This window comes from Ambystoma mexicanum, chromosome 10 (assembly GCF_040938575.1).
Source record: "Ambystoma mexicanum isolate Mex_15411 chromosome 10, UKY_AmexF1_1, whole genome shotgun sequence".
Taxonomy (NCBI): domain Eukaryota; kingdom Metazoa; phylum Chordata; class Amphibia; order Caudata; family Ambystomatidae; genus Ambystoma; species Ambystoma mexicanum.
In genome coordinates this window covers 1,061,139,712-1,061,283,890 of record NC_090932.1, presented here as the reverse complement: position 1 = coordinate 1,061,283,890, position 144,179 = coordinate 1,061,139,712, and positions in this window count along the sequence as shown.

The window sequence follows — 144,179 nt, the reverse complement described above, 5'->3', positions numbered from 1 at the left end:
TTTTATCTCTCATCTATGAAAATAATGAGATCTCCTGCATCTCCTGCATCATGGAGCTTGTCAACATGATTTATTTATTTATATGTTGTTGTTGTTTGTGTTTTGGTTTATTAGCAAACCGTTCACATTAAAGTATACACATATATAATGAAACACTCTCAAATTCCATACAAATATTTATAAATAGAATATTACAATTCTAGTAGATGTTACAAAACAGTTATAAAATATTACATATACATTCATAATGCAAGACTAATCTTTTGATATTTTGGGAAATACAAAGAGTATACATATAACAACTACAATATTATGGAATTATCATTTCCCGCAAACAGTCCTGGCCAACATTTCTTCCAAAATAAAAATGTCCCATATTGCATAAAACAAGCACAGTGAAGAAATCTAACATCATGTAGCTTTGGCCAAAGATGTTGCTTTCAGCTGGATCTCACAAAACCTAGTACTCTCTTTAGCTATTCATCCCTGATGTAATTCCCAGAATCTCCACAATGTGTAGTCCATTTAACAAAAATCAGACATTTGGGATTTTGCATCTGTAATTTTGTATTTCTTCTCCTCATGTCTGTCCTTATATAGTTTTAGCCCACTGGATCTCGAGTTTGGACCAATCGAGCATCCATAGTTTCTTTGTTACACACTGCGGATAGCCAGTAAATTGTTCTCAGTTGAACCCAAACAGATAACGCTTTTACTTTTTCATTCACATCTTGATTACAACCTGACTTGCTTCAATTGTTTAGCTTGATGAACATGGAGTCTTCAGTGGTTACTAGCATCTCATGACAGAAAAGTAAGAAGTTCCATCACACGATTGCACGTAATGAAATACGCCCAATTTCATATCTGATCACACAAGCGGTAACACAGTTGGATAGTGATAACATTCTTATCCAAAATATACCCTACAATATATAAAATTTGTCCCACTTCATAAATGTCACAATTCCAGACCACAGGTTACACTTGCTGCTACCTTTCATTTCATAGAAACATCCCAGACCCTGACTCTCTCGTGTGCTTAATTTGATCACAGAAAAGGATCCTTTTAGTTCTTACTATATTATAAAACGTGTTCAAATTAGACTTATGAAATATCAGGTAATCTAAGTAGGATAGATAGGTAACCAGTTACAACTTATTTCCTTCAATAGCCCTATAATATTACATTATTGTAGCACTTGAAAAACAAATTATTTTGTGATTTCATTCTATTTATTTATATTTATTGTGATGTAGTTTATTGATGAATGTTTCAAAAATGATATTCATTTTGCCAACATGCAATCTTATAAAAGTAATACACATTTTACAAACTTCTTTCCTATAAATCTGAGTCTACATATAATACACCTTAAGAATTAATTATCCTCATACATTATCAAAAACCTCATATTTTGGAAAACACAACACAGATTTGATCCATAGTCCATCAGTATAAATCATCATGGTCATCGAAAATACAAGCAAAAGCGAAAAAAAATACCTAAGCATCTGGAATTGTAAACGTACACACACTTGTTATAATGGAATATTTCAGATAGATTGTTATGAACCATTTTAAGAAACTGTACTAATACAATAAGAAGAGATGTTTGTAATCTTAACCAGAATTGCTCACTATTCACAAAGCTTAAGTCGTTCACACATTTTGAAAATCATAATAATCTTCAATTTAATGTGCCAGGATAATAGAGAATAAAATGTTGAGTGTCTCATAATGATAATCACTTTTGCATAATCTACATGTATGATGTTCTTTTCCTATAAGACAAATAGTTCTCCATCTATCCAAGGTGCCTAAATGTTTAAAATGGAAACTAATAAACGAGTAGTGTAAACCGTTTTTGGGACATCTAACAAGGCATTTAGGAAGCTGACAGACCGGCCTATGCATTTTTGCATATTCTAATAGAAATGTGTATCTGTGTAAACCCATTATTATATATTTTTTAATTATTATTATTATCATTATTATTATTATTATTATTAGTATACTCATTATTATTATTATTATTATTATTATTATTATTATTATTATTATTATTATTGTATTTAATGATTGCAGACCTGGATTCAAGAAGCAACAGAGCACTTTACAGAGGTGTAAAAAATACAGATCCATAACAGAGCACTTTTCAGAGGTAACAACAAAATAGATATACACTGGGGGTGGGATACAGGGTGGTAGAGAGGAGGGGTTCAGCTGTACTATGTGGTAGGAGGAGAGGGACGGGCAGCATCTAGCGAGTCAGTTGGCGTGAGGGGAGAGTGATTCCTTGTAGAGGTGGGTCTTGAGTTCCTTTCTGAATTGTAAGAGCGTGGGGGCTCATCTGATGCTGATGGAGAGGAGGTTCCATAGTCTTGGGACATAGGCAGATAATGCTTGTTTTCTGGTCCTTTCCTTTTTGCAGTCCACATATTTTGGCTCCTGGTGGTGCGCTGTCCACTGGAGATGCTGAGTTTCTCTGCAAGGTAGCTGGGTAACTTGAGGGTGACTGCCTTATAGATTATCCAGAAAGACTTGAAGGTGATATGTGCATGCAGTGGGAGCCAGTGAAGGTTGATCAGGGCCAGGGTGATGTGGTCATATCTGCGTAAAACCTTAATGAGGCAAGCAGCTGCGTGTAGGACACTTCTCAGGGGCACAAGGCAGGATGACGGGAGCCCTTCAAGAAGTGCCTTGCCCCCATCCAGTTGGGATATGACCAGTACTTCAACAGTGAAACTAATCCTGTATGGAGGGTGGAGGGGCTTTTTGTACGAGGGAGAGCTTATACCAAGCTGTCTGAGTTTTCTTAACTATGTGTGTCTTGAAGGAGAGGTGTTTGTGGATATGGAACTCGAGGGACATGGCACAGCAGATGCGCTCAGATGTGAACTGTTGCCACCAATCATGGGCTTATTTTTAATCTTATCTTATCAGGATCTTCAAGGATTTTCAAGTAATACCAGTTTATTACTCTCAATAGTTATTAGTGTTTGTTATTAGTGTTTGCTATTAGTACCTGTCCACATACTGTCCACATACTTGAATACAATTATATAGTGGTTGAGAGGAATTCTTCTGCTATGTTATATGTAAGTCTGAAAATAGAGAATCCTTTGCTGGATTTAACATTTTATGAAGACTTTTCAAATGTGTTGCAATTTATTATAGATAGCCATTATAGTAGGCCAAATTCACATTGTATGATGACAAAGGAATCGAATTTGGGAGACCAAGAATTGTTCAATTTGGTTTAATATTTGCTCTCTTGGTAATATTAATAACTCTAAACCTTATAACAAGGATGGAATTATTTTTCCCATATAGAATACTTTTTAAAGGATATGTGTAAACCTATAAAACGTTGCTTTTATTGTTCGCAAAGAAGGGAGGGGCTGTATGTTGTATTCTTAATATATTATCTGAAGCTCAATATTTATCATGAAGACACAAATCAATATAGATTGAATGGAATGCTACCAATAATGTTTTCCTCCCATATGTATTGATCAGAAATGTGGTTACACTGATTTGAAGACTGTTTCATATCAGCTTCTAAATAATCCATTGCATGTTTCAATAGCTCATTCTCTTTTGTGTAAACATGTTGCTCATTTAGAAGACATTGAAGTCTGACTAAGGAATAATCCTACAGGAATATATATTCTGCATATGTATTCCCCAACGTAATGACAGTGAAACAATCCTAGTGGAAATATAGATGTTCATTGGGAACAGGACTACAATTAATATGCATAAACATACTCAGTAAGCCCAAGGGGACCCCCCAAGTTGTTAAGTTACCCAACAGTCGAGAACATTTAACAATGTCAAAGGCTGTAGTAAACTCCATACAGGATTCAAATATCTCAGGCCTGTTTTTTTATTCCAGGACATTCTATGTACATGTATCAATATAGAGCCATTAAAATATGTTGCAATGTGTTTCCTAACTCCGGTTTGATTTTTCTCCTTTTGGTCTATATTTTCGATCCATTTCTCTAGCTATATTATCGCCAGTGATGCAAGCAGTTTTCAACTGACATTCAACAGAGCTATGGATCAATAACATCCAGGTTAATTCTATCTCCTTTTTTGAAAATATGTGCAATGTTTCCAATGTGCAAAGGTGCAGGAAAGAAACAAGACTCAACGATTTGCTTAAAAATGAGGGCACCTATCTCAGCCCAATGTTTTACAGAGCGTTTCAAAATATAGTTTGTTAACTCATCTTTGCCCAGCACACGTGAGTTCTTTGCTTTTACAATTAAGCACTTTACAAACTCGCCATACATATTGAAAATACATCTGACTGACCAATACATTGTTAATTAATTCCCTGAAGTTGAATGTCTGTCTGTTGATAAGGATTCATATCATTGTATACCTATCTTTGCACAGCATGTTGTATTTATTGATTAACCATTCCATAACTTCTTTTTGGAGCTGCAACTTCCCTCTTATATATGGAGATTCATTTTAATCAGGGTTCTAAGATTATGCTCCAGTACTTTTTTCCTAATATGAGCCAGACTATCGCACACATGTATGTGACATTGCGGTTTTAACACAAGTGCTGTTTGGGACTTGCATCAAAGATTATTTAATAAATGAATTAACGTAGAATGGAGAAAGTGCTTCTATTATGAGTGTGTGAGGCTGCGTTGGACCTTCATTAAGGTGTGATTTCTAGGTATTTGGTTTGATATTTGGTTGAGCATGAGGCTTCAGATCAGGAGTCTGTGTGGGGACTTGGAGGTCAGATGGTAGGTTGTTGGATATGTCAGGAGGTTCTTCTGTTCAGAGAGTAAGATTTCATATTCTTTTAAGGACTAAGACAGGCCCTACTATTAGTGATTTCCCTTGATGTGCTCCCTTATCACTCTATTATACATTTTCTATGTTGCGCGCCCCAAGGCATGGTAAAGAAGGATGCGTAGACCCAGGTAAGTGGATTCCTTTATGTTTTCATTATATATGTCTCTCCACTGATGCCTGGCCTCCTGCTTACCCCATGCTCCCTTGTCTCTTTTCCCCAACCATCACCTCTCTGCTGCTATATGCCACTGGCTGACTCGATGGATGCTTAAACCTGCCATTCCCTTGAGGCATATGGCAGCAGGCTTGTGGGAGGCAAAGGTCCCATGAGGTAAGCTATGCACGGATGCCACATCACACTTTCCAATAAAATGCAATAAAGCAAATAAATGAACTACAGAGATTAACATATGACTTTAACGATCAGCAGTATCTCTCATGGTATAACATGCTGCAACTACTTCTATGAGAGTAGAGTGTGGTCCCTGAGCTTTTAAAGAATATGCATCAGCAAAAGAGCTTAACATATCACTATAACAAGTAACATTAACTCAGGCTATATGTAATGTTATGTTATGGGTATTTATACATTGCACGTACACCCAGAGGCATCATGGTGCTAAGAGTGAAAAAGCAGTACCAACCGGAGGCTTAAAACAACAGTGTCTTCAGAGAGCGGCCAAAGACCAAATGGTCAACTGTGGCTCGCAGGGCTAACGGAACGTCATTCCAGGCTTTCGCAGCCAACACCAAAAAAGCCTGACTGCCAGTACATGCCAGTCTGATACGAAGGGACAGATAACAGAAATGCAGACTGGGAGCGCAGGGGGAGAGCTGGAACATACCGAAGAAACATATCCTGGATGTATTCTGCTCCTAGCTTGTAGAAGGCCCGGTGGACAATACACATGGACTTGAAGAAAATCCTCTTTTCGATGGGAAGCCAATGGAGCTGCCTGAGAACAGGAGACACATGGGCTCGAAAAGGGGGATGCACCACAGATCTAGTGGCAGCATTGTGGAGTAGTTGCAGCCGATTGGTAAGATACAGAGGCTGACCAAAATAGAGTGAATTACAGTAATCAGTCGTGATCAACACCAGTGCAGCCACCACTGGGCCATGACATTTGCCTGGAATATAAGGGAGCACTTTACGTAAAGTGCATATTTTAAAATTACCCGATTTGCACACAGCCGCCACTTGCTTCTCAGTGGATAGGGAGGATGACATTATAACCCCCGGATGTTTTACTATAGAGGGTGGGCTCTGCTTCTCTGAGTGTTGAATGACATGACATTGCAGAGCTCGTCGGACACAAACGTCCAAAGCCTGCCCAACATCTAGCTCCACTCTTCCCTATCCAATAATAATTTGTGACTGTCGCCTATTGCTACTTCCGTCATCTCCTGTTATGAATATGTTCATCAAATCTCCCTTTTGTCTTAGCTTGAGTGTCCCTATTTATTCTCCTCACCTACTCCTCATCTATGATCTCTGAGCGTATCACTTTGTTTACCCAAGAAGGACTGAGACTAGGGTTCTCGTCTATCCCACTCACGTGTTTAAACATTGAAACTCATGTCACACCAGTCATCCTCCACAACCTAGTGGCCAGTGCCTTCATCACACCCGTGCTGTCATGAATTGCTTGTCCCACATTCACAATGACAACTTGGCGAAACCTCTCTACTAAATGATTACTGTGTGGATTTTACATGTTGGTATGCTCCCACTCTATGCCTTGGCTCCTGGTATACTGATCCACTAATGTACAACTAAACTTTGGGCCATTGTCATTTATAATCTCCTAGTTGTAACCTTCTTTCTAGACAATGCATCTAATAATTCCACTACTGTCTTACCCGTGACCACAGAGACCATATTCACTTGAGGCCATTCTGAACAGAAGAATAGTAATAAAAGGCAACCATGAAAAATGCAATTGAATGGTTCTCTTCCCCTTATCTAAGTCTAGACAAATCCAAAATGTTTACAATGTGTGCTCTAGGTATCGATCTATACTTGGCCCCAGTACGTTTCACACAATGTGTACTTGTGATCCCGGATTGTCTCTTGAGAGAGAACATGTAATATTAAATGATCTTGCAATGTTGTTAGTGTTATCCTTTGCCCTTAAATAGTAACTCATCTTCTGCTGATAGTTCTTGTCTTACCTGCGAATATGCCATTAGCTATGCAGCACACATTTGTTTTACTCTGGGCAGCCTCCAAATATATATTGAAAGACTAATGTTCCTACCAGCACTCAATTCTTCAGTTCAGCTGTCCCTCATGATAACTTGATGTTGTTGTGATAAGTAGCCTACTCCTACTACTTCTTCAATCATAAAACATATGTATTTTTTTATTATATAACAAGCTCCAGGCCAAACTCCACCCGGTTAGCGCGGGACAGAAAGGCGAATCAAAACTGTTCTGCTCAGAGCTGTCTTGTTTCCAAGACAAACACATTTCTCCATAGCTTCCCTCCGTGCCCACATCTGCATTTCTCTTTGCTGAAATCTGCAATTTTGTTTTTCGCACTAGGAACATATGTCACCCAGTGTTCATCAGTGATCAAAGTGCATGAAAAGAAGTAGTGGATCTATGTTCCCTGTTGGCCTTCCCCCACAGCCCACATTTTTCCCATGGCAGCATTATTGTACCTGTGCTAAAAGCATGTGGTTTCAATTACAGATTGCTAAAATTGAAGAACAACGTATTTGTTGGGCATTCTCTGCAGAGTTGACAGCTGGATTTCTAGATTTTTTGTCACATCACTTTGCATGCTAGGACTTGTAGTTAGTTCCATTTTACTTTACATATATGGGACTTCAAGTCACAGCACATAAAACCGGTTGACTAAAAAAAATCAGGACTGGATATGTAAATGTTGGCATTTGTTATTGGTTTTTAGAGCGCCATGCAGTATATTATCAGTGTAGCAGGACTTGGTGTTTGTAAGGACTGACGCTGTTTTTATTCGTTTAATTGCTGTATTTCAGTGACATATTTGCACAGCTTCCTGGTGCTCAGTGTTCTCATAGACTCATCCAAATGACGGTCTGGGAGCACATGAACCTTTCCCAGCACAATCCCTCTTCATGTCTCAGTCTGGAAGTTCCGATCTATTAATATTCGAAAGATGCGTTTTGTTATCCTACTATCCCTGTATGTCCTGCCAAATTGTATTCATACCAGGAACTCGTCATCATAGTGCAGGTTGGCGTTTCCATGGAAAGTGTGCCTTCACTTGCAAAGTGACCAGATGACTCATGAAGCTATGGCATACATGTCACAGTCTTGTGCTTTCCATGCATCAAACCAATGTATTCTGGGTGTTGTAGGCTCGTTGAACTTCGCTGCACAAACTGCATTAAACAGCCCGTTGTGTCCCCATGCCCAAGACACCAGTCACCCTGCAACAAATGACTGTTAAGTAAACGTATCGTTTTCAAAGCTTTTTTGCAGGTGTAATCGTAGTTCTATCTTGTTGCAGCAGACCCTAATGCATACTGTGTTCTGCACTAAAATATTAGCTAGTATTTAGTATTTTAGTGTGGAAGACAGGCCCTCGTTATTGGCACCAATATATGGGAAGATGATGTTTCTGCCTCTGCAGAGCAATGAAAGGCAGGCTGGCCGCTGATAAGGTCCAGTGTCACTGTTCTTTTAAGTTTGTATTCAGCGGGAAAATGCTGTCAACCCGCAGCGTGTCCCAGATGAATACAATGTCAAAAGAACAAATAGAACATGTATTTAGTATTTTGTGCCAATAACGAGGCGAGGGCCTGTCTTCCGCACAAGTATTTCAGTGCGGAACACAGGCCTTCATTAATGGTACCAAATGGGAAGTTTATGGCTCTGCCTCTGCAGAGCAATGAAAGGCAGGCTTAAGGTGGCGGTCCCGTGACCAGAGCCGGCCTTAGGGCGGGGCGAGCCAGGCGACCGCCCGGGGCGCCACGCCCACCAGGGCGCCTTTTGCCCCCGCCACGCCAGCTCGGAGGAGTCTTTCAAGGGCTCCCCCGAGCTGGCGTAGTGGGACAAGGCGCAGAAGGCGGCCTTTTACTGTAAATTGTGCCCGCGGCAGGGGGGTGCATTTAAATGCGCCCCTCTGCCGCGGGCACTTTTCACAAGAAAAGGCACCATTAGCCCCCCACCACGCCAGCTCCGGGGAGTCTTTCAAGGGCTCTCCTGAGATGGCGTGGTGGCAGAAGGCGTGGCAGGCGCCTCATTGCCATTGAATGAACCCGCGATGGCGGGCTCATTCAATGGCAATGGGGTGCTAACGTGCCCTATTTAAGGTTATTTAGGTTAAAAAAAATAAATTAAAAAAGTGGCCCGTCCTGGCCCTGGGGCGCAGGGGAGCGAGGGGGGCTGGGGAGGGGACGCCAATTCGCCCAGGGCGCTGCTGCCCTTAAGGCCGGGCCTGCCCGTGACGTCCTACACAGAGTAAAAATATGGTTGGAAGAGAGTGACGGTACAGTGGACTTCACTGAACAGTCCACTGAATCGTCCCTCTCTCCTGACCCAGTAGTACTGTACACTGGCCTCTCCACCTCCTCCACCATTACATACCTGAAACTCTTCAATGTAAAAAAGAAGGCTCAGCTGGCGGCTCCGCAGCTGCAACAAGAGTGTTTAGTACGAGCGCAGTGCTGTGATTGACTTCCCGACCTCCGTAAAATCCTATACTTTTATTTTAAAAAGAACCGCTCCGGAGCGGTTTCTTTTTAAAATAAAATTATAGGAATGGTAACCGTGTGAGAAAAAAGAAGTAGAGGAGAACCGCTCCAAGCCGCTCCCCCTCACTTCGATCACTGGTGTTCATATTTCATGAGTCTCAAAGACAAACAAGCTAGTCTAGAGATTGCTCTGGAAGGCCCCTCCCATTTTAGCACCTCAGTCAATGGTTTATTGTTTGTGTGAATGGTTACTGGCCTTCCCGAGATATACTTCCCAAATTATTCAACACCACATGTCCATGCTAGCAAAACCCTTTCAATTACAGAGTTTCTTGATCCTGCCTCACTCACAGCCCTTTATGCATTACCTATGACCCTATCTATCCCTCCTGCAATGTTTGCAACAGGAACATGTCTCACCATTTGGTACTGGCATCTACTGTTCAGATAGATGGCAACTGTGTGGAAAAGCTGCCTAAACTGGGTGTTCTGCAAATTCCATGAATCGACAAACAGGATTTTGTAGGCAGTTCGGCGTACAAGGTAACTATTTACCGCACAAATAATTCCATGATTCGGGCCCCAAGTCTTCCACCCCTTCATTAGCCCTCTGGATTCTGTAATAGCAGTAGCACCTGTTTGTTGCAACGTTCACCTTGGGTAGTTAATATTTATCCAATTGTTTAAAGGCAACATCATAAAATTTCATGTCTCTGCTTCCAAATTATTTCTGCTGTTAAATGTTGTAGTTCCTTGATTTTTTTCTGAACTTCTGGTGCAGTCTTTCTTGCTGTGAGAGTTACATTTTTTGTTTTCCAATAATCTCTCCATCCTCTCATGGAATTTGTGGTGCAGGTGTGATCACAAAACCTTTGAGGTGGATAACGTGTAATTTTTTGCATGGTTAAATGCCCACTGCTATACCTTATTTGTACATTTTGTAACTGTTAATGTTAATGTTAATGTTAAAGGGCATTTGTACCACGCACTATCACCACCGGAGTGGAAGGGAGGGTGAGGTAGTGGAAGGAAGCTGGAAAAGTGCAAGAGAGCAGTGATGTGCTGTTGGCGGCCTCAGCCCGGTGGGTCCGTTGGCTGAGCCTGGGGTGTTTGCGGCCGGTAGTCGTTGTGTACTGTTGTGCAAGTCTATGTGTGTCTTTGTTTTGTTGTTGCAGTGTAGTGAAGTTTGTGCGGTTAACTGTAACTGATAATTTCTATTGGTATGTCTATTGGTATGTCGTATCTGTTCAATATACTTTATTCTGTTGTGCTTGTCTCACAGTATTCACATTATGATATGCCTCACTTTTGCACTTTAATGCCTTACATCGTTCTTGTCCAGCATGTGCTGCTGTGTAATTTCCCTTCTCATTGAGTTTCCTTTCTCGTGTTCATGACGGCAATGCTCTTTTTGGTGCCATGGTGGGGAGCGGTTCAGCATGTCGTAGGAGGTTTTGGTTAGGGTTATGTCTCAAACAGAAATTATATTTGACCCTTCAAGGCCCATTTCACACATGAGGGTCCACAGCGTCCTAGGCATTTTGCTCTGAGTATATTCTAGTGGACATGCTTACAGTTTTATGACTGGCCTAATAAAAGAGAACTTTCAAACGTTCTATTGCAAATCTGCAGCGCATGCTCCAGGTTCAGTTTGAAATAGGCTTTAAATATGTAAAGTGGGAAACATCAGTGTTCTGCCATTGAATCTCCATTATAACTAGTAAGTTACAATGGAGAGCATGGATTCCATTGGTGGCAATGCAGAGAGGTGACTATTACCTCGTCCTGTCTGACCGTACCTAAGCATCATGTTATGTTTCAAGTCCAGAGTGATTTAACCCTGTCCAGACATTATTCTCATGTATTGGGAGAGGTCAGACTGTTTTTGTATTGGATTTGGTCGATTGTGTTTCTCTTTCTGCCCAAAGGAGCATTGGGTTGTAGCAGAAGGTTGGTGGTTGAAAAAGGGAATCTTGGGTTTCACTAACATAGATGAAGTTATTAGATGACCAGGAATAGGTGGAGGACTATGGACACTAGATTTTCTAGAATAGTATATTTATTAATTATGTGCGTAACATTTGTTTTGTGCTGCTGTTTGAAAATAATAAAAGAATGGATGCATATTACTTACATACATGTCCTGACTTTCCATAATATGTTTTTTGGAATAATCCGAATTGTTGGATTACGATTCTCCCAATATATACAGAGTAAACCCAATACGATTCTCCCAATATATACAGAGTGAACCCAATTTCTCCTCTTCTTACTCACTTCAATGTAGTGTAAACGAAGAATTAGTAAACTGCCTGAAGTCTGTCCTGTACCTACTTCAACAATTGGGGTTCAAATCTGTTCAATTCACTCAAACAATTAGAGCCTCATTACGAGTTAGGCAATAATTCTGCGGTAAATCCACGGAAAACAAATGACCATTACTGCCACTTGTTCAGGCGGAATTTCCGCATGATTACAATTGGTGGTAGTGGTGTAATTCCCCATTTATTTTGGGTCCATTGGACCCAACGGTGCTTGTTGTGTGAAAATACCATGGCGGAATTACTGCCACAGTAATTCCACCAATTCTGCTGATTTTTTAGTGTTGAGTGGCAAGATATACCTCCAGGGTTTTGCTGGAGGTAAATCTTCCACTCAGATGCAAAACCCATCATTTGGTGTAGTGGTAAAATTGGTGGTAACCTTGTTACCACCAATTTTACCACTTACCACCTAACTCTTATTTAGGCCCTTGGTGTCCCAAACTCAAAATGACTCCAAAGAATCAAAACCGATTCACACAAGTAAAAAAAAAAAAACATATATCCTGTTGCTTGAACATTTGGAAACCTTTTCTGCTTCCCCTTCATTTGTTCGTATTTTGTATTGTATTATTGTTACATTTGATTATGCATTATTCAGGTTTAATTGATGTATTTGATTACATATGATATTATTTAATAATAGAATTTAGCTATGGGATTGCAGTCTTTTTAAAAAGCCCATCAGAACCCTCCCCCCAAAGAAAACTCCTGTTTGTCACTGCTAACACACTGGACTTCACCATCCTACTGCTGCCACACTCTGATCCCCTTTTTTAGTCTAATATGCTGCACATTTTTCCAAGGAATCCACACTCTACCTTCCATCCTTTCTGCTTCTCATTTCATTGTGAAGAACTCACTACATGTTTGCAGCATCACTCTGATACCGAAGGTCTGGAGCTGCATCAAAACCTTTTGAGTTGTATCTGTTGGTGGTAGGAGGAGAAGATTATGGGGCTTATTGGAGACGGCAGGAAGACCTCTGGGTCCAGCGAGCAGGGTTTCTGGTCCATCCCTTTAACAATGCCTGATGAATGCCTGACAAACGCCTTACCCTGCTTTAGCGGGCAATGCCTTGATGTGCAAAAGTTACAGCAGGTCACTGTGAATAGCACCTGAGCATGTTAGAGTGACGTTTGAGGTATCTCTCAGCTATCCAGCATACTGAGAAAGGTGGAATGGGGGACTGCAGTACTCAAAATTCAGGCTCCTCTTCCAATGACCCTTAAGTTCTTGCCTCCCGTAACCCTTAGCAGGTAGCTCCTGGTAATGTCTAAATTTCCAAACTTCTTTTCTCTCGTCTGCCAACTCGCAGACACTTGTTTTGTTCCTCCTGGCTCATGGGTACAATGTATCAATTTGAAACAGAGGAGAGAGAGAGGGGGAGAGAGAGAGAGAGAGAGAGAGAGAGTGAGAAAGGGAGAGAGAGAGAAAGAGAGAGAGAGAGAGAGAGAGAGAGAGAGAGAGAGAGAGAGAGAGAGAGAGAGAGAGAGAGAGAGAGAGAGAGAGAGAGAGAAGAGGCATTGGGAGCTAGAGAAATGGTCCCATTCTGCAAATGGACAGGGGTAGAAGTGCAGCCCTAAAGGTTTGCTTTGATTTGTATGGCTTATTCCCTCATTCTCCTCACTAGCCAACTCCCTTCTATGATCTCCTACCCCATTAAACTGCACACATAAGCCCCCCAGAGAGGACCACCACTGCCCTAACCATTAGCACATCAGCACTAACCAAGCCATGACTAAGCTCTCCTCTTTAACCCAAATGCACTCTCCCACATCAGAGACTAACTATACCCATAGAGATGTAGTCTATCAGATCTCGGGCTTTTCCCTATGGATTAAACATATTCTCAGATTTCTCTGTGAAACCCATACAAAACAGGGAATCAAGGTAACGTTCGACCTGCTCCCATCAACACCACAGGTTTCACATCTGCTTCTCCCGCTATCCCATATATGAACCAAACCAACTTTTTTTCTAACAGAGCTATGTCCAGCAAGGATGACAATAGTGGCAGAAGGGTGCAGCACAAGACAAGTTACCTTAAATTGCATTGCACGTAGGATTAGTATGAATCTGCTTCAACTACATTTGTTATGGTATGAAATGGATCGAACCAATCTGAACCACAAAGATGCAAATCAAGTACATGTGTTTGGGGGATGACTGAATGAAACAAATACAACTATTATTTTCACCATTGAAATCGAGAGTTTTAAGATTCACCAAACCAGTCTATTGCTGTTCACTGTAGTTCCTCCTTACTGTAAGCTCTGTGAATGATCTCCAACCTGCATATGATCTCATAGCATTGTTCTATGTGTGCCAGATCCACCCTCAATTCGGAGGTCCTCAACCCGGGGCTCTCCAGATCTTTTAAACTCTGACTCTCATGACCCTTTGCCATTGTCTAGGGCTGAAGGAATTCTTAGTCCAGAACATCTGAAAGGCCAGACGACGCAGACCCCTATTTACACAGGCCCTGCTTCCAGGTGTTAGGTCCCTACTTTGCTAATTCCTTGCTAAAATAAACATACAACTGCTTCAAGGTGTCGATTGCGCAAACGATTTGTAATGACTACCTACATTCTTATTTCCTTCGTCTGACAATTGGATGGTCCAATAGCCTGGCACAAGACTTGCAAAATATGTTTTTCTGAAGAACACTCACACTTCAATCTGACCCAGGCCACACAAAATGTTATTGTGAAGGCAGTAAGCAATACTTTGGGTGACTGATCCCCCTTAATAAAGTGCAAGTGTCCATTCAAAAATAAATCACTGTGCTATTGTGCCCCGTTGTTAACAGTCTGCAGAGAGACAACAAATTGCATTGGCATGCTGTCTATTGCCAACTGCACAAGTCAAATAGACACCGTCCATCCATGCAAAGAATCAAATGCTGTAAATCTGGTCACTTTCAAAAACCTGAGTGGTGAGAAAAGATTAATTTCACTGTGTGTGTCTTGTTGAAAAACAAAAACACGGTGCTTCTTCCAATAAGCGTGTGCAATGAAATGTCCCCCATCAACAGCATCAAGGTTCTCCAAAATGTGATCCTTGATAGCCTCAAACGCACCACCTTTTCAGGATAGCCAATGGCTATGTAAAAACACACCATTTAGATTAATTAATTCATCTGCATTTTGTGTGGTTATCTTGAAGGCCTAGAGTGGATTTTGCTCTTGGGGACTATGCCTGAACACCTAAACTCTACACGTTCAGGATTTTGGAAGTGACTAGCATGATCAATGACCTTATAAAATAAAGGATCGAATGGTGAGATATGTTAGAAGATTACAAAACACATTCACATTATGGAAAGCGGTATGAACGTGTTCAACTTCTTTTATATCCTAAAGGTGGTGAAAGGGTTCAAAAAGTGTTTGCACGTCCTTTAAACATCTTGTATTTCCTCTGAAATTAACATGCTCAAATTATAAAAGGACTGACTTCACCTTTTGTCGTAGTTATTGTGATAAAACAGTAATCACATGTTTTAGTTTTTTCTCTTGCATACCATGGTTGGGTTTCAGTATTACGAACAAAAACACGTTGTGTGCTAATTTGGTTATCTCTGACTGCACCAGCAGACTACTGGACTGCCAGAGGAACTGGCCTACAGGGTATTCTTCTCAGCCCTCATTTCCCAGCCCTCTTCCAATAGTCCCGAAGTAATAACTGAATAAGAGCACCTACTATGACGGCCAAGAGTCCCAAATAACACTGCATTCTAGTGAGAAAGAGAAAAAGAAGTCGACATTTTAACTTATGATACAAATTGAATTTTCATGTAAACTTTGTTCACACTAGTCAGGCAGTGGGCTTTTCTTTCAGATAATGCACTGTAGGCGTCATTACAAGTTGGTGGTGCCATTACAAATACGCAGTGTTTTTAATTTTTACTGCTTTAAAATTCAGAGTATAATTAGGATGGATTTCAAAAACTGTAGGCACATAAGATATGATAAGATATGTCTCTGGAGGAAACCTCACGGGTAACGCGCTCGCCTAGGAAGCCAGATGAGCAGAGCAACACAGGTTCGATCCCTGGGTCTGCACTTAGAATCCTCCGGGTATTAAGGGCGTTATAAATGACCAATCATAATCATGATATGTGTTTACTGTTAACAGCATGCTCATAATAATGATCTGCGTCTCGTCCCCTAGCAACCAAACCATTTAAAGTCCTGAAGGTTGTGTTTTCTGAGGGGGCCATGATGTCATTTCTGATTCTGTGCGATATCCAGTGGTGGAGGGGAGGTAAGTAGGAGGTAGGATTGTTATTCTAGACTCCCCGAATGTGGCCAGTGACGGGAACTTGGACAAAAGGAAAACAAGTGATTTCAAAAGGATCACACAATTCTGTCAAATTGTTCAGGCGTCCTGGTTTCATACTCATGAAATGTGTGCTATTGTCACATCCATGGACGATATATATAAGGGGCAGGGACACTAACTAATATGCATGCACGTGTGTCACCCACGGTGACATTTTGCATGTGGGAATCAAGAGAAAAGCCAATTGGATAGAAAAAAAAATGCATCCCTCCCTACCAAACGAAATGCACAACATCCGTGTTCTGGTTACTTATTAAAATACACGCGATCACTTGCTTTTTTAATAAATGAAATTTCACCAGGAAAGCGCTGTCAGAATCAGGCTTGAGCAAATATCACTTGAAAGGTTCCGTTTTAAGTAAATCCACCGCCTTTTTTACTTCACAGTGTGTTAGCATCGCTTTAACTACCTCCTATTCCGTTTTATTTGACATTAAACATTAACGTGCTAATTAAATATAAAACCAGGAGAAAGCGAAAAGAGCTACGGTTCCCGCCAATGTTTTGATGGAATTGGTTATCCATTCTGCAGCAAGCTGTCGAGGGGCTCAACAGGCAAACTCCTGTAAGTGCTCTTCTGCACTCGTGTTGGGGCGGGTGCAGGGTGAAATGGAACATCTGGAGCCTGGCTGATCTTCCTACGCTTTGGCAAAAATGTATTCTTTTTACGAGAGGTCTGGAGGACAGCACTGTCAACTTCATTTTATGAGAAGTGAAGCGGGAAATGGGAAATGTGAGGTGTAATGTTTGTATGCCTCCATTTCCTGCCCTGACACATTTTCCAGCAGTCACATGACTGAGCAGGGGCATTAAGAGCTCCACCGTGTTGACCTTCCCTGTCCCATCTTGGCAGTGCACTTCGTTTTACTCATGCACAAGATTTTCATGCAGGGGTAAAACTAAGGGATGCCTATGGAATTCGGGTCCATTTAGCCCCTGTAATGAGCAGCAAGATTTGATATGACTATGATATGATAGGTTATTTATAACTCGCTTAATACATAGAGGTTTCTAAGCACAGACCCGGGGATCAAACCTGTGTTGCTCTGTGTCGTCTTGCTTCCACAGCGAGCACGTTGCCCCTGAGCTATCCTCCCAGACTAATACATTAATACATGACACCTGAAAAGCATAATGTTCAGGTGGTACTTATTTTTTTCAAAAGACAGAGAAGAAAGGTGAATAGTAAATGAGAATATGTCTGGTTTTACTCTTCATTATTACCCTCTGCTTTGTAAGCATCTAAAATGACATGCAATGGACCCAACATCACATGTGTTGAAACGTTGGTTGTCCACTGCATGCAATTTGTATTCAATACAAAATGACCACTACTGTAATCTTTGATCTTTCAAAGCAGCCTTCCTAGAAAAATGTCCTTTTATTGCCCCTTTCTCTATATAATGTGGGAAGGAATTCACATTTTAAGTGCCAGTATGGGGGCAATGTAGCCATCCTGGTTGTGGCGATTTAGGAAGTCACCTTGGATTGCCTTACTCAATGGCGGCTGCTATCATAGGGCGGCCGGGTGCCGCCCCCCCAGACAAGAAGGAGAAAAGAAAGAGCAAGCTAAAAGAGATTCAATCTGAGAACTTCTCTGATTTAATCTCTTTTAGCTTTCATTTCCTTTGCCAACCGCGCGGGGGCTCTGTGGCAAGGCAACAATAACAAAGGGCCCGGCATGGCTGCTTTCACAGCCGGGAGCGTCCCGTTTTATGCCTTCCTTCTTCAATAGTAGAGTGCATGGAGCTCGTAGCTCCACGCACTCTACGTAAGCCCCTTCAATTAGAAGGCTGACGGGGCACTTCAGGGGTGGCCCCGCCAGTCTAAAATGTGCGTAAACAGCGCACTATTTCCGGGTCGTCACTGAAATTCCCTCCAGTCCCTCCCCTGCATGGAGACAGTAATGTCATTGTCTGTTTGCCAGCCAATGACAACCCTTGCATTGGCTGGCAAACAGCCAATTACATTACTGCAGCTATGCAGATCTCTGGTGCTGGTGCAGGTGTGTGGGTGCGCCTGCGCCACCTTCACACTCTCCCTGGCCTTGATTCTTTAGACGACGGCACGCAGGAGTCACGAGTCGACGCAAGCTCAGCTGCCCGGCCCTGAAGACCACCACCAGCCCAGCAGAGACGGCCTGGACCCTGGTCCATCACGACACGAGTTCCCGGCGGGTAAGTAGGTGGTCCCAGCAGATGTTGTTTCTTGTTTGTGTTTTGGGCCCGGGGATGTGGTACACGAGCCCCAGTCAGCAACACTAAAAGACGTGTAGGCCAGGGCCTACGTCTTTCAGTGTTGCTGACTAGACTGCCGTCAACTTAATGGGGCCTTGTGTCTCACTCGAGTCGAGTGAGTCTCCGGCGGGGCTTGGTGGTAGCGGGCCCGGGCCCGCCTACCATCAAGGCTGGGGCCGACTGGCCTGGGCCTTTACCCCCGTTCCGCCTTGGCCCACGCGGACAGCAAGGCCCAGGCAGGCGTGCTGCTGCTGCCCAGTGCGGGCCGTGTAGAAACTCCATCCAAAATGTGCCGTTTTATATTTTCGGCATTTTTCCACAAAGAATGCCGAAAATATAAAACAACACAAGTAAGTCACCAGGGAGAGCCCTGGCAGCGTGAGGGAGAGGCCTGGCCGCCTAGCACAGTGGCACCACCACCACGGCTGGGGCGGTGCCTGATGGCCAGGCCTAGCAGCATGATGAGGGAGGGGTCGCGTGCGTCGCGGGCCGCGGCTCATCAGCTCCACAGCGATGAGTGCCCTTCTCAAGCTGGGGGCGGTCCTAAGTACCATGATTTCCAACTGGATGTCCCAGACTCTGCCTTCTCTGGTGGGGCTGAACGCCACCCAGCTGCCTTCCTCCGACCCTCTGGTAAGTCCGGCCTTGTCTCTTCCATCGCTGCCAGCGCTGAACCCGTTGCAGCTTTGCTGGAACTCAGCAGTGCCGTTCGTTCCTGAGGCACGTGTGCAAACTTTCCGACTGCATGTTTCCCTTTTAACAATGACGCTGCCCACTGCCAGGATGCAGATGCCAGGGAGTTGAGCAGAGCTGTAGGATGCACCCGGGGCAGATGTTCAGGTGCTTAGAGAAATACTCAATATATGTTGCTGACAGGTATATTGCTTTGGAAAGTTTGTCTTCGCCTGACGACGGTGCATTTAATTGACGTTATTGCCGTTTTCTTCTACAACATCAACTGCGCGTAAAACATTGGGATGTGGTACCCGTACTTGCCAGGTGTGTGTGTGTTCATGTTTGCCTTGCTACACACATGACGTCGGGCAGCTTCGGGTCGCATTTTAAGGATGTCTTTGGTTTTCCCACTAATTGGTGTGCTTAATAAATGCGCTCATGTATGTGTTTACTTATTTATTGAGGTGGTTGTTTAACACTCGTGCACATGGCAATGCAATCCTGTGGGCAGAGGCCAGCTTTGCAACTACCCGGCGTGCATGCTACATTTTGTACAGCATACCACTTCACGAGCAGACACATTTGTGAATGCAGAGGTGTTTCTCATATTCTAATGATTGTATTTGGTTACCTGTGTTTTTGGTCAGCAAATAACGCTCTATGGAACAACGGCATCCCCTTTCTCCTCACTAGAAAGACTGAGCAGGACGGTCCTGCGTGAATTGGAGCAGCCCTGCAGAATCCACTTTGGACAATGCACACTTCCAAAGGTGTTAATGTTAAAGGGTACTTGTACCGTGCACTATCACCATCTGAATGGTCCCCTGGCGCTCTGGTGGATATGAAAAAAGAGTGTGGCGGGAGGAGAAGGAGGGGGTTAGTAGGGTATAGTGACAATAGGTAGAGCTGGGGTCTTCAAACTGTGGAGTGCACCCCCCCTGCCAGGGGTGCGCGGCCGCATTCCCCGGGGGAATGAGGGGGGAGTCAGTCCCCAGCCTGACATTTTTCAAAAATGGAGGAAATAGGCAGTGGCGGCTCACAGGGTCCAACTGGAGCATACAACTGTTTCAGCACCAATGAAAAAGTGTCCCACAGTTGCAAGTGGCAATTCATTCCTTTAGTGACCGACTGTTTGAATAGTACCGAAGGGGGTGTTTTGTTGTTAAAATATAAGCAAATTGTGATATTTAAGGAATATTTATTCAGCAACAATGGTCAAAACTACTAGCTGTCTAGTGACAGTGGTCGACTCCTGACTAGGCGCCGTTAGGGGCGTATATAGAGACCAGCATCGCTAGATGAATGTACAGGAGGCCTTTGATCATCAGACATCAACCCTCTGAATCTCTCAGTAGAGATTGCTTCGTGAACGGGCAAAGATGGCGACCCCCTTTCTGTGGCTTTGCAAGATTCGAAAAACTGATTCAGAAAGAAGGTATAATGGAGCGAGTACTTGCCAGATTGCACCAAATACATCTCCTTTAAAACAACAGGGTCGCCAGATAGGCACAGAATATCTGTCTGCTTTATTGTGGAGCGCAGCCTATGTAGGTTCAAAGTGTTGATAGAGATGGAGGTCAGTGTGTCGTGATTAGTAAGGGAGATCGTAGAAGAGTAGGTAAATGTAGTACTCCCACCCCATGCCTCATGATGTGCCAAAGTATGACCTGTGTGCTAGAGAATTTAACAAAACATGTTTGTTTAAATGAAGCACTTTGAGAACCCTGTGCAACCTAGATCCTTAAATAATTCAACAAAACTAACTGAGGGTAAAGATAGAACCACATTATGCTCGGCAATCGTTAGGACCTGAACGACCGGGCTATGGTTGAGTGTGAGAACTGTTTGTAGACCAGGTAAGTGTGTGGGAGCAAAAGACAAATAATAGCAGGCATACAATCCACAGAACAAAGTGGTTGACTTAGTGTAGACTTGAAGTTCAAGTGGAGACTAGTCATGGATGTTGAGAGTCAATTGGTGCAGAAAATGCCTAAAATACCACCTTAGTAAGAGGATGAACGCATGTGAATGCCAGTAACAGCATGACAAACATATGTTCCCATCATTACTGACTATGGGCCTCATTACGACCCAGGCGGTAAGGGGTTTACGGCGGCGTAAACAGCACCGACCCTTACCGCCTGATTCGGAGGTCCCTTAGCGCCATGGAGGATTTAACACCTGCTTTTAGCAGGTGTTAAAATCCATGGCGCTAAGGGACCTTGTTGTTAATTACGCCACCGTAATTTACGGTGGTGTAATTAACGCCTTCCCCACTCCCATTATGCCCTATGGGGCAAAAATGGGAATGGGGAAGGGTAAATGGGGATTGGGGACTTACCGCCCCGCCAACCTCGGAATGGGGTGGTAAGTCCACCAACCACCATGGCGTAAACGTAGTTTACGCCATGGTGGTAATGGTACGACCCAGGCGGTAACTTACCACCTGGGTCGTAATGAGGCCCTATATAATGAATTTTATGCATACACCATAGTACCAGCTATTCTCAATACAAGCTGCTATAAAATACACCATCACACTTGCACACGTAAGAAAAACCGAATGCTTTTTTCATATTTCGGTGGGTTTTTTGGACAGTAAATTGCACATTTTGTAGGCCATTTTTCCCAAAATTTTGCGGGTGGAGAACCCCCCCGCACCCTCCTTGGGGAGTTGGGCTTGCGCTCCCTACTAAATTCGCCCTGGGAAGTTTACGCCCCACCAGCTTTCAAACTCACCAGCCGCCACTGGCCTTACTGTAGGATTGACAGTGTGTTTTTGTGGGGCTATCATGCTAAGGCAATGGATCCTGCCTGCAAACAGGTAACTACGTATTTCTGCAAGTATCATGTGTCTCATGTCTGAGATCATCTGTTATTCCTTCCAGCTCTATTCAAAATAATGGGATTCCAAAATCACTCCAGCCAATCACAGGACTCTAAAGTGCCTTTGAATTGATTGGCCCTTACTTGCTGCATGCGTGCCTTTGTCAAACTAGACAATGATGTTCCATTGATACAGCTGTCCCCCCCATGACTGGAAGACAACCAGAGCATAGAGTATCCACTTTCACGGCCTGGGTCTTTGTATTAAGCGGATAGTCTATCTATTTATAGTTATTCTTGTATAGCACTGTTCACCTCAGGCGCTCACATGGACGGTGACAGAAAACATAAAACACAAAGCAGAAAGATTCTAGCATTCTAGGAGGAGTTAGAGTTGGAAAGGTTAGGCTGTGCTTCAGTCAAACAACCAGGTCTCTAGTTGTTTTTTTTACAAATAGTGATAGACACACTGTTTTTAAAAGGTCAGGGGAGAGAGTTCCAGATAGTGGGTGCCCAAAAGTTGAATTGGGTTCCACCAACTCTTTTTTTAACCTGTCGTGGCTGATATAGTGCTTGATTTCCGTTAGAGCATATGTTTCTTCTTATCAGAGCTTTTTTTTATCTTACCAATAAGATAGTAAGGTGCATTTCCTGATAAACATTTAAATACCAGAACTGCACCTTTAAATTTAATTCTCTGTTCAACAGGAAGCCAGTGTAACTTTCTCCTCACTGATTAGATCTTGGAGCACTGACTTAGGCCAAATATGGGCCGGACAGCTCCATTTTGTGTCGCTTACAATGTTTTTCATGTTTGTTTTATAAGTGCCCATCAAAAGGCTGTTGCAATAATCTAGTTTTGAATTTATGATCGCGCCAGCAATCATGGCTATATTTGGTTCTGTCAGTTAAGGGTGAATTTGCCGCCGTAAGTTTGAGTAGGAAGCCCATGTAGATTTCAGATACGAGGTGTGCCTCTTCAATGATAAATGAGAGTCAACAAAGACCCCAACAGTTTTAACATGATCTGATACCAGGATGTTTTTATTATTTATTTTGAAACTTGTATACCGATCATCTTGTTTTTTTTATTTTGTGGGGTTCCAATTATTAATATATCAGGTTTTTTTTTCGTTTAAAACTAAGGAGTTTGTCGCCATCCATTCTTGAATCGCGGTGAACACCTCATTAACTTTTTGGGCATCATCTTTATATATTCCTAACAGCTCAAAAGACCAACTGGGTGTCGGTGGCGTAGTTGGTAAACCGGGCACCAAGCGTTATGAGCATATCACACAAGAGCTTTGAAAAGATATTAAAAAGTAGGGTGGAAAGACACGAGACCCGTGGAACACCACATGCTAGGGTGGTTTTTCCTCGAGGAAATGTTTCCTTTTACAACTGCAGCCATTCTGGGTCCCAAAGAAGATTTAAACCATTTGGCTGCTAAGGGTGTGCATTTTCCAACTGTTACTAATTGATAGTGATCTATTAAATCAAAAGCAGAGGATAGGTCTAGTAATAGAAGGAGTGCTGTATTTCCTTTTTCAAAAATAGTGGCAATATTCGACTGGAGGTCCAGGAGGGCCGTCTCTGTGCCATGCTTTGCTAAAAAAAAACGGATTGTTCGGCAGCAAGTATATTATTACTCTCAACACATTTCTGATATTGTAGATATGCAATCCTATCAATTATTTTCAATAGGAACGGCACATTAGTAATTGGCCTAAAATTTCCTGGGATAGAGGGGTCCAAGTTTTCCTTTTTAATGAGTGGAGTGATCCACGCTTCTTTTATGTTTTCTGGGACATAAGCTTTGTCAAAGGATTGATTCACGAACTGGGTAACCCATGGGGGAAGGGTGTCCGGAGAGTCTTTGAAAAGCCTGGCAGGGGAGATGGCCCCCTTTCATGAGGAGGGTTTTAAGCTGTGGATAAATCCAGTACTACTGTCTCAGATACCTTTTCAAAAGCAAAAGATATAGAAGTGTTTTGCTCAGGAATGGTGAGGGGCTTTAATATTAAGCTATGTCATACCTGCTGCCTATAGGCTTAATGGGGACAACACAGATACATATGAAGCTGAAGGGCATAGCAGGTGTGATTCAAAAGGTATGGCATTGGCAATGTGTACTCTGCATCCAACTTTCCTAATAACATGGCTTTCTGCAACCATACTTTGTCCAACACTGAGACGAGTCCTAAGGCATGAGGAGATGACACCCACACAAAGAAGACCAAAAGGAAGCTATTCTGCTCCACCATGCAAAACACAGTTTGAAGGCAAGACTCTTCCTGAGTCTGTGGACAATAGTCTTATCAAGGGACAGATGTGAGCTGGCAAAACAGTGATCTTATTGTCTATCCGAGCAGGTACATCCAAATTACAAGCCTTGAGGATCCCCTGTTTCCAAAGATGTCCTTCGAGCTAACAGGCACACAGACTTGACGTGCTGCAAACTCTGAGCAACCAGTAACTGACAGGTCCAAAGGCCTGTCAGATCATTGAAATGTTGTTCGGACTGGTCCAATTCAAACTTACACTTTAACGTGTGGACACAGTCTACATCTTGAAGCACCACCAATGTAATGCCTGGAAGCAGCACAGTTGCACCATTCCCTACTATCATCTTCTCCAGAGCAACACTTCTTCAGTGGGTCACCTACTATTATGCTTGCCTGCAGGACATTGACATCATTTATTTATTTGATTGTTCATTTATAATGCACTGGTGAGTAGTTTCTAAACGGGGGATCGCGCTGCATTGTTTTGCTTCCAAGACAAACGTGTTGCCCCTGAGCTACCCTTCCTCCCCAAAATCATTGCTGGTGATCATAGTGGATAAGGTCACATGCTTGGAACAATAAAAACACCCATCTTGATCAGTGGTTGAAGTGGGCAGGAGCGATCGGGAGCGGGCGGTGCTCCTCTACTTTTTCTTTTTAAGCTTTATTGTTCCTATAGTCTTATTTTGAAAAGAAACCATTTTGAAATGGTTTAGTTTTAAAATAAAAGTGTAGGTAGATGTTGAAACTTGTACTTCAGTGCACTCACTGAACATTCCCTTAAAAAGCAGGTGTGTTTGTATGGGGGTTTTATTTGAGCACGGGAGTGGGTGTGAAGATGGGGTTCATGGGGAGCAGGGGCAAGCCAGCAGGGAACATAATTCCACTACTTCTTTTTCGCACATTTCGACCCCTGATCTTAATAATGTTTACTTATCTTTAATCTCCATAACAATTAAAGATACGGTTCCGTTTTGATAACATCTTTGTGTGGACAATCCCTTCTGAATGTTATATGAGCATCCTCCTGTGTATTACACCACACTCCTAGGAGTTGTTCTTAAGGTGCAGTCATTGTTACCACTATGTGATATAAGGAAAGCTTACAGGAACATGTTGGTACCGGGTCAGTCTCTCTCTCCCCCCATAAACACTGTGAGAAAAGCAAACTTCCTAATACACTTGTTCCCACGTGTACTGTTTAATCCACCTTAAGCAGCCTTTGATCACTTCTAATACTGGTTCAAGCAGTGGTAAAATATTTTTGTTTCTTAATATGTTAATCATCTATCAAACTGAGAGCCAGTTCTTGAACATTTTATTTTCAGGGTTCTGTGCCTGTGCCAAAGGTTTCTCAGTGTTCTTCCTTCCTCTCCATCCTTAATCAAAGGCAATACATTTAGAATTGTGAGTGTTTATCCACGTGAAATGTGTTTGGTTCCCGCATGATATTCAGTTTGTGTAGTTTAAAATATATGCGGCACACTCCATGGACACAATAGCTGACCATAACACTTTGCAATTTCAAGTGGAAGACACCTGGTGATCAATGTTGTAGACAACCAATACAAAGCCCTTGATAGCAACTCTTCCCCATCTCCTACCATCATCTTTCTCTACCTCTGTATCTCCCAGTTGTTTTGAGAGCACTCCTTTACTTTTTTGTGAGGTTTGCACTATATATGTAGCATACCTACTAGAAAGAAATCAACGTTACTTGCAAAAACACCTATGAGCCATACACAACTAACCTCGACATGTTAGACCATATGTACAACTGTTTTTCGAGTGTTAGCGCTTCCTTACCTTAGCGTATATATCCCATTTCTCTAATTGAAATTACCGCCCCCAAGAGTGGTGAACACCAATCATCATGAAAGGACTGTGCGTTGTCTTCCACATTATAACCACACAATCCATGCTGCCTCTTGCACCACACCAGGGTCGTCCCCATGACCTCGAAGTTCCCATGTCTCTGCCCCTTCGAATACTCCCCATGGACGACCCCACTTCCCTGTGTAGCTCGGTCATGTTCTGCAACCTGCTACCCATAACCAGGCCCTAAAACAGTTAAAGAACTAACTTGCTTCAATGTTGCTTCATTGTTCCTCATGAAAGCCATCTTGCTTTGTTTGTAATGCTTAGGGAAATCAGATGTTTGTGTTGTGCAGACCTGATTTCCTTTAAAAATATGTATTTATTGGAATCCTGGGATGCTAATAGTGTGAAGTACCTCATTGTGTCCCTGGCTTCACCAGTCAACTCCCTGAGCCCCTGCTGTGGCCTATCATGTGGCTGGGTGGCACGTCCCATTACCAGCAAAGTCTGCACACAAAGCGATACTTAATGCAGCATTCGAACCCTGATGGGCTGAAACCAGTGCTCTAAGCACTTGTTCAAAGCGGCCAGATGGCCACCTTCCCCGCCTGCCAACTTCCCCCCACCCCTCGACCCTTTTTAAAAAATCCCACCCTCCCACTTATCTCCTTGATGTGGCAGCGGCACTCACAACTGCTACCACAACAGCTGGCTTCTTCCTTTTCCCCTGTGTTTAGCCACTGTGGAAAGGGAAGAGGGGCTCCGTACAGAGCACTGCCTTCAATTTCCATGGTGGCCATCTTTGAACAGTCTTTACATTCCGTGAATGGGATGCCATGAGGCACCCCATTCAAGGAACAAAAAGGCTTTCATTTAGCCTCGTCACAGCCCATGGCATGGGTGCAAATGGTGTTAGGCAACCGTTCCAAGGGCTGGAACGGGTGGTAACAGCCTGGGCCCTGATTAAAAGCACTTGCTTCGCTCAGGCCAATTTATTTGGGCTGCCAAACCATTAACACCCATTCCAGCCCTTGGAGCGGGTGCTTAATGCCACATTAAACCACAAACAGCCTTCGTTTGCATGTGTAGGCACCTGATATAAAACCCTCACTGATCGGATCCTTTACTCAGGTGAGACGAACCATTAACTGCAGGAGACCCTATCATCAGTCAGCAAAGGATTTCAATACAAAATAGTGATTGTGGTAGGTAGATTGGCATCGGTGCTAGCTACTAAGTCTCAATCTCAAGATGACCTGGTTTTAAGTAGGAGTAAAACATTTTCTGGATGTTACTGCCATGCATCATCAATTTGCACATATGCAAATCTGATCAATATTTCGCCTACTCCATAGTATGCAACATTTTAAATCAGACTGTCAGCTTCTCTATGGAAATTAAATCCTATCGATTTCAGTGAAATTAAAATCTTTAATTATTCAAACTGCATCATGGCGCAGGCTTGACATTTCACACAAGGTGGATGCAAGCGTTGTTAATGTTGCATACATTTCTGTCGGCTTAATTTCAAGTTTCCTGTTCCCTATTTTGCATATACTACCTTTGTCTTTCATAGAGAAAAAAAAATGTCATTGGTCATTCACAAACCGTCTTCTCGTGTTCAACTTAATAACATTGTTATTTTCAAAATTAAAGCATATGCAGAAGAGAATATGCAAATATTCAAAACGAACGGCCACTCGTCTGTTCTAATTGATAGCGTAGAGGCAACACCTCATAACATTATCATGACTTGAGACATTGGCCCTTTATAAACTGCTTTGTCAGCTAAAGACAGACATCTCCAAATGAGTGATTGCCCCTGATGTCCAGGGAGGAAAATACTGGTTTCTAAATGAGCTTTGATACAGGACCTCACCGCCTCATTAAACCGGCTGTAGGCACTTGTATCAGAAATGTGGTCCTTAATGTAAATTCTATCTCACTGTAATTTTCCCCTTTTATAAGCAGATGATACATCAGAACACACAGGTGGAAATAGTGCCTGTTGCGTTTCTACTGCATTTTACGTTTGTCACTTAGTTGGACAGAGTACGTCCTACTGTGGTTTTTGATGTTCAGGACTCTACAATGTGCCAGGCTCTAGCATATGGTATGATAGATTATTTGTAATGCGCTTAATACCCTGTGGTTTTCTAAGCGCGGACCCGGGACTTGAACCTGTGGTACTCGTTGTCGTCGTGATTCCAAGGTGGGCACGTTGCCCCTGAGCTATCCTACCGAGATATGGTCTTCGGTCGTAGCAGTGATGCCACTTTTCCCTAAAACGCATAGGTTTTGCTAGTTGACAAATATTTTGGCAAAAATATAGTAATGAGAGTGGAGATAAAGAGGAGATGACTGTAAGGGGGCGGGGGTGCACACCAAATGGCTGATGTTCAACTATGGCAGATTGAGTGGTCATTTTAGAATAGACACTGGACCAGAAACACCAAAAAGGGGGGTTCCCGATCTTTAAAAAATCCAACACGTGTTTTGATTTTGACAAGATCATTATTACATATGTTATTTATCCCAACAAACAGAACACACACACAAATACACATATACACTTACATAGACAAAACCACACACTATGTTTGTTTGTTTGTTTATTTTATATATACTGCGCACCACACCCGAGGGTATTAGGGTGCCAAAGATAAAAAGAGGGTTGTTCAGCTTGGGTTACATTGCTGCACATCACATTACAAGTTGACAATACAAAAAGTCTAACAGAGTAAAGATAGTGCAGGCACATAATATACATGTAGGGAGCAACAGACAATGGGCCTCATTACAACCCAGGCGTTAAGGGTTTAACAGCGCCGTCGGCGCCGTTAACCCTTAACGCCTGATTACCATTTGAACGCCTGCTTTTAGCAGCCGTTAAAATGCAAGGCGCTAACCCGCCTTGGTGCTAATTACGGCACCGTAATTTACGGTGCCGTAATTAGCGCCTTCCCCACTCCCATTATGCCCTATGGGCCAAAATGGGAATGGGGAAGGGTAAATGGGGAATGGGGATTAACCGCCCGACTCATCTTGGAATGGGGCGGTAAATCCGCCATCCACCATGGTGTAAACAGAGTTTACACCATGGTGGTAAAGTAGGGAACTTACCGCCTGGGTTGTAATGAGGCCCATTACAAATCAATTATATACAGTGAATGATGATAAGTGTCAGATGTCATGTTCCTTAATCCAAAGAATAAGGCTGGCTCTAAAACGTGGGTAAGACATACCCTCCCTTAGGTGGGGCGGGAGAGAATTCCAATTTTGGGCAGCTTTGACCGGGAAGCTATTACACCCTGTCTTGGAATGTTTGTGTCTCGACACTCGAAGTAGGTTAGCAGTAGCTGTTCTGGAGGGGCGATTAGAGGAATGTTGTAGGAATCTGGTAGTAAGGTACTGTGGGGCGGCCATGTGTAAGCATTTATGAATCAGGGAGGTAGATTTGAGGAAGATTTTATCTTTAGTAGAGAGCCAATTGTTGGCTCTTCTGAGGTCAGATATGTGGGCTTTCTTAGGGATATTGAGCGCTGCTCTTAACTCGTTATTTTGAAGGGTCTGAATCTTATTAGTGATGTATTTATTACAACCTACATAAAGAGTGTTGCAATAGTCCAATTTGGATAATACCAGTGCTCTCGCTAACATAATGCAGTTGTTGGGTGTGAGGAACGGTGTGGCTGCTCTGATTAATTTACAGGTGTAAGCGGTGGCCGAGGCCATGGAATTTACTTGCTTTTTCAAGTTAATAGTGGAATCCAGGTAGAAGCCAAGGGTTTTGACTTCTTTGGCCACTGTAATGTTGTTGTTGTCTATAATGAGATTAGAGTAACGCTGGCTCAGTTTGTTAAGATTCGCCAGGTACCGACTTTCAGAAGTTCCGTTTTGTCATCATTCAGGCATAGTCCATGAGAGGCCATCCATGCATGGATGATGAGATACACTCTGTTCACAAAGGCCAAATCCTTATCGTAATCTCCCGTCAGCGGGATGAGGATCTGTGTATCGTCTGCATAGTTAGTGTAGGTGATACCCAGACCGTCTAGATCGTCGAAAAGGGGCTTCGTGAAAATGTTGTGCTTCCCTCATGCCACCACACATGCAAAAATACTGAATGTCCCAGCATGTAATACACTAATAGCACCATACCTGCAGACCACCTATTGCACTGCACACAGTGATCCTAGCACTGCACACAAACACTGCCACATCATACATGTCAAGCACACAATCCCAGCGCTGACTACATGCACAAACGCACTCACACACATGCACAAACATGCACGCACACACACAGACACAGAGATGCACAAACCACCCCAGCACTGTACACGATACTCAAGCACTGCACACCCAATGCTCCCCCAGCACTGTACATACACTGCACAAGCAGCATAGACACTCACAGCCATAAGTAAACCCTCCCTTAAAGTGGCAACTGGGCACACTGCAAACTGCAGTCTGTACACTTTCGGGACAGAATAACAACTGGCTATACAGTGGGAACAATACATACTGGAATGTGTCATTACTATGCTAATAGGGTATGATGAACTCTATCACTTCTATTGCAACTGGGCATTATAATATATGGTCTTATTGAGCTTGGTGGGCAAATTTAAACATGTCATTAGTGTCCTAACTGGTGAAATGGAACCTAGCCCAGCCAGGATTTCTTGGCATGGCTTATGCTGGCACTTCGTATATAACTGCACGTAAATGAATCTGGCACTGCTATCCTAACTGGGCATAGTGAAATATGGCTCTGCCCTACTAACTAAACAGATATTTAATAATAGTTTAAATACAAAAGACCGGCATGGCAATGTACAGATACGTAAATGTTATAGCAATACTTGGCAACAGTTTGAGTCCTTTGGATTTTCGTTGCTAAATCTTGAAACGGTGTAAATAGCTGGTCCTTTTATGGAATGTGCTAGGATATCAGAACAATATCTGGCATTTGAGTGCTAGATCATATTATGCCACTATCTGACAAATAATGGCACTTCTTGGCTATCTGAGGGCAATAGCTGTAGAATGTTGTGAGTTCCTGAGGACATTTCATCAATGCTTATATATCAGTAACAACAATTGGCTTTGCCAACGCTTCTTGTAATTGTAATGTGTTGTGTTATAAAACACGAGAAGTAAATAACTTAATAAAAATCCAAAATTTACCAGCATGACTGCTTTCCAGCCGTTCTTTCATCATAACACGTCATACCACACCTTAAGGAGCACCATGTCGATAATCAGGGGTCTTCCTCTGGGCTTGACAAGATGACACACAAAGAATCAGATGTTCACGCCAACCTGAGTGGCTTGCACAATGCCCCTAGATGATGGCTTGGTCAAGGCTGGCTGAGAATGGCAGCAGTGACACGGCAACCCTGAACCAGCGTGAGAGAGCTCACATAGACAATGTTTCTGTAATGTGATCAACCTAGTTGTCTCATGGTCCCTTGATAACAAAACATCAGCCTTGACACATTTCTGCAGTGTGCTCAATATATGCACACATTTTAGTCACTCCTAAACTGATGCAATTCATTTGCCCATTTACAGGGCAACAACCATCTGGCACACAACCAAATTAAGTTGGAGGTCATCACTCATTGGAACTCCACCCACCATGGGCTTAAACGCCACCAACATATCATAATTCACTACATAATGGTGGTCCAGGAAGTTAAGGCATTACATGACACTGCTCTGATAGCAAGGATGGTTTCAATGGTTCACTTTGGCTGCCAAGCACTAAGGAAGTTTGAGGAGAAAACTGTGACTCGTGAAAAAGCACCTCAGTGAAATCCTGCCACTCCCTTTCGGTCCAGAGAAGCGGCTGGGCAACATGCCCCAGTGGGGCCTGTGGGGTGTGCGAGATGATGTATTGGTGGAACTATGGACCATGTGGGGAAAATGTTTATTTGATTTTGGGCTGGCCTGACCCAGGCATCTGTGCAATAAATGGTGATTCATATTGACCCACATGTACAGACCTTCATGCCAACACGTTGCCTGATAATCAGCTTACCACAACTACTGGCCAGTGAAAAAAACATTTTGGTGAACAAATTGCATGATACTTTATATAAGACTGGAAGTAGTCCCACTCCCAGCTTATTGAAGCAAGGTAAAAGTGTGGGGGGGGGGCGGGGGGGAAGTGTGTTGAGGCTTCCTCTGCAAGTGGTTGCAACTATTGGCATGATTATCACCTTTCCAGTGTGGACCCCTTCGCCTCGGTGTATAATATGCACTGTCATCAGCCAGTCGCCTCCGACATTGCAGCGGCACACATGCAGGATCCATTCTCTTTGGGCCCACCAGCTGAGCCACACTGTATTGGCAAGAGAAAAAAAAGAGGAAGAAAAAAAACAAAAAAACGAGTGGCCTGTGTTTGCACGGGTTGTATTTGAAGTGCTTAGCGCTGATGAAGCTATTAGAGCAAGTTTTCAGTGTTGTGCTGGGCTAGTCACAGAAAAGAGGATACATTCATCCACTAAACATACAGATGTTCAATATCCCAAAAAACGAATGAAATGGTGATGCCAAAAAAACTGACTACCCCACTCACCTCAATTTGCAGTGGAGAAAACAATGCTACCACACATGATGATAATGATGGATTGCAGTGGTCATAAAAAAAATGAATTAACGTGTGATTTCAAATAATATGCATACACTAAAACATACAAATCTTGGTAGTTTTCATAACAACTGTACACATTTGCAGCCGTACAGCTTCATTTTAAATGTGTCAGAGTGGGGAATGGAGACGTGGAAGCAAGTTTAAAGACGTTACCCCTCCATCTACCACCAGGGACGTCATTTCACCAAAATGCCAGGGGTAGCGGAAGTGACATCACCCGACCCTTGACCCCCTGATGACATCACAGGAAGTAATGTCATTAGACCCCGCCCCAAAGTGATATAGCGGGTAGCGATGGAACATGACATTTCACCCGTTGACAAAACAGGAAGTGGCATCACATAGCATTGTACACTACGAAAAATATAGTTACGATATCACTATATGATGTACATTCATACAAGAATGGATCGCCATATGTATCATTAAGTTCAGTGTGTATTGGCCCACATTACCAAATGACTGTGTATGCAAGCAGACGTCCATGACCAAATGATAAGCGTAAGTGCTATATAATAACACATCATTAAGCGCTTTATATAGAAAAAATATACACCCAATATCACCCAACCTGTGTTGGTAGTCATTTATCGACCTCAGAAGGATGAACGGCTTAGGCTTAGTGAGGTGTTTAAGAACAGACTAAATCAGTGACTCACCCCCCTGAAGTGTGCCTGAAATAAACATTTAATGAGGCCAGCAATTACTGTATAGAATTCCAGAAAGACACACTATTTGGTATTCCTATTCTTTCTTATTTAGGGTCAGTGCTGAAAGTGTTAGAAGAAAAATAAGAACAGGAGTGCCTCAAGTTTTTTTTTTTAAGGGGCCTGAACAAGAAAGCCAGCCACCCCAGAAGTAAAGAGCCACAGCCCAGGAGCTTGCATTACTAAAAAAAAAAAAAAAAAAAAAAAAAAAAAAGTGTTTTTTTTTTTGTAGAGGTCGCAAGGGAGACCACAGAGGTCGCAAGGGAGACCACAGGGGTCGCAGTTGCGACCCCTGGCGACCCCCAAATGACGTCCCTGTCTACCACTCTGCCTCCTTTTCCTGCACAGGCAAGGCGTGATAGGGACGTAGAGTAGAGATAAAATCTCCACTGTGCTGGCCTCCTCCCTCTAGCCAGTTAGTTTTATTTGATGCCTTCATGACCTGTGAAGGCGGGTGTAAAACGAATGGATTCTTACGGAATCCACTTTGGGTTTGCAGATGCCAAAGACCAGGTGGATTCCATAGGAATCTTTTATTAAATGCCGGTGCAAAGCATGATTTGAAAGCGGTATTTATATCACCATGAGATGGAGAGGAACACTAAAGAGTAAATAGGAATGCACCCATTTTTACTGATTAGTGTGCGACTCCCCCTTGTAAACATTTAAAATTGCATGCAGGGGACGCAACAGCACATAACTACTAACACTGATGCCCCCCTGCAGGAAATTCAACATTTATAGACAAACACCCATGTGATATGATATGATATGGCATTTGTAACGCGCCTATACACAAGTGTTTCAAGGCGCGACGAGGCAGGGAGGGGGGAACAAGGGGAAGACAGACAACGATCCTACTAGGCCAGGTGTCATTTAGATCGCGCAAGTGCAGGGGTAAGGGGAAGGGAAAAAGTGCAAGGGGAAGGGGGGGGAGTGCAGTACAAGGTAAGTAGAATAAAATAAATAAAATAGGGCCAGCTGGTGGCAAGTGCAAGGTAAGTGCAGACAAGTGCTGGGAGGGGGTGCTGTAGGGATACAGAGACAGACCCGCAGTGCAGGGGTTGCCAGGGAGGCAGTGCAAGTGGAGAGTGGCTGGGCCCAGTACCGAGGTCGGCGAGAGTGGCCCAGTTGCAGATTCAGTGCAGTTTCAGTGAAAAATTTAGCAGGGGAGAGGGAGAGAGAAAGCAGAAGCAAAGAGGAAGGTTTTGAGGTGCTTCCGAAACAGGAGATGGTTCTCCTCAAGTTTCAGGGAGGCAGGAAGGCTGTTCCAGAGGGAGGCCCCTGCTGCGGAGAGAGATCTACCCCCAGCTCATTGCTTCAAGAAGCGGCTGACCCTGAGGGAGTTGGAGACGGATGAGCGAAGGGCTCGGGAAGGAAGATATTTAGGAAGAGAGAGTTGAAGGTATTCAGGCCCCAGGCCCCAGCAGGCCTTGTGGACAATGCAGAGGGTTTTGAACTTAATCCTCGCAGCCAATGGGAGCCAGTGTAGAGATTTCAGTCCTGGAGAGATACGGTCCCTGGGCTTGAGGCCAAGGACAAGTCTCGCTGTCCTGTTCTGGATGAGTTGCAGAGGGGGGAGAGTGGATGCAGGCAGATTAAGATAGAGGCTTTTACAGTAGTCCAGCTTTGAGAGAACCAGTGCTCGGGAGACAGTGAGCTTCTGGGGGAAGGAGAGGAAGGGAAGAATACCTCTGAGGAGGTGCAGCTGGTAGTGTGACTTCTTAGAGATGTCAGATATATGAGGAGAGAAGGAGAGTGTGGAGTCGAAGATTACCCCGAGGTTTTTTGCCTTGCAGGTAGGAGCAGGAAGAGGGCCAAGAGAGGCTGGCCAGAGAGCTGCAGGGAAGGAGGGAGTGGGTGTGCCGATGAGTAGAATCTCAGTCTTACTGGCATTAAGGCAGAGGTCATTGGCGGCACACCATTCCTGGATAGCAGACAGACCGTCAGCGATGAGGGAAGGAGAGGAGGAGGACGAGGGTAGCCTGAAAATGAGCTGGGTATCGTCCGCATAGCACTGAAAGTTGGGGCAGAGAGCGGCGATGCAGTGGGCAAGGAGTGCCAGATACTGGTTGAACAGCCAGGGAGAGAGATTAGATCCCTGGGGGACACCACAGGTGGAAAAAAAAGATGTCAGAGAGGAAGGACCCCAGTTGGACCTGGGAGGGTCGATTGGAAAGGAAAGAGGTCAGCCACGCCAGAGCCTGACCAGTGATACCCAGGTTATCTCGGAGACGGTTGAGCAGAATGGCATGGTTGACCATGTAATAGCACACAATCGGATGCACATCCCTTAACAGTTTTGAAATGATGTGTCACATGGCAGTACCAACATCTTGGCAAATGAAAGGCCATAGGTGCAACCAACAGCTATGTTTTATTTTATTTCTGGGCATACCTCCATACTTCTACATTTCTGATAAAAGTTCTGGTGGACTCTCAATTGGATACACGAAAAAGGTTTGCACTTATGTTTTCTGGGTCTGCTGTCTTCCAGATCCCAATAACAGTGTTTTCTGGAATGACTCCCTGTTCTGTCATCGCCACTCTTCGCTTCTAGTCGAGTCTGCAAGGGAGAAAACTGGAATTGGAAGAGAGTGTGAAAGAGTAATACAGTGGTCACTAATAGAGTGCCAGTTTACCAGTATATGTATCTTCCCTGGGTCTGCCTTCCTCCAGGTCCCAACTTCTGGTGAGGCACCAAAACAACCCATTGCCCAGCAATTGCCACCGTTCTTTGCCACCCTATGTTTAGATGTAATACCAAACCATGATTGTCTATAGGTTTACCACGGTTCACCACATATAAAGTCCATGTATGAGGATTGTTGACAAATATGGATTTAAATGGCTCTGGGGCAGTGCATGGATAACTGGGTTCTAAAGGTGTCCATGGTAGAAGTAGCATGGACATATATGGTTGTCCCTGATCCTGAAGAATTAAATTAGCAATGATAAATCTGAACAGACATAATCATTTAAATTGTGTGACATTTTTATTCATGCCTCGCTCACAATCCCTGTGGAATGTCAACAATGTATGCTTTCAAATTATACCTCTAGAACATGTGCTGGTCAAGTATGCCACCCTCAAGTGACTCTGTTATACTCTGGGCTTCACAGACTTGGCACTGGCTTGGCTGTCCTCTTTCATTTCAAATCAGCCCTCCAAGGATCAAATCAGCCCTTTTCTCTCCTCTACGTCACTCTCTACCTGCGGCGTCCCTCAGGGTTCATCCTATCGCCGTGGCTTTTCAATATTTATCTTGCTCCTCTATCTCACCTGATCTCCACCTTCTCTTCTCACTTCCAGGATTATGCAGATGACATTCAGCTCTCATTCCATCTTCTACCGCCTCTCCCTCCTTCCTCATTACCAACTGCCTGGCAGTTACTCTTGGCATAATGATCTCTATCTTAATGACAGCAAGAATGAGATTCTTCTCATTAGTACCCCACTTCCTTCCTCCTACTCTCTGCCCCCCCTTTTTGGTTGTGTGGCAGAAAACCTGGGGGTCTTCTTCGTCTCTTCTCTCTGCTTCACACCTCATATTGCTGACCTTGCCAAGAAGGCTCACTTTCAGCTTCACCTCCTTAGAGGCATTCTCCCTTTCCACCCCTTCTCCCAGAAACTCAATGGGCCACATTATGACTTTGGCGGTAGCCACGCCGCTATTGGCGGCATGGCTGCCGCCAAAATCGGGTCCGGGTTTCCTGAATGGGGAATTACCGGGCCATTCCGAGTTCAGAGGGCCCTGTAATTCCTCCCTCCAGGAACCCGGCCCGGACCTTCCCCATTCCCATTTGAGCCCCCATAGGGCGCAATGGGAATGGGAGAGGGAGCAAACAAGGGGCCGATTACAAGCGGCCCGTTGTTTGCTCCCTCTTCCCGTCGTGGGACCCGGTAAGGATGCCTGCTTTGACCAGGCGTTACTTACCGGGTCCCGCGAGGGGAGCTTGTAATGAGGCAGAACGGGTTTAACGGGTCCGCCTCCTTTAGTGGAGCCTGTTAACCCGTTCCGCCTCAGTCGTAATGAGGCCCAGTTTCTCTAGATCTCTGGTTCTCTCCAGGCTGGACTACTGCAACAACCTCTTCCTAATCTACCTCTTCCTCTCTTCACCCTTCACTGAATCCAGAATATGACTGTGAGACGCATCCTTGGCCTCAAGCAAAGGTGAAGAGAGGGTCCCTGGAATGCCCTTCTTCACTCCCATATACATGACAGCCCAAAGAGTCAGAGATGCAAGAAGCCAGTCATTGTTTGGACAGCCACCTGGGGGGCCAGTGACAAATACATGAGCAAAATGATATTTTCTCAGACAACCATTCATATACCCTATCCTGCTAATGTCATCATGTATACAGGTGGCCCAACACTGATTGTGGATCCAACTGCTCCAATGGACATGATTGACTAAATGACAAATATCCTACAGCGCTGATTTCATTCGAGACATCTCGACTTCGTAACTTTAGCCATGAAGCACACTCACATACACACACAAAGTGACATGGACACACCCGTGCACATGTGAAGAATATGCTTACACAGCTTTATTGATAGAGGACAGATACATATACATACTGTCGAAAGCTTTCATTATTTTTCTCATTAGCCAAATGCAGAAACACGGAACGCAAGGCAACGACGAGATGCAGAGCAAACTTGCAGCAGCTTATTGCAACTAACCATATGGAACAACAGGATCGTATAATGAAACTGGAAGGACCGCAATATTACTAACCCATAAGAAGAACACCACAATACAGACATTTAGCCATTATAGCATAACTATAGTCGAGTTACATGAAGCCACAGGCCTCAAAACAAAAAAAGCAAAGAATAGCAGAATCAGGCTGCACGAAGCACTGAGCCAGGGCTCACAGCCAATGTCAGAGGTGAGCAGCCCATTCCTAAGCTCAAAAACAAGGAGCCATCTGCAGAAAAACTGAATAAATACTTACAAATTGCAGACCAGAGAGCTTGATATTGCGGTTCTCAACCACGTGGTTCGGCCGAGCCAGACAATGGCCATTCACCCACGGTGGGAAGATGAGCGGTTCTCAGCGACACAGACATAAAGTGAAACATGGATTTTTGAACAATGTTGCAACCCTGTGGGCACTCTCAAAGGCAAAGTGGTAATACTAACGGCTACATTGAAAACACATTGGGCCTCATTACGACTTTGGCGGTAGCCATGCCCTTATAAGGGCATGGCTGCCACCAAAACTGGCTCTGGGTTCCCTGAATGGGGAATTACCGGGCCATTCCGAGTTTGGAGGACCCAGTAATTCCTCCTTCAAGGAACCCGGGCCCGGACCTTCCCCATTCCCATTTGAGCCCCCATAGGACTCAATGGGAATGGGTGCAGGGAGCTAACAACGGGCCGATTACGACTGGCCCGTTATTAGCTCCCTGGTCCCCTCGTAGGACCCGGTAAGGACGCCTGGTTTTACCAGGTGCCCTTACCGGGTCCCGCAAGGGATCCTCGTAATCGTGCGGAATGGGTTTAATGGGTCTGCCTCCATTAGCGGCACCCGTTAACCCATTCCACAAAGGTTGTATTGAGGCCCATAGTCTTTCTCATCACCTTGAGTAGGTGTACTGAGAGCTGAGAACAGAGCTGGGTCCCAAGCCTGGGGAGATCAGCTCCAGCCAATCAGGGAACACAAATCCGGGGGGGATGACAGGGGGAAAGGGCCAATGATAATCTTGCGACCCTGCAACTATGTAATAGAACGTATTTGGGAAAGGGTCAGGCAAGCCACCTAAAATGCGAGGGCCAATAGAGTAACATCTATAGATGTTGTGTATAGATACTACCACCCCAACTATCCAATCATGTATTATTTTAGGTTTTTGGGTCAGAGCCCCATGTTGTGATGCAGTAACTGAACAAAATTGCTTGGCACCGGCTCAGGAGCTGGGATTTTTGGGAGATTCTCAATGTCCTGTATGATTTTTGTCTGTTTGTGTAATAAATGACAGTTCAAACTTGCCCTTGGCTGAGTCCTCCATGTGTATGCCGGGGCAGAGTTCATTGGGCCTTGGGTGCCTTGAACGGTGAGTTTGTAGTGTGAACCTCAGTCCTCTCTGGCATACATATACAAAGTGGTAGCAGAGGATGGTTCACCACATCCGTTCAGCATAGAGTCGCTTCTATCAATCGCAGTGCCTGCAGGACTGTGGGGCACTGCGCACAACGCAAGTGCTCACAGATGTGCACCGTGTGAAGAGGCCGTCAGGAGCTGTCTTGGAAATATCCTGCCCATGGTCTCTGAGGAACCCAGCAGACCAGAAGGGTGGTGTGGCAGCCTTGGGGAGAGCTGGTAGCTGATCAGTGTCAGTGGATCACGGAGCGTAATTATTGACTCAGCCACACAATAAATGCTGGGTGGGAGTGGCAATGAGTATTGTCGAGTATCAGTGTAGTATTGTTGAGCAGTGTGAAGTAGCATCAAGTAGTGTGAAGTACAGCAGGAAAAGGAGCAGAGGCAGATGTAATTTTTGTGGTTAGGGAGCATTCGGTTCAGACAAATAACCTAGACTATTGACTTAAGGGTACGGATGACAGAAGTTATGTAAATATTGGATTTCCTATAGATTGGGTGTTTTAGCTTGGGTCATGGATGATGGTATCCGCTTGTATAAGAAGGTCTTCTTATGGTTAAGCCTTGTGGAAGCGTTTTATCTACAAGGTGACGCTGTAGGTACAAATTGCGCACAAGAAATTTTGGTATGTCCTGTTAGTAAGTAGGAAGACAGCTGTGGATATATGTCGGGTTCATGAAAATGCCTGTGCATGAACAATAGCATTGTTAGCTTTGTCCGTGATTTCTATCATTCCCTTATTTATTGAAGCAGTGACATCACCCATAAGACCAGTGCATAGGAATGGGAGAGCATGAGGAGGTAAAGAAGTAGGTGTTCACAATTTACAATTGATGGAGGAAGCTGTTCTGTGGTGATGCACAGAAGGCGCATTCGCGAGAGTGGTGGGTGTGCCTGAGGTGGGTGTGCCTGAGGTGGCAGAGAGTTGTGGAAGGGTGGTGGTGGAGCATGCCTGGAAAGTTGGTTAAGAACCAGAGAGAATATTGTCAGGACAAAAAACAATTGTTATTTCAAAATTTTGACATTGTGCATGACCAGGCATATTTTGTAAATGAATTGCATATTTGTTGAAAACCTCACCTTGAGGTCAAGTAAGTATTAAAAGCAATGTATTGTGGTAAAGCTGCGTGGGGATACACCCCTACAACACCTATGTAAGGCCCTTCCATGATATAAGGACAAGATTTGTAAATATAGCGCGAATGGATGAAAAACTCGGAAGGTAAATTGACTAAGCCATTGCCAAAGGGTGGGAGCTTCTCCAAATATGTGCAGCAACCATTGCACACACACTTGCAACATGTTTATAAGGGGAAGAAATTGAGCAATCGTATGGCAATTTTTGAGCTCTGGAAAATGTTTCACGGTGACGCAGGGTTTGAGGCGAGGGGTCAGTGGACACCCTGGGCCTCCACACCCCCACCTCCTCCTGACCATGAGAGCGAAGGAACTGCAGCAGATACACAGTTGTTGTACCCTATGAGGGAGTTAAGGGCAGCAGAGGAGTTCTCAAACCCGATCTTCAAACCTCCACCATGTTCCAAGGAGGAGGGGCAGAAAGGTACCGAACAAGCAGGAGGTGGATTAGGAGTGCACAGCGAGACACAGAGAAGCACAAGGGAAGGGCTAGAGAATATAGCATTAAACAAGTGGGTAGGTGGACAAATACTTCTGAAATTGAATGTGAAGAAAGGGGAGATCCAGTAGGGGCAAGTAAGGAAGTAGTAGGTTGTAAAGAAGGCAGGGAAGCATGGGAGTGGGCAGAAATAACAGAAGATGTGGAGAGAAAAGAAAAAGAGGAACAAGAAGAACGTGATAATGTGAGAAGGGAGAGCTAAGAGCAGAAGACAGGGAGTGGGAGGAGTGAGTGATGAGGAGGAGAGAGTTTGAAGATATAGAGCGGTGACGGGAAGAAGACAAGAGGGAAAGGCATGTTTTAGTAAACAGGGGACAGAGGAAGTGGCAATCAGAGTGGCTCGCAAGAGACCGCAAATGCAAAGAGAAGGAGGAGCGCACAATGACAGACAAAAGATTGAGGATGAAAATGACCACCTTGGACAACAACGAAGGAAGGGATAGGCACACAGAGCAAGAGCACAGCACAAAATGTGACAGGGCAGCTATGCTGCCAGGCACAACTAACACAGGGTCCTCCAAGAGGGGGGACTGCAGGAACTTGATTGACCTATAAGGGGAACTAAAAGGAACAAAAGTACTGAGGAGACTGAGCTTCCATGATGATTTCGGCAGAGACTTGGTAGACACTGAGTCAGATGATGACTTGGTAGGGAGTGAGTACAAGGTAGTAGGGCAACTTGATTGTCGATTGGCAGGGAAGAGCACTGATCAGTGCTCCATGTGGGAAGCAGACAAAGATACTGAGGGAGTGTGGGGTGACGAGGACAAGACCACGACAGCTCAGGGCTAAATTGCACAGCCTGGATGGCTTAACCCCATATGTGCAAAGACTTAGAGACCTTCCAACACGAAGTAGGGGGAAAGTGGTAAGAGAACTCACATCCACCTAAGACACTGGGAGACTGGAGGCGGGGGCAGGACTGTCAAAGTTCCCCTTACTGGAAAAGGGAGGGAGGAAACCTCAGTACACACCCTGGAAACATATCAAAAGGAGAATTTGAGGTGTAGGTTACCCTTGTTGACCACGGGTGGGAGGAAATGGATATATGAAATGGAGAGGACGACAGCAGGACAGATATTAGCAGTAGGGGACTTAAACAGGTTATAAGTGGTGGTCTTCTGAGAGGCTGCGGATTAGATATGGAAAAGGGCGGGTACCCATGAGTAACAACACAGAATAAGGCACGTGATGGTTCGGCCATATGGCAAGCTCTACGGATGCAATACACAAACACGTCAGATATCGTGCAATAATGGAAGTAATGGCATGCAGAATGGGGGACGACGAAGACTCTTTACAATATATTCAGGCTATTCAAGAGTTATGACACCTTGAAATGTGATAACCGTGAGATAAAACAGTGGCATTATTCTATCAAATAAAATGCCAAGGGTTAACAGAACAGGTGTAAAAGCAACTAAAGAGGTTGGTGGGGATGGAAGCAAAGACTTGGTCATAGATACACCTTACTATAATACACCATTACATGCTAATGCAAGAAAATGTGAGGAAAATGTGCGAAGACAGAAAGCAGGAAGACGCGAATCCAGTGCAGAAGAAACTGTCTTAAAACTCCATGTAAGGGCAGTATTGACAAAGAGCACCACAGACACAGTATGCACCACTGTCCATGGGAGGAGGGTTCATGGGGCAGGGGATGTGCAGCATAGGTTTTGAGGAAGATGGGGCTATCAAAGGGATGCAGAAATGGCCATCAGATGCAACAGGTCCAAGGGGGATTTCAGGGAGGGTATTGAGGATATGGGCAGCAAATGCAGCAGGTTCCAGATGGATTCTCTGGAGGGTATCAGAGGCAAATAAGAGAACCACCCCAGTGTTGGATGTGTGGACAGGTAGGAAATATCTCTAGGGTATTTAGAAGCAGAGAGGGAATGCCAAAGAATGGGGGGATGCAATACCAGCCAACATACGCAGGGGAACAGAATTAGCTTTATGACCTAGAACAGACACAACAGAAAGGACAGATACCAAATAAATCAGACCACACATATTACAGATGGTAGTGGTGCCAGTACATTAGGAGGTGTTCTAATATGAGAACGAAATAATAATAGCATGGCTCCCAGGGATTCAGGGAAAAATGTGGCACCTTCCAAATGAGTACTTGTTCAGGCCAGAATAACCATTTGATGAGAAGAAAGGAACAATAGTGCCACTAGAATTGGAGGCAGTAACAGTGGAGGACGACTGAATAGCAGTACCTGGGACAGACGACAAAGGGCGACCATGGTGAGCAGTGATCGCCGTGGCAGAAGGCTACAGGTTGACTTTGGTTACAGATGAAGAATTGTTCAAAGACAAGAGATCTGACCATGAGATGGTGTTAGAAATTAGCATCACATATTGGGTGAGAATACATTACAGAGATGTCCCACAGAGGATGGCTATGATCCTAAAAGAACTGCTGACATTTCTTTCAAGGAAGACTTGGACAAGGTCACCAGCATCCTATGGACCACAAGTCCCTATGATGTGGGGCTTCTGAAAGAGATAGGGGCAGTGAAAATCAAACTGAAACCAGGAGCTATTTTACAGAGAGTTAAGCAATATCTCCTGTTGAGGGAGGCAGCCGAGGGGTATATATGAGACCATTGCAGCACTAGTGAAGCAGGGCATCCTAGTGCCATCAGACTCATCATGCAACATGGCTGTGTACCCTGTCAGAAAGGTGATGGGTCATGGTGTTTTTTTCTGTAGGACTTACAGAACCAGATTGTAGAAGCAGAGTTTCCTTTAGTTGCAAATCCAGCAACAATTTTGTGCAGCATTCCCACGGAAGCTGCCTACTTCACAGTCATAGATGTGAAGAATGCATTCTTCTTTATACCATTACACCTAGACTCACAGGACTTAACTTCATTTCTATATAGAAATAAAAAATGGAACCATACAAAACTTCATCAAGGCTACTGCAAATCACCTTCCATGTTCAACAGAGTACTGCAGATAGACTCAGGCAATGTATGTTATTTTATGTTAAGTGAATTTGTAGAGTGCACAAACGCCTGAAGGTCCCCTGGCACTAAGACTGTGAGAAGAAAACCTAGATAGCCCGAATTAGAACACAGCTGTCTTTAGCAAATGATGAAAGGCAAGATGATCACTGGTCTTGCGCAGCGGCAGGGAATGGGTGTTCCAAGCCTTAGCAGCGGCAACTTTGAAGGCACGTCCACCAGTGCGCATCAGTCTGAAGTGGGGCACCACAACAAGAAATGCGGATTGAGAGCAGAGACAACAAGTTGGAGTGTTGTGCGGGAATTTGTCCTGATGTATTCAGGTCCCACACAATTAAAGGCACAGTGCACCATACACAAGGACTTAAGCAAACTCCGCTTTTCTACCGAGAGCCAGTGAAGCTGCCTCAGTAATGGAGTCATGTGGGTGTCAAAAGGGGGCCATAAGACAGCTCTAACAGAAGCATTCTGCAGCAGCTGAAGGCAGTTAACCAAATAGCATGGCTGAGCTAAATACAACAAGTTGCAGTAGTCTAAACCACTCATAACAAGTGCGGCTACCACCGGGGCCAGCCATTTTTCAGACACAAATGGAAGGACTTTTCTGAGTATGCAAAGTTTAAAATGGCCGCTCTTACATACTACTGCAACCTGACCATCCATGGTAAGAGAGGAAGAGATAATAACCCCCAGCTTTTTCACAGATAGAACAGGTACCGGAAGGTGGCCAAGGGCGGTGGACCAGCAGTTATTAGTCCAGTAAAGAAGGGGTGAGGTGGTACCCACCACCAACACCTGGGTCTTACTGCCATTAAGTTTCAACCAGTTGGATGCCATCCGTTCCCCTACCTCCTGAAGACAACACATAAACTGAGTGGCTGTCTCAGCTTGGTTTAAGTCAAGACGGACCAAGATTTGTGTGTCGCCGGTGTGGGAATAATAGAGGAAGCCATGCAACAAAATGAGGGACACAAGGTGCCTAATGTAGAGATTAAACAAAATAGGGGAGAGAGCAGATCCCTGCGGAACACCACAGAACAGTTGAACCGAACTAGAACAAAAAGGCGGGAGGGAAACCAATTGAGAGCGGTCGGCAAGGAAGGAGATGAACCAGTCAAGGACTTTACCAAACAGCCTGGCAGAGGACAAGCTGGAGATCAGGGTGGGATGGTGAACTGCGTCGAACGTGGCTTACATATCTAATAGAACAACTGCGCTGACACCCCCATGATCCAACAGGTGAGCCAGGTCATCCAGCACTGAATTAGGAACAGATTCAGTTCCCCTACCTGGCCGAAAACCCAATTGAAAAGAATCAAAATAAGAAGAGGATTCAAGAAATGTAGACAGCAGAGAAAAGACCAAGGCTTCCAACGGTTTCATGAGGAAGGGAAGCAATGATATGGGGCGATAATTGGCCAATACCTCTGGATCTAACAAAGTTTTTTTTTTTATATAACGGGATCACGAGTGCATGTATAAGTGTGGAGGGAATCACTCCATCCATGAAAGAGGCATTTACTCCAACAGTAATATGAGAGATGATGACTTTGAATTACAGATGGAAAGCACCGTTGTATAGTACGTAGATGACATATTGATTTGCTGCCAGACGTAGAAAAAGTGTAGAGATGACTCTGTGCACATGTTGACAGTACTGGCAGACAAAGGGAACAAGGTAGAGAAGGCCCAATTACAATTTTGCCAGATAGAAGTGTTGTACATTAGACAACTGATATCACAAGATGGGAGAAAAGTGACACCAGAAAGAGCAGAAGCAATATGCAGGACAGCAAAACCCACAACCATTAGACGAATGCAGCAGTCCCTAGAGCTATGTAACAACTGCAGGGCATGTGTATTTGACTACAACACTTACACTAGGCCCTTATTGAGTGCACTGAAGGAAGCAAAGAAAGAGAAGACATTACAATGGACACCAGAAACTACTGGGGCATTTGATGAGCTGAAAGAAGCAATATGCTCAGCTCCAGTGTTAGGAATCCCAGACTATCAAAGGGAATTGTTCTAATTCTCACACTCTGATGGAGTGGTTATGACTGCAGTACTGACACAAAAGACAAGCATGGGGCACAAACCCTTAGCATATTACAGTGGAAAATTAGACGCAGTAATGATAGGACACTATGCATCGGCTGCGGTCACTTTTGCAGTGGACAAATCAGCGAGTATTACCATGGGATGCAGCACCACTCTTTATGTGGAACATGTTCTCTTTGCAATACAGGAAATACTGCAAAGTACATTGACAACACTGAGAGTGTTGTGGGGTGCATTTAAAGGCCCTAAACAGAAGCCCCTCTCACTTGAACAGCAGAATTTAAACACTGCCACTGTATACATTCTTGTCACCTGAATGACAAGAATGTATACATTGCAACCAAAAACAGCCTTGCTTTACTTTTATGTCAAATGAGGGTCAAGAATTTCAACACTATAACCAAAAACAGCTTTTGCTCTCCCTTGCACGCGAACAGCAGCCCTTTAAACAATGCAAACAAAAACAGCTTGGCTTTTCTTTTGTTCACATAAAATTAAAGAACCATGTCGAAGGGGGCCTACACCTCATTATCAATGGACCAAGAGCAAATGCAAACTTGCTAAAAAAGGAGAGAAATCAAAGAAACCTGTTACCTTCTAGACAGAGTTTTAAACATCAGAAGGAAGAAAAAAGCCTGCACATGTGTGAAAAGAAAAATGGCTTTAAAGAACAGCCACAGTGGAAAGATAGCACTGCTCATGCAGAAAATGTCAGTGAAATATAATGGTGGGGTTGACCCAAGGAGAGGTACATTATGTTCCAACCCACAAGACTCCAGTCACCTTTGAAGAGGCACTTACTACAGGAAAAAACTGTTCTGGCATGAAGGCAGGAACTCATGATGACAAAGCCCCGCTTCCCGCTGATTATCACACATATCCTATAACCATCCTGCAATAAAATGCGATGCTGTTGAGGGCGTCATAATTCCCTGCTCTGCCAGACATCAAGACAGGAGCCCAGGGAATTCAAAGTAGGCAAAGTGTGGCTAAAGCTTGGCCCGGAGGTGTGAGCCCTTCCTGCACCCACTTCAAAGAGCAAACTGCCAATTTCTAAAGGGCTCATAAAAACCGCCTGGTCACATGTTGACCGTGGGGAACAGGTGCTGTGGACCTCCACATGTTGAACAAGATAATCCCAATTGACATTAAAAGACTGATTTCATTTTTAGGCATTTTGTGCAGCAATCAGAATAAGGATTCATTTAATTTCATGAATTTCATGCCAGTTTTCATGTAATTTTCAGGCGGTGTTAAAGATATAAATTGCGTTTTCCTAGGACTTTGGGGATTGTAATGGCCAGTTAGGTTAGTTTTCTGGCTGATTGGATCATGTGACAATTATGAGATTTGATGAAAAGATGGAAAATTAAATTAGGAGCATGCGTTACCATTTGCAGATTCATAGCTTGTCTACATTTTATGAAAAGGAGAAAATTGTGCCAAATGGCCATGCTACATCGTCCGGAGGCATGTCTGGCTAGTTTGAAGAATGATTATCAGGCAGTATTGCAAGAAACCCCAAAGACTGTCCAACAGCGAACCATGCTAATATGGATACTTTATACAGAGTGAGGTACCAGAGTAGGTAAGAATCATAAGGCAGTCAGGGACATGCAGAGTGACCTAGGGAATTAAACTGCCAATCTATTTGAACAAGAAGAATCATGGAACATAGCACATCAACAGGTCTGAAGACTTATAAAAATCAGCACAGGTGATGAAAAATACAATTTAGAGGACTGGTGGAAAGGGATGAACCAGATAAGCATAAGATCTGGATTTAAACACTGCTAGCTGTGAGGAACCTGAGGGCATCCTCCAATATACTCCCCTTAGATATTCCTCTCAGGTAGCCCTGGGGATGTATATGCAAGGGAGGATCACTAAGTCAAAGGACTTGCACCTCCAACAAACTGAGAGGCCACAGGGGCATTAAATGAAAGACCAGCAGAGAGGAAAAGGGAACTGGCCTGGCGAGAAGGATGCAGCTGTGAGGGGTGGAGCAGACTGGAGAGGGCCCGCTGGAGAGGATGCTGTGTGTTGCAGAGGGGCAAGGGAGATGCTGCAACCTGCATGTGTCATGAGAGGGTCGGATCCTCTGCAGTCACTTGTGCCGTGTGTTCCCAGTTGGAGCTGGAGAACACATAAAACTCTGGCCACAGTTTGTAGGTGGCAATGGCTCCTCGCTGGATCTCACAACGTATACCCGGGAAGCGAGCAGAATCTGGAGAGAATGAGGACGACCTGTTTGCAAATAACAATCAAACTGAAACCTCTAAGAGTGGGGTTTGGAAACCGAACAAACTGCAAAGTACTTTTTTAAATGCAGCAGGATTTATTGAATATCGAACTAAAGAGATGAAATGCAATGTGTGTAAAAGCACAGCACAAGTAGAAAGTGAATTATGTGCAATTATGAACGCAATAAAAACCGTTACGCCTTTATGAACAAAGTGAAAGCATGTAATGAGCACTTAAAAACTGAGTGAAAAGCAAGTTGATGAGCTTTGATGCACATTGTGAAAGGGTGGTGGTGGAATAGGATAAACATCAAAGAGTGAATTGAATACAAGTTGTGGGAAAGCCAAAAGACAGCCAAGGAGAAAACAACAGCAAATGTTCATTACTGACACAGGTCCAGGGAGAAAACCTGTGTGGCCCAAGGAAAGGAAAATGCATCAAAAAGTGCCAAGGGTTATTGGTTGGGTGGACCATGTGGTCCGACAACTGCGCCTAGACCGAGGAGCCCTTACATGGGAAAGAACTAAAGAGAGTCAAGATACAAAGGTGTGTTGTCTAATAAGGGCTGGGGTGAAACAAATCAACTGTTTGAACTATTACCAAATCTAAAGGATTACAAAGTCAACCTGGTAGCATCAACAAAAGTCAAGAGACTTAAACTGAATGTAGTACTGTTGGAGAAACTGCCTTCTTGGGGAAGGGAACCCTGACATATCTTAGAACTGTGTTGAGTCCATTTGGAATTAACTATTTTGAACTTGGGCAACGGGCAGCGGAAACCAAGCTAGAGCTAGCAGACTTTTAATTTGAACCTAATGACACAGACTCTCCTTAGTTTCTTTATGTAGGGATATCCCACCTTAGCTTAGGACAAGTTAGGCATTACTCCATCCTGACAATTAAGACAAATGAATACTTTTGTTAAGAAAATTGAATCTATAGTCTGTGTCTTGCTTCATGATGTCTTCACATAGCCCACATCATTCTGGAAGCTCATGCTGCAGGTATCCAGCTCAAGTGTATAGAATTGGCACTATGAGGAACTGGGATATTTGGATGAAAATTCACAAATCGTAAGTCTGAGAATGTGGGCACACTAAATAAAATCTCCTTTCAGGGCCAGACTCTTTATTCTTTATCAGGAGATTTCCCTATTCACTCTCCAAAAGAAATGTCTTTTCAACACGTTATAAAAAAAACGTGATCTTCAAGTGTGAGGTACTGATGGACAACCCCATTAGGAGATGAACTACACATCATACAATTTTTCATACATGATCACATGGATGTCACATGGTGTATGGATACTAGATATTCCTACAGGAGTGGAGTCTCAGGTGGACAGGTCTCTCCAAATGGGGCAAGTCATATCAGAATAAGAAACATAATAGAGAATGCTGACCATATATATTGTATTTATAATGCCGAATGCATAAAAAATGTTGAATCCGAAAATACCGAATTAGGTCAGTGGGGTCGCAGGTGTGTCCCCCACCCACCTAGTTTGGTATTTGGATTAAGGCATTGCAGGGGTATCCCCCACATGCATAAATATGGAGGCGGGGACAACAAAACACAAAGAGCTTCAGTTGCAAAATGCAATCAAGTCGGATTCGCAATGTTGCAACTTGAGCTTTTTGGTTTTGTTCTTTTAATGTACATCTGTCTCAAAGGTGTTAACAGGCCGATGTTACCCAGGGACCTCTGGACGGTTCTGCCTCAATTTAAACTTTTATATGTGACTTCAGTACCTTAAGATATCACTGACAATCCAATTTAGGTATTGGATTGCCAAGGCTAATAGCCATCATGCCATTTTTGCTGTCTTAGCCTCTTTTGGGGATTATTGGATTGCTCCATACATGAAACAAAGTAACATGTTAAAGTTATATTGGGTTTTGAAGTTATGTTGGGTGTTCTATTTGGAAGAAAATGTGGACGTGTTAGTATTGGATAACATTCTAGAACACGACATAATATTCAGCAAGGTCAAAATATATTACATTTAAGGTATTTACATTGAAAATCAGGTTGCTGAATTCACCATAGAAGAGGGTTCATGTGTGAAAGAAATCAGAAGGTCGATGGAGCCTGAATATAGGCGAGCCATCTATTTAAAGTGTATGTGTGAAGATTGACACCTAAGTATTTCCTGTTTGAGGTTTCCTCCACATTTAAAGACCAAAAGGAGGGTTGGTCTTTCTTCTAGACAAAGAACTTTCCCCTTTATGTTGGCATCAGAGCATTTTGATATAGAAGGTTACAAAATGAACCTAAATGGCACGGCGAAGGGGGGCATTTTGTCTCTAGCTGCAGTATACAGTCCAAATGATACACAACATAAGTACTTATCTGATTTCCTACCTAAAATTCAAGAGTTTGCTGAAGGGCCTGAAAGGATATCTTAATATGGTCATGGACCAGTCTCTTCACAGAACAAATGGAAATCATTGGGATAATTGAAAGCCACCAGCATAGTTCTGAAGCCAGTCAGAGAACCAGGACTAATGAATGTCTGACCAGAGCTAATTCCTTGCTTAAAGGACATTCTTACTGTACCCGGTTCATAGCAGTTACTAGTACCAAGATATCATGATGATTGATGTGAGAATGAAGCAAAGACTGCCCAGATAATGCAGCCGCTTGTCTCTGATCAATGATGTTCCAAAATACTCTAAGAATGATACTGGATGAATGAAAGCTATAACTGAGGCTACTACAAGAAGAAAAGATAAAGCTGGAAATTGAAGATTGCATTAAAGATTGTAGAGGAGCAGCTGTGTGCATCTGCAGGAGATCCTGCCCCCCTAGCTCCCATTTATTGGAAACATGAGATTGTGCCATGCCTAACACCAGCCATAATATCAATACAGAAGTGAATGTTTGAAAGAAGATACCCATTGAGACAACCCTACTGAATGGACCCTCAACGTGATGATCACCTACCGGAGGAAAATCCTTAAGGAGTATGAAAGGAAACCAACTAACTGTTAGGACACTTACCTGGCCTTCTCGTCGCATCCGTTCCCGGACGTGGCAGTTATACCCATATTACCGGCTTGGGAAGCGTGGCTGTAGGCAGCGGGCCGGCCCTCGCTTGCATGCGCGAACCTCGCGGGTAACCAGGAACGGGCAGACAAGCTTGTGTTCCAAGCCTCGTTCTGGTGCCCGCTCGGCCATCACGCATGCGCAGTCCCGCTAGCGTTCCACGCCTCGCTTTTGTGCCGGACGGTGTAAATAGCGTCCAGCCCTCTACTGATCGCGTCTTAACGCGGTTTGTTCCCCACTTACCGTCGCTTGGTGCCTTGCATCAGGTTCCTGCTCCTTGGTTCCTGCTTCCTTGTCCCATTCTCTGGCCTTCGGGCTGCCTTAGCTCCTGTTGGGTCCCTTACTTGTGGTTCCTGCCCTCCAGTTCCTCTCCCCTCCCTGGGTTCGTTTCTATTGGGATTAGTTTCCCTTGGCTCTGTGGCTCTTTGGAGGTTGTAGGGTTCCCACCTTGGCCATCTCCCTCTCCTTGGGCCTCCCTGTTCCCTGGGTCCACTCTCTTCCTGATCTCCTTGTTTGCCTGATCTTTCTTGTCATATTGGCTCTGGGTGCCAGCCCTCCTGATTATCAACTGCCTTGGTGGATCGTGCCTGGACATCTTTGAAGACCTCTCATCTCCAGTTGTGGACCTCTACCGGATCATACCAGCTCAACACCTCATCACCTCCCTGTCAGTGCTTGCACTGTCCCGACGTCACTTTAATCCGCAGGGAGGTGAGCCAGTGGCTTTGGGAGGTGATTCCCATCCATCCCTGTTCCATTAGGGTTGGGTCGGGGTCGCTTCCTAGCGTTACAATTCCTGCATTCAGTTTGGAGGTTTACCAGTCTGGCGTCACCGGCGAGACCAGCAACTGAAACTTCAGGTACGCAGCGCTCCAGAGAAGCACAGCTTAACAGATTAACACGCCTAACAACCAGTTCCGATTCTGAAATGGAAGATTCTGAAGAATTGAGGAATGAGATCAGGGCCCTACGCGCCGAGATGACTGTATTGCATCAGGAGAATTTGGCCTTACGTCAGCTGGTTGCTCAAGGGACTAACCCCAGTACCTCTGCAGAGTCTGTGATGGCTCAGACCACCCCAATAAAGTTTGACGGAGATCCTAGACGGGTGGGAGATTTTTGCAATCATTGTAGAATACATTTTTTGTGCCGTCCTACGCATTTCACCCAGGATAAGGCTAAGATTGGGTATATTTTGGGAAATCTCACCGGAAACGCATTGGCCTGGGCCACTCCTTTGGTAGCTGCCAAGAATCCAGTTCTGGAAGACTTTGTGGCCTTTGAGAAGGCTTTTCTGGAAGTGTTCCAGTCTCCCAACCTCGCCGCTGCTGCGCAAAATCAGCTCATGGACCTGAAGCAAGGATCCAGTGATATAATCGCCTACATCAGCCGTTTTCGTCAGCTGGCCACCGATTCACAATGGCCTGAGATTACTCAAAAGACCCTTTTCCATAGGGGGTTGAGAGCAGAATATAAGGATGAATTTCTCCATATTCCAGAACCTGAAACCCTGCAAGCATTGCAAGAACAGGTGATGCGGATCGATCACAGGTTGTCTGAGAGAAGGGGTGAGAGGCGCCGTTTGGAAAGGTCAATATCAAGATTCATTCCAGTACCAGCCAAAGCATCTACCTCGTCTGAACCAACTCCGGAACCAATGCAACTAGGAGCGGTCAGAGGTCCCCTATCTGATGCCGAGAAGAAACGTAGGCGTGACCTACGGTTGTGCCTGTATTGTGGGGCCTCCGGTCATTATCTCAGTACTTGTCATTCAAGACCGCTTCGAAAGTCGGAAAACTGAATGGCCTATCGTCTAGGGGAAAGGCGACGATGGGCCCCTCTTCTTCTACAGTCCTTCCCGATTCGGTACAAGTCCGACAACCCATGCAATCAGTCGTGCTTATGGTCTTAACACTCAAGGTCTCTTGGTCAGGAAGAGAACCCATAAAGGTGCTAGGATTATTGGATTGTGGAGCCTCTGGAAATTATGTGGACGCAGATTTTGCCATCAGGAATGGTATTGCTTTGATTGAGAAGAACTGTGCTTCGGTGGTGGAAGTTATTGACGGTACCCCGTTGTCTTCGGGTCCCGTCCATCAACATTCCGAGACACTAAGCTTGTGGATTGAAGAACATCATGAACAGATCTCTTTGGATATTATCAAGACTCCCTCTTATCCGATCATTTTAGGGTTGCCGTGGTTGTTACATCATAACCCCAACATCAACTGGCAGACTCGGACCTTGGTTTTCAACTCTGATCGTTGTATGCAGGACTGTTACCATGTCGTTTCTTCTTCAATGCAATCTTCAATCGCCACCCAGACTGAAGGGGTTGGTGTGCCACGCTTACTCTCTGTTTCTTCAGTTCCCTCTGAATATGCTGAATTTCATGAGGTTTTCTCTGAACCTAAGGACATACCCTTACCTCCTCACAGATCTTTCGATTGTGCCATCGACCTGTTGCCCGACGCTGTGATTCCACACGGCAAGGTGTACTCCCTGACCGCTCAAGAAAAGGAGGTTTTGCAGGAGTATCTTGATGAGTGTCTTCAGAAAGGGTATGTTGCCCCTTCTAATTCACCGGCAGGATTCCCACAGTTTTTTGTAAAGAAGAAGGAGGGTACTCTGCGCCCGTGTGTTGATTATCGCCAACTAAATGACATTACTCGAAAGGATAGATATCCACTTCCCTTGATTCGATCCATTTTGGAATATTTACGTGAGTCAAGAATGTTTTCCAAGTTTGATCTCCGTGGAGCCTACCATTTGGTACGGATAAAGGCCGGGGATGAATGGAAGACGGCTTTCAAAACTCCAAGTGGGCACTATGAATACAGAGTTATGCCTTTTGGGCTATGTAATGCCCCAGCTGTCTTTCAGCGTCTAATGGATCATATATTTTCTTAATCGGGACCTCAGTCTGGGTTTATTTGGATGACATATTGGTGTTTTCAAGGAATCTCGAAGAGCACATAGTACAAGTAAAAGAGGTACTTCGGCGGCTACATGTGAATAACCTTTACGCTAAGCTTGAGAAATGTCATTTTCACCAAGACCATATTGAATTTCTTGGGTATGTGATCAGTGCGTCGGGTATACACATGGATCCAGCCAAGGTTCGTGCAATCCTAGGATGGAAGGTCCCCAGTGACAGAAATTCTCTTCAACGTTTTCTTGGATTCATTAATTTCTATCGGAGATTCATTCCATCCTTTTCGCAACTAACTGCACCCTTAACCTGTTTGACCAGCAGTAAGAGACTCTTTGTTTGGGGGCATGATGCTGCCGCCTCTTTTGAGCAACTAAAGAAGGCCTTTAGTTCCGCGCCTATCTTACATCATCCCCAAGACGACCAGCCATTTATCGTGGAAGCCGACTCTTCGGATTTTGCTGTGGGAGCCGTTTTACTTCAGATGGATCCGAGCGTTGGAATGGAGTTTCCTGTGGCCTACTATTCCAGAAAACTTACGGCTAGTGAACGGAACTATCCCATTATCGAAAAAGAACTACTGGCCATCAAGACCGCCTTTGAAGAATAGCGCCATCATCTTCTCGGAGGACGCTTTCCAGTGGAGGTACGCACTGACCATCGAAACCTGCAATTTCTACGCTCTCTGCAGTGTCGGACCTCCCGCCAAGCTCGATGGGCCTTTTTTTTTCACAGTATGATTTCCCTGTCACATATGTACCCAGTAACTGTAATGTGAAGGCAGATGCTCTTTCTCGTTCGTTGGCTGCTGATGTGCAACATGAGGGACGGAACCTGCCTGTGATCGCTCCCAAGCATTTTCTACTGGCTTTGCCGTCGTTCTTACATAGGGTGGTGCAAGCTACTTTGTCTGACTCTTCTCGGGATACGTTGGTGAGACGTCGCCAGTTTAGGGAGAAGGACGGATTGCTTTTTTTCCAGAACAAGTTGTACCTACCCACGGATGAGCTTCGCAAGACAATCCTACAAAGTTTTCACGATTCCAAGATAGGGGGTCACCGTGGTATTCGGTCTACGCAAGAACTCGTTTCTCGACATTTTTGGTGGCCTAAATGGACTTTGCAAGTCAGACGTTATGTGGAATGCTGTCCCATCTGTGCCCAGGTCAAGGTTCCACGCATAAAGTCTGTGGGTCTTTTACATCCCATGGAAACACCGCCTTTTCCTTGGCATACAATCGCCACTGATTTCATTGTCGACCTTCCGCCCTCCGAGGGTCATACCTGCATCATGGTTATTGTCGACTGTTTCACCAAGATGGCCCACTTCATTCCCTTCCCTGGAATTCCCACGGCCGCTCTAGTAGCACGTGCCTTTTTGCACTATGTATATCGCCTGCATGGATTACCTGTTAAGATAATATCTGACCGTGGTTCTCAGTTCATCTCTTCCTTTTGGGGTTGATTGTGCCAGCATTTAGGCATCCAGAGGGCTCTCAGTTCTGGATACCATCCTCAGACCAACGGACAGACAGAAAGGACGAACCAAACGTTGGAGCAGTACCTCCGTTGTTTTGCCAATGCCTCCCAAACTAATTGGATGTCGCATCTCGATCTGGCCGAAGTTGCGTCTAACAATGCAGCTCATTCTGCAACCAGACTAAGTCCTTTTTTTTGTACTTTTGGCCTTCATCCCAGATTGCTGCCTTTTACTCCAGTACAATCAAGTAATGTTCCTTCGGCGGATCACCTTGTCACCGAGATCCAGAATCTGCAGCGTCGAGCGGCTGGTACCCTGGCCAAGGCACGTGAGGCCATGAAGAGACAGGCCGATAAACATCGGAGCCCTGAGCCACCATTCCGGGTGGGAGATCTTGTGTGGTTATCTTCCAGATACTTGCCCGCACGGAACGTACCCTTGAAACTAGCTCCCAAGTTTTTGGGTCCCTTTCCGATTGTCAAGAGGATATCTTCGGTAGCTTTTGAACTTAAGTTGCCGGAATCCTGGAGGGTCCACCCTGTTTTTCATGTATCTCTTTTGAAAGCTTATCATTCGGATCCCTTCCATCGTGCCTGCCCCCGACCCGCTGCTATTGACGTGGAAGGTTTCCCTGAATTTGAGGTGCAGGAAATATGTGATTCCCGTCTCTTTAGGGGTAAATTGCAGTATTTGATTGACTGGAAGGGCTATCCTGCCTGTGATCGCACTTGGGAACCCGTTGAGAGCGATCATGCCCCTCGTTTGGTTATGGAATTCTATGCCCGTTTTCCTTGGAAGCCGGGTTCTTCCGGTCTTTCCGGAGGGGGGTATGGTGTTAGGACACTTCCCTGGCCTTCTCGTCGCATCCGTTCCCGGCAGTTATACCCATATTACCGGCTTGGGAAGCGTGGCTGTAGGCAGCGGGCCGGCGCTCGCTTGCATGCGCGAACCTCGCGGGTAACCAGGAACGGGCAGACAAGCTTGTGTTCCAAGCCTCGTTCTGGTGCCCGCTCGGCCATCACGCATGCGCAGTCCCGCTAGCGTTCCACGCCTCGCTTTCGTTACGGACGCTGTAAATAGCGTCCAGCCCTCTACTGATCGCGTCTTAACGCGGTTTGTTCCCCACTTACCGTCGCTTGGTGCCTTGCATCAGGTTCCTGCTCCTTGGTTCCTGCTTCCTTGTCCCATTCTCTGGCCTTCGGGTTGCCTTAGCTCCTGTTGGGTCCCTTACTTGTGGTTCCTGCCCTCCAGTTCCTCTCCCCTCCCTGGGTTCGTTTCTATTGGGATTAGTTTCCCTTGGCTCTGTGGCTCTTTGGAGGTTGTAGGGTTCCCACCTTGGCCATCTCCCTCTCCTTGGGCCTCCCTGTTCCCTGGGTCCACTCTCTTCCTGATCTCCTTGTTTGCCTGATCTTTCTTGTCATATTGGCTCTGGGTGCCAGCCCTCCTGATTATCAACTGCCTTGGTGGATCGTGCCTGGACATCTTTGAAGACCTCTCATCTCCAGTTGTGGACCTCTACCGGATCAAACCAGCTCAACACCTCATCACCTCCCTGTCAGTGCTTGCACTGTCCCGACGTCACTTTAATCCGCAGGGAGGTGAGCCAGTGGCATTGGGAGGTGATTCCCATCCATCCCTGTTCCATTAGGGTTGGGTCGGGGTCGCTTCCTAGCGTTACAATTCCTGCATTCAGTTTGGAGGTTTACCAGTCTGGCGTCACCGGCGAGACCAGCAACTGAAACTTCAGGTACGCAGCGCTCCAGAGAAGCACAGCTTAACACTAACAAATTAATGACATCATAAAGAAGTGCGCACGACATCCTGAGATACAGGCTGAAGATGATGTATAGATCTTGAAGAAACTAATGACGAAGAGAAGAATCAAGTGAGCTTTCCAATATAATGAATGACGATTACACGTGCACAAAGTGCTGCAGAAAGACAAGTGAATAAACAAATGTACAGAGGCTGAAACGCAAGGTAGATTGAATCACCATAGAAGCTAGATATGCATAGTGAATAGAAGGCAGGCGAAGCCACCATTGCAAAGAAAACTGGACATTGGTATCATGAATTTAGTAAACCAGAGCCCATGAAGCGGGAATGGAAAACTGGGTCTCAGCGGGAATAATAGTTTCAATGGAGCTGCTTAGATAGGCTGTCTGGCCTGAAGTCAAGACTGAAACAACCAAGATCAGCTATCTATTCTGAAGAAGAACGAGTATGCGGACAATGAACCTTCTCAAACTAAGGTGAAAGAAAGAAAGAAAGAACAAAAAGGATGCCAAACTTTAATTCAAGTAGAGCATTTAAAAGCTACAACATTGACCAAACCGTGTTCACCTGTCATGTGAGCCTAGGATGGAAATAGAGTTTGAACTTGTATTTCCAGACACGATAGCGAGTGCCTGCAATCCCGTACATTCTCAAAGACAAGGCTGTTCTGCTTGGCCAAGTACAAATACAATTTCATTTCAGAAGGCATGGGTGTGAGAGATGCTGGACTAATTGGGTGGTGAGGGAGTTGCATGTCCTATCTCCTTGCACCTGGGTCTGGGCTTACGTGCCGCTCACTGAAAAGAAGGTTCCAGACTTGGCACTAGCATGCCAATCAATTATAACAGTCCGTACAATGAAGGACCTTATAGTTCAAAAACCACTGAGGAACTGTGTATATAATGTTTCTGAAATGACATGTTTTTTAGAGGTAAGCATAAGTTGTCCATCTGATAACGGAGAGCCAATAACAATCCTAACTTCTATAGAAAAGTATGCTTAGATGTATTCCTTAACCAATCCCAACCTTTAATAGGGTTTTCACTATTGCCACATAGAATGACGTCACTCTGATGCATTTTGTGTATAAAAGTCTTGTTTTGTGTGGAGGTTATTGAGAGACTGAGCGTACGTCCGTTGATGTTCGTTGTAACCTCCCTGTTGTAGATCATTGTTAATAAAACAGTACTTTGCAATCTTCCTGAGTTGGTTACATTATTTGGAGTTAGAATTACTCTGCTAGTGTGATCCCATCCCTTACATATATACGTTCCTAAAGGGCCATATGCTCACATGGTAGCGGTGTAGATGGTTTAAAGATCCAAACTAGTTTGGCTCCAGAGTTTCGGACAATTGAGCATCCTCAGCAATTAGATGGAAGATTGTGAAGTTTCCTCTGGAGAGCAGCTGATAGAAATAAACTTGCAAGAAGAATCGAGACAGTGGGCAGGTCCCTCTTTGAAGAAATCCCTGCTCGTATTCCATGGGCGCTCTGCGGACGGAAGGCAAACTTTTTAGATTGAAGGAGGAGTCGATACAAAAGGCCTCGAGTCAATTAAAAAATGTAACAAATGGCAATATAAAGGGGCGGGATTGTGATATTTTAGGTAACGGGAAATGTTATGTAGACAAAGGTAGGGCCTAGAAATCCTAGTTTCTCCAATGTGATGATAAGAGAAAATGCATGGCCAGGACCGTGAACGGTGATGTCTTAAACCCTTTATAGGGCAAAATAAGTAGATGCAAGAGAAGTATACCCCTTATTATAGATGGGTAATAATACAGGAAGGTGATCACAGGGGTTATTAATATGTAATGTGTGAATATTTTAAGTATTGTGTGTTGGGTGAAGCATTAAGAAATAACAGAACTGTGAAAAGTTGGAAGTAGCAGTGTTTGAAGTTAAGGTGCAGTAAGTGATTGGCGCCAATCAAAAGATAGATAGGTAACTGAAATAGAAGAGGATTGGCGACAATTGATGGTGCCTGCTCATATTTAGTTTTTTAAAACACTGAAGGTGGCAATCTCAGTTGAAATAAAAGATTTATTTAATAATCTTGTAAGTGTCGACAGTCAATTGAGACTTGTCATTATGGAAGACACACCTCTCATGCACCTTTGTAAGACACTGCCAAAACATGAGCCCAAGCTCAAACAATCTAGTACAGAATGGGTAAATGGCACAGCGGATAAATGTTCATGCCATGGCAACAAGGGGGATCCTTGTCAAAAGTAGTATTGCAACACTTGACCACATTGTGCACGCTGCGTACACAGGAAAGAAATTAGAGACGAGACTCACAATTTTAGAACTTTGGAAGATGTATCAAGAGGAAAAAGAGGACCTGCCACCAGAGGAGTGGATGCTTAATCAGCATAATTGAGAGGGTCTCAAGCCTTCAGCTCCTCTTACCTTTCCCAAAATTAAAAGTGTACATATAGAAGAGATAGGAGTTTATCCTTTAAAGAAGTTGAAGGCAGTGGCAGGGTATAGTAACCCAACATAGGAACCCCCCCCTTACAGTAGTGAAGACAGTCAAGAAAAGAGTAAAAGAAAGAAGGATGCTTGTAAGTTTATACATGATAAGGAAGAAAGAGGTGACAGGCCAAATTTGTTGACAGATATAGATCGAGAAATGAAGCGATGGAAGGGAGAAAAGGATAGGACTGATGAGGTAACACTCGTACAGAACGAATGGATGGGAGGATGGATACTACTGTAAGAGGATTCAATTCAACACTACAGCTAAGTCAATGCCTAGTCTGGGATACTGAATGGAAACCCTTATTGATATATCTTTACGTCCAGTTCATGCGTTCTAGATGACTACCCCTACATAACACCCCTCTCTTGGAATCCCCCTGACCCCACTGAGCCAAGAAGTAGTTCTGTTTTGCAAGTTTAAAAGGTTTATTTGATAATTTAAACAATAGATATATATATCACACTTTATAATAAATTAATAATTGAATATCACACGTAATCTGAGCAGTAATCAATAATGGATAGTCCGGCACTAGCACACTTCTTTATAATCAATGATGAGTGGTTATAGGATGGATAAGATAGCAACAATACTTTTATGATTTCAAATGGATGCAAGGTGGAATGAAATTGCAGTACAGAAATACTCAATATGATTTCAACAAAACAATGTAATCACTTTTCTCTGGCAATCCACTCCCCCCTTTATGCAATGCAAGGAAATGGAAGGAAAGCACACAGTTCTCAGAAATGCAATCAAATGTAATTCAGTTCACCCCAGCAAGCTTAGACTACAGAAGTTTGAAACACAGGCCCAAAATGCTTTTATATGTGCTGGCAATGAAGTGAAAAATATGCTAAAATGCTTTTAATTCCCTCTAGAGGTTCAGGGTGAGTGGTATCTAGTTAATATTAGTCCAGGCTCACGTTAGCAATGATTCAGGGATGGTTCTTAAGAGGCAAACGAATTTTTAGCAAGGAAAGCAAGGAAGCTGCTGTTTTCACACGTGGCTGGATTTTTAACCAAATCGCAAATCGCGGTAAAATTCGCGAGTGCGAGAATCGTGATTACGGCAAGAGTATGAGGAGTAGGAAGTCGGTTCTAGGCTGAAAAGTTGAGATTCTAAGCTTTCAGAGGAAAGTTAAACCAAGTTCCTAGCCCAAACGGTTCCAGAGATACGGACGATTAAATAAAGGTAGTTTTTTGGATTTGAAATTTTAAAAGTTCAAAGCGACAGGTTACAGCTTGCAGATAGAAAATGACAGGTGACAGCTTTGCAAATGACAGGTGACAGTTAGGAGGCAGTTCTGGTTAGATTAAAATAGATTGAATTATATTATTTTAACTAAGAGATTGGTTCTGCACAGTTCTGCTAGGTACTCACAATATATTTTTGAATTAGGCCTCGCCACGGATCTGGTCAGGTTTTGGACTGGACTCCGGTCTGGTCTCTGCACTTCACAGTGATCTGGGTCAGCTCTCTGGTTCTGCTAACAGCGGTCTCCGGTTCAGCTGGTCTCTCTCTGGATACAACACTGCTCTCTGGCAAATGGCAAGAGTTCTTGCAAAGAATTCAAACAGCTCGCCTGGCTGTGAATAGTGGCAATGATTTGAGACCTGCTAAAGAGGGATTTAGCTTGTAGTTGACCTCTCTGCTACAAATTATGAAGTAAAGTCTTGGTCTCTGAAGGTGGATAGATTGAAGTCTCTATGTTGGCTCTCTGGAGGTTGATGGCGGTAAAGTATGGATTTTCCCGGCAGAGCGTCCCGCAGCAGATGGAATAGAATGTCCCTATCTGTCCTGACTGTCTGCTTTTATGTGTTTTGAAAGTGGGTGGAGAGGCTAGCTTTCTAGGCCCTACCCCTCTCCACTTGTCATTGGCCACTTCCTCCTCTTCCCCTTGATTGGGGGAATGAAATGAAGTGTCATCATGATGAGGTCTGTTTATGATACAGAGAACCCACCCCTGTCAACTTTACACACAATCTATATTTGACCTAAAGACATATTTCATAGATACACAGTGGTTTGAAATTACATGCACCCATCACATTTACTGATGGTGGCCCCTGTTCCAATTCTGTCGTTTCTAGGAGCTTGGGTTCAAAAATGGCAACATATTTCACTTTTTGGTCGGGTTACCAATATTGGATTTGTCCCCACATTTACACAAATGTTCGCAAAGCATGTGGGCATTAGGTGGTGGAGTGTCAGATTTTTAACATACATACATTTAGAGTAATATCCTCTTTTCCGCTAAAAACCCCTCTGAACATACCACCGGGTCCTAACACGTCTTCAAATGTGCACAGAAAAATCACAAGAATAATGATATCACTTATAAAATTTTCACAAGTCCGCTCTATGAATGATCCATCTTTTTAGATTTATGTTCTGGCCCCAAAGGGGTGTGGTTTCCCAGGTCACATGGTGTAGAAACCAGTTTATCCAGTTTCTGCCAAGCTCAGAGACCCTGCCCCTCCCAGCTTCTGCCAAGAGGAAGCTATTTTACGGTCCCCCTAATAAACCATCTGCCTGGGCCCTGGAAGGCCCATTGTTCAAAAGGAAGCCATTTACGACTACCCTAATAAACCATCTGCCTGGGCCCAGGACAGGCCTTTGTTCAACTCCCTGTAGCTGCTCCACCCCTAATCTAATCAGAGAGGTGACAACTCCTTTTGGCAAGGGGAAGAGTGGCTGAGCAGGTTTTAACTCCTGTGGGGTAGATGTCAGGCAGAATTCAGTTCCTTAAGCCAGGCCCCAGCTAATGTCACTTCTAGTTACCCAGTTTTCTGCATTCAAAGAAACTAACAATTTTTACACATGCAGCTAGAATGCTGATTCTAAGTTCAAAACTATGACATTTTAACAGTGACAAACTATGTGGCAGTCACAAGTCTGTCCCTCAGTTTATTTACACATTTCGATTTTTGGTAATTTTAAATCCAGTTTCAGTTTAAGCCGCTGCAGACCTGCAGAGCTCAGCCAGTCTTGTTATAAACCTTCAAGTCACTTCAGAATATAACTTTACATTGTATCCACCTCTTAGTAAGTCTTTCTTTGGCCTGCTTTGGGTTCATTTATTCAGTTTTACACAAATGTCTGGTGTTGTTTTAAAACGCCGGCTTTCTGATAGTGGTGAGTACTGGTAATGCAACCATTTTTGGGATTTAAGAAATGAATTCCCCACAGTTCTAGGTTGCTTTTGGCAATCAGCATTGCCATTCCCAATGGTTTCAGGCTACTGTGTGGGTAGTCCAATGGTGGTTTTAGGCAGTGCCCTTCTGTGCCCATAACATCGGCAAAAATGGGTGGCAGCCTATTCTTCATGCATTTCCCTGGGCATTTTCTGGGAAGCTCTGGCCATCATGATGTTTTCAATGCCAGTACTGCACAGTTTTTGTGGAAGGGCTCGGATGCATGGGTAAAATCATCCCACACTACTCAAGTTAGATGGGAAAAGCATCGAGGAAGTGAGGCAAAGAGAAGAGAAGGATGAGCAAGAAAAGAAGGACAGGGAACAAGAAAAAAGATTAAGAGAGGATGAGCAAGGAAGAAAAAACAGGGATTGACGGGATGAGATATACAGGGAACAAGAAAAGGATGAAAAATGGCCATAGGAACAAAGAAAGTACGACCGTAGACAAAGAGCGATAGAAGAAATGGAACAGGAAGGAAGGAAAGACAGAGAAGGAAGAAGCATGTTGGAAAAGGAGGGGCTATCTCTGCACAGATAACTCTCCAGTACAGCATGCTTTCTTATTTGACAGGCTCATCAAGGCACTACAAATGCACAGCCCATACTAAACTAACAGACTTAATCTCTCATGGAAATGAAGCGGCAGACATAGAAGCCAAGAGAGTTGCATATTCCTCAGATATTTCAAGCTTCGATACTGCAGATATTAAATAAGGTTTAACTAGAACCAAGTTAGTATGAGAAGGGTTTAATTTGCTGTCAATAACTCAATTAATAGAGATTCAGGGAAGATCACTGCAGGAAGGGCAAGAGCCATGGAAACAAAGGGGCTGTTCTTTATCCCCACAGAAGCTTTATAGCAACAGGAAAGAACTGGAAAGCCAGTAATGTCACAGCATTATTGAAAGTCACACTTGAAGAAGAGAATTATCCTGCACATGTAACCAGAGAAAGTCTTGCTGCCACTATTGCAGACAACCGGTTTGTTCCTAATTTACAGGAACATGTTGCACAGTTCATGGTGCATTGAATCTTGTGTCGAAAGTTAACTGCTGGGCATACACTGAGAACAATCAGAGGAGTAATACATCAAAAGAATGGTCTATTTCTACATTTACATATCGACTATGACGATATGCTCCAGGCATGCCATGGATACAGGTATCTATTAGTGGTAGTGTGTTCATTCTCTTGGTGGATCGAAGCCGATCCATGTGCACACCCTGATGTCATTGAAGTTTTTTATTGCCTGAAGTCTTCCCAAAGTGGTGTGTGTGCAGTGTAGTAAGATCCGATAATGGGCCTCATTTTGTCAATGAATTATTCAAACAAATAGGGTTTCTATTAAGTATAAAGCACAGGTCTTCTTCTGTGTATCACCCACAATTGAATGACATATGTGAGAGACTCAATGGCCTCCTCAATGAGATGACCACCAAGATTAAATTGACTTTAATGAAGGGATGGCTTTAAGACTAGATGATTCAATGGCACACTAATTTGAAATGTATGACTACCTGTATTTCTTTCATTTCAGATCAATTCAAGCATCAGAGGAGAGGTCTAAGAACACAGAAGAGGATAAGCAGGTGACCAATCCAAGTGAACTATTGCTACCACCAAAATTATATGTAGGGGAAATGATTTTAATAAAAAAAAGTTACTCGACGATGGCATGAACCTAGGTTCAATGGCCCCTTTATCGTTGAGGAAGTCTCCCCTTCTGCAGTTAAGGTATCGGAAAGATGGGCTTGGCTGCATTTGAGTGACGTGAAGGTTTATAAAGGTGAGACCCCCTCCAACGGTTGCTGACGCAGAAGCAAGACAAGAAGAAGAATTTCTGCGTGTGCAGATCCGATCCAGGACCAAGAAGAAGGACGATAAAGCAGCAAGTGATTAGCATATATTTTTTATGGACTGGAATTCAATGGACACTCCTTATATATTATTTTAGCAGGATGTGCAAAAGACTTGCAGAGGAATTCCAGAGTTTGAAACAAACTTTTAGAAATATTTTTGAAGAAATGAATGTTGCACTGACATCATACCTAAATGTCAGTTTTTGATTAGAAATTGGAAAAGGGTTCAGTATCCAGATTCATTTCTTGGAAAATATTTGTTCTAAAATTGATAAAATACATGATACCTGCCGACAGTGACATACATCAGCTTGTGATGGCTATTTTCGTGTTTATACTTCAGTGTTATCCTTCTCTTGTCAGAAGGGATGTTAATATTCACACTTTTTTACAGGATCCTTAGAACGGTCCAGTGATAAGAAGATTCCTTCTTGCTATAATTCAACAGATTGTGCCATTACTAATGTAAAGGAATTAGATAATTGTATTAAAAATGATTTGTGAGATGGAAACTGTGGTTATCGAGAGAGCACTAGCGCAGCATGGTTAGGATGGCACAACAAATGGTTCTATGCATGTATGTGTATTCTCTTTATTTTCTTATACCTTATGTTTCATAGCCTCTATTATCCTAATGGTCCTGTTAAAGAAAGAGCTCCTATGATTTTCCCTACTAAGAGTACAAACAATGATAATTGATTTTATCTCTATGGGTATGTTGGATGACACAAAAGGGATGCAGAGGAAGATAACCAAGGGATAAACACCTTGATAATTCAGTTCAGCTGGGGAATAATATGTAGTATCAACTCATTAAAAGGTGGGAGAAAGAGCATCTGATGAGAATTGCTATGTCTGCTCTCTCATCTCCTATGCCATGAATACAGTAAAGAATTTCATTTCAAAAGAGGTCTCTGCATCTGATGCAAAATGCCTTAGCCACCTTCCAGCATGTACTACACAAGGTTTATTCCAAAGGAGTTGGGTTATGTTACGATTGTTAGGATCATTTATTACACGTTCCTTCACCCTAGGGCATCATGGTGCTGAAAAGGGAGAGAGATCGGCATAAACTACAGACACATTCCTAAAACAGATATGTTTTCAATGTCTTTCTAAAGGCAACATGGTTCACTACATTTTTCAAAAACAGTGGAAGGCCATTCCAGAGCTGAGCTGCGGCAACAGAAAAAGCACACCCACCAATTCAGGAGCGTCAAAACAGAGGAACAACAAGTAAACCAGCTGTAGTAGAACGCGAGGACCACATAGGGAGGTAGCAGGAATACTTATCACAGAGATATTCAGCAACTTGGACATGCAGGGCATGGTGAATCAGGCAGAGAGCTTTAATGACAATGCGCCGGGCAACTGGCAACCAATGCAAAAAGTGTAACACCTGAGATATATGGCCGCCATATATAGAAAATACGTGGCTACCCGAGCAGCTATGTTTTGCAAAAGTTGTAGCTGCTGAATAAGCCCCTAGGTTAAGATGAATACGGGAAATTACAATAATCTAAGTGACTGAGCACAAGGGCAGCCACTACTGGAGAGTGTTAATGAGGGGGAATCAAAGGAAGGACCTTCCTCACAATTTGGAGTTGAAAGTGCCCTGCTTTACAGACCTCGGCAACCTGGGACTCCATAGAGAGTAACGCTGAAACAATTACCCCCAGATTACTCACCTTATCAGCCGGAACAGGAAGGGGACACAAAGACGATGGCCAGAAGAAGGACACCCAGAGTGAGGGATCAGAAGGGGATTCCACCACTAACACCTCCGTCTTATCCCCGTTCAACTTCACCCAGTTGCAGTTTCATCCAGTTTCCCACGACTGCCAGGCACTCCCGCAGGCACAACAAAATATCAGCCTGATCAAGGTTTAAATAGATCAGGATCTGAGTGTCATCGGCGGACGAGTAGCATTTGACACCGAAGGAGCGGATGAGACACACAAGCGACATGTAAATATTGAAGAGAATAGGGGACAATGCAGAGCCTTGAGGGACACCACAAAGGAGTGAAAAAATAGAGGAGAGACATGGAGGAAGTGAAAGAGTATGAGTCCTCTCGGCCAGAAAGGAGGTAATTAGGAGTGGACCTACCCGAAATTCCGACTTGGGCCAGGTGGTCGAGCAGGATGGGGTGGTCAACAGTGGAAAAGTCACCCTCCCCTCCTGCAAAGATCCAGCCTCCTGGCCATGTCGTTAAGAACCAAGACCAGGACACTCTCTGTCCCCCGACCTGGACTAAAACCAGATTGGGCAAGATCAAAAAGCCCAGTGGATTCCATGTAATATGACAAAATGGGGGAGACAAGAGAATCACAAAGTTTAGTAAGAAAGGGAAGTAGTGAGATGGGACAATAGATTGAAGACACCAGAGGTTCAAGTGAAGGTTTCTTAAGTAGAGGGATCACCATAGAGGCCTTAAGTTCAGAGGGATATAGCCAGTTTGACACAAATAGTTTACTGTACCGGTAATCTCACCGAGCAATTGGGGAAACATGACTTTCATAACTGCCAGGGGGATGGCGTCAGAGGCAGACCTGGACATGGCAAATAGCAGTGAAAACATCTTACTGTGTGAACAGTGGATATGAAGTCCGGCCCTCAGAGACAGTCTGGTTCAGGATCCACAGTAGAGTTGGGAACCACAATAGTGGTTATTGTTGTGGCCTTTGCAATGTTTAGTACGTATTGCCTCAATCTTTGTAATAAAATATTGAGCCAAAAGATCACAAAGTATTGAGTGGGGGCAACTAAAGGGATAAGTCTAGCTGCTGATGTAAGGGATCTCACCACAGCAAAAAGTGATTTAGGTTGGCAGATAGAGGGTTCCATTTTCTGAGTGAAAAATACTTTTTTAGCTGCCACAATAGCTACAGAATAAGCAGTGGCACATGATTTATAGCATATTTGTGGGCTAGGATCATACGCCATCTACCATTTGCGTTCTGCTTGCCTCATGGTGAGACAAAGTAGTTTAAGATTCTACATAAACCAAGGCTCTGAAGGGAGTCTCCCAGGATGAATAAGCCGTAAAGGGGTTACTAAGTCTGCTGCAACATGCAGCACATTGGTGAACCCTGATAATGTAGAAGCAGATGCCTCACCACCTTTCCTTTTGACTATAGATATCAGATTAGGTAGATCAACTGAGTGCTAGCCCCGTTGCCATTTTTTCATGGGCACTGTCTTTTGGTGAATAGGAACCAACTTAAGTAGGCAAGACACCAAATGGTGGTCAGACCAGAGTACTGATTCCACTGAAAAAGTAGTCAATAGACCTTCATTAGCCAGAACCAAATCAAGAGTATTGCCCAACTTGTGAGTAGGTTCTAAGACAAGTTGAGCAAGAGCCAGATCAAGCAAGCTGTCAAAAAAAGAGTGCATATGTTTGAGGTTTATTACATTTTAAATTATGTTCTCCTAGTACAACAAGTTGGGGAAATTGTGTATGTAAGTCTGCCACCGTGTCCCAGAGGGGCTCAAGAAAGCCGGTGTAGGACGCAGGTGGGGGATACATAACCAAACAAAGGCATACAAAGGAGTGAGAAAGAACACAATGGCCCTCATTACGACCCTTGCGGAAATTGACTGACCGGACCGCAACAGCGTAAATAGCGTTTCCGCCATTGCACGAAGGAGCAAAGTGCGGCTAATTACGACCCATCGGGCACGAGCATTACGCCATGGCGGAATCCGAAAGGCTGCGATGGCGGAAATGACCCCAAAACGGCCCTTACCGCCGCCGTACGCTGCACCAGGTGCAATACCGCCACCCATCTTAGCGGTCACCGTAATGAGCGGGCACCGTAATGAGCGGGCACCGCAAATTACGGGCACCGTAAATATACGGAAACGGAAGTAAAAGCATGTGGCCGGAACGGGAAACAGCACGCCGCACAACTATAAAATCCGAATCCCAACACAACCATTAAAAATCCGACCCTGACACACATCCCAACCCGTTAGCAACCCCAGTTCAAAAAATAAATATGGGAAAGGTAGCCAAGAAAGCGTGTGATCGCAAGCGGCAGGTCCACTTCTCCCGAGAGGAACTGACCGTGCTGACCGAGACCCTGCAGGAAAATGCCGCCGTCGTCTTCTCCAGTCAAATGACCAGGACGGCCCTTGCCAACAAGAAGGCCATATGGGCCCTTGTGGCACAGCGCGTAAGTGCGGTGGGGACAACACCCCGCACGCCACAGCAATGTCGCAAGCGGTGGGACGACCTGCGGATCCGCGTACGCAGCATACTTTCTGCGAACAGGAACATCGCCACAGCTACCGGGGGGGGATCAGAGTCGCCCATCAAGTTGACCCCCTGGGAGGAGATCTGCGCCTCCACCATAGGAATGGAGAGCATAGAGGGAGTCGGAGGGATGGAGAAAGGAGTGCCGACATCCGGAGAATCAGGTAGGTTTGCCAAGAGAAACAATGCGAAATCCACAAACCACGAACATGTGCAGTACCATGTGACCCCATAGTGCAATACATACTTTGCCCTGACAGCGCCCTCTAAAAGTCAGAATGAATAAACAAATTAATCAAGATGCCATAAACAACCCCTACATGTGCAGCATGCACCCCCTAACTGCAGGCAGCCAAATGAATGCATCCTCAATCCACACGAAAATGAGACCACCTCCAAGGCCCAGTCCCATATCAGCCTCATGTACCACCCCAATGCATTTGACACGTTGCCATTCCAAATCCGACAGACCCATAACTAACGCTCGCCCCTCTTTACTCCACCACAGGGTCCGATACCAACGACGAGCTGCAGGACACCCCTACCAGCACGCCTGCAAAGAGGGCCAGGACCAACGTCCCAAGAGCCTCCACCTCAGGTGCAAGGATCAAGACACGGCAGCAGCAGGAATCAAGTGCCAGCACACTGGAGGGGACTGCAACAGGCACCCCAGCAGCCAGCAAGTCCACAACCCCAGCACCACAGGTCCCCCCAAAGAACGTATCTGATGGCACTGCCTCTGGTGGTAGCAGCACCATAGGTGACACAGCTGTCATGCCAGCATGCTCCGACACGGAAAACAGTGCTGGCGACGTAGGTACCATCCATGACCTTTCCCAATCCCCCTGCATGTTCCATCCCCTACACCATGACGAAACCACGCAGGGGCACCCTGAAGACGACGACTGGCCAACCCCCACAAGTCCTGTGCCAAGGCAACATGTGTTGAGCAGCCCCCCTGTCACACCACCGCAAATGTCCATGGCCCAGCAGAGGCAACAGTCCCTCGACCTGCTGATCGAGCAACAGCAGGAAGCGTCCACGCTACTCAAGGACCATGCAAATGAATGCGGGGGTTCCAGGGCAGCCATGGAAACATCCACCGAGACACTCAGGGCACAAATAGAGAAAAGTAGTGAGAGCCTCAGGGGAGAAATGGAGAGAAGCACCGAGAGCCTGAGAGCACAAATGGAGAGAAGCACCGAGAGCCTGAGGGGGGAACTGCATGCGACGTCCAAAGACGTTTGTGCTGAACTTGCTGCTGTGCGCCGTGTGCTCTCGGAGCTCTCACAAACCCTCAGAGACATGCATGGACGCGAGCAGGCAGAGACGTCATCCGTGGCAAGTTCCGTCCAGGGCAGCCCCCAACGCAGATCTGGCAGGAACCTGCGCTCCACGGGCAGGGGTGCCCCTGATACCCGTAGAGGGGGCTTGCAATAGCGTCTACCCACGGGCAGCATGCATATCTGGACACTGGTGTTGGGGGGGGAGGAAGTAGGGTGGAGGGGGTGTGTTGGGCTTCACTGGGTGGCGGGTCCATAGGGTGTATGAATCAAATCACATTAACAATACAGCACTTCATTATCATCCAATGACATGTGTGGACATTGATATTTGCGTACGAGGCCTTCATAGGCGTACAGTCCACTATGTGCCTGTACTACACACACACAGTGCCACAGGTCCCCTTTCCGTGTAATAGGCACCATGCGTGGTTGCTAGAAGCATGCATCTATGATGCTCTGTCGGATTGCACGTGCATCCTGTGCCTCATGGACTCCCTGGCGTCCCTCCACATCCCCACCCTCATCATCATCATCTTCAGGTGCATGCAGTACAGCGTCAGGGGGCATGGGCACATTCCTACGTATGCACATGTTGTGCAGCATGACACATGCCATGACCATCTTAGAAACCCTCTCATGGCTGTACATGAGTGCCCCGCCAGACCTGCTGAGGCTGCGGAAACGAGCCTTCAGTAGGCCGAATGCCTGTTCAATGACCACACGGCTACGTGAGTGGGCATGGTTGTAGTCCTCCTCATGCTGGTTCTGTGGGTTCCGGATTGGTGTAAGGAGCCATCTCTTCAGTGGATACCCGGCATCACCTGTATGGGACGAATAAAGGGTGTCAGTGGAATGATAGTGCTAAGTAGCCCCCCCCCCCTCCTGCAAGGTCATTGACGCATCAAATGGGCCACGATGTCATGCATGGAATGAGACTCACCGAGTAGCCAGGATCTGTGCCCTGCGTGTCGCTCCATGTAGCGTGGTATTCTTGTGTTCCTCAGGACCATAGAATCATGGGTAGATCCTGGAAATCTGGCACAACAATGCGTAAAGATCTTGTTGGAGTCACACACCATTTGCACATTGATTGAATGAAATTGTTTCCGGTTGCGGTACTGGACCTCCATGGCATGTGGGACAACCAATTCAACATGGGTGCAGTCGATGGCACCAATGCAACCCGGGATGCCGCCAAGTGCATGGAATCCCACCTTTGCGTTGGTAATCTCCTGGTACGTGCGTGGTAGTGTGATGTGGTCGTCGGCGTGCTTCAGGAGGGCATCGTGCACTTGGGAGAGTGTCCGTGAGAACAGTGGCTGTGAAATGCCATGCAACTGTCCCACTGTGTGCTGGTAGGTGCCTGTGGCCAGGAAGTGGAGTACAGACACCACCTTCAGTAGGGGTGGGATGGCGGTTGGGCTATCTATCATGCTCACGAGGTCAGCATGTGTCATGTCCACAATGGCGATTATGGTGTCCCGGTCCAAACGGTAGAGGGTGTGGATCTGCTCAGCAGTGAGGTTGAACGGATCAGCTCGGAGGCGTGGGATTGCGGGCCGCCTGCGTGGTGGTAGTGGCAGTGCTTGTGGGCCTTGCTGACCCTGCCTTGCCCTCCTCCTCCTCCTTCTCCTCCGTCTCCCCTGTGCGCCCGGTTGTTGTACCTGTTGTTGTTCGTCGTCTTCTTGTAGTTGTAGCACTTGCAGTGCTATCTGGTGCCCCAGGCCCAACATCGCTAGTCCTGCCGGTAGCATTTTGGAGTGGGAGTGGTTGTGGGAGGGGTTTGGGTCTGCTATATATGTGCTGTCGGCCTGTATGGCCTCCACCTGTGCTGATTGAATGAATCTGTGGCAGATGCAATCCCTTCTGGCCGAGCACGTCCCGCACGTAAGGCTGCATTTGGCCGCATGGCATCTTGGGATTGGAATCATGTATCAAATCCCGATGGCAGTGTGATGTACTTTGACTGATTTTCATGCTATGCTCCCATTGTTACACATGCTATGATTGCAGCCGCTTACATACCTGTGAAGAGTCAGTGGTATGTAGGGCTCGATCGATGGCCGACCCTCATGCAGCACAGTATCGTACTTCACCGACGGGCGTGGCGTCCCATTTGTGATTGCAGCCAGTTAGCATTATGACACACAGCCGCACTACATTGATGTAATTGTGAATGCAAGCGTTCACAGAAGCCTTTTCGACGTAATGTTGCAAGTGAGGAATTCGAAGGCCAGGATTTTTGGTTGCGAAGTAGCGGTGAGGAGACGCCCACAGGTCTGCCTGGAAATGTAACGTTCTATTGTTGAATGTCCTTGGGACAGGGCCCATAACGAGCAAGCAATGAATGACATGAATTGAATGGGATGCGCAATAGCGTAGTGGACGATAAGGCAGGACGTTCCCAAGTCCATCTAGCTTCACGACACTACAGATCCGGCCAGGAGCACAGTGGTTTTTGCAGACTGCATTACGCACAGACGCGATGGAAGTTTCACATATTATGTGAGTGAATGTTCATGCGTTTTCATTGCGGGATGAGGGAATGATGAATGGATGCATGGACAGATGATTCCATTTAGGGTCTGCCATGTACATGTGTTTTTTGATTCAATCCCCTTCCCCTGCGCTATGTGATGCAAGGCTGCCATAGTGGGACTTACGTCTATCTGCCCTTGTCGGATCCTCCCTGTCTCGACGCGCCTTCATACACTTGTGTCTAGGCACGTTACTAATCCCATGTCATGGGTTCTATCTTGACGGACGCATGCACAGTAACCGACGTTGCCAATGGTGTATTAACCTCGATTGGTTTCGTTATGTATCGATACTGATTTAGGGGTGTGTATATTCCTTTGGAGTGGGCTAGCATGCATATGGGTGTGGATTTGGTGTGTTGAATGAAGATAGTGATGCATCATGTGTCATGTAGTGCAATCGGTTAATTTGTGTTTCATTTTGGTGACAGGTATCTCCTGCCCTATTGCAGATGCCATCTGTACGCCACTCCTCCAGATGGTTTTTACTCTCGACACCTGCAGCTTCGGGTGAATCAGTGGAGCAGCATTACGATCTTATGGGACGATCGCCAATGGGCCACATGCCCTTACGCTGTTCTGGTGGCTAGGTGCAACATTTCGGCCTTTCAGCTGGACTAGTGCCTGCCTCATGGGACGGACCTGCGGTTCTTGCCGCTTCCATGTTGCCTTTTGGAACGTTGATGTTGGCCCTGTGTGCCATGATGGTACAGGGCGTCACACAAGTGGAAGCTGGTCAATTATTGCAGATGCAGCCCTCGGTGATGATGGATGTTTTGGTGTTATTTTACAAATTGCTGTGAGGCCTTTGTCATTTGGATGTGCATTTAAATTGTATTCCGATATTTGGCGTGTTGCGTTATTCTTTGCAGGTGATGTGGCGATTTTCGATTTGTGGCGGTATGTATTGCGAGATGATCTGCATTGTGTTCCGCCTTCTGAGTTGAGTTGTGTGGTACAGTACTGGCCGCTTTTGCCTACGTAGCACAGTGTGGTCACGGATAGGGGCTGCCATTGTGACTGTTTACATGATGTGCTGTTCAGGGGCGGGGGATTGGCTTTTGGCCGACTGGTGCCTGTCAGCCAGGTCGATTGATGGTATGATGGGATGTTCAGAATGTGGCTGGTCACAGGTGCCTGTGTTTGCGTGCGTTTGTTGGAGGGGGACTGGGGTCATGTCCATTGGAATAGCTTCTGTATTCATGCCATCTGTGCCCTGCAGCTCCCATCGGCCCCTCTTGGGATGTGCCTGGCTGCTCAGTCACTCTGCCAACTTGTGTGGTACATGCTTCTGCTGATGGTTGGTTTGTTTACTGGCAAGAGTACAGGTCTGGTGCAATCCCCCTCAGGATGCTGTTTTGGATGTTGCCTTGCGCTGGTGGCAAGCGATGGGGGACTACTGTTGTTTTGTGTCATGTGTTCTTGATTTCCATTTTGATGTCTTGTACCTTCACATGCCTGTGCTGCATCAGTACGGCTATGGTGAAATGCCGTACATGGATGCCCACTCACGGGGCGCTTCGAACACCTGCATGCATTTCTACGTTGGCATGCATGGGTGAATTGTAGATTTCACTGGTTGCATGGTGTGAGTACATTGCGCCTGCCAGGAGTTGTGCAATGTGGCCAGGGAGTGGAGTACAGGCACTCAGTGGGCCATTTACGGTTGGTTCACGATGCCGTATTTCTCGCCATGGCGGAATGGTCCATTCCGCCATGCCTGATGGCGTTAGGTACATGTCCGCTAGGGTCGGAATTGCCGTACCGTTGCACCATGGTGGTGTTTGCGGTTTGGCATGGTGCGCGCGCGCGTGCTTAGTGCAGTTAGCGTTGGCGTTCACTACGGTGTCGCTAATGGCTTCGTACTTTGCGGTGACGGGTCATAGGGCCTCATTACGACCCAGGCGGACTTCGCGGTGCTAAATGCACCGCGAAGCATGGCGGAAAGCCGCCGATAGCGCCATGGGGGTTGGCGGATTTACCGCCCCATTCCGACCTCGGCGGAGCGGTAAATCCCCAATCCCCATTCTGCCCTTCCCCATTCCCATTTTCGCCCCATAGGGTATAATGGGAGTGGGGAAGGAGTTAATTACGCCACCGTAAAATACGGTGGCGTAATTAACAACGAGGTCCCGTAGCGCCATGGTTTTCTCCGGCTGGTAAAACCAGGCGGAGAAAACCTCCATGGCGCTACGGGAACTCGTAGTATGGCGGAGAGGTACGCCATGCACTACGCTGGCGTAATACCCTCTCCGCCAGGGTCCTAATGAGGCCCATAGTCGCACCGAGCGCTTTTCGATGGCGGTATTGCATTTCCGCCATCGTTTTCCCCTTTCCGCCAGGGTCGTAATGAGGGCCAATGAAGCAAAAGGGATTCCATAGCCAGATTATGAGAAAAATGCAATTTGGAAACTTTTGGGGTGTCTTTAAAAATGACACCTACCCCACCTCCCATTTGCAAGGGGGAGTGGTCAACATGGATAATGGAAAAACCATCTGGTATCGATTGATTCAAGATAGGAGCCGAGGACTCCTGTAACCAAGTTTCAGTCAAGAAAAATAAGTCAGGCAGGCGATCAGATAGTACCTGGTAAATATCATCCGCGTGGGCAGGCAAGGAGCGTGTATTAAGGAACAGCAATATTAAGTCACCTAAAACCGGTGATTGCAAAAAAGGCAGTTGATCATCAGTAGTGGAGCATGAAGTGACCAAATCCACCTATCCTATAGGAAGATGATTACTAGGGGGAGCCAGAGCAAGGAGGTCAGCATGTGAGAAATGTATATGCCCATACAGCCCGGTCCTAGCACATTCGGGCACAGTCGGGCTTGCCTTAGCGTGCCTTTGGCGCGCTGACGGCACGCCCGCTGTGCCTAACCATGGTGCGGGTGACCAGCTCTACACATAAATCCACGTAGCAGGATGAGAGTGAGGTGAGTCACACCCACATAAGAAAGAACACACCCACATAAGAAAGAACACTTGGGCATCCCTGTGACGGAGAACAGGACCATTGTTTCCATATCGTGATGCCTATATTAGCACAACTCAGATGGAGAAAGAGCCTGAATGGACAGTCAATATGCTTGTGTATCCTGTTGCAGGATGGGAAGATGGAATGATGTCCTGTGCAGCTCATTTGCTGAGGTAGGAAGCAATGCAAGGAATACAGAAGGTTAATGATGAATGCCTGAAGCCTTGGGCTAAATACTCAAAATTAATGACATGGGTGGAAGACGAATCCGGCCCAATGGCAGTGGTTCCCTTAGATAATGCTACAATGTGTTTCCAGGTTTATGGAAAGAATTATGTTGGACAGAATAAAGGGTGCAAAATCACAATCGATATTCCAGGAATGAGAAATGGGGCGGCTGTTCTGATGAATCAATATTGGGCCTGTGGATCTAAAGCACATATGAAGTTGCCCAGGAATTGGGTCGGAGTGTGTTCTTTGGTGTTCGTCCATGTTCTGGCCTTGGTGAATCTTCAGAGCAATCTAAAAATTGATGTATTCCCAAAGGTGGATGATCATTTGAGAAAAAGAAGAGCATGTGAACTCTGACGGATGAAGAGGCAGAATTATTTATCATCTAAACCGATAAAGGCCTATCAGGCTATCCTGATGAACACAAATTGTTCAGCAAGACTGCCCTGATAATCACATCTATATTTGTACCTGTGCTTCAAACAGAGGTGAAATTCCAAATGGTTGATGGGAGCTTCTCCAGACAATTAATGCTACTATAAAAGGATTTAACACCATAAACTAAGAGTTGAAGGCCATACGACTGATGACCCTGGTATGTCCTCAACATGATCACACCAATGGAAGGCGGTGCCATAATCGGACCATCATGTTGCACATTCATACCTTCTCATGATGGCGAAAATGGGATCTTGACGGAGGCCCTATCCTTGCTAACGGACTTGCACACAAAGACAGAGGAAAAAACTGATGGCATTGAAGATGACAGCTGGTTTGCCTTCCTGTTCTCATGGATTCCTCAATGAATGGATAATTTGTTAAAATTCCTTGGAGCAATACTAGTGTTGATCATGTTTGGGCTCTGTGTGATCCAGATAATAATTGCACAATGTCAGAAAACGTCCAAGAAGACAGTAGAAATGAAGATCATGATTGATGCCAAGGGCGAACCAGAAGCCAAGGAGTTGAATGATGATGCTGTTAGAGATTACATAAAGGCCAGCATTGTAGCACCTGAAGGAACAACGTTTTGGTAACCAAAGGATCACAAGAAATATGTGGGGCATAAATAGACAGTGTAATTACATGACCTGGCGTGTGAACAAACACATCAAAACAGTAGGCACCCTGAGGGGGATGATGAAAATATGGACACCCAAGAAACACTTCTTCAAGAGAAAATACAAGGACACAGAGTGAATTGAGGAGGTGGTTGAGGACTGACCAGAGTGGGGAATGTAGAGGAGCAACTGTGTGCATCTGCAGGAGATCCTGCCGCCCGACCTCCCGTCTATTAGAAACATGTGATTGTGCCGTGCCTAACACCAGCCATAATACCAATACCGCAGCTAGTGTTTGAAAGAAGATACCCATCGAGACACCTCTACCAAATGTACCCTTAGCATGATGATCACCTATAGGAGGATAATCCTGAAGGAGTATGAAAGGAAACCAACAAACAAATTAATGACGTCATAAAGAAGTGTGCATAACCTCCCGAGAATCCAGCAGAAGATGATGTAGAGATCTTGAAGAAACTAATGACGAAGTGAAGAATCGAGTGAGCTTTCCAATGTAAACAATGATGATTACACGTGCACAAAGTGCAGCAGAAAGACAACCAATCAACAAATGTACAGATGCTGAAACGCAAGGTAGATTAGTCACCATAGAAGCTAGCTATGAGTAGTGAATAGAATGCAGGCAAAGCCGCCATTGCACACAAAACTGGACATAGGTGTCATGAATTTAGTAAGCCAGAGCTCATGAAGCAGGAATGGAAAACTGTGTTGCATTAAGAATAATAAGTTCAATGGAGCTGCCTGGTAAGGCTTTTTGACCTGAAGTCAAGACTGAAACAACCAAGGTCATCTATCTATTCTGAAGAAGAACGAGTATGTGGAGGATGAATCTTCTCACAGTAAGGTGCAAGATAGAACACAAATGATGCCAAACTTTAATTCATGTATAGCCTTTAAAAGCTGCATAATTGACCAAATCGTGGTCTTCTGTCACAGGAGCCTAGTATGGAAGTAGAGTTTGATCTTTGATAACGAGTGCCCACACTCCTGTAAATTCTCAAAGATAAGGATTTTCTTCAAGGCCAAGTAAAAAGAAAATGTCATTGCAGACGGCATGGTTGATGAGAGATGCTGGGCTAATTGGGCTAATTGGGAGGTGAGATAGTTACGTGCCCTATCTCCTTACATTTGGATCTGGGCTTATGTGCTGCTAATTGAACCAAATGTTCCAGACATGGCACTAGCGTTGCAAACAATTTTATCAGTCCATATAACAAAGAACCTAATAATGTTTCTGAAGTGACATGTTTTTTAGAGGTAGGCATATGTTGTTCACCTGATAACGGATCCCGACTCCTATGGAAAAGTATACTTAGATGTCTCCCTTAATCAATCCCGACCCTTGATAATTTATTTACTATTGTCATGCAGTATGACGTCACTCTGACGCATTTTGTGTATAAAGTCTTATTTTGTGTGGCGATCATTGAGAGACTGAGTGTACGTCCTTTGATGTTTGGTGTAACCTCCCTGTTTTAGATAATTGTTTATAAAACAGTACTTTGCTATCTTCCTGATTTGCTTTCGTTATTTGGAGTCAGAATTACTCTGGTGTGATTCCCTCCATTGCATATGCGCGTTCCTAAAGGGCCATATGCTCAATATAGTCTTGCGTGCAATTGACCCTCTACGACTGGGACAGGGTTTAGATGTGATGCCTTTAAAGTTGTGATGATGTAGACAAGGACGCTGAAGAATTCTAGAGACAAAAACAAAGAAGGTTTTAAAAGGTCTCAATTCTTGAAAGATAAGGGGTCTCAGAAAAATGGCTGGCAATTACATATACTTAGAAGACAAATGGAAGCTTTGCAAATTAATAAAAAACAATGTGTGATTCAGTGAGACAATCCATTATATTATGATCTAGGCAATTATCTTAATAGGCTCCTTCTTTTTTAATTAAAGGCTAGAATAAGGGTAAATGTAACACTGCATTTAAATATAGGCAATTTAGTGTTGGGGAAAAGGGAAATGCTGAAACCGTTTGGTGAGTTCTACACTATACTTCATACACAAGAAGATGGGTCAACTAATGAATTCAATTCTTCTTTGATAGAGTGCCTCTCCAGCAGAACAGGATATGTGTGACACCCCTATTTGGAAGGTAGACACTATTTTACCAAGAAAAGCATAGAAAGTATAAAAAGCCCTGGCCCAGACGGCTTTGTCGCTCTTCTTTACAAAATTACAAAGAATTGCAAAAGGACATTCTTTACCTGATGATATCCCTATTTAATAGCATACATCGTCCATGCCTGGCTTCTGGATTTTTTGGGGAAGCTACATTTAGCATCTCGCCCTGACAGGTAAGTCACCCCCGAACATTAATGCCAACCTATATGCATGAGGCTACAACCTTTTCTTTCAGCAGTTTTTTGCTTTGATCAGTGTAATTCCATCCTCAATTGGTAGGTGACCATTAATGTCCAAATGTTAGTTGTGCTTAGAGGCATAACTCTTAGACAAATTACGCTTCATTACGAGAAACCCAGGCCAGAACAAATGTAGTTAAAACAGCCGGTACTGCCGGCTCTGGCCTTTTTCCAGACCAGCTTACTCGGAGTCTGCCGGCAGGGGCAGTGACCAACCGGCAGTCATGACCTGCTGGTAGTTCAGGCCCCTACCAGCAGAAAAAACACGGAAGCACTGGCACTGTTAACAACAGGGACGGTGCTTCAGTGCTCCCATTATCATGGAGTCCTTTAGGACTCCATGGAATGAGAACTTACTGTTCCACCGGGATATCAGGCTGCGGAAATGGTAAGCCAAGGTTGCCGGTAGGCCGCCGGTACCAGCAACCTCGTAATGACCCCCATCAAAGCTGGGAAAGTGATTGGGTGAGAGGGGGTTTCTTACGAGGCAACACATACATTGTGATTCAGGGGGTGTTTCAGAGGGTGGTCATGCCTGTACATGGTAATACCATAGGAGGGATTTGGATAATGATTTTCTCTTGGTTCCCTTTCAGCTAATCAATGGAGCTCATCAGGCATATACTATACCATCATTGCTGGTCACCCTAACAAGAGCCTTTACCCTGACCATAAGATAGTTCCAGCATATATCTGGTACTGAATACAATGGGAGGAAATGTAAAACCTTGGTTTTTGCTTATGATGTCATCTTCTCTCAATCCAGGCAAGATCTGTCTATCACTGCTCGGTTAAATCTCTCAGGGAAATCAACAATTCCTCAGAGTTTAAGGTTAATGATTATACACTGAAATTGCTTGTCATGAATTTGTTCTGGCAAGTGCTTGTTCTGCTGTTGACTTGCAACAAACCTTAGGGTAGGTGTTGTAAGATTTATAAGGACAACAAAGACCAGGCTTGAATCAATGATGCTGCAACATCAATCAATGATCCCTAGACGGTAGGTTTCATTAATATTTGGATGGAATGTCTTTGGTAAATCCACCAAAATCATTTACCATTAATGCCACTTGATTTTGTGGTAAATACCATATTACGACCAGTGGGGAAGCAGTATTATTGATAGAAAACAGCCTGTTGTTGCCAACAGGTAACCCAAATGCATTCCTATAGAACTGTGTCCTTCTGATTCAATTATTGTGTTTCATGACAATTTACCGACTTGAAACTAAGAAAGTTCAAAACAAAAGTGTTTAATCGTATGTTCAACTAAGAGTAACTATACATTGCTTGAATGTTTTTCAGAATACAAAAACAAAAATATAAGGCTCATCCAACTCGTGGTTTCACATGAATGATTCAATTAAAAAAATCTTTACAGATAGAACAGCGTAATTTTTTGTGTCAAAACAGAACACAAAACAATTGACTCTCCATTTCACAAACGCATTTTGGATACATTTCATTATCCATTTTCGGGGCTTTATAGGTGTCCTTTGTTGTTCTTATGTAAACTATAATTATCTTCCCTAATATGTTAATTTATAACACTAATCTCTTCTGTTCGCCTAGAGCAGGGTTGCACAACTAAATTTGCCAGAGGGACGAATGTACCTTACATTCTGCCTATAATGGGTTGAAAAGTAAATGGGGGAGAGGCAGTAGACGGGGCAGTAGGCCGGGCGGGAGGTTGTTCAACCCCCAATTTTTATTAAACACATGGAAAAAGAATAGCTTGTTGAGGTGTGCCAGTCTTTATTTGCATTTCAAACTTAAATGTTGTAGTACACATTTTCCATTCCATTTTTATCATTCCTTTGTTTGCAAAAATATGCAAATCATACAGCACGAAAAGACGTTGCGCAAACATTTCACAAGTTATGTTGCTTTATGTTTGCATGGCACATGCTTTGCCGTTTTGTACAGCATCTGGCACTGCTGTAACTGAGCAATGAACCATGAATATGGAGAAATGCAGTTTCTTTTTTTAGGTGGGAAATGAACAGTGAACCAGGCATTCTTGATCAGTGAGAAACATTGCAGCATTTACCGGATGTCAGTTTCTGGATCTCCGGAGCCAGTGATGTTCGTTCTACTCTCAGGATAGCATGGAGATGACAGTCAGTGGGTATTGCTTAGACTGCATTTATGTAATTTCAACTGCTAGAAAAACTTGCTCACAAATGTAAGTACTGCCAAAAATGGACACCATCTTTAATGCTTCCAGAACAGATTGGTGAAATGAGCATTGTTCAGAGACTGGTAAGAGGCTAATAAAGGCATCTCTCTGTGCTTATTTTTGAGGACACTAGAGCACTGAAATTCAATCACTTCCAGTTGAAGTTCAGGTGGCACATTGTCAACATTAGCAGAGAAAGGGTCTGCAAAAAGTTTAAAAGAGTCTTGCTGAGATTTAAATTGTGAGAAACGATTCTCAAAAACATTTAGTTGTTCTGTCATGACCTTCACATGCCAATGCCATCCTACATACTTCTCATGGGGGAAAGCCTCTGCACACTCGGGGGAAGTATACCAGCATCCCTTTCTCCAGTTGGGCTGTCAGAAGTCTTAACTTTATTTCAAAGGCACAAACTGCCTCAAACAGATCAGATATTAGATGTTGCCTTCCTTGCAACTTAATTTAAATAATTCAAATTAGCTGTCAGGTCGGTCAGAAAAGCAAAGTAAGCTAGCTAGTCAATATCTTGCATGACAGAAGTGTCCATTCCATTGTCATCAAGGAATGCTTTGATTTCCTCTTGTAAAGAAAAGAATCGCCTCAGAACATTGCCACGACTAAGCCAGCGACCATCAGTGTGATACAGGACATCACCATAATCTGCCTTTGTCTCTTCTAAAAACAGCTGAAACACTCTGTCAATTAAAGAGTGTGCATGGATAATATTAACTGTTTTCACAATGAAGTCCATGAATTTCAAATGTTTTGCACATATTGGGCCTCATTACACAGTAGGCGGTGAACCATGGTGCTATTAGCGCCATGGTTCATGCCGGTTAAATACCGGCACCGCCTTGGTGGAAAGGGGAATTACCGCCCCATTCCAAGGTTGGCGGGGCGGTAATTCCCCCTTCCACCATTGCCCTTCCCCATTCCCATTTTTGCTCCGTAGGGCTCTATGGGAATGGGGAAGGCGCAAATTACGGTACCGCAAATTGCGGTACCGTAATTAGCTCCACTGGTCCCTTTGCGGGTTGGTTTTTAACGCCTGCAAAAAGCAGGCGTTAAATTCCCCAACCCGCAAAGGGGCCTCGTAGTAAGGCGGTAAGGATTTACCAGTACCGGTAAAATACTGGTACCGGTAAACCCTTACTGCCTACCGTGTAATGAGGCCCAATTCCTCCTGATATATGATGCAATGATATTTTTTTTAATGGACAGCCTTCTCACCCAAATGTCTTTTCAAACAGCCAATAAAACCATTTCGCTCCCCAAACATGGCTGGTGCCTCATCAATGGTCACTCCTACTAGATTATCGCATGGCCAATTTAAATCCCCAATTACTTTTTGAAAGCCATTAACAATGTCAACACCAGTAGTTCTGCAATGCAAAGATTCCAGGGAAGCAAGTTCTTGAAATACTTTGAATGCTTTAAAGACACCACAAATGAAAATCAAGAGCTGGGCTGTGTCACTTGCATCTGTGCTCTCATCAAGGGGTGCTAAAACATTTTGTATGTTCTTACATTCCATTTTCACTTGCCTGTAACAATTGTAAGCCATATCTACAATACGAATCTGAATGTTCTTCCTTGAATGGGGAACATCTGTAAAAGTCTCTTTTTCTTCCTTACACTCTGCCTCGCAAATTTCCATAAGGCCATCTTTTACAATATCCCCATCTGTGAAAGGCTGTGCATACCTAGAAATAAGCTGCACAACCTCATAACTAGCTAAGGTAGCACACTCAGATTCTTTTCTTTTCTGCTCAAAAACACCTTGTTGGTTGCTCTGCTGTGTTTTTTGCTCCTCCAGTTTCTTCATTCTTGCGTCCCCCTGCAAATCCTTATATTGTGAATGTTTCGTTTCACAATGCCGGCAGATATTATATTACTTGGAGACTGCAATTCGCTCAAGGCAAAGGCATGAGTACACATTAGGTTTGGACTCAATGAAAAAAACTTCTCAGTCAACTCAACCTTAAACCTTAAACTGATGGTGCTCCTGGTACATTTTTTGATTTTTTAACAGCACTGGCCCTTGGCAGGGACATCTTTGGAGCACAAACAGTGATGAAATGCATCCTGTGGCCTGTGTACTGAGATGGAGTACCAACTGTAAAGGGCAAGTTCAATATTACTTTGGGGGAAGATAGGAGCTTCACTGTTATGCTCCCACGATGACGGTCCAAGTCTAGAGTAGATACAAATCATATACTTTTTAGACAAGCCTAGAAGCGACAAAAGGCAAGATCAGATTAAGGAAATAGCCTTGCAGTCATACCTTTTCATACACTTATTGATAGATACTCGATGCAAGAATAGTGGGCTCCATTGCATACCAAACTGCTGTGTAAGAGAATAGGGTTGTGAATGTGGGGAGTGCCTGGCCCTCCTAGAGTAGCCATTTGCAATTTCGCAGTGGCAGAGCTGCACCACACACGTCACCTTTGAAATCGACATTGTCCCAGTGCACATAATGTAGAAACTTGTTCATGTGCGTTGTTGAAATCCCCTACTTTGGAGAGAAGTCAAATTGCAAAATTACAACTGCCATAAAATGTACATGCCCTGGAAAGTTAGTGCTAAATGTGGGAGGGCAGTAGTGGGGGTAGTGTGGAGCAGCACTAGTCACACCATTCTGTGTTAATGCTTCAAACGTACCCCGACAGTGTGAGCGTCTGCTTCAGAGATCTGAGTGCCACTTGGAGTTTGCAGGATAGAATGCAGCTGGAAGGAACAAGAGTGAACTATCCCACACCCGAGGGAAACGATTTTTGTCCAGTATACGGAAATTGATTACAGAGAATATTCTCCTTGATCGCCCTCTTAATACCCCTTTGCACCTGCTGCATTAGAGTACTCCTAGGGAGAAATGGCATATAACGAGGGACACACAGCTTGTAGGCGTTTAGTTATTTGCTCACCCATTGACTGCCTGTGGACATACCAATGTATGGCCATTATCACCCAGTTAATGCCCCTCCCCACCCAAAACACCTCCCAATGGGAACTTTTTCAGCTTGCTTTATTCAAGCCTTACCATCAAACTTTGCCATTGTTTTTTTTAAAGCAGTCATCTGAGAGTTAATGCTGTACTTGGAGCACTAGGCCCGCTAATTGTGTAATACAAATGTATTTACCAGGTCTGCCTTCACACACCATTCTGCACCGGCTACCATCAATAGCCTGTTAATGCCACTACCACAGTGTGTGGCACGTGCCTTTACCATTCCTTCACAAAAGCCCAGACAGTTGACGTTGCCAATGATTGCTTTTTTAATGTTTAGCAACTGCTTTGAAGTGAGATTCACCATTTACATGTGATGTTCCTCTTTCACAAATAATGTTCTCCTTTTAATAAATAAAAAGGCTCCAACCCAAAAACTATACACAAATATGCAGATAGCATGGAGCTCTGCCTGAATGTCAAATATGTCAGTGACAGCCATTGTTTGATAGCCTGCCTGAAGCTGAACCCCACAAAAACTTAGTGGTCCAAGCTTTCAACCACATAACTGCACACCCTTCATGTATTGTACTGATTAACCATACAGAAATAAATGTGAGCCCTGCTCTTCAAAGCACACATCGAGGGACACTGATCACTCAGTCACTGGTGGGGTCAATTTCCCTCTATTGCCAGTGATGCCCCATCAATATCCCTTTGCTTTACCCCCAGTTTCTTTTCTATGCCACCCAGTCCCTGAGACAGAGACCTCCTGTACCACATGTTTTCCGTAGAATGGCTCGCGTTTGGTCCTAAGTGCCAGGCCAAAGCCCCTGGCTCGGCCCTAGCCGAGGGATCCCTAGTTCTCCCAGCCCTAGACAACTCAGCCTTTCATACTTCCATAGTCAATAAATTGAGTGAGATTACAGTGCCAAAAGTAACCCCTTTTAGTACAGGGGACAGAAGTAGTGCTAAATTAACCATGTTATTGTATTTTTAATTTCAAAATTTGAATATAGCCAAAGGGGAATTTCTCCAGGTTTAAAACATAAGAATGAAGCGTTAAGAAATAATGATACACCAATAACCAGCCTCAAGGCGCACAGGAAATCAACTACAACGCTTTTCATGGCTGTTTAATAGATGTTCAAAAACCTATAAACCACCAACAAGATCCAGTAGAATCCAGTTGTGGAAATAGAAAAATATTAAAGTGGGATGACACAAGGGCCTAGTTGAGGGTGGAGTTTGGAGTAAGGTGTGAAGTTCTGAGGTGGCAGAGCTGGCAGTTGGACTTTGCTCAAAGGAAATGTTCAAAATAATAGTACTGTTGGTAAAGCAGTGATTTCTAGTACATTAAGGGACCCATACGCCCGCTTTACAGTATAAGGCTACCAGGGTAGCTCAGCAGGTTGACAGACTACTGCTAAGATGTTATATTTTCAAAAGTTCTTGTTAATCGTATGACTTTTTGCAATCTCTTATAAATAGAAAGGGCTATAAAATATGTTTGGCCAGGGGACGATTTGGTCTGGACACTTGTTTATATTCAGGCAGAGGTGGGGGTATATCTGCCCATGAAGTTAAAATCAAAAGTTGGTACCTATGGACCCACTGTTTCATTTCCAAATAACAGCTGTCAGCGCAACAGAAGCATTCATTTGTGATTAACCAGTTTGATAAGTATATAACATCTTCATATATATATATATATATAACCTGTGATAAAACAAAAAGCAAGGAGCACACAAATTACAGAGTATGGTGTCCCTTTCATGACAGAAGAAGGAAAACGGGCAGGGGCAAACAGAGCCAGGAATCACACAAGTGATGGCTGGGGAAAGAAGGAGCACAAATTAGGTCACCAAGACTCCAGCTTCCCTCAGCAAAGCTGGGGGCTCGGTAAAGCATGGTCAGGGCAGAGGCAGGCCGGGTCTCAAGATCCAGCCAGACATCTCATGCTGGATCTTGGACCCAGCATGAAACCAGCCAATTCACCAACGCTGGTCAAATCATGGAGTTGGGGACAAGCTGCCATGTGGCTCCCCACCCACCCGGCTATCACCCCAAATTGATGTATTTTTGATGCATTTAACAGGCGTGCGAACTGCAGGGCAGATGAGCTGAAGGGAAGGGTGACAATGCAGACAAGCATGAGGAGCTGGCAGGCAGGACAACTTCTAGTGCGGCTGGCGTGGCAAGGCTGAACTGCCTTCCAACATCAAGCCATATTGGCCACGTAAGCCGCACTGCTGGCCCCTATTAGTGGGGCACACACACACACTACTTGACTAGTGAGAGTCATGCAGTGTGTGTGCACAGAGCCAATGAGGGGCAGTCTTTTTCCCAGCCCAGCAATGGAAACAAAGACTTTCTTAATGCAGGGTAACTATTTCTGCATGCGGGCCGCCCTCTATTAGGAAAGTCTTGAAACCTTCCAGGATGCATCCAGCAACATGCCAGCCCGCACTTGGCCGATAGGCCGTAAGTTGTGCCTGTCCCACCCTTTAAAAGTGGCTAAAAGTAGACAAATTCTATTGTCAATAAAATAGCTGTCACAGGTATGCTGACAGGACAACGATTCAATACACAAATCGTAGAAAAGCATAAAAATGCTCACCAAGTTCCACTGAGTCAAGCCTACACTGGGCATTGCAGTTATTGCACTCATCCTTAAGGTTGCACAACCCCATCTGCAAGAGTCTTAGAAAAGGTTATGTCACAATGTTGCACTCATATCAATAAGGCTTTCAACAACCTTACATTTTACAGTACTCACTGATAAAAATGTGCAACTCCGTGGATAGTGAGGCAGCAGACCGGCAAACCCGGTTGGGTGCCCCAAGTCCCTGTATTTAAAGCATTGTTTGTCTCATGTTGAAGATCATCACAGTGAGTGAGAATCGGCTTCACAGTTAGTGGCCATTTTAGAGTGGTATCCTTACTTTTCACATGTATTTATGTATGTATGTATGTATGTATGTATGTATGTATGTATGTATTTATTTATTTGTTTATTTATTTATTTATTTATTTATGTATTTATATCATTTATGTAATGCCCAGACCCACTGCGTAACACAGCGTTTGTACAGAAGATACAGTAAAAAAAAAAAATAGTATTTAAGACATGGATAGATGAATCATATTTGTCAAACAGCCAAGTTTCTTGAAGGTCGGTTAGGAGTGTACATTTCTGATGAAATCGGGTAAGGAATTCCAGAGGGTGGAGGTTATGGCTTGGAAGCTAAAACCTCCTTTTCTGGCATGTTTGAATAGAGGGTTGACCAGTGAAATGTTTGTAGATGATCACACAAAGCTCATTGTCGGCCAAGAATGTATCCCTTATATTCAGGCACCTACTACAGCATGTTACAAGTGCCACAGTGTTAGGAATATGTTACTTATACTAGTACACTCAATTTCATTTTCATAATGGTGTGCAGATCATATAGCGCATACTCGCTGGTCTCATCTAGTAAATGTACAGACAATGAGGCTGTAGACCAGCAAACCCGGTTGTGTGCCACGTGCCCACATTTTTGTTACTCTAGTGTTCGAAGTGTGTATATCCACCAGAAATCTGCAGCTGAAGTGTTGGTAAATTTGGAGTATCATTGGCCCTCATTACGACCCTGGCGGAGTGGGTTTACGCCAGCGGTATTCGCGGCGGACCCGTCCGCCCTACTACGAGTTCCCGTAGCGCCATGGAGCGCTTTCCGCCTGGTTTTTCCGGGCGGAGAAATCCATGGCGCTACGGGACCTTGTTGTTAATTACGCCACCGTATTTTACGGTGGCGTAATTAACGCCTTCCCCACTCCCATTATACCCTATGGGGCAAAAATGGGAATGGGGAAGGGTAAAATGGGGAATGGGGATTTGCCGCCCCGCCAAGGTCGGAATGGGGCGGTAAATCCGCCAACCCCCATGGCGCTATCGGCAGCTTTCCGCCGTGCTCCATGGTGCATTTTGCACCACGATTTCCGCCAGGGTCGTAATGAGGGCCATTGTGTCCTCACTGTTCAGTAAATATCAATACGAGCTAACCACTTCAAACCAACATGTTCACCTACGACCTCATGCTTTTTACACACAAATGATTGCATCTTCTATTGAAGCAGTACTATTGCATATTGCGGCGTTCCCTTGGACACTATTGTGGTATGGGTGACTTACAATGGGCATCAATTCCGCTGTCGTACAATCCATAATTTTTCTGGAGGAAATAGCTCCAGCCAAGTGATGGCGATTTCCCCATTAACTTACCACTAAATATGGCATATGGCACAGTTGTCGAAATAGCAGTAAATCTGTTAACTCTATTTTTACTGCACCTACATACTCATAATGCCGACCATTGAGTGTGGCTTTAGGGTTTTAAGATACCTTGAAAAAATGTAGTCGATTAGTCAAGATGGCATTTTAGGTTTTGCTTTGCAACACCAAGCATAGCCACAAACTAATCATATGTATCGCCCTGGGTAAACTCTCACAAATGTGACTCAAATATGTTTGCGGGTCGCTTTTTTGGACAACCCTCCCACTGGACCACAAGGCCTTAAGAAATTGAAAATCCCACTGCCATGTGGAGGCCTGATAGGCCCCGGTATGGTAGCAAGCACATTCTAGAGGCATGTGGGCTATGTCAGAAGTACACAGTCCTTTGCAGTGCCAATTTGTTGATTCATGGTTGAACCAAAGAGTTTTACAGGTGAATGTTCAAAACTCTAATCACTTGAAATGTGCACCTCTGAAGTTATGAAGAACTGACTTCGCCCAGGCCCGGCTATGAGTAGGAAGAGGTGAGGATGATGCTGTTGGATAGCTACATATAAGTAGGTTCCTTTGCCATGTGTTCACCTTCTCCACACTCATGCATTGCAGGCATACATACCCTGATTCATCCAGATGTATTTCTTATTGTCTCTCTGGGGTCCACCATTGAATGGCACTTCAATGCATCATTCTTAACTCCTCCAAGAAAGTACACATAGTAGTTAGGATACAGAAGATGGGAGTTAGGAAGTGTGGATGAGGTTAAAAAACAGGTAAAGTATGTGTTGGATAAAAAGGATTTCATTGAGTTTGTTTGTGAATGGTTGTTTTTATTTGTGTAGCTGTCTGTGATAGGTTGTGGTGAAAATGTGTCATCCATTTTATTTGTTTTATTAGTATATAGGGCCTCATTACAAGTCAGCCGGTCTGGAAACAATGGTGGTGTTGTTTCCGGACTGGCTGATTCCGCGTCCTGCCGGTGTTAATAAATATTTACATATTTGAAGGTTTATTTGCTGTGCTGTGTATGTTAGTTATATTAACCACTGCTTTCAGATGGTTTTCATTGTCATTGTCATTGTCATTTTTTGCATCTGCTCTGATTCTGTGGCAAATATTTTTGTATGGACCTCATTACGAGCTTGCCAGTCCAGATACAATGGTATTGGTAAGGTTGCCGGTACCATTGAAACTGGACCGGAAAACACTGCGTTGTGCTTGGGGGTGCCTTTCATTCCACCAGGTCTGACCTAGTGGAATGAAAGGCACCCGCGAGCACAGTGCTACAGGCATCCCTGTTCCCATTGAGCCCAATGGGGCTCAAATGGGAATGGGGATCACCCAATTCCGGCACCCGCTATAGGGCAATTACCGGATCCGGCGGGGTCGGAATACCCTGGTAATTGGCCATTCATGGGTGCCGGACTTTCTTGCAAGTTTGGAGGTAGCCTTGCAAGGCTACCTCCAACCTTGTAATGAGGCCCAATATATTTTTTTACTTTCACTCGCACCGATCTACAAAATTAGATATGTCAATCAAGGGCATATGCAGGTATTTTGTTGTTGTATTCATGTAAGCGATGTTATTTGTATTTGTTGTAGTTTTAATGCACTTTCACTATGCAGAACTTTACCTGTTTTCAGTATTCTGAGCGGTAGTACAATTGATGGTGTTTTGCACGTTCATTTGAGTCATTTTTTATTTTCTTGTAGCTGCATCATTCTTATCATCCCAGTGGACTTGCACCTGATGTTGTACAGTAAACCTCTATGAAAGGCCATCCCATATTCAAAACATAAGAGGGGATGGAAGTGATGGTGGAGGAGGTTGTGCTTTTCTACATTCATTGTCCTAGTGCACCTGTAACAGATGGTTGATCAGTACTGATGTTCCTATGCATTTGGATGGAACATTGTTCACTAAAAAGTACTGTTTGCAATGATGAATATAAAGTATTTTTTTTGGGTGCAGTCTATGGACTCTCAGGTGTCCTGATTGGTCATGGGTACTGTTTCTATCTGTGTGACTTTTTTTTTTTTTCACTTATTCTCCAAGTTCACTTAACCTGCCCAATCCTTTTTTGTTCTTCATGTTTACTTAACCTACCCCATTCTCTCTTGTTTTCCAAGTTTACTTAAGCTAACCCATTCACGTTATTGTAATTCCTCAGCATAATACCCCTAGTTTGTTCTCTCCCAGTTTATATATGTATGTTTATACATTATAGTAGCAGTTTTTATACTTTTATTGTACTCCTTTTGTGCTAGTGAATTTGTGATGGCAATGTACATTATGTTTGGAGAGCACCATTTCTCAATGGGCTAGTGTGGCAGCTCCTTCAAAAAGGCAATTGTGCTATAAGTAGCACATTACTCTCTTAACTGAAACATTGGGAAGATATTTTATTTGAAGTACTAGTGTTTCTTCCTGTGTGATTGTTTTCTAACCCTTTTTCTCCAAGTGTACCTTTTCCAACCTATTCTCTGGTGATCTAATTCTCTCATTCATCCAAGCCATGCTGCTGGAGGTGGGAGCAGCACATCTGTAGACACTTCATGAAAAGCTTCCTTTCTGAACCTCTCTAGCATTTCTGATGACTCTTGGAATGGAGTGCTGCAGTGCGGCAGGTGTTTCAAGACTGTGGCTGTTGGTTGCAGCTTTAATGTGTGGAGGTTGATTCTGCACAACCACTGCTCACAGCTCTAGTGAGAGTGAAGACCAAATGTAAACCAAAAAAGGATGCAGCCCAGTGTGGGGCAGACATTATAGAAGTATTTTTTTTTATTATCCAAGTTAGTATGTGCAAAGAGAACAACAGTGTTATGTGCACCTATGTTGTATCTTATATTGCGTATACATTGCACTATATACGAGGGTCACAAAAATGAATTTGTTTTTCATGTAGTGCATTCTTTAACTAATTGTGTTTTCTCTATAACTGTGTCCATAACAAGCACATGCGTGGGCGCATCAATGTTTTTTGCCATTTCATTGGTTGTTGTGGTAGGTGCTGCAATTACTATAGCCGCATCTATTTGGCCATACATGTTCTGTGCAATAATCTGTTTGTTATTTTATGTGCTTAGGTGTTCCTTTGTCTCATTTGAAGTTTTGACATTTGGCTTAGTGAAATGTTGTGTTTGCAGAAAATGTATGCGATGATCAATCATCTGGTGAAAGTGCATTGGAATGATGTGGATGACACATTTGTAAATCGTACAAACAACACAAAACAAAAATGGGCCCATGCATTATGTGCATTGAAATTGGCACCACGTCCAGCACCTGATTCCACCAGTGCGACGCCACCCACTGAATTTTGGCAGCAATGTCAACTCCATATGTTGCAATTTTTCCGTCTCCCAATGAAAAAGATATGAAAGACATAAGTAATCCATACCACCAAAGGGTAGCCGTGTTGAGTACCAGATTCATTGTCATCCTTACCTTTTTTTTAAGTGGCAATTTCCTCCCCACCCTCTATTTTTAGAAACAAAAAACACCCAAACATAATGAATCGGGGAAACCACATTCTAATAAAATCATTCCTCTTAAGACTAAAACATAAGACAAGCAAAATAAAGAATAGAGGACTAAGGGCCTCATCACGAGTTGAGCGCCAACCCCGGCGGTATTAGCCCTACCGCCAAACCCCCCGGTGATATTAGCGCCAGATCATGGGTTTGGCGGAACGGTAAGTCCCCATTCCCCATTGGGCCCATTTGGGAATTTCCCATTCCCCATTGGGCCCAATGGGGAATGTTCAGCGCTATTACCGCTGGCTCTATTACCACCAGCAGAAATAGCACCGGAAATGGACAAAATCGCGGTGGATTTGCACCCAGCTCAGAGCTGGGGGTAAATCTGCCAAGCCTGTGATTTGCCAGACCCTTAAATGTGGCTGTAATAGCGTTACCGCTGCATTTATTGGTTACTGCCAAACTCATGATGAGGCAGTACGTGTTTTATGTTAAGGACAAGATAGATTGTTACTGGGGTGTATTTTAAAATTAGTATGTTAGAAATGTAAAGATTACATTCTGAAGATTACATCATTTAGAAGAAAGAACAGCATTCTGCAATCTTGCACTTCTGTTTCATTGTGTAAAACAGTGTATATTTTAATATGTACTAGTGTTCCCTATAAGTACCATTTTACATAAGTGGTTCCATGTATATTATTTAGAGTGTTAGGGAGTGTAGAAGTTCATGACTGTTTACATATGAAACAAGAAAACAATTGGATGTAGATAGAAAAAAAGAAATACAATGTTTCTAAAATAAATTATGTTTAACTACTAATAAGAGTTTTAGGCAAGGATTTAGACATAGTGTGTCCTACTTGTTATGTGTGTATGTGGCTAGAATAAGGATGTACACATTGTTTTAAACAGTTTTCCAATTCAATTAAACAATTAAAATAGCCAAGGTTTAAGTGTTAGTTTGTCCAATGTTTAAAGATGTGTTATCTGCAGTGTGGGCATTTATTTTCTATAGCATATTGATCTGTCTTTGAACATTATTATTCAAAATAGATGACTGTGAAGTTTGTGAAAAAAGAGGACTTCTGGGTCAATCTTTTAGCTTGTCTTGATAAAAGTAGATGTAAGGGTGAATTTCTGACGTTCCAACTGAAATTAATTCCACCTTCGAGATCCTTATCTTGGAGAAACTCCCACAATTACACAAATCTGCTTTCTGCCCAAACGGCTGCCCTTGCGGCCATGCATTCTGCTAAATACAGACATGGCTGGAAAAAACCTTATTTATCTTTGCCGATGTTCTTTTCTCCCCAACATTCACAAATGCCTAGAAGTGCATCATAGGTGGTGGTCATGAGTGATATATAAATACTTTTCATTTCAAAGAAAAGGTGAGTTTGGTTTTGAGTGCAGGGCATGACAGGTCTCCTCTGCTTTCTGACAGAGGAATGCTCCTGCCAAGCACAACAGAGGTACTCAAAGGGGAGAGGTGTTGCTGAGCCTTACGTACATCTTTTGACCTCAGCTACTAGTAAGGGCTGCAGCACCCTTATTTCTGGTATTATCAACATGCTCCATGCACCTGCAGGATTTTAACTAGGTTAGAATATGCATTGGCCAACTGGTGAAATATCCTTCAAAGCCGGACCCAAGCATCCCAAGAAAAGATGCTGCCTTTTGCTTGACCCTGATGTGCAATAATGAGTGGTGGGAGTAACAATGCTGCAAAGATAGCCAGCCATTGAGTAGGCAGGGTGAGGGAGCAGCAACAGGGGCCATAAAGTTTGAGAGTTGCAAAATTAACATTTGAGAGAGAACCAAGAGGAAACGCAAGCAATATTCATGCCTGTCTGCTAAGTACAGTTCTAGTAGATCTTCCTAGCATTAATTAGGTCCAGTCTTCCTGCTGTGGGTGTGGATGCAATGATCTAACAGGGCTTGATTTCACTGTCAAGAGGATGCTACCAGACTTGGAGACTGGTGCAAAGAAGTCAGGGTGAAAGCAGAAAGGGTGGGGAGGAGGGCTTGGTCAGCACAGACAGGAAATGGAATGACTTTGGTCTTGGAGGAGTTAAGAATGATGCATTGAAGTGCCATTCAATGGTGGACCCCAGAGAGACAATTAGAAATACATCTGGATGAATCAGGTTATAAAAAGGAGATGACAAACCAAGTACAGCCAATTCAAAAGTAGCAGGATAACCCACATGAGAAGATAAGCTTTCCAAGAGACATTGTTTAGGGGTTAAGCCATGGAGGCCATACGGAAGGATCACTCTGACAAGGTGAGATAGGCAAATGCCCAGTCCTTAAACAGAGCTTAAATAGTGCTCTCAACCCATCTGATAAGATGCTTCAACCAACCAATGTTTAGGGAAAAAATAAATCTTACACAATCAAAAAACAGAAACAACCACGGTAAATGGAGAAGACACAGCAGCAAATAAAACTATTAACTACAAATAGCCCAGAGGAAAGTTCCCTTATAGGGGAGTTGATGAAGCTGAAAGAGAAGTAGCAGCAGGCAGCACCATCCAAGGAGCCTCTCTTTGGATAGGCCCAAAGAGGATAAAATGAAGCTGTATGCTGCCAGCTGAGTAAGGATCTGCAGACTTGAGGAGCTAGGGAGCACAGCACCTGCAGGGCCACACGAGCGACTACCACAGGCGCTGAGCAACAGAGAGCAGTTTCTACAGCCAGGTTTCCATAAGCAGAGCAGAAAAGTGCAACCTTGCAGTGCTGTGCTGCTTCCTTGTGCCTGAGGCTGAGCCCAGCTGTGCGGGGTACCAGTTACTAGTGCAGGTGCATATGGGGAGAGGGGTAAATACTGGTGGCATTGCAAGATACTGGGTTACCAGGCATACACAATCCTACAAGTGTCCACAGTTGCACCACCAATGCGAGTCCAGATGTTGTGCAAGTTACGTAGGCAATCGACCATGTAAACCGAGTGGCCAGAAACTGACTCTGAACAATGGCACATGCCCAACTCTAAAGTAACAGTGAAAATTACAGGGAAGCTAGAAAATGTTAAGGCCATTGAGATAGGCGTGATCAAACACCATTCACTTAGCTGCAGTTTATTATTTACACACATCCAGCTGTGCCACCATCACTCTGTACCATCTTTGTAGAAGCTGACTCCCTGCAAGGCTCAGAGAAACTCCTTGTCCCAGTCTCCTTACACACGCAGAGGGATAGGGCAAGGTCTGGTGTATTTTGAAGATCTGAAATTCCTGATGAAGTCTTGCAATGAAGACTTGTAACCAATCCCCGTCCATCGATTTAAAGGCCCATCAGAGGAAGAGACATGTGCAGAACATACCTGAACTGTCTCTGGCCTCAGGTATAGGAGGACCTGAACATATGCATCACTGCTTCTGCTAGGAATCACACTGTTCAGGTGGCCTTGTGAAAAGCTTTAGTGTGTGGGAGACTTAAAAGGTGGAGTCATCGGAGAGGAAGGTGTATGCATTCCAGACCATGCTAAGGCTTCCCCTGTTGAGCTGCTCAAGTGTGCCCACTGCCTATACTAACTGCATGCACATTTCCCGAGAGGCTCTGAACCCGTGAGAGACCAGGGGCTTGCAACCATCGCATAAGTTTGGCAGCAACTGGCGCTGTGAAAACAAGCAGATCTGCAAGTACCGCACACACACTAATTGCACATGTCTTGATCTAGTTCTAGGTCTCAACAAGGAACACAGTCTTCTCTCCTCAATGTAAGGAGCACTATCCTGTCAGCACTATTGGATGAATGTTCACACTTTGGAATGGCAGTATAGCTATGTCAGCAGTCCTCCAAATGAGTATGAGCAGTATTTTATGCACTATTAATGCTCTAAAGCCGAGATGCAGCGCTTGCATTAAAATATATAGGGGGTCATTCCAAGGTGGGCGGTAAGGGATACCGGGCACCGGTAAGGAGACCGGTGCCGGTAATCCCTTACCACCCTACTACAAGGTCCATTAGCGGGTCCCACCAGGAACGGCAGGTCTGACCAGCCGTTCTGGACAGGACCCGTTAAGGGACCAGGGCGCTAATAACGGGCTCGCAAGTCGCGAGCCCATTATTAGTGCCCTCCCCATTCCCATTGAGCCCTATAGGGGCTATAGGGGCCCTATAGGGGCTCAAATGGGAATGGGGAATGGCATTTTCAATGGGGACTTACCGGTCCCACAAAGTTCGGACTACACCGGTAAGCCCCCATTGAACTGTACCGGTTCCGGGCCCGTTATTGGTGGCCGTCATGGCGCAAATAGCGCCATTACTACCACCAACCTCGGAATGAGGGCCATAGACTTGTCATGTGGTTGTCTAAACTTGCCATGGGCTCTAACTCCAGATCTTTTACAAACCTAGCAACGCCCCTTCTTTATGTTCCACAAACATAATTTGAAAGATTTGATCTAAGCTAGCATTTTACGTGTATCACGTGCACGTGCTTTGTTTATCTACTGACCTCTGTCACATCCTAGAGCACACTGGGCTGCTGGGCTCTGAAAGTCAGTGGAAGTGCTATGAAGCCAGAGACATCTGAGTGGAACAACAGAACGTGGCTGCTGCAGCCTCACAGAACTCTTCCTGTTTCCGGCAGGCGTACAGAAATATTCCTGAGCAAAAAAAAATAATAACCCAAAAAAAAAAATAATAATAATAAATAAATAAATATATATATATATATATATATATATATATATATATATATATATATAAATATATTTATATTCGACACTAATATTACATTTAGTACAGCTCAAGCAGTTTAGTATCATGTGCGGCAAAGAGCATTTAACGGTAAATAGCAGCGAGCCTTCCAGTATATTTGTATTTCCTCACTTTGAATTTGTTTTTCTATCCCTCACAACAGCGCCCTGCAGCGTGTGAAAGGCGGCGTAGCCTGTAAATGTTTAATAATGCTGTTTACTTGGCAAAATTGAAATGTTATGAGGAAAATCTAGGTCAGGCATCCTATAGCTCGGAAATATGGATCTGGTAGCAAAAGTCTGTCATTTCTGACAAGTACAATATCTTTGCCTTGGAGTGTAATCCTCCTATAGGCCTAGCAATCAAAAAACTAATAGGCCCTTCACAGATTGCATCAGAGCCGGAATTACTTCTCTATAGCCTGGCAACATTTTTCACATTAAAGATGTCCTTTCCCAATAAAGTTCTTGTCATTTCTTCTTCGTGACATTTACGTCTTTTGTATCTTCTGAGCCCAAACGCATTTGTCCTTCTGTGTCTGGGAGCCGGGGACCTGCTGCTAAAGAGTCTCATCGCGATGACAAATATTGTGCTGGCTCCGGGTTCAAACTCAGGCTACGAAGCGTGTGGAAGGAGACAGATGCGCGCCTGTTCCCCAAACAACGAAGAAACTTCAGTTTGAATCGGTGCCCTCAGAGCAGTGTTGCAGTCTGCTGAAGGCCATAGCACACATGGGTCTTTTATTGTTTTGAAAGGATTTTCTATGCACACTGTTCACATTTGAAATGTCCGAACGCATACACAAACATTCCAGTGTCCCTATAAAGCTATATAGGAAAACTCAGAGGCAACCCCTGGTCGAAAATATCTACATAGAAGCACACCTTAATAAATAGAAACTGCATCTAGTTCGACTAGTCGTTATGCCTTATATTGCAACCTTTTCTGGAAATGTGACATAATAGTCCCGAGTCTCATATCAGTTGATGCATTTCACTGTTAGATAGTGTTTACAGATTTCTGTTCAGTGTATATGTTTCTTTGTGGTATTATATATATATATATATATATATATATATATATATATATATATATATATATATATACAACTCTGTACACTGTATATTTATTTATTTATTATGAATGTGATTCAGTTTAAAAATAAACTTTACACATATTTACATAAAAAAAACAGGCATAAGATATACAATAATATACAAGAATACATTTAAGCACATTTTCAATATTCCGAAGAGAGAAATACGTTAAAAGTAAAAATGAAATAGACTAAATAGAATAGAATAAAAAAAGAAATAAAGTACTCCTAGCCACATAAAATAATATATACATTATGCTATAAAGCATACTTTCAAGAATAACACTATTGAGCCCTACATAACAATCAGCTGCAGATTATCTCGGGTTTTGAAGTTTCATTGTCACTCACTGTACACTGTATATAGATTTTATTATACGCTTTTTGCATGTCAATAAATAATATACTTAGCTCATTGTATGATGCAAGCATTTTAGTGCACAATTTGCACAGATTTAGAAATGATATACCCAGCGCTCCTCCACACCCACCTACTTTCAGGTGCCATGATACTAGCTGGTGAACCGGTAAACATCTTTTTAAATAGTGAATTTGAGCTTGAACATGTTTGACGGTTTGGGATAGTGAAGTGCCTCGTTACTGCAACTAATATGCTAAATTTGCCATTCCATTTTTATCAGAAATCTAACCTGAATTTCACTCCAGGGTTCGCCTCCAATATGTACACATGGGCCTAGGGCAGAGGTCCGCATGAACTTATAGAGATATATTTCATTAATTGGAATGTTCTTATTTCCACAGTTATGGAAATGACCGAAAGTATACATCCATGAAGCTCTGGCTGCCTCAGCACTTTGAAGTCATGCCAATGAAAGTTAAGTGCTTTACAATGCATTTGTCATGAATATAGAATCTTTCCACCTGCTGTGGCAGGCACTTAATTCAAGAGGAAATCTTGAAACAGATTATTTGTGTGCTTTGACAGTTTTTAATGCAGTCTGGGTTTCTCAGCGTATCTACCATGTTTCCAGCTGCTTGAAAAGTGTCTAGTCTGAGAGTCCATTTTAGTTCAAATTAATTTATGTTTACAGAGTTTTTAATTCAAAGCTATCTGTATTTTAAAAAAAAACGAAAAAGATATAAATGGAATACAAGTTTATCTACTTCACAAATACACATTTATCCTGCTGCTGACATTGCCTAATCTAGAAGTACATTTTGAAACCAATTTGTGTTTACACATATTTTAATGACTCCAACCAGTGTTTGGCTCCTAGGTGAGTACAAATGCCCTTGCACATGCATGCATGTCACACACACACACACAAATAAACAAACCACAATAATCACAACCATTTACACCTCCCCAGGGGACAGTGCCTACCCTCTGAGCAACCACATGATGACGCCAATCCGGAACCCGACCACACCACCCCAGGTAAGATACAACGCCGCCCATATTGCAACCAGGGCCATAGTGGAGCGCACATTCGGAGTGCTCAAGTCACGTTTCTGCTCCCTTGACCGCTCTGGCGGGCAGCTACTCTATGCACCACCAGTAGTGTGCAGGATCATTGTGTCAGCATGTGTCCTGCAGAATGTTGCAACACGGCAGGGCGTCCTGGTGGACATGGTGGTGCCCCCACAACCCCAACCACAGGCACAGGCGCTGCCCATGGGAGGGGACAGGGCACGTGGCGAGGAAGCCGGACCCAGCTTGTGGCCACATTTTTCACCTAAACTCCCACCCCTGCGGAGTGCACACAGGCCTTGCACATACCAGGTGACAATCGATGATGACAAAGAGACAGTCAACTGTCACAACCCTACCACCCTGAGATAGTTGCCATGGAAGTGCCACATTGTCTGCATCCCTAGCTACTTAAACACAAGCTCTCCTGTGTGACCAAAAGGCAAACATATGACATGACATGATATGGCCTATACACAAGTATTTCAAGGTGCGATGAGGCAGGGAGGGGGGAACAAGGGAAGACAGACAACAGTACTACTAGGCCAGGTGTCATTTAGATTGTGCAAGTGCAGGGGTAGGGGGAAAGGAAAAGTGCAAGGGGAAGGGGAGGGGGGGTAGTGCAGTACAGGGGAAGTAGACCAAAAAACAAATACATAGGCCAGCTGGTGGCAACTGCAAAGGTAAGTGCAGACAAGTGCTGGGAAGGGGGGGCTGTAGGGATAGAGAGACAGTACCGCAGTGGAGGGGTTGCCAGGGAGGCAGTGCAAGTGGAGAGTGGCTGGGCCAGGGACTGAGTTCGGTGAGAGTGGCCCAGTTGCAGATCCAGTGCAGTTCCAGTGAAGAATTTTGCAAGGGAGAGGCAGAGAGAAAGCAGAAACAAAGAGGAAGGTCTTGAGGTGCTTCCCGAACCGGAGATGAATCCCCTCAAGTTCCAGTGAGGCAGGAAGGCTGTTCCAGAGGGAGGGCCCTGCCGCCGAGAGAGATCTACCCCCAGCTAGTTGCTCTGAGAAGCGCATGACCCTGACATGCAAGGTGTGCATCACACACACCTGCAAAACAGGCCATGGCCATCACTGTTATGTCACTCAAACCCTCCCAAACCACAACATGACATGGCAAGCAATACCCATACACCAACACAGTAACAATAAGGTACACATTGCCATGTCCAAAATGTACAGTGGCATCAGACAATGATGCCTGACCTGGAATCAGATGAAATGACAGACCAACAACCTCCCACCCAAAATAAGTCATTTCCAAATGCATTACAATAGTTGTAGACGTAACATAACAATGAATGCCTGTCTACATGCACATTGTGCATTGCAAAATCAACACTGCAGCTTCTGTGTGCTGTGTCCTTCTCCTGCAACACACTTCTCAGCGCACAGCACAGTGAACAGCCATTGTGTGTGATGCACACCCTGAGCATCACATCTAAGCAACAGACCACATCAAAAAGCAAAGTAGGCATGTACAGGATCCATAATTGGTCACAGAACATGTGCTGCAGGGACACAGTGGGCACCAGAAGGCAAACAGTGTACACGTGGATATGCAAGGGTGGGAGTACATGTAGTGCATCAGAGTGCAAGTGTGTGGGTCAGCAAGGACATGCACTCAACATATGCATGTGCAATCAAGTGACCATCAGTGTTCTCTACACATCACATGTGAACATTCACCATGTGTACACCCCAGCATGTCAAACCATAACTATCCCCTCGCACCTGAAAGGTAAACACAACACATGAACAGGCATTGATCAGCAGAACACAACATGTACATAGGATACCACCATTACAATGTCAGGGTTCCCATCACACTGCAGGGCAAGGCAACTATCAACAATAACCCCCCCCTCACAAATGACCATGACCCACTGAACAACTGCACCTGGGTCATGGAGCCTTCAACCCTCAATTCCACCTGGCCACAGGATCACCTTTACCCTTTGTCACCATCTCCCACCTTGTGTGTAAAAAGGTGCCTGCACCCTCAGAATCCACACTCATTTCCAAAATCACAAAATCCAAGACATAAAAACGAACCAGAACGCCCTCCAGTAGATGACTTGACGTAGCAGTACCTCACAAAGGCCAAGTACTACCACAATGATGCAACAACCAAGGTAGCACAGTAAAACAATGTCACAACAGGATGTGAACCATGAGTGGTACATAACATAGGATGATGCACCATGAACGGATGTGTACTGTCACAGGTCCCGTGTACAGGCGTGGGAGTGTCACGAAACAACCACCCCCACTGTGTCCCGGGTGCCTGCAAGGTCAAACTCACACAGGCCCCTGAGACTCTGGTGGGGAAGGAGGTTCAGGGATATGCAGTCGGGACAGGTGTTGGCACACTGGATAACTGGAATGAGTGGCAGGAGAGGGGAGGAGGAATGACACATGAAAGTAGGGAATGCACGAAAATGTACTACCTGCATGAACACATACACAATCCAAACAAACTTGGACATCATTGTCATGGCCTTCTGTAGTCCAGGCTTAGGAGTGGTACGAACCAACCACCCCCTCTAGGGTTTTGGCGCCTGCAAGTTCGGGGCTTACACAGGCATCTGCAACCCCAGCGGGGAAAGAGGGTTAGGGAACATTGCTTGGATAGGTACGGGAAGCAGGAACACCGGGTAGAGGGTACAGGGTTCAAAATTGCATAGGATTCCGGGTGATTAGGGGGAAAAAAACATACCAAATTGAATCACACATACATTCATGTATTAGTGCACCCCCCAGCAAGCCTATGCAGAGCAGTTTGAAAGAAAAACAACAAGACGCTCTGGTTTTGAGTGCTTGCCTCCTGCCTGCGCACTCTCTGGTCTGGTTACAGGAGCACTGCAATGCTGCAAAGAGAGCCACAGTCAACAACCTGTATGTGCAATTACACAAAAACACACCACCAAACATGCCCCATAGCAACAAAGCAACTCTACAAACAGACAATCTGGTGTAGATGCTTTGTACCCATATATAACATTACCCCTGTGACGGGTCATACACAGTCAATGCAGTAAGTCAGCCGCCGGTGGGTGTGTGGCAAATGGAACACCAATGTGTCACAATTCACACAACATGCAATGTTTCCTGGGTAAGCAGACAGACCCATATAGCAAGCCTTGACTTCAGAGCAAGTTGCGTACCACCATGACCGAAACAAAGTTGGCAGTGCATTCATCATAAAGTACATGGAAATGAAATGCACTGCACCCGAGTATGTCCCTTGCTGTATGTCCCTGTGAGCTGCCCCTTTCCATGCCTCGGAAGGCTACATGGTTGATACAAGTGCCTCGATGGACCTTGGTGTACCGGAGGGTATGTGCCACTGCCCCTGCAGGTGTCCCAGACAACCTTACAATCAACCGCCATCAGTCCACCAACACATCTGAGCTGCATTGTGTGCTTCAACACCAATATTCGTCCAAGCTCACCCTCAGTGCTGTGACTAAGCCTGCATGTGCAACTCGCCTGGTGCAAGCTTTGCTGTGTTGTGGCCCCCGTGTGCTGCTCACCTTGCCTGGAGTTCCTTGGAACACGTCAGCAGTTCTAGGATGTAGGTCTGCAATCCCTGGCCACTGCTTGTGCACACATGTGCATGTGGGCACCAACAAACGTGTCCAGAATTCCGTCGTCCAATGGGCCATGTCTGCTGGCAAAGGTGCTCTGGAGGCTCATCCCCCTGCAGAAAGGGCATGAAACACATGATTAATGCTTCAAAGTCATCTGTGTGTGTCTCTTCAGGCATCTCATTACTTGACCATGTCAGAGAGTCACATCATAAATCACACCATCAGTCCGTCTTTCACATTCAAAGTGTGGAACACTATCTACAGCATGAATTGCAACAAGCACGTGCACAGTAAAGATAAGAAACATACTACACAATGCATAGCAATTAATGTACACATTAATCATGAAACACCCCCATCTAGCAAAAGCTGAACAGTGGACAATAACACCAAAATCATCCCCACTAGGGGGTGTAAACACAAGTCACACAGCACCAGACATGCCACAGATATGACAGTCCAAAGCCCTTGTGTAAAAGTTTGTTACACCGAACCATCCTTGCGAGCCGATGGATAAGGGAGGCAGGAGTGGAATATGTGAGCCAAGGACCCCAAGCAGCAAACACATACACAAGACAAGCCTGAAGGACCCAGCTGGAACAGACAGTGGATGCCTTCAAAAGCCACAAAGCACTGCACCGTCACATGAAAGCACAATAGACAAGCAATTTTAAACTATATTAACTAATTACACTAACTATGGAAAACCTACATTACCTAATTAAACTAACTATCAAACAGAAACTTAACTAACTAAACTAAAAGAAAAATCATAAAATGGCCACATACGACCCAGGGGGGAGGGGAGGCACCCAGGAGGGTGGAGGTACAGGGTGCTGCTCAACATCCACATGCGATGATGTTGAGCCAAAAAAAAAACCTCCATGGGCTCAACGCCTGCACAGCCCGACCTATGTGGGAGATAGATGGTCGTCCGAGTCTGGCTCATCCTGGAAAGGAGGACGTGGCACAGTAGCCTGGCCACGCCTAGCCGCAGCTTGCCCCTCATCGGCAGCAAGTCTGCCGGACGGGTGAGCCTGGTTCTGTGTGGCGATGTGACGTAGGTCTGCATGCAGAACCTCACGTGATACACGTGCTTCCTCTTGCAAGGTAGCACGTGTAACACGGAGTTCCTCCTGCAAGGCCTGGCTGGACAACTGCTGCACCTCCCGGCAAGCCTGTAGCTCAGCCGAGATGGTACGCTCAGGCTGTGCAAATCTCTCCTCTGCCTGCTGCCTCTGGGACATCATAAGGACACTCAGAGTGGATCTGAGGGAAGCATACTCCTCCCTCAGGGCATCCATGTGCGCCTCTGCATGAGCAGCAATTGCTTGACGCAGAGACGACATTTCAGCCTGGCGTGCCCTGTCTGAGGCCGCCATGCCCAGCTGTTAAGATCTTGATGGTCGTGCAGATTAATAATGCCTCTGTCCCCAAGTACCACACAGACAATTGGTATAGAATGTCTGTGCAGTCTTTGAGGCCACAGGTTTTGTTTGTGAGCCGTCAGGTCTGGAACCGGGAACTGCCAGAAGGACCCCTTGAGCGCTGTAAGGCAATGAGTGGTTATCAGATAAGGTGCGATTGTTACAAGGTATACCCAGCAAGGAGATAAAGCACCTCTTACCTAGAAATACGGAAGGTGACACCCTGATGGAAGAGGCAGTGAAACCCGGGATAAAGGGCTTGGTGAGCTTCTCGGTGAGGAATGTGGGTGGGAACCAAACCCTGGATGGCAGCACACACGTGGCTTGTGGTAATGTAGGTCAGGCAACCGCCTAGCAGAAGGCCAATGGCCAAAGTCACTGAATCCAAAAAACGAGATCCGTAAAACAGTCCAATTCCAAAAAACAAAGGTCGGGTAACAAATGCCAGGGGTTGACAGAACAATCCAGTAAACAGAGTCTGGGGTCTGGTAACGTGTAAGAAGAAAGAAGTAGACAAAGCAGTCCGGTAGACAAGGAAATCCAGTAGACAATATCCGAGGTCGTAGTAACGAGATTCAAGCATGCGAACAAACGCCGTAAGGTCCTGAAGGTATCCAGCTGTGAAGCAACGCTATCGATTTCAGGACGCCCTTTTAAGCCCATAGGGAAGGTCACCTGATGCTGGAATGATCATATGACGTGCGTCAGGTGATGCAGTCAAGTGAGATGTTGTCGTCACGTGACGTTTGGCCCGATCACGTGACGTGTAGATCTTCGTTGACAACGTGTAGCGTTGCGGGCCAGCAGATGTTTCCCTTGTAGACGCCAGTGATGCGAAGGCCGGTAAACACCTGATCCAAAAGACCATGTCCTGGCATAACGGGTGAGAGGCCGCAACCTCCGTAAGCCAGAATGTGTGCGTGGGATACCCTTGTTTTGAAGTGTAGAGGGGTTGGTACGTATAGGGCTAGCACGTGTGCCTGTGGGTTGTCTGGCAGGAACAGGGCATGTCGTGGAAAACGTAACAGATTCCCCCCTCAAAGGCCCACGACCCCGTGGGCTGGAAGGATTATCCCTATGAAAACGGGCAACCAGAACCGGAGCGTGCACATCATGGGAAGGGATCCAAGAGCGATCCTCCGGCCCATAACCCACCCAGTCCACAAGATACTGAAGGCGACCCCTGAAGAAACGAGAACCCAAAATGGCCCTGACCTCATACTCATTGGGAGAGGAGACAGAAACAGAGGCAGGAGGGGCATTGAGTCGTATAGGGGCAGGACAGGGTTTGAGGAGCGAGGCATGGAACACAGGGTGGATCCGCCAAGCGGGTGGAAGGGAAAGGCGAAAAGCTACAGGATTCAGGATCTTAGAAATTCTGTAGGGGCTGACAAAACGCGGCAGTAGTTTGCGACATCCAGGAATGTGCAAATGGCGAGTCGAGAGCCAAACCCGATCCCCCACACAATACTCAGGGGCTGCCACCCGCTTCCTGTCCGCTTTGGCTTTCATTACCACCTGAGCCTCGCGTAGATGGATAAGAGTTTGGGCATGGACTGTGACCAAATTGCGGGCGCAGGCATCGGCAGCAGGAGTGGTGGAGGGCAAATCAGGAAGGGGAAGGGTACGAGGATGTTGGCCATACAAAGAGTAAAAGGGGGAAAAGCCAGTAGATGAGTGCCATGAGTTGTTATATGCGAATTCAGCTAAATGGAGTAGGTCAAGCCAAGAATCCTGGTACTGGAGAGTAAGACAGCGTAAATACTGCTCCAGGGCCTGATTCACCCTCTCAGTTTGCCCGTCAGTTTCAGGGTGATAGGCAGAGGAGAAGCGAGAATCAATACCCAGTAGTCCAGTAAGGGCCCGCCAGAAACAAGACGTGAACTGGGAACCTCGATCTGAAACAATAACCTGTGGGAGACCAAAGAGACAGAAAATGGATTGGAAAAACATATGGGCCAATGTGGGGGCAGAAGGTATTCCTGTGCAAGGTATAAAGCGGGCCATTTTTGTATAGGAATCAACGATCACCCAGATTGTGTTGTAACACCGTCTGCGGGGAAGATCAGTGATAAGGTCCATAGAGATCGTATGCCAAGGCTTGGGTGGGACCGGTAGCGGCTGAAGCAATCCCAGAGGTCGGCCTCTAGACGGTTTGCATTGGGCGCAGATCGAACAAGTGTTAACGTAATTCTTAACATCTCTTCTCATTGAAGGCCACCAGCACCACCGCTGTAGCAATTCTAGGGTGCGCTTTTGCCCCGGGTGACCGTTGATTGCAGCGTCATGAGACCAGGTGAGTGCCTGATTGCGAACCTCACTAGTGGGGAGGAAAAGTTTACCTTGAATAAATGGCAACCCCTCCTGAAGTAGAACGTCCCATTCTGTCAAAGCATGAGGGTGTTGGGAGACCCAGTGTTTGATAGTGGTGAGAATGGGAGGGGATGGCGTGCATACACAGATGACGTGACCTTTCTCTAACACTGCATCAGGAAACAGAGGCAAAGAATCCCCCCCAGGGGAACGAGAAAGTGCATCCGCCTTACCATGGGAGAGGCCAGGCCTATGTTTCACGATGAAATCGAAAGCGGCAAAAAATAAATGCCAACGCACATGCCTACTGTTTGTGCACTTCAATGTGGCTAGGTCTTGCAGGTTCTTATGGTCAGTATATATCACTGTCTGATGTTTTGCCCTGAGGAGATGATGACGCCATGTCTGGAGGGCATCTTTTATGGCTAGCAACTCCTTTTCGGTCACCGTATAATGGGATTCGGCTGATGTGAACTTCCGGGAATGATAAGAGACTGGATGTAAGTGGCCTGTAGATGGACAAGGTTGTGAAAGAACTGCCCCTAATGCGAAAGAGGAGGCGTCGGCTTCTAAGATAAACGGGAGTTCTGGGTCTGGGTGTTGTAACACCGGAGCCATGGTAAACGTAGACTTGAGGGTATCAAACGCCTTCTGATGGTCGGGTGTCCAAGAAAACGGAACAAGAGGGCTGGTTAAGGTCGTGAGTGGGGTAACAATGGCAGAAAAACCGGCGATAAAACGCTGGTAAAAATTAGCAAAACCAAGGAAGGATTGGAGTTGTTTTATGGTGGTCGGGGCAGGCCATTCTACAACTGCTCTGACTTTTGATGAATTCATGGAAAGACCGCCGGGCGTAATATGAAATCCCAAGAAGTCCACCTCCTTTGAGTGAAACAAACACTTCTCTGGTTTAGCAAATAAGGTGTTGTCTTTGAGGCGAGATAGGACCTCTCTGACATGCATGACGTGTTCTTCCAGGGAGGATGAATATATCAGTATGTCATCCAGATACACCGCGACATATATGTCAAGGATGTCAGAAAAGACTTTGTTAATGAAGCGCTGAAAAGTGGCAGGGGCGTTACATAACCCGAAGGGCATTACCGTGTACTCATACAACCCTTGTCGGGAGCAAAACGCTGTCTTCCATTCGTCTCCTTGGCGCATACGGATTAGATTATACGCCCCCCTTAGATCCAATTTAGTGAAAATGGAAGCAAGCATCAGCCTATCTAGCAGGGTGGATATAAGCCGAATAGGGTACCTATTCTTTATAGTGATGGCATTCAACCGCCTATAGTCTATGCATGGACGTAGGTCGCCTTCCTTTTTGGGCACAAAAAAGATAGGGCTGGCAGCGGGAGAACAAGAAGGACGGATATGGCCTAACTGTAAGGCTTGTTGGATATAATCTTTCAAAGCCGTTTCTTCAGAGGGAGATAAAGAATATATCCTGCCCTTTGGTATAGGTGCACCAGGAATCAGATCAATGGGGCAATCATAAGGCCTATGCGGGGGTAGACCCTCCGCCGTAGCTTTGTCGAAAACCTGTATGTAGTCGTGATATTCAACAGGAATGTTGGTCAACACAGCTCCCACGGTATGTGCTGGAGTGCACGGCTCTACGTCTTCCAGTCGGGAAGAGGCCATGGCCCCAAGAATAGCCGAGGGAGAGGTTAGTGAGTCGGGTTCTGTTAAGCAGAAGTGTTGACATATGTCTGATTCAAACATTACCTGCCCAGTTCCCCAATTGATCAAGGGATTATGTTGTCTTAACCAGGGAATACCGAGTATAATGCCGAATTGGGGTGTGGTGATAAGGTCGAAAGACATGGTTTCTTTGTGGGTATTCCAAAACACCACTTCCAAAGGGGCAGTCTGGTATCTGATCGGGCCAGAAGACAAGGAGGTGCCATCAACTGCTTGTACATGCTCAGGATGTTCTTTCTGAAACAGGGGCAGATTGAGATGACGAGCTAATGTGATGTCTATAAAACAGCCAGTGGCCCCTGAGTCAATCACGATGCGCACATCATGCTCAATGTCCCTAGTGGGTTTCAACAATGCATGGACCACTATGGGCCTGATGGAGCCGAACATGGGTTCAGTGGGGGTCAATGATGGGCTCGCCGGTGCCCCCGCTCTCAAGGGCGAGCCTTCGGAAAAACCGGAGTCTTGTTTTTTGGTCGACGGGGGCATTCTTTTATATAATGCCCACTTATACCACAGTAAAAAAAGGGCGTTACTGGTTCTCCAGCGTTCTCGCTCAGCTGGGGTTATAGGACTTCGAATGCCACCGATTTGCATGGGTTCAGTGCCAGTGGCAGACGAACCTGGAGGAGACAGGTTAGAAAAGGACGTCTCTGTTTTACGCTCGGTTCTACGAGCGTTTAGCTGTAAGGTGAGATCGACCAGGTAAGCGAAAACGGAAGGAAGAGATGGAACCACGGCGAGGGCATCTTTCATGGTATTGCATAACCCTCTGTAAAAAACAATGGCCTTTTTCTGTTCTGGCCAGGATGTTTCCGTGGCGAGTTGGTTAAACCGAGTGATGTACTCAATTAGGGAATGTTTACCCTGTGACAATTCTAAGAGTTCCAGGTCTCGTGATTGTGCCCTATAACGAGTATCGAACACCTTTGCCATTTCAGTCACTAGAAGTTCAAAATCGTATAAAACAGGATGGTCGTTCTCCAAGAATGGATTTGCCCATCTGGCTGCCACGCCAGATAGATGGGATAGAAGGAAGGCGGCCTTGGTAACAGAGTCAGGGAAGGCCTGGGGTCTACATAAGAAGTGAAGTTTACATTGATTGATGAAGGTACAGTATTTACGTGGGTCGCCTTGATAGTGTTCTGGGGCAGCCAGAGGAAAAGAAGTCAGGTGTAACACAGGAGTGGGAGCAGGAGGTGGAGTAGGGGAAGGCTGGACAGGAGGGTTGGGATCCCCAAACTCGGCGTCAGCGGGCAATGGTTGGTGTGTGCTTTGTAAAGCGTCAAGACGATGGTGGATAGCAGAGGTGGCGGCGGCCATGTCGGCCCTACGGGCCGCAAAAGCCTGCATTAAAGCGGTCACAGGGTCCCCGGCGGAGGCCTCCATAATCAGCACGACCAGATGGCTTCACAGACTGTTAAGATCTTGATGGTCGTGCAGATTAATAATGCCTCCGTCCCCAAATACCACACAGACAATTGGTATAGAATGTCTGTGCAGTCTTTGAGGCCACAGGTTTTGTTCGTGAGCCGTCAGGTCTGGAACCGGGAACTGCCAGAAGGACCCCTTGAGCGCTGTAAGGCAATGAGTGGTTATCAGATAATGTGCGATTGTTACAAGGTATACCCAGCAAGGAGATAAAGCACCTCTTACCTAGAAATACGGAAGGTGACACCCTGATGGAAGAGGCAGTGAAACCCGGGATAAAGGGCTTGGTGAGCTTCTCGGTGAGGAATGTGGGTGGGAACCAAACCCTGGATGGCGGCACACACGTGGCTTGTGGTATGTAGGTCAGGCAACCGCCTAGCAGAAGGCCAATGGCCAAAGTCACTGAATCCAAAAAACGAAATCCGTAAGACAGTCCAATTCCAAAAAACAAAGGTCGGGTAACAAATGCCAGGGGTTGACAGAACAATCCAGTAAACAGAGTCCGAGGTCTGGTAACGTGTAAGAAGCAAGAAGTAGACAAAGCAGTCCGGTAGACAAGGCAATCCAGTAGACAATATCCGAGGTCGTAGTAACGAGATTCAAGCATGCGAACAAACGCCGTAAGGTCCTGAAGGTAAACAGCTGTGAAGCAACGCTATCGATTTCAGGACGCCCTTTTAAGCCCATAGGGAAGGTCACCTGATGCTGGAATGATCATGTGACGTGCGTCAGGTGATGCAGTCAGGTGAGATGTTGTCGTCACGTGACGTTTGGCCCGATCACGTGACGTGTAGATCTTCGTTGACAACGTGTAGCGTTGCGGGCCAGCAGATGTTTCCCTTGTAGACGCCAGTGATGCGAAGGCCGGTAAACACCTGATCCAAAAGACCATGTCCTGGCATAACGGGTGAGAGGCCGCAACCTCCGTAAGCCAGAATGTGTGCGTGGGATACCCTTGTTTTGAAGTGTAGAGGGGTTGGTACGTATGGGGCTAGCACATGTGCCTGTGGGTTGTCTGGCAGGAACAGGGCATGTCGTGGAAAACGTAACAGATTCCCCCCTCAAAGGCCCACGACCCCGTGGGCTGGAAGGATTATCCCTATGAAAACGGGCAACCAGAACCGGAGCGTGCACATCATGGGAAGGGATCCAAGAGCGATCCTCAGGCCCATAACCCACCCAGTCCACAAGATACTGAAGGCGACCCCTGAAGAAACGAGAACCCAAAATGGCCCTGACCTCATACTCTTCGGGAGAGGAGACAGAAACAGAGGCAGGAGGGGCATTGAGTCGTATAGGGGCAGGACAGGGTTTGAGGAGCGAGGCATGGAACACAGGGTGGATCCGCCAAGCGGGTGGAAGGGAAAGGCGAAAAGCTACAGGATTCAGGATCTTAGAAATTCTGTAGGGGCTGACAAAACGCGGCAGTAGTTTGCGACATCCAGGAATGTGCAAATGGCGAGTCGAGAGCCAAACCCGATCCCCCACACAATACTCAGGGGCTGCCACCCGCTTCCTGTCCGCTTTGGCTTTCATTACCACCTGAGCCTCGCGTAGATGGATAAGAGTTTGGGCATGGACTGTGACCAAATTGCGGGCGCAGGCATCGGCAGCAGGAGTGGTGGAGGGCAAATCAGGAAGGGGAAGGGTACGAGGATGTTGGCCATACAAAGAGTAAAAGGGGGAAAAGCCAGTAGATGAGTGCCATGAGTTGTTATATGCGAATTCAGCTAAATGGAGTAGGTCAAGCCAAGAATCCTGGTACTGGAGAGTAAGACAGCGTAAATACTGCTCCAGGGCCTGATTCACCCTCTCAGTTTGCCCGTCAGTTTCAGGGTGATAGGCAGAGGAGAAGCGAGAATCAATACCCAGTAGTCCAGTAAGGGCCCGCCAGAAACAAGACGTGAACTGGGAACCTCGATCTGAAACAATAACCTGTGGGAGACCAAAGAGACAGAAAATGGATTGGAAAAACATACGGGCCAATGTGGGGGCAGAAGGTATTCCTGTGCAAGGTATAAAGCGGGCCATTTTTGTATAGGAATCAACGATCACCCAGATTGTGTTGTAACACCGTCTGCGGGGAAGATCAGTGATAAGGTCCATAGAGATCGTATGCCAAGGCTTGGGTGGGACCGGTAGCGGCTGAAGCAATCCCAGAGGTCGGCCTCTAGACGGTTTGCATTGGGCGCAGATCGAACAAGTGTTAACGTAATTCTTAACATCTCTTCTCATTGAAGGCCACCAGCACCACCGCTGTAGCAATTCTAGGGTGCGCTTTTGCCCCGGGTGACCGTTGATTGCAGCGTCATGAGACCAGGTGAGTGCCTGATTGCGAACCTCACTAGTGGGGAGGAAAAGTTTACCTTGAATAAATGGCAACCCCTCCTGAAGTAGAACGTCCCATTCTGTCAAAGCATGAGGGTGTTGGGAGACCCAGTGTTTGATAGTGGTGAGAATGGGAGGGGATGGCGTGCATACACACATGACGTGACCTTTCTCTAACACTGCATCAGGAAACAGAGGCAAAGAATCCCCCCCAGGGGAACGAGAAAGTGCATCCGCCTTACCATGGGAGAGGCCAGGCCTATGTTTCACGATGAAATCGAAAGCGGCAAAAAATAAATGCCAACGCACATGCCTACTGTTTGTGCACTTCAATGTGGCTAGGTCTTGCAGGTTCTTATGGTCAGTATATATCACTGTCTGATGTTTTGCCCCGAGGAGATGATGACGCCATGTCTGGAGGGCATCTTTTATGGCTAGCAACTCCTTTTCGGTCACCGTATAATGGGATTCGGCTGATGTGAACTTCCGGGAATGATAAGAGACTGGATGTAAGTGGCCTGTAGATGGACAAGGTTGTGAAAGAACTGCCCCTAATGCGAAAGAGGAGGTGTCGGCTTCTAAGATAAACGGGAGTTCTGGGTCTGGGTGTTGTAACACCGGAGCCATGGTAAACGTAGACTTGAGGGTATCAAACGCCTTCTGATGGTCGGGTGTCCAAGAAAACGGAACAAGAGGGCTGGTTAAGGTCGTGAGTGGGGTAACAATGGCAGAAAAACCGGCGATAAAACGCCGGTAAAAATTAGCAAAACCAAGGAAGGATTGGAGTTGTTTTATGGTGGTCAGGGCAGGCCATTCTACAACTGCTCTGACTTTTGATGAATTCATGGAAAGACCGCCGGGCGTAATATGAAATCCCAAGAAGTCCACCTCCTTTGAGTGAAACAAACACTTCTCTGGTTTAGCAAATAAGGTGTTGTCTTGGAGGCGAGATAGGACCTCTCTGACATGCATGACGTGTTCTTCCAGGGAGGATGAATATATCAGTATGTCATCCAGATACACCACGACATATATGTCAAGGATGTCAGAAAAGACTTCGTTAATGAAGCGCTGAAAAGTGGCAGGGGCGTTACATAACCCGAAGGGCATTACCGTGTACTCATACAACCCTTGTCGGGAGCAAAACGCTGTCTTCCATTCGTCTCCTTGGCGCATACGGATTAGATTATACGCCCCCCCTTAGATCCAACTTAGTGAAAATGGAAGCACGCGTCAGCCTATCTAGCAGGGTGGATATAAGCGGAATAGGGTACCTATTCTTTATAGTGATGGCATTCAACCGCCTATAGTCTATGCATGGACGTAGGTCGCCTTCCTTTTTGGGTACAAAAAAGATAGGGCTGGCAGCGGGAGAACAAGAAGGAGGGATAGGGCCTAACTGTAAGGCTTGTTGGATATAATCTTTCAAAGCCGTTTCTTCAGAGGGAGATAAAGAATATATCCTGCCCTTTGGTATAGGTGCACCAGGAATCAGATCAATGGGGCAATCGTAAGGCCTATGCGGGGGTAGACCCTCCGCCGTAGCTTTGTCGAAAACCTGTATGTAGTCGTGATATTCAACAGGAATGTTGGTCAACACAGCTCCCACGGTATGTGCTGGAGTGCACGGCTCTACGTCTTCCAGTCGGGAAGAGGCCATGGCCCCAAGAATAGCCGAGGGAGAGGTTAGTGAGTCGGGTTCTGTTAAGCAGAAGTGTTGACATATGTCTGATTCAAACATTACCTGCCCAGTTCCCCAATTGATCAAGGGATTATGTTATCTTAACCAGGGAATACCGAGTATAATGCCGAATTGGGGTGTGGTGATAAGGTCGAAAGACATGGTTTCTTTGTGGGTATTCTGAATCACCACTTCCAAAGGGGCAGTCTGGTATCTGATCGGGCCAGAAGACAAGGAGGTGCCATCAACTGCTTGTACATGCTCAGGATGTTCTTTCTGAACCAGGGGCAGATTGAGATGACGAGCTAATGTGATGTCTATAAAACAGCCAGTGGCCCCTGAGTCAATCACGATGCGCACATCATGCTCAATGTCCCTAGTGGGTTTCAACAATGCATGGACCACTATGGGCCTGATGGAGCCGAAAATGGGTTCAGTGGGGGTCAATGATGGGCTCGCCGGTGCCCCCGCTCTCAAGGGCGAGCCTTCGGCAAATCCGGAGTCTTGTTTTTTGGTCGACGGGGCATTCTTTTATATAATGCCCACTTATACCACAGTAAAAACAGGCGTTACTGGTTCTCCAGCGTTCTCGCTCAGCTGGGGTTATAGGAATTCGGATGTCACCGATTTGCATGGGTTCAGTGCCAGTGGCAGACGAACCTGGAGGAGACAGTTTAGAAAAGGACGTCTCTGTTTTACGCTCGGTTCTACGAGCGTCTAGCTGTAAGGTGAGATCGACCAGGTAAGCGAAAACGGAAGGAAGAGATGGAACCACGGCGAGGGCATCTTTCATGGTATTGCATAACCCTCTGTAAAAAACAATGGCCTTTTTCTGTTCTGGCCAGGATGTTTCCGTGGCGAGTTGGTTAAACCGAGTGATGTACTCAATTAGGGAATGTTTATCCTGTGACAATTCTAAGAGTTCCAGGTCTCTTGATTGTGCCCTATAACGAGTATCGAACACCTTTGCCATTTCAGTCACTAGAAGTTCAAAATCGTATAAAACAGGATGGTCATTCTCCAAGAATGGATTTGCCCATGTGGCTGCCATGCCAGATAGATGGGATAGAAGGAAGGCGGCCTTGGTAACAGAGTCAGGGAAGTCCTGGGGTCTACATAAGAAGTGAAGTTTACATTGATTGATGAAGGTACGGTATTTACGTGGGTCGCCTTGATAGCGTTCTGGGGCAGCCAGAGGAAAAGAAGTCGGGTGTAACACAGGAGTGGGAGCAGGAGGTGGAGTAGGGGAAGGCTGGACAGGAGGGTTGGGATCCCCAAACTCGGCGTCAGCGGGCAATGGTTGGTGTGTGCTTTGTAAAGCGTCAAGACAATGGTGGATAGCAGAGGTGGCGGCGGCCATGTCGGTCCTAAGGGCCGCAACAGCCAGCATTAAAGCGGTCACAGGGTCCCCGGCGGAGGCCTCCATAATCAGCACGACCAAATGGCTTCACAGACTGTTAAGATCTTGATGGTCATGCAGATTAATAATGCCTCCGTCCCCAAGTACCACACAGACAATTGGTATAGAATATCTGTGCAGTCTTTGAGGCCACAGGTTTTGTTTGTGAGCCGTCAGGTCTGGAACCGGGAACTGCCAGAAGGACCCCTTGAGCGCTGTATGGCAATGAGTGGTTATCAGATAATGTGCGATTGTTACAAGGTATACCCAGCAAGGAGATAAAGCACCTCTTACCTAGAAATACGGAAGGTGACACCCTGATGGAAGAGGCAGTGAAACCCGGGATAAAGGGCTTGGTGAGCTTCTCGGTGAGAAATGTGGGTGGGAACCAAACCCTGGATGGTGGCACACACGTGGCTTGTGGTAATGTAGGTCAGGCAACCGCCTAGCAGAAGGCCAATGGCCAAAGTCACTGAATCCAAAAAATGAAATCCGTAAGACAGTCCAATTCCAAAAAACAAAGGTCGGGTAACAAATGCCAGGGGTTGACAGAACAATCCAGTAATCAGAGTCCGAGGTCTGGTAACGTGTAAGAAGCAAGAAGTAGACAAAGCAGTCCGGTAGACAAGGCAATCCAGTAGACAATATCCGAGGTCGTAGTAACGAGATTCAAGCATGCGAACAAACGCCGTAAGGTCCTGAAGGTAAACAGCTGTGAAGCAACGCTATTGATTTCAGGACGCCCTTTTAAGCCCATAGGGAAGGTCACCTGATGCTGGAATGATCAGATGACGTGCGTCAGGTGATGCAGTCAGGTGAGATGTTGTCGTCACGTGACGTTTGGCCCGATCACGTGACGTGTAGATCTTCGTTGACAACGTGTAGCGTTGGGGGCCAGCAGATGTTTCCCTTGTAGACGCCAGTGATGCAAAGGCCGGTAAACACCTGATCCAAAAGACCATGTCCTGGCATAACGGGTGAGAGGCCGCAACCTCGGTAAGCCAGAATGTGTGCGTGGGATACCCTTGTTTTGAAGTGTAGAGGGGTTGGTACGTATGGGGCTAGCACGTGTGCCTGTGGGTTGTCTGGCAGGAACAGGGCATGTCGTGGAAAACATAACACCAGCCTGAGTGAGCGGGCCGTGGACCGTGCCGCCTGCTGCTGGAGAAGCACCTGCCTAGCAGGGGGGAGCACAGATCAGGCCACACGCTCCATGCTCTCAGTGATGTTCTCCATTGCTGACCCCTGCCGTTCTGAATTGGCAGTCATGTCTTGCTCCCACTCAGTATACTGCGGTTGCGCGCTGTGACCGCGTTGCCGGGCATGACCCCTGCGGGACCCAAGGACCGGGGGTCCTCGCTGTGTTGGCACCGCCCGCGGCTGCACGACGACATGCCCCCGTCGACGTGATGTCCCAGGCACATCAGTGACTGGTGTGGAGGGTGACCCTGCGTCCCGATCCACCACGGGCGGAGGAACCAAGACTGTCTGATCCCTCAGTGCAGGTGTCGCAAACAGAGGAGTGTCCACATCAGAATCACTCACCCCTGACACATGGACTTGATGCTCATCCAACTCAACATGGACGTCAGAGTCGTCATCAAGGCTGGACTCATAGGCAGCCAGAGACAAGATGGACTGTAGCACTTGGGGGGTTTTGTGGCCTACCACCCCACGACCTCCACTAGTGCTGGGTTGATGTAGTGGTAACAACCCTGTGTCTGGCATGACAACACCATCCTCCGCCTCCATTGCGTCATCACCTGAAAAATAGAGAGAAAAAAGGTCACTACACATGTCAGAAGCACACAACACACACACACACCGACAGCAAACGCATCAGGCAGACATGTGACACACAACATATAACCTGGCATGCATGCTGGGTCAACTTTGAATTGCTTCTGTGATCAGACCTGTTGAAAGGTGGGAGTTTCCATGGAAGTGGGTCTATGCAGTGCAGAAAATGTGTACGCCCATCACTACCTACATGTACAAGGACTCCATGGTGTGTGCCAGGAAATGTGAAGGCAGTGCAATGTCAAATTCAGACATCACGTGCATTGTGCATTCAATGTGTACCATATCTAGAAGCCAAGCACCCCTCCACCCCAGTACCAAAGCAGGGATGCCTAGCATGGTATCAAAAGGCTGACCATACACCTGTGTATTGACAGGCAGTGTTGACTGGCATCAACAGCTTAATGTGATTCAAGTGACAACACTTCAAATGATGCTGGGACAGTAAGCAGGACACATGATGAAAACTCTGGATTCCGCCCATGTGTGAAGAAGACACAACAACAGTTGGACAGAGTCATTGGCCATTGAACAGGCTGAGGCCTGTGAGCCACACAGATTGTCAGACCCTAAAAATGTGTGCAACGCAGGACTGAGCCACAGTTGACATGGGAAGGCTGATGAGATGGCAGGCAATGTATGTAACCAAGGACTTGTATCACAGTGATCATCCAGTCATGGACACATAGGGGCATGCGTGCAATGCACATGGAGCATGAATGGGCACTCATGTCCCTGCGGGACATCTGACCTATGCACAGTACAAGTGAGATACCCTGCATCAAGTACTAAGGCTGTACCACACGGCATATGTTTGGCAGATTCTACGCTGGAAGTTAGCATCTACACAGGACGCATGAACAAGAAAGTACACATTGGCAAGATTGAAGAACACCAGTGCAAAGGTGGAACTGGGGTGCAGAGTGGCGGAGGAGGGGCAAGGGAGCATGCCTACATGGAGTCCCTGCATGCAGGCAGAGGAGACATGCATGACGGAAGCATTGCATTACTTACACATCAGAACCATGTACACGTCACATGTAGCGGCAATCATGCACAACACATCCCACAAGGGAAACACACACGTCCTCAACAAACACGCATCAACACTCACTGGATTGGGCATCAAAGTCCAGCATCTCTCCCACTCCTTCGACCAATTCAGGTGGTATGAACTCCGCAACGAGTGCCTCATGCGGAGTGAGATCTTCCTCCTCTGGTGCAGGCCCACTGCCAGTCATCAGAGTCAAGTTGTAATTAGAGGCATGCTTAGCCTTAGTGCTGCGTTTGATGTCATTCCAACGCTTTTTGCACTCTTGCGCCGTGTGCACCTCATGGCCGAATGAACTGACATGTTCCGCAACATGCTTCCAGTGGGTGTCACGTTGGGCAGCCGTAGTCTGACTATTGGCACCCACTAGCATGTCACGGCTGTGGTCCCGCACGTAGTCCATGAGGAAGTCTAGTTCCTGCTTACAGAAAGGCTTCTCCCTCGACGTGCAGGAGGTCGTGGCTGTGTGTGGGGTCCCAGCCTGTGCTGCAGGTGCAACCTTCCTCCTCTTGGACTGTGGCGCAGACCCTGGCTGGCTAATGCCGCCCTGACCAGTATGGCCAGTGGGTTCGGTGGATTGAGCCAAGGGAGTGGCAGGTGGAGGGATGACCAAAGGCCTCACTTGTGTCAGTGGCAGCTGGGTGCCCACTAATGGACCCTGTGCAGCAACATCAGCTGTGGCAGGGTCATTGACCGCAATGGTCCTGGTTGGCAGACTCACAACCGGGGTGCTGTTGGGTGCATCTACCCCTGCACTTGCCAACACCCGTCTTTTCGGGGCAGCACATGACATGACTGCCCCAGGGACACGTGTCTTGGTCTGAGCAGCCCGGCCTGCCCCTATGGTTTCCCTCCTGGCCTGTTGGAGATCTACCAAGGGCTCCTCAAGTGCCAAAGCAGCCTGCGCTGACAGACCCCGAGCCTGGGTGGCGGTGTCCACAGCTGCACCTGCAGCTACCACTACCCTTGGGCCCGTGGCAGTCGATGGAACGGACTGCCGGGTCACACAGGCGCCAGTGCCAGATGCAGAAGCTGCATCCCCCGGAACCACAGGGGGTGGTGGAATGACTGCACCGACACATGGCACAACATTGTGCTCAAGTGGCGCACCCCTGCCTCTTCCCCCTCTGTGGCCGCCCTGAACACCCTGGAGTCCCCCTACTCCCTGGTCACCACGGCCACATCCCCGACCACGCCTGCCACGAGGAGGACACCCAGCTGAGGCGCCCCTCACCTTTGGTGGCCTCCCAACCATGGCACAGTTGTAGTAGTGCCGGCACAGATGGAGTGGTGCCAATGGGAGGTGTGCACCACAATTGACCTGGGCAATTGGGGTGAAGGGGGTGGGAAGCAAGATGGTAACAGCCCCCCTGCACCTGCAACGCTGTATGTGACCCCGGTGATGTAGTGACGGGTCACGCAACGCTCAGGCAGCCCAAAACTGCAGTAAAACCATGCACGCAACCCTGCAGCCTACGTGTGTGGATTCAACCTCCCGCAGTACGTGGTGGCACCCATTAACACGAATAACGCGTACGCGTGGGACATGCAGGCTACTATGACATCGAAAATGGGTGCGATACACAGGGGCACCAGCAGTGGGAAAAAGAGCGTGTGCGACTCACCGTCTGACTAGCGCGATGCAGAAAAGCACGTGTAGCCAATACCCCCGCCAAAAGAAGAGATACGTCCTTGATAGCTGTGAAGTTGTGATGGCGCGCAAAACAACAGGAAGCAGCAACACACGTCGGTCTCCATGAAAGGCACGTACAGCGAACTGCTGGGCCCGCTCACCTTTAACCCGTGCTGAGGGAAACGCCGGCGCGCGTCACGTCACTTAAGCGCATGGGCCCTTTCCTCGTATTACACGCGGACGTGCAGTTTTTCACGCGCTTTGAAATGCCCATTCACACCTGTGCGCATCACATCACAGGGGCGCTTGCGCTTGAGGGGCCTTCTGTCCAATGAAATTGCGTATGCGTGCAGACGCGCTTACGCGCTAAGGGCCTTTCCTCGAATTACACGCTGACGTGCAGAATTTTCACGTGCCAAATCACTCTGTATCAAGCTGGCCACGCGTAAGCACATGGAAGACCACGCTCCTGCCCAAAAGGCCGAATTACTGCCCCCCAGGACCCCGAGCATGCTCCCACCTGCCATCTGCTGCTGCCTGACTGCCTGCTGCCCACGTGCCCTGCCATTTGCTGCCTGCACATCAGCCAGGGGTGCTGTTGCTGTGACCACCCCTGCTGGAACCGAAGACTCCCGACTGGGATTCCATCGCTCCACAGCCCAGCCCCAGGACCCAGTTGCCCACCCACTCCTGCCTCTGGGGTTGTCATGTCGGGCACTGCAACATCTGGCACCACTGACAACCCCCGGCCAGAGAGGCAGAGGGGCACCAGTTTCAGTGCCAGGGAAGTTGGTGTCCTGGTGGAGCAAGTCCTGGGGCAGTATGATGCCCTCTTCGGAAGTTCCCGCGCCGACAAGGAAGGACGGACTCGGATCTGGACTGACATTGTGACTGCCATCAACGCGGAGGGGGTGGCAGTCCGCGACTTACAACATGTCAAGAAGCGCTGGGAGGACTTCAGGTCCAGGACCCTGAACAAGGCCCAGTGCCTCTTGAAGGCAGCGGATGCTAAGGGGCGCCGGGGCCACTTGTCGGAAGATCAGATGAGGGTCCTGGAACGCATATCCCCAGCGCTCCACGTCCAGGTCCTTGAGAGGCAGACCCGTCTGGAGTCGAGCGGTAAGTGTACATGCATCATGATTGTGAGCTGTGCGTGTGGTGATGTTTCAGTAGTGTGCAGGTTGCACATCTGTTTGTATGGGGTCGAGTATGGGTGGGGGTGTACAGGGCCGTGAGGCTAACACATGCGAGGGCTGTAATGTGTGAGGCATGGATGGTGCTTGTGTGTGTAGGCTTGCATGCCAAATGCAGTTGTGTGGGCACACATGTTTGGATGAATGTGTATGTAAGTAGACATGTTCGTGATGTCACGCATGTATGTTGTTTTCAGATGCATGTATCAGCACTGTGTACATGTGCATTTGTGTGTATTTGACAAGGATGCAACAGTGATGCAACATGGATGCATGTGACAGCGGGATGTGGAATCCTGATTGGCAGATGTGACATGGATGCCCATCTGAACACTGCGACACTTGGCAGAGGTGTACACATGCATGCAAGTGTGGTGGTGTGTGTACATGTGTAGTGCACTTCCTGTGTTGCATGTGATGTCTGGCTCAGCTTTGCCTGCTCATGCTGTTGTATGTGTATGGATGGTGCTGGCAGTTGCGATATGGCTGTGGTATGGCTCATGTGTGCGAGTTGAAATGACATGTGTGTTGGGGATTGTGATGGCATGTCTGAGGTTTGCCAATGCTACTCATGTACAACTGTCATGTGTGTATGTGTCCATTGTACAGTGCCCTGATGCCTGTGTTTTATTTCTCCCTGTCTGCAGCGTCAACTGATGAAGAGGGCGGAGAAGGTGCAGTGGAGCACAGCGGCGGGGATCTCACCGCCAGCCGGAGAGGCCCGGCCCGGCTCCCCTCCCATGTTGTGATCTTGTCGGGGAGTGAGGAGTCCGGTGCCGCATCCCAGGCCGCAGCTGCCGGGGGGAGGTCCAAGAGGCGGAGGTTGGAGTTGGATTCCTCGGCAGCAGAAGGGGCAGCCGGGACCCCACAGGGCCCAACGGGGGAAGATGGCACGGAGTCATCCAGGTTGGTGGGGGGTTTGGTGGAGGAGGAGGCCGTGCAAGCAACAGAGACGGGGTCTGGAGGTGGGGATTCCACTGGTGCTAGTGGTGCAGTGCAGGACCAGGGACAGGAGGCAGCACAGGCCGCAGCGGAGGTGCCTGTGTGCAATCCTGTCCCTGATCCTGTCCCTGCATCATCTTGCACCAGCAGGGATGCCTACGTCCAGACCCGTTTTCAGGCAGGGGATGAGCTAACGACAACTGGCCTTCCTCTGCCTGCGGACGTGGCTATCCGGGTCCGGGTTGAGCCTGTCCTGACTGGTGTGGCGTTGCGTCAACGGGCCATGCAACGTGACCTGCAGTCTTTTCATGAGGAGACTGCACGTCATCTCGAATGGCTCGTTGACCACGTCGGCCTACTGGGACAGGTCACCCAGGCCGGATTCCTCCGTTTGATGGGGCTTGCTACGACCCCCTCCTCAACTGAACCCCCTATGCGCCAGTCGTCCTCCGTGCCATCTTCCCACCCATCAGTCACCTGGGTGCCCTGTGGAGCTGCCTCTGACGGTGCGGCCAGGCTGGTGGAGGAGGCATCCCTGCCACAGTCGGGAGTCGGACGTCCAGCAGGGGTGGTCACATCAACGACTGCACCCCAGCCGGCGGAGGATGTGCAGGCAGCAGGAGGCAGTGCACGGGCAGAGGCACAGCAGCAGCAGCAACGTGGTGGGAGCCATGAAGGCTCGGGGCCTTCAACATCGGAGGGGCAGGCATCGGCCAGAGGGCAGAGGGCAGGAGGACCCAGGACAGAGAGTGTCTTCCGTTGTGCAACGCCATAGATGCGGAGCGGCAGCGGGCGGAAGAGGCATGGCTCACAATGGTCAGGGCGGAGAACTCCATGCGGAGGGCCCTGAGGCGGGCCAAGTGCCTTGAGGCAATCCGCAGGGGGTTGGAGGTGGACACGTCGATGGCCCTGTGGACCCTCGGGGCCATGGAGGAGGATCGCCTCCGGGACATTGAGCAGGAGTTTGATGATGCCCTTGCCCGGGACATCCAAAAGTGAGCCGTCAGACTAGCCCGCTGCCCTTGTACATAGTTATGTAGTTAGTGTTAGGTTTCCTTTGTTTTTGAATTTATTTTGGACCTTTTGGACAATGGGCCACATTTTTGTAGATAGTTTTTTTTTATTAGTTAGTGTTGTTAGATAGGTTTCATTTCTTTTGTTGGGATAATGGACCCTGGCTTGTTCGTCTGTACATAGTTCACTGTTGGATTTTCTTTTTATTTCACAATTTACCCATGGAGCAATGGCTTTCAATTATAATTTTCCATTGGATTTTCTTTTGTGGACTGTGACTTTGGACACCATTCCTTTGGATTATGATTTTTGGTTTTGCTTTTTTTCACGGACATGCTTCTTTTCATTTTTGTACATTCCCATTTCTGTTTCTTTATTTTTGATTCAATTTATGTTTCCTTCAATACATATTTTTTGATCGAACTTCAATGTGTAGTATCATCTCATTGGTTTAATGCATATCATGATATGGGTTTTGAGATTCACTGACACCCATTGGGTGTATGTGAGGGACATGTGTTTGTTTCCAAACTTGCAATTGGTGTTCTGTCATGTTATTGCCATTTCTGAGTGGGTGGATGCAATACTCGGGTGGGTGTTTTGCATTTGGAGGCTGAGCATAGGGACCAGGGATCTAGATTGTGATGACATGTTGGCTGGGGAACATGAGTTGGGGCCTGCTGGCAGGTGCCCCACAGGTGCTGGGGAGTGGGTGTGCAGGGGAACATGAGTTGGACATGAGTGGGGGCCTGCTGGCAGGTGCCCCACAGTGCTAGGGGGTGGGGGTGCAGGGGAACATGAGTTGGACATGAGTGGGGGCCTGCTGGCAGGTGCCCCACAGTGCTGGGGGGTGGGGGTGCAGGGGAACATGAGTTGGACATGAGTGGGGGCCTGCTGGCAGGTGCCCCACAGTGCTGGGGGGTGGGGGTGCAGGGGAACATGAGTTGGACATGGGTGGGGGCCTGGTGGAGGCTGCCCCTGGTGGCTGGGGGGTGGGGATGATAGGGGACAGGAGTGGGGGCCTGCTGGCAGGTGCCCACATGCTGGGGGGTGGGGGTGCAGGGGAACATGAGTTGGACATGGGTGGGGGCCTGGTGGAGGCTGCCCCTGGTGGCTGGGGGGTGGGGGTGCTAGGGGACATGAGTGGGGGCCTGCTGGCAGGTGCCCCACAGTGTTGGGGGGTGAGGGTGCAGGGGAACATGAGTTGGACATGGGTGGGGGCCTGGTGGAGGCTGCCCCTGGTGGCTGGGGGATGGAGGTGATAGGGGACAGGAGTGGGGGCCTGCTGGCAGGTGCCCCACAGTGCTGGGGGGGTGGGGGTGCAGGGGAACATGAGTTGGACATGAGTGGGGGCCTGCTGGCAGGTGCCCCAAAGTGCTGGGGGGTGGGGTGCAGGGGAACATGAGTTGGACATGGGTGGGGGCCTGGTGGAGGCTGCCCCTGGTGGCTGGGGGGTGGGGGTGATAGGGGACAGGAGTGGGGGCCTGCTGGCAGGTGCCCACAGTGCTGGGGGGTGGGGGTGCAGGGGAACATGAGTTGGACATGAGTGGGGGCCTGCTGGCAGGTGCCCCACAGTGCTGGGGGGTGGGGGTGCAGGGGAACATGAGTTGGACATGGGTGGGGGCCTGGTGGAGGCTGCCCCTGGTGGCTGGGGGGTGGGCATGATAGGGGACAGGAGTGGGGGCCTGCTGGCAGGTGCCCCACAGTGCTGGGGGGTGGGGGTGCAGGGGAACATGAGTTGGACATGAGTGGGGGCCTGCTGGCAGGTGCCCCACAGTGCTGGGGGGTGGGGGTGCAGGGGAACATGAGTTGGACATGGGTGGGGGCCTGGTGGAGGCTGCCCCTGGTGGCTGGGGGGTGGGGGTGATAGGGGACAGGAGTGGGGGCCTGCTGGCAGGTACCCCACAGTGCTGGGGGTGGGGGTGCAGGGGAACATGAGTTGGACATGAGTGGGGGCCTGCTGGCAGGTGCCCCACAGTGCTGGGGGGTGGGGGTTCAGGGGAACATGAGTTGGACATGGGTGGGGGCCTGGTGGAGGCTGCCCCTGGTGGCTGGGGGGTGGGGGTGATAGGGGACAGGAGTGGGGGCCTGCTGGCAAGTGCCCCACAGTGCTGGGGGGTGGGGGTGCAGGGGAACATGAGTTGGACATGAGTGGGGGCCTGCTGGCAGGTGCCCCACAGTGCTGAGGGGTGGGGGTTCAGGGGAACATGAGTTGGACATGGGTGGGGGCCTGGTGGAGGCTGCCCCTGGTGGCTGGGGGGTGGGGGTGATAGGGGACAGGAGTGTGGGCCTGCTGGCAGGTACCCCACAGTGCTGGGGGTGGGGGTGCAGGGGAACATGAGTTGGACATGGGTGGGGGCCTGGTGGAGGCTGCCCCTGGTGGCTGGGGGGTGGGGGTGATAGGGGACAGGAGTGGGGGCCTGCTGGCAAGTGCCCCACAGTGCTGGGGGGTGGGGGTGCTGGGGAACATGAGTTGGACATGAGTGGGGGCCTGCTGGCAGGTGCCCCACAGTGCTGAGGGGTGGGGGTTCAGGGGAACATGAGTTGGACATGGGTGGGGGCCTGGTGGAGGCTGCCCCTGGTGGCTGGGGGGTGGGCATGATAGGGGACAGGAGTGGGGGCCTGCTGGCAGGTGCCCCACAGTGCTGGGGGGTGGGGGTGCAGGGGAACATGAGTTGGACATGAGTGGGGGCCTGCTGGCAGGTGCCCCACAGTGCTGGGGGGTGGGGGTGCAGGGGAACATGAGTTGGACATGGGTGGGGGCCTGGTGGAGGCTGCCCCTGGTGGCTGGGGGGTGGGGGTGATATGGGACAGGAGTGGGGGCCTGCTGGCAGGTACCCCACAGTGCTGGGGGTGGGGGTGCAGGGGAACATGAGTTGGACATGAGTGGGGGCCTGCTGGCAGGTGCCCCACAGTGCTGGGGGGTGGGGGTTCAGGGGAACATGAGTTGGACATGGGTGGGGGCCTGGTGGAGGCTGCCCCTGGTGGCTGGGGGGTGGGCATGATAGGGGACAGGAGTGGGGGCCTGCTGGCAGGTGCCCCACAGTGCTGGGGGGTGGGGGTGCAGGGGAACATGAGTTGGACATGAGTGGGGGCCTGCTGGCAGGTGCCCCACAGTGCTGGGGGGTGGGGGTGCAGGGGAACATGAGTTGGACGTGGGTGGGGGCCTGGTGGAGGCTGCCCCTGGTGGCTGGGGGGTGGGGGTGATAGGGGACATGAGTGGGGGCCTGCTGGCAGGTGCCCCACAGTGCTGGGGGGTGGGGGTGCATGGGAATATGAGTTGGACATGAGTGGGGGCCTGCTGGCAGGTGCCCCACAGTGCTGGGGGGTGGGGGTGCAGGGGAACATGAGTTGGACATGGGTGGGGGCCTGGTGGAGGCTGCCCCTGGTGGCTGGGGGGAGGGGGTGATAGGGGACATGAGTGCGGGCCTGCTGGCAGGTGCCCCACAGTACTGGGGGGTGGGGGTGCAGGGGAACATGAGTTGGACATGGGTGGGGGCCTGGTGGAGGCTGTCCCTGGTGGCTGGGGGGTGGGGGTGATAGGGGACAGGAGTGGAGGCCTGCTGGCAGGTGCCCCACAGTGCTGGGGGGTGGGGGTGCATGGGAACATGAGTTGGACATGAGTGGGGGCCTGCTGGCAGGTGCCCCACAGTGCTGGGGGGTGGGGGTGCAGGGGAACATGAGTTGGACATGAGTGGGGGCCTGCTGGCAGGTGCCCCACAGTGCTGGGGGGTGGGGGTGCAGGGGAACATGAGTTGGACATTGGTGGGGGCCTGGTGGCGGCTGCCCCTGGTGGCTGGGGGTCGGGGGTTATAGGGGACAGGAGTGGGGGCCTGGTGGAGGCTACCCCTGCACTGCTGAGAGGTGGGGGTGCAGGGGAACATGAGTTGGACATGGGTGGGGGCCTGGTGGAGGCTGCCCCTGGTGGCTGGGGGGTGGGGGTGATAGGGGACAGGAGTGGGGGCCTGGTGGAGGCTGCCCCTGCACTGCTGGGGGGTGGGGGTGGTGGGAGACATGGGTGGGGGCCTGGTGGAGGCTGCCCCTGGTGGCTGGGGGTGCAGGGGGACATGCGTTGGTGGGCAGTAGTGCAAGTTGACATGTGGGTTGGCTGGGGGGCATGGCCATGGTGGATGGGGTGCCTGCAGGACATGTGCAGGGTAGGCCCCTGTGGTGTGGGCCACCTACAGGGGCCGTGGAGGGTGTAGAGGGAACACCTGGGAGGACCCACACATGCAATTCACGTGTGGTGCTCCCCGCGCACCCCTGTAATACACATACCCTGATAGAATCACGTGTGATACTTTCCGCGCACCCCTGAAATACACGTACCCTGCTGATATCGCGTGTGAAACTTCCCGCGCACCCCAAGGTACACGTAGCCAGGACATTCGCGTGTGGAACTTCCCTCGCACCCCTGGAATACACGTACCCTGCTGATATTGCATGTGAAACTTCCCGCGCACCCCAAGATACACGTACCCTGCTGATATCGCGTGTGAAACTTCCCGCGCACCCCAAAATACACATAGCCAGGACATTCGCGTGTGAAACTTCCCGCGCACCCCTGATATACACGTAGCCAGGACATTCGCGTGTGGAACTTCCGCGCACCCCTGGAATACACGTACCCTGCTGATATCGCGTGTGAAACTTCCCGCGCACCCCAAGATACACGTAGCCAGGGCATTTGCGTGTGTAACTTCCCGCGCACCCCGAAATACACGTAGCCAGGACATTCGCGTGTGGAACTTCCAGCGTACCCCTGATTTACATGTACCCTGCTGATATTGCGCGTGAAACTTCCCGCGCACCCCAAGATACACGTAGCCAGGACATTCGCGTGTGGAACTTCCAGCGCACCCCTGGAATACACGTACCCTGCTGATATCGCATGTGGAACTTCCCGCGCACCCCGAAATACACGTAGCCAGGACATTCGCGTGTGGAACTTCCCGCGCACCCCTGATATACACGTACCCTGCTGAATTCACATGTGAAAATTCCCGCGCACCCCTGATGTACACGTACCCTGATGGAATTGCGTGTGGAACTTCAAGCGCACCCCTGAAATACACGTACCCAGCTGAAATGACGTGAGGTACTTCCCGCGCACCCCAGTGATACACGTAGCCCGCTTGCCGTGCTGGTACATGGTTAGCGCAGCCCTTTGTGCTGGATTGGGGATTTTGATGGCTTTTCCCTGCACGAGAGGTGTTCTTGGGGGCGTAACTGGCGCTGCTGCAGGGTCGCTGCGCCACTGTGCGCCACGGCTGGTTTTGGTAGCTGGAATCCATGAATACGCTGTGCGGGGAAATGGGTTTTGGCGCACGCGGCTGGCGCAGGGATTTGCACGCGTACACTGTGCGCCAGCCGCGTGCGCCACTTGTGCGCTAAATTCCATGAATTACCCCCTTAAAATCACCAGTTTCTTTTTAGAAGAATTAGCTTCAGTTTCTGTTAAAAAAACTCAAACTGTGACCTCGCCTTATCTTTGAGCTATCTAAAACTACTTTTTGAAGCCACAGCAGTGACCAGGAAGGAATTTATGGTGGTTTGGGGCCAGCATCTCTGTAAATAAAGGCAGCCCTTAACGGGTCGACCTTTCCAAAATACCTGGATTTAAAACTCAAATGCGTGGTCCATCTCCCTAAGCTACTAATGACATTTGCCAGGCACCAGAAGGTGAGGTGCTTTATGGGTCAGTGATGCAGTTGTCTTCATCTGCATCAGAAGATAAGCAGACCCATGGACCGGCCATTGGCTTTCCAAAAATGTTAATGGATTTACACCAGGACAAATCCAACAAAGTAAGCAGATGGACTGATCACATGTTCAGTTTGAAGAAAAGAAATCGGGGTATATTGGAAATTTGGGTGGGATTACCCTGAAACTTGCTGGGTCAGTGTGATACCTGGGTTTCAACTTTTCAGCCTATCAGGGCTCTAAGGCAATAACTAAGCCCATTATACAGAAGGCAAAATTATTGGAGGCTCAGATGGTAAAGATCGACAGAAGGTTTGGGAAATTTTCCATGAAACCCTCACTGATCTTTTTTTAAAGCAAAATGATCTCCAAATTAACCTATGGCCTGGAATTACAATCCCAGAAAGTAAGGCGAACCCTAAACCGAATAGAGGGCCGCATTTGGAGAAGAATTTTGTGCATCCCGAAAACAGTTCTTATTTCTGCAATCCGGTGCGAACTAGGGATAGTCTCTACGTGGGCACAATGGGCCTGCCTCTCTCTTTATTCAAAAATTAATACTGCACCTCCAAATACCCTGTACCATCTTATGGGTAGAAATATGCAATTTTCACGGATGCTGATTTCTTTGAAGGATAGATCAGAAGTCATTCTTGATGAGATTGGTCCATCTGTGGAGATTTTGATTGCAAATTCTATGACAGTCAAACAAGCCTTATTTGATCTGGATTGGTGTCAACCCATCAATATCTTTCATTCCTATCCCTTTTTACTCCACTTGAATCATGAACATAGAACCCGAGGTTTGCCTACAAAGGTTAATCTCCAATTCCTTGATAGATCATATAGAGGCACGATTCTTAGGGCCCGGTGGAATGTCTCACATATTAGGGAAATTTTCGCAAGGAGATCGCAAATCCCAGTGGGTGCAGCCAGTTGTAGTTTCTGCCCGGCTAAGTTGGAGACTCTAAAGCATCTGGTTATGGAGTGTGTGTTATTACAGCCATTGAGAGTGACATTTCTTGAGCCCCTTAAAGTGAACACCATCTTGTAACATGAAGAGTGGGCATGGAAACGATGCATGGAAATGGTGCCTTAATATCCATACCATCCATGAGGGCCTAGCATTATCAGGTTTTATTAAAAGCTTGAATTTGTAGGATGCATTTATTGCAACTCGTCTTTTATTTTTTCTTCACGTAATGTTTCTACTGTATTTGTACTACGATATATAAATTAGATATATTTTTTTACTTGTTTTTTATTCTTTAGGAGAGCTTTTTCTTTCTTCTGTGTATATATAGGCATGATTGATGTTTTTGGATATGGCTTAATGTTAACTTGTCTTTTATGTTGGAATATGAGGAAAAGTGTTTTTTTACTGTTTACTTAGTACATTTTTTAATAATATTATCATTATTTATGTTGATGTTGGATTGGATTTTATTTATGTTTCCTGGTGTTATTATGTTCTTCTTTTTTTTTTTTTTTTTTTTTTTTTATTTGTTTAGTCGTAAAACAACTTTTCAAATCAATTACATAACACTTTTCAACATTATTTCATCAATCATTAATAATGATCATAATAAAAATAATAAAAGATACATAGTACAATCATTTAACCACAATTAGATTTAGATCGTAAAATTTTTCCCTTGAGACCTCTTTGGTCTCTACACTATATGGTGTTTTTTCATTGGGTTCAATGCAAAAGGGGAGAGAAGACATTCATACTTTGCATAGATCAAAGTTCTCAAATTCATTAAAAAATATAATCATCTGGTAAAACTAAGTCTAGGAATTGCGTAATTGCTATTTGCAGAGATATTCTAGGGCTAGAGAAGAGCATTTGCCATTTCTGGAACTGAGTTACATGGTTCTGAAATATTAATTTACCTTTAAAACATTTATTTCTCGCCTCTGACACTGCTTCACAGTCTACTAACAGATGCTGCATGGTTTCAATTTGAGCTTTATTTTTGCAGTTTCTGCAGTAATTTTGCTCACCTGTGATGATCTTTCTTCTATGCAAAATGTCACGAGTGTTATATAGGTTCAGCCTGAACCTCATGTACTTTCCTCTGAAGTGCGAGCTCGGATGTTTTATAAGGTAAGAGGCAGTTATGCCAAGTTTCTTCAACCCAAAGAGAGTAACATCAAAGTCCTTATAGGTTGAGCACTTATTGATGTTTTCCGCCCAATCATGCTGGAATATTTTTACTTTAGCTCGATCAGGGTTTGATAGCAGTAAATCAAGTGTTATTGCCGCATCACTAAGTGCATCTAATGTATGATTGCGCCACTTGCGAGGGAAGATACTGCTAGATGTTAATAAGTTATGGGCTACAACCTGTAAAATGGTTGATTTCTCCAGCCCTATCATAGCTTTCCGTAGGAATGCACATTGTTTCCATACTACTTGTGAATAGAGCGATGTAAGACCCAATTCAAAACGAATTATTGCCATGGGTGCACAAACAGGGAGTCGCAATACTTGTTTCCAGTAATCTGATTCTATTCTGTCCCAAAATGTGCGGTTCCTATGTGAGCAAGCTTCAACTCCATACAGTAAGATGGGTGTTACTTTCATCTTATAGAATGTAATAATGTGCATCACTGAAAACTTCCCATATTTTCGTAAGAGGATTCGGGATTGTGACACCAAAGATTGTAATTTAATTTCATCTCATCTTTATATTGCTCCAATGTTTTACTGTGCTGTACCATTACACCCAAATATCTATATTGCTTGACGATATCCATTTTAGTTTGCTGTAGATGCCAACTATAGTTGCTCATTCTGGAGTGCTTTTTAGAGTCACATACAACTATCTGAGATTTGTGTATGTTGATATTCAAGTTGTTATCCTGAGCATACTCGCTCAACCGATTTAACATATTTTGCAATCCTACAGGGGTCTGTGACAAAAGGACTAAGTCATCTGCATATAATAAATATGGGACTCTCTGTGATCCTATTCTCGGTGGATCACCTGCACAGTTGTTCAAATATTCACCTATTTCAAGTATAAAGAAATTAAACAAGAAGGATGCCATAGCACATCCCTGTTTTAATCCCCTATATGTTCTAATCCTCGGCGATAATTGGCCATCAAAGGTAATACGTACTTGCATAGAAGTATTAGAATGGAGCAGGATTATCAAAGAAAGTAACGTGCTTGGGCAGTCATTTTTCTTTAATTTACTATAAAGTCGTTCCCGATCGATTGAATCGAAAGTGGCTTTAAAGTCTATAAATCCTAAATACAAAGGGGCGCCCTGCTTTAGCTGCTGAGCCTGTATAATAGCAAGTGCAAATATATTAGGGATGGTACCTAATCCCCTCACAAATCCAGACTGGCGAGGGTCTAATAATGATTTTTTTTCAACCCAAGCATTAAGTTCGTGGAGTATGATTCTGCAAAAGATTTTACCTGGGGCATCCAATAGTGATATTGGGCGATAGCTATCTGGGGATTGTCGATCGCCCTTTTTATATATTGGGACTGTAATAGCCTGGGTCCATGTTAAAGGAATCATCTGATAGAGATTGATTGCGGTGAAGATGTGAAACAGGATGGTTGCCCATATCTCCGGATGCTTTTGCATAGCAAAGTTGGATAAACCATCTGGCCCCACTGCTTTTGACTTGCTAGCAGTTGTGATCAGTTGATATATCCCCGCCTCATTAAACTCTAGATTGAACGGTGTGGTGCTAATCAAATTGCTGGAAAAGGAGCTACTCTGAGGTGCAGCATAGAGTTTACCAAAGTGCAAGATCCACGTCTGTGTGTCCACGGCAGTTGACTGGGCGCAGATCTGACGTAGACCAACAGATTGGTTCATCTCTGCCCACATTTTGGAGATATTTTTGCTGGCAAGCGTTTTTAACATTGACGCTCCATCTTTCTGGTAAAGAGCACCTCGATGGCATCTAATCCAATTTTTATATTCGTTACGTAGCTTCCCAGAGAGGTGTATTCGAATGGCCGGAGGATGTCTCGTGAGTTTCCTTAATTCTGTACGATACGCAGTTTTCCTTGCACTTACCAAATTATCAAATATGTGTAGATGTTTTTCGTTGTGTTGTTTACTTATGTGATTTTTGGTCTGCCGGAAAATTTGCAGCATATTGCTATATGCAATTCCCGAGTTATCTATTGTATTCTTTTGATTAAGACTTGACTTTTCGAGAAGTTCGTTGAAGTAAATGAGAGCATCCTCCGACCATCATAGGCGACACCCCCCAGTGTTTACCACTAAGCAGCCTTCATTTAACTCATTTGGACTACTTCCATGTTGCATTTGGACTTCTAATTCAGTGGACAACATATTGTGGTCGCTAACTTCTGTGGCTAAGACCACAAAACTACGAACGGCCGGCCATAACGTCGTGTTTACATAGATGTAATCTATGATGGATGATTTTGTGCCTCTATGCCACGTTGTAGCCGGTGGTATATCGGTTGAGAAAGCTCCGTTCAAAACATGCAGACCCCTGTGCTGAACCAGTGCTAACCAGCGTCTTTGTCTCTGGTTAATCAACACACTCTCATTCCCCAGGCATCTTAAATTTAAGTCACCAGCAAGTATTAGTGACCTTGTGCTGCAATCACTGGCCACCATGTCTAAAAGGTAGTTTAGATCTCGAAAAAAACAGTCATCCGTTATCGCCAGTGAATTCCAGTACAAATTTAACACCGCGTATACAACATCACTGGATATGGTTACCTTGACCAACATCATGAATTCATTCGGCATAGCCCATAACTGGGACATCGTACCAGCTTTTTTCCTTACTGCTATAAGGAGACCCGACATTGGCCTACCCATTCGTGTCTTAATGGCGGGGTTCAAATGAACTTCATATCTGTCCCAAATGGGGGGATTGACCAACCATGTTTCCTGCAATAGTATCAAATCATAACTATTCAAGTGATGTAAATTGTTGTTAGCAAGATGCCTATGACCTCTAGTATTCCAACTAACTAAAGTTAAAGATTGATCAACTTTGTGGCTTAGTTATCTATGCTCATTGCTATTAAAGCAAGAGCAAGGCAAATTGAATGAAACGTGATTTTGAGTTTTTGAGGGTGTATTAGCTTTTGGTTGATTCACTTGTGGATTTCGAATCTTAGTTGGATCCCGAATAACATTATCGATATCAAGGTCAAAGCCTAAAGCATTTAAAGCACCCTTAGATTGCCAAATTAAATTTTGCACCACCCTCGAATGAATCCAGAGTCTCACTATATTCACATTTCTGTGTTCCACAAATTCCACCTGTGCCAAATCTCCCGATACAATATCCTCAAGCTGTTGGATATCCGAAAATATTGCCATAACAGCCCTACAGTTTAAATCGTATTGGGTGAATGGCGGGGGTTTACACGCTAGAATCAGTGAGTGAGGAGCTGGATTAGCTTTGGAGGAACGGTTTTTCTCCGGGGCTTGCTTTTGGCCTGGTTTTCTAATCTGAGCTGACTCCCTCAATAGTGTTTGTGTGGGAAGTGCATTTCCCAAAGCACTCTCAATAATACGTTTGATAGAATCTGAGAGATCACTCGTTAGAGCGGAGTCTTGTGCATATATGTTAGGTGTGGAGGATGCTTTTAAGCAGCTTTTGCTTGATCTGGGCTCCTCTTGATGTTTTATTTGGGTATTCATAGAAGTACTTATCGGTTGTGTTTGGGAGGGAAATTCCTGAGTCACTGATAAATTCAGATTGCCCTGCTCTTGTTTACCTTTGTTCTGAGAGCATTCACAGATTCCTCTGGATGTGTCTATTTGGAATTGTCGACGGTTTGACATGTAAGCGTCAACAGCCTTCCTAATCTCAATTCTATCGATATTATTCTGTGTGTTTTTCTCACTAGCCTTTCGGCTAGCAGTAGACTGTAAGTCATTTGTGACAGTTGGAATGCAGGGTGGTGGGGATTGAGGTAAATTTTGCGGGCGTAATGCCTGTATGAGGTCATTTAAAGGCGAGTGATCCAATGCTTGAGCAGATTGGCAGGGAAGCACATCCTTATTTCTCGCATTGCACATCTGCAGGGCATATTTTTTCTTAATTGCCTGTGATGCCCGAATCTGGTTTTTTTTTGGGAGCGGAATAGCTTTTAGGAAGCGTTTAGTCACAGCATTTTCCCTGTGCTTTATAGTTTTTTCATTCTTTGAGAGTTTTGGGTGCCCTGTTTTTATTTTTTGAGAGATTTTATTTCTAGGTTGCTGTGAAATATCTTCACATGCAACTACTGCATCCAATATGTTCTCATCACTGTGCTTAATTGCACTCGATTTTTGCAAAGTGAAAATTGGGAACTGGGCTTTTGTAGTGGGTACATTTAATTGTCCCAGTGAAGTCGTGTTTCCACTTTGAGATGGATTCTCAGGACTCTTACAAGGATCATATATGATGGCAGCTATATGAGGTAGGGTGCTTATGGGTTCTTCTCTTAACCTCTTAGCGGATGGGAAAGTGCTATGATTAATGAACTCATGTTTATGGTTGGTCTGAGAGGCTGTGGTGGTAGCAATTAAGGGCGTTGCTGGGGTAACAGATCTTTGATCATTAATCAGCACAATCTCGCGCCTCAACATTTCATGGGATGTTAACATTTTTTGCAGGAGCGTGTCTTGCGTCACCAACCGTGCATTTATTGTTTGGTATGTTTGATTTAATGCCTGAATAGCTAGATTCATGGCTTGCAATGCTATGTTGGAAAACAATTCAGGTGTTTCATGAGGGAGTGACGTGTTCAGTCCCTGCGTTTTAGTGTGAGCAATGCTTCTTTGTAATATTGAACTAGAAATATTGGATTCTGTTGATGAGTATGAGTATGGTCCCTCAGGAAAAAGCACTGGTGATTTGGAGAGATTTTCTGACATCAGACCATTCGAAAGTGCCGAGCCATCAGGGTCTAAGTCAATCACAACCACATCTTTGATGGGTGAAATTGTCTGAGACCCAGTCTCGGATACACCCTCAAGCAAAGTGGAATCTGTTACTATTTGACATGGATGTCTCTTTGCTGGCTGCTCATTACACAGATCTTTAGATAGAGCAGAGTCAGCAATTGTAGCAACAACATTTTCTTTAGCAACGGTTGCCTGTTTGTTTGATAGACTAAATTTTGCTCTATGAGCTGACAAGGAACCATTACAGAATTGTCGAATGTCCATATTGTGCAACCTCCCCTTGGGACCTCTAGCCCCATTAGGTGTTGAATTGAGATTAGTGCTTACTTGCTGAAGGTCAGAGGATACAAGGTCCATGCGGGTATGAAAAGATTGAGGCATTCCGGTTGTGAGTCCGTACGTCTTCATCATTACGCCACCAAACAGCCGCACAACAGCCGATGGGCTTGTCTCCTATCGGGCTTACCGCCGCGAGGGTGACAGCCTCGGTGTTTTATGGCTGTCTGGAGTCACGTGATAAGTCACGTGGGCACTGTGTCCCCGCCCCCTCCAGGAAGCGCAGCGTTCAACACACAACGGCACCGACAAGAGCTACTCCCTGCTCGCAGTGCCGGGTGAGTGTGGAATGAGTAACAATCCTTGCAAATTCCAAAGTTCGAGTGAAAACAACACAGCGCTCGACCGACAGCCTCGGTGTTTTATGGCTGTCTGGAGTCACGTGATAAGTCACGTGGGCACTGTGTCCCCGCCCCCTCCAGGAAGCGCAGCGTTCAACACACAACGGCACCGACAAGAGCTACTCCCTGCTCGCAGTGCCGGGTGAGTGTGGAATGAGTAACAATCCTTGCAAATTCCAAAGTTCGAGTGAAAACAACACAGCGCTCGACCGACAGCCTCGGTGTTTTATGGCTGTCTGGAGTCACGTGATAAGTCACGTGGGCACTGTGTCCCCGCCCCCTCCAGGAAGCGCAGCGTTCAACACACAACGGCACCGACAAGAGCTACTCCCTGCTCGCAGTGCCGGGTGAGTGTGGAATGAGTAACAATCCTTGCAAATTCCAAAGTTCGAGTGAAAACAACCTTTATGTTCTTATTTCTGAATTATGTTCTTCTTGTTTTTTCTAAAGGTTTAAATAAACCCAATACAAAAAAAAAAAGAAAAAGAAAAAAAAAGAAATGTGATGTGAAATTGAAGAATAAATATGCATGTCAATAATTGCAGGGTCATACTTTGTTTATCTTCTAAGGATCCATAAATCACACAGTATTGGTACAAATATATTTGGAAAGTTTATGAGAAGACTGATCTGTAGACATCATCAACAATTTGACCTTGGGAACCACAGCTACCATCTAAAATGGGTTTCTAACTTCCCAGAAAATGTCACGAAGCATAGATTTGGGGAGGTGATAGCTTATTAAATTAAATTAAATATAGGTATAGAATATGCCTTGTCGATAGCGTTTAACAATTTTGAGTAATTACAAAAAATTGTCATTCAAACCTCGTGCCGACACAGGACTTATTACATTAAGTCCGGCATAGTGAGAAGAATTCATAAATATATGTATAGTTGGGTTTAGTTAGAAATTAGATAACATTCCCACATTGTAGTTTCTTTAAGTGCAAAATTGAAACTATGAAAGTGCTATCCCAGATGGGTGGAGTCATATGTTCAAACGGATGATGCCTAGTAACTAAAGAGACCAATCAGAGAAAAGTGGAGGACAGCAAATGTTCAATCCAGATCAATAGCCAACAAGATGGCACATCCACATTTTTTTCAGAGGGCACCTTGATATGGTAATTTCTGGAGATGTCGCATTCAATTGGTATGTTAATGAGACTCCAACTTTTTTCTTTAGGACGTGAACCCTGTCTGTCCCTAAATCAATGCTGCATATATGTGGTATATGGAAGAAAAAAGTATGTGGCCATCATCACAATAATATGGCTAATGGCCAATTAAACATGACAGCATCCTGTCGCTCCCACATATGCTTCATGAAGATATAGTGCAAATACTAGATGGTTAATTCAAACAAATGCAATAATCAACACATGACAATGATTATCAGGTGACACCAAGCGAAGGCCATGTGCAGGCAGACATATGAGAAAGGTAGAACAGGCCAGATCTGTGCAAGCAAACCGTAGATCAATGTGCACAGGGCTGCTATACGGAACGGGGAGGTACACGAGGAGGAAGCAGGCTTCACCATCCATCACCCTTATCCTCCATTTCATCAAAGTAGAATTAGGCAGCACCATCTGACTACTGACTCCAAAACAACGCCTCCCTCTGAATGCTGTTGGCAGTCCTGCACTTCTAAACCATGGGTCCATTACAATATTATTTTAGTGCTACAATATCACACCTTACAACCTCTGTTGTTTTGAGCCAGGTATCTCATGCCGTCTTGCACCATGCACATACCTATAGATCACTCCCCATCACCAGCAGACAGCAGCCATGCCAAAGTCATCTTCGTTGCCATTGCTACCATCCCCAATGTTCTCAGGCTACTGGTCTGCTCCCATATTTGAACAGTACCCAGAGCAGATCAGGGAGCAGGCTTCCAGGAATCAAAAACAACATTGCACCCTCATTTATTCATGATCCTGCGGAACAGAACTCTGCCCAGGTTCATGGAGTCAAGCAGCAAAACAGAGAGCTGGCTGTTAGGTGAATGAGAAGAGAAATTCACTTGTTCCACACTCATTCTTCTTGTCCTTCCTCATCCTGTTACAACCTCTTACATTCTTTCCTCCCACCACCCCTTCTCCCATGGTGGGGAATTATGACAGGAATGGGTTTCGCATGCACTCGGGTACATGGTGGCAGATAAATGGCATACACTTTCACTGCATATACAATTTACCCGAATAATAACACATGTCTGTGCAATGCAACACCATGGTCAAATGAAATGGAACCTATTAATGATGCTCCATAGCAATTCCTAGTATGGATCGATACTCAGTCAGAGGCCCAAGAACATACCAAAGAGAACAATGAAAGCCCGGCATAAATTTGTACCTGCACGCCCACCAAGAGGGCTTTCGGCTCCTGGATGCCAAGTTACACTGTAGATGGTGTTATGTTGCACAGCCCTGAGCAGGTTATCAAGAGTGTGCTCCCATGATGTAAGCTGTACAACATAGGGATCAGGCAACATGTATGCACAATAGTCGTATAGCAGCAGTATTCAGAGAGTAACCATGAGTAGAAAGGGAAGGGTCCAACTAGCTAGAGCGATGAATACAATGGGGGAATTCGGCATCATGATTTTGTGGGCAGTCATTTGTTTATGACTGCCATGGCAACCACCTTTTCATTCTAACATTAACAGTGCCACTGGTATTTTTGATGTGAACTCCAAATGTATTGCCCTCACAAACATTTAGATCTAACTGCTCCCTAACCCCAAAAATACCCCATCATAAACATCCTTTAAACTCTACTCCCTGATCCCAACATGGCCACCCCAAGCCATGCCTTAAGAGTCTGTCAGGAAAATCTGTCACACAATGCATCAAGTGGTATACACTACTTGCTTCTAGGCCTGGGGTGGAGTGTGCATGATAATCTGGCATTTCCTACCATGCCTAGACATCTAGCAGGGGCTCGTCACACTGGACTAGAGCTTACACCTGGATGGAGAATGTCCATGTCGTTTTTGAGGGGGTTCCATGGTTAATATAGGACACCTCCCAAAGAAATACCAAACAATGGAATTGTGGTACCTCGTGTGAGACATTTAAAACATTTAAAAAAACTAAAAAAAAAAGATAGGACACTCTTTGGACCTACAAATCAGGAGGGCTTGCCAAGTTATTCCCAATGAGAGAAAAATGGCCCAGTTAATTCAGAATATGGAAAACACAGTTCTTGCTAAAGCTAGTGTTCCCTGTAATTATGCAGCATGCAGACAACTTGACACCAAGAAACATCTACTCTACCAGGTTGCATTCACGTTAAGCATACAAGAGCCACTGCATTCCATGGTAGCAATCCTGCTTCAGGCACACCCAGACTAGAGTCCCAAGATTGCAGCTGGATTTGATCGAGGTTTAGGCTGCATCTCAGTAAACGCAGAGGTTAGGCTACCATTGTGATGAAAAACCAGCAAACCAACACAATTTTACCAATTGCCTTAAAAGTCTAACTAGGAACCCCATCTGAGTGACATAAAGTGTAGGTAGTGCCAGAGGTGGGGCCATCCCACCATATAAGCTGAACGCTTTGTGATAATGTTGTTGTTGTGTTGATACAGAAAAGGCCATTTAGTGTAGGTGTAAGGCAAAATGGTTGGGGAATTGATGTGAAGAAGTAGGAAGGAGGCTGGGGAGAGATACCCAGGTTGAGGGAGATGCGATGTGAGGTGGAGAACAGAGAGGAGGTGGAATGAAGGGACATCAGGAGGAGTAAAGTGGCTGGAGGGACAGATAGAGTAGGAGGTGAAGGAAGACGGAGTGCTGAGGAGGATGGCAGAAATTTGAAGGTGGAAGGGAATGAGTACATAGAGTAGGAGGATGGAGCTCACATGGAGAGGATGGAGGAGGAGTATTTTCAGGAGGAGTATGTTGGGAATATCAAAGGGCCAAGGAGAAGTACCTTTAAAAATATATTGGTGTTAATATCCAGGGGGCGGTGTATATTCAGAAAGTGAGTGAAAGTGGCACTGAAAGAGTAGTGGGTTAAGAAGGAATTTGGATGAGAATAACATGCATAAATAAGAGAGGAACAGACAAAGTAGCAGAGGTAGAGGCACAAGCCTGTGCAAAAAATAGAGGAGGTAGGTAAAAGAGAGAAAAGAGGGGTGTGGGGAGGTTCAAGGAAGGACCCCTTCAAGATAAGATCACTTCTACTCGTTGAGGAGGTAGTCAATGATAGGGTGTTGTGGACTAGAACCAGGATACTAAGACAGCATGGAGGAAAAGGTACCCTGACTCAAATCAGAGAGAGGCTCAAATGGCCAGACTCCTAGTGGAAGTTGTTTGGCTTACCCTGGTACGATCCTGCTTTAAGCTATTCCATTATCCAACCCTAGCATGCAAGTGCATGTGTAGTTTGATACCCAGGTGTGTGGTCTCCCAGGAGTCAAGGATGATAACCTGAGGATCGGAATCTACAGAAAGAAGAGCTAAGATACACATGTGGTATCACTGGAATGAGGATCACAAAACCCAGAAAAGTTGTTGTTTGGACTCCAAGGCAAAAAACACCCTTTGCTGCGTTCTTTTTTCCTTTAGTTGATCCTTTTGTGTAATAATCCATAATAAATGTGTATGTTTAAGAACCCTACTATTCTGTGTCACTCATAAATTGATCCCACTCAGCTTCATCATACTTGTCAGACCCGCTTGGATACTCAGCTGTGCTTTGCCTGCAGTTATTGCACAAAGTACGGATAGGTTTCTGCAAAGGTGAAGTATATGTAAGCAGGAGAGCCACCTTGTCCAGCTTCTCCTGCCATACCCCATGCATGCTGGGGTCATCTGTGTGGGACATGTGACGTCCACAAAACCTGCACAATCACCAACCTCATAATTGACCCATCTGAGATGAGACTGTGGATGATGTTTGGATGCTGCTACAGAGGTGCTTGTGGAAGTGATGGTGGTGGCAGCAGATGTTATACTTACATGTGGGATGAAAGGGTACACTGCTGCATCACAGATGCCAGAATCACCACTCTGTCAACATCTTCCTCGTCCTCCTCATCTATCACATTATCCCCAGATGATGGCCCAACATCTGTGCAGTATGAAGTGAGCATCCAGTCAATAGCTTTTCAGAGAGGTTCGAAATGTGTAGGGTGTACAATACATTAAATATCGATGGACACTCATATCTGAGTCTGACCTTTTGCTCTTTAAACCATATTCATGTGTTATAATGCTAAAGCGAGTAAGCCACATGCAGTGTAGATATGTGTTACATGATGACATTAACAGGGTGTATGTACATTGGAAACTCTATTTCATTGAGGTCGCCTGGAAATTGTAGTTTTAGGCATGGAAAATGGGGGCCCTAGATAAATTAGAGACTAGGGTTGGCATGTAATATGCGAGGCCATGTGCAAAATGCATGTGGTTATATTTACATTGGCAAACATGTGCTTATGTAATACAGGCGCTAGGTTGATTGGTTGAATATGTACTTACTCCAAGCTGTGTGTGTGCAGTCATAACATCCTTGTCCTCAGAGACTAGTAGCCTTCCAAAATTGATAATAGTGCTGCCCTCTTCTCCCATTAAATGCAGTAGCAAATTGCTTCCTCCTGAGACAGAGGCTTACACTAATATTCACACGAATATCCCATGTTCCAGACCCTTCCAATGCGATGAAATGTATGTAAGATTCTTCTCATGTTTAGTGACCACAGTCACACAATCTCTTATCACTTGCCATAGTGCAATTCTCTGACAGGGAGCAGTATTTTCCATGTTGTTGCCTAGACATGCAGCTTGCATTCTGGGAAGATTATTGGTTGTTATGGAGTCAGAATTCCTAACGTTTTGTCGACAAGTGACGTTGTGGAAGCCGTAGTGGAGGCACAGATACGGCCCAAGTCCGCCTCTATTCAACCGAGGAATGAAGCCCCCGAGGAGGTGGTCGTGCCAGACGGGGGCCTCCAAATCAATTCAACGGCAGCAACAAAACACGAACTTGTATGCATCCCGGCCTCCCGGGAGATTGATTTACAACTAGCCCGGCCCCCTACCGTATTAACGGTATTAGCTCAGATCCACCAAGACGCAAAGAATGCTGCAAACAATGTGGAAGATTTGCAACTCCCACTCGACGCGGAATCTGCATCTCTAACACCCGCGGCCGCTGACGAAACTTCTATTGAAATAAATCAGAAAAAAAGACCACGACTTGCTGGTAATTCTTCCAAAAAAACAAAAAAACACAGGACATAAAACAGAAACAGAAAAAGAAGACGTCTAATCCAGCTGCAAAGTCAGGAGCCAACGGCAACTTTGAAAAAGTAAATAAGACCTTCAATTTGAACCCAACCAAAAACTTGAAAAAGGGTATAAAACAACTTCAACAACCGCTGAAACTTTTAACAGACTTTTTTCGCAAGCATTCAAAGGCCTTTCAAGGCCTACGTCAAGACGAGGAAATACTAGAAGCGACCACCGAAAGCCCCCCCCAAATAAACAACGTAGACTGAACCTTTCACCTAACACCCTTATTCAGCCCCAGCCCAAAGCGGCAGACCTTCCTACGCTACCTCCAATTAATGAAAATGGGCAATTTGAGCCACTAGCCACAGTAGCACCTGTCGTTCCAAAACCTGCCCCTCAACACTTAGGCCCCACCACAACGGAAGGAGCCGCTACAACAATGCTGTTAACACCCTGGATGCTAAATAGCATTGACACCACCACAGAACCTCCGGGTCCAATAGAGGTCGACACTGCCCCTCCGTTCCTCAAAGAGAGTAACCCAACACTCCCGGTTCCTATGCAGCCGGAAGGAGTGTCCCATGAGATGCCCTCAAACCACCCGACTGTCACCCAAAGTCCAATCACTACTGACAAAATTCTTTTGACTCACCCAACCCCATTAGAGGTAGCTCCAGAAAAGCACGTCCTGTCCTGTCATGTCGAGGAGCCAACATCTGGGAAGGAATTAGCGACAAAGCCCTTTCCCCCGGGACGTGACGACCGCCCCAGAACAACTAACTCTCCCCCCTGTCACTCTCGGAGTAAAAAGCCCCCTCAAACGCCCAAACTTAACTTACAATTTGAGAGATCTTTGGACACCTTTTATTCCAATCTCAATACCTACAACAACCAAAGAAGACACTCATTAGACCATCCCCACAGAACGTTAAATACAGGAACCATGCCCTCACACCCATTAACTCCATTGAGTAGTAGTTCCCTCTTTCAAGCCCCGACTACCTCTAATGACCCTCCACCAAAAAAACTAGATATGTGCACG